Consider the following 144,179-nt stretch of genomic DNA (forward strand, 5'->3'; position numbering starts at 1 on the left):
ATAATTCTGTTCTGCATGTTTATCCTATTTAGATTTAATAGAGCCGTTTCTTCCCAGCCTTTATCTTTAAATGCTGTAATGATGTTTATACCTTGCTTCCTCTAATTGCGAGTAAGAACCTACTGGGTATTATGTAAGAATTTGTCTAATTACTTATTTGTGTAACAGAATGTGCCAGTTAATCACAGCCCTGGAGTCCTTTGATTTAATGTGATATATTTGTTTATGGGATGTGCGAGCTGCAATTATCTTTGATACAGAACTGTTCAACTCAACACTGCAATGTTCTGCAGAGATCTCTTCTCTTAGGCAGTCCCTCGGAGTCGAGGGGGACTTGCTTCCACACTAATATGAGTTCTCAGGTGACTGATGAGTCCAATGCGGGACCTACAGTCTCTGTCACGGGTGGGGCAGACGGTGGTTGGAGGGACGGGTGGGTGGGGGATGCTTGGGTTGTCATATGCTCCTTCCGCTGTTTACGCTTGGCTTCTGCGTGCTCCCGGCGAAGACACTCGAGGTGCTTGGTGCCTTCCTGGATGCTTCTACTCCACTTTGAGTGGTCTTCGGCCAGGGATTCCCAAGAGTCAGTGGGGATGTTGTACTTTTTCAAGATGGCTTTGAGGGTGTCCTTGAAGCGTTTCCTCTGCCCGACTGGGGCCCGCTTGCTGTGTAGGAGTTCCGAGTAGAGCACTTGTTTTGGGAGTTTCGTATCGGGCATGCGGACGATGTGGCCTGTCCATCGGAGCTGATCGAGCATGGTCAGTGCCTCAGTGCTGGGGATGTTGGCCTGAGCGAGAACACTGACAGTGGTGTGCCTATCCTGCCAATGGATTTGCAGGATCTTGCGGAGGCAGAGTTGGTGGTACATCTCCAGTGTTTTGAGATGTTTGCTGTACATCGTCCATGTCTCTGAGCCATACAGGAGGGCAGGTATCACTGCTGCTCTGTAGACCATGAGCTTGGTGTCGGGTTTGAGGTCTTGGTCTTCAAACACTCTCTTCCTCAGGTGACCGAAGGCTGCACTGACAAACCGAAGGCAGTGTTGGACCTCGCCATCGATGTTCACCTTTGCTGACAGTAGGCTCCCAAGGTATGGGAAATGGTTCACGTTGTCCAAGGCCTCGTTGTGAATTTTGATAATCGAGGGGCAGTGCTGTGTGGCGGGGGCAGGTTGGTGGAGAACCGTTGTCTTATGGATGTTTAGTGTAAGGCCCATACTCTCATACACGTCAGTGAAGGTGTTGACGACGGTTTGGAGTTCGATCTCCGAATGTGTGCAAACACAAGCCTCGTCCGTGTTTTGTAATTCAATGACAGGATGGGACGATCTTGGACCTGGATTGGAGGCGACGGAGGTTGAACAGTTTCCTGCAGCGGTAGCATGGCATGCTTAGCCTACCCCATGAAAAGTGACTCCTTATCCCTCCCAATTTTTCATCCCCTCCCTCGTGACGTGGACACTTGTTGGGGATGCAGGAAGCCTGGCCCAGGTGGTCATCTTTCATGTCTGAGCCACTGCATGTCAGTGGGCTACCTGACCATGAAGGGGGTCACATCCAAACCCTAACCGGCCTTCACAATATCCACCACACACAAGCACAACACCTTCCAACCCTCAAGGATCTGTGGTCCTCCAATTCTGATCCCTACAAGATGTACTGCAGCAACTCGCCAAGGGTTCTTCGGCAGCACCTCCCAAACCCGCAACCACTACCACCTAGAAGGACAAGGGCAGCAGGCGCATGGGAACACCACCACCTCCAAGCTCCCCTCCAAGTCAAACACCATCCTGACTTGGAAATATATCGGTGTTCCTTCATCGCCGCTGGGTCAAAATCTTGGAACTCCCTCCCTAACAGCATTGTGGGAACACCTTCATCACACAGACAGCAGCGGTTCAAGAAGGCGGCTTACGTTCTCAAGGGCAATTATGGATGGGCATTGAAAGCTGGTCCTGGCAGCAACACCCACATCCCATGAACAAATAATTTAAAAATTATCAGACGGAATTTTACACCAAGCCACATAAGGAGCTATTAGGACAGGTGACCAAAACCTTGGTCAAAGTGGTAGCTTTTAAACAGCATCTTAACTCCACCTGCTCCACGACGACATGCAGGCCGTGATCCTTACCAACGGATCCATTACAGACTCAATCCACGTCCGGACCGGGGCCAAACAGGGCTGTGTCATCGCCCCAACCCTCTTCTCAATCTTCCTTGCTGCCATGCTCCACCTCACAGTCAACAGGCTCCCCGCTGGAGTGGAACTAAACTACAGAACCTGTGGGAACCTGTTCAACCTGCGCCGTCTCCAGGCCAGGTCCAAGACCACCCCAACCTCTGTCGTCGAGTTACAGTATGCGGACGACACCTGCGTCCGCGCACATACAGAGGCTGAACTCCAGGACATAGTCAACATATTTACTGAGGCGTACAAAAGCATGGGCCTTACGCTAAACATCGCAAGACAAAGGTCCTCCACCAGCCTGTCCTCGCTGCACAGCACTCACCCCCAGTCATCAAGATCCACGGCGCAGCCATGGACAACGTGGGCCATTTCACATACATTGGGAACCTCTTATCAACAAGAGCAGGCATTGACGACGAGATTCAACCCCGCCTCCAGTGCACCAGTGCAGCCTTCGGCCACCGGAGGAAAAGAGTGTTTGAAGACCAGGCCCTCAAATCCATCACCAAGCTCATGGTCTACAGGGCTGTAGTAATATCCGTCCTCCGATATGGCTCAGAGACATGGACCATGTACAGTAGACACCTCAAGTCGCTGGAGAAATACCACCAATGATGTCTCCGCAAGATCCTACAAATCCCCTGGGAGGACAGATGCACCAATGTTAGCGTCCTCGACCAGGCCAACATCCCCAGCATTGAAGCACAGACCACACTTGACCAGCTCCGCTGGGCAGGCCACATAGTTCGCATGCCAGACACGAGGCTCCGAAAGCAAGCCCTCTATTCGGAACTCCTTCAAGGCAAACGCGCCAAAGGTGGGCAGAGGAAACGTTACAGGGACACCCTCAAAGCCTCCCTGATAAAATGCAACTTCCCCACTGACACCTGAGAGTCCCTGGTCAAGGACCGCCCTAAGTGGAGGAAGCGCATCCGGGAGGGCGCTGAGCACCTCGAGTCTCATCGCCGAGAGCATGCAGAAATCAAACGCAGACAGCGGAAAGAGTGTGTGGCAAACCAGTCCCACCCTCCCTTTCCCTCAACGACTATCTGTCCCACCTGTGACAGAGACTGTAATTGCTATATTGGACTGTTCAGCCACCTAAGGACTCATTTTTAGAGTGGAAGCAAGTCTTCCTCGATTCCAAGGGACTGCCTATGATGAAGATGATGATAGGAGAAGTGCGAGGTAGAGACATGGAGAGGATTAGGGAGGGAATTCCAGATTGTAGGGAAAAGCAAAATACTGCGGATGCTGGAGTCTGGAATAAAAACAGAAAATGCTGGAAATCTCAGTGGGTCAGGCAGCATCTGTGGAGAGGAAGCAGAGTTAGCGTTTCGAGTTGACGACAGGAGAGGAGCCGAGAGATAGGGGAGAGGTCGAGAGAGGCGGGGGAGAGTTCGAGAGAGGCAGGGGAGGGGTCGAGAGAGGCAGGGGAGGGTTCGAGAGAGGCAGGGAGAGGTCGAGAGAGGCAGGGGAGGGTTCGAGAGAGGCAGGGGAGGGGTCGAGAGAGGCAGGGAGGGGTCGAGAGAGGCAGGGAGGGGTCGAGAGAGGCAGGGGAGGGGTCGAGAGAGGCAGGGAGAGGTCGAGAGAGGCAGGGGAGGGTTCGAGAGAGGCAGGGGAGGGGTCGAGAGAGGCAGGGAGGGGTCGAGAGAGGCAGGGAGGGGTCGAGAGAGGCAGGGGAGGGGTCGAGAGGCAGTGGAGGAGAGAATGGTGGTGAGGTAGACTCGTGCTTCTGATGGTAGTCTTTTGTTGGAATTTGTGAAGAACACCATCTCTAGATTGTCCAGCCTTCCTGTACAAGGAAGCTGTGCTCAACTTGACAATGGAATCCCATGGCCAGAATCGGGAACGAGGATATAAAAATGCAAATGTGGTAGCACCAATCTAATGAAGGTTACATGCCCAACTGAGTTGCAATCTGGCAGCAGGGGCTGAGCCATTCCAGATTGGGAACATGGTACAGCCAATCTAGCGTTTGCTGAAAAGTTCCAGATCGGGGACATGGTGAAATCAGTTCACATGAGGCGCTTCAGTTACATGGAGGGACTGCAGAAGCTGGGGTAGTTCTTCTTGGAGCAGAGAAGGTAAAGGGGAGATTTAATAGAGGCGTGCAAAATTGTGAGGGGCTAAGCTAGAGTAGATACTCTTCCCATTGGCAGCAGGGCCGATAACCAGAGGACACAGATTGAAGGTGATTGGCAAAATAACCGGAGGGGGAGATGAGGAGAATTTTGTTTTACGCAGCGAGTTGTTATGATCTGGAACACGCTGCCTGAAAGGGCGGTGGAAGCAGATTCAATAGTAACTTTCAAAAGGGAGATGGATAAATACTTGAAAAGGAAAGAGTTGCGGGGCTGTAGGGAAGGAGCTGGGGAGCTCCTTCAACGAGATGACATCGGCATGATGGGTTGAATGGCCCCCTTCTGTGTCATATGATTGTATGATTCTATATGGGCATAGGGAAATTGGGAGGGAGAGGAGCCCACTCAATTTTCTATCCAGTTCAATTATTGATGGTAAAGTGGATCTGTTCCTGTAGGGCCCTTTGCTCCTTCCTGCCTGATTTCCCTTTATTCGCTGAACCCTGATGATCTAATAACCCCCAGCACAGTGCCATGAAAAGCGACCCAATTTGTTTTAAAGAGACTGAGGGATCTTTAAGGAGTACAGCTGCCCCTCACCATCCTCGTCCCTATCTCTGTCACCTCCTCCAGCCCTATAACCCTCCTTATCTCTGTAACCTTCTCCAACCCTACACCCCTCCCTATCTCTGTAACCTCCTCCAACCCTGCAACCCTCCCTATCTCTGTAACCTCCTCCAGCCCTACAATTGTCCCTATTCCTGTAGCCTCCTCCAGCCCTACAACCGTCCCTATCTCTGTAACCTCCTCCAGCCCTACAACCCTCCCTATCTCTGTAACCTCTTCCAGCCCTACAACCCTCCCTATTCCTGTAACCTCCTCCAGCCCTACACTCCTTCCTATCTCTGTAACCTCCTCCAGCCCCACAACCCTCCCTATCTCTGTAACCTTCTCCAGCCCTACAACTGTCCCTATCCCTGTAACCTCCTCCAGCCCTACACCCCTTCCTATCTCTGTAACCTCCTCCAGCCCCACAACCCTCCCTATCTCTGTAACCTCCTCCAGCCCTACAACTGTCCCTATCTCGGTAACCTCCTCCAGCCCTACAACTGTCCCTATCTCTTAAACTCTTCCGGCCTTACAACCCTCCGAGAACACTGTGCTCCTCCAATTCCGGCCTTTTGCGCACCCCCAATCCCTTTGTTCCACCATCGGTGGCCGTGCCTTCAGCCGCCTGGGCCCCAAGCTCTGGAATTCCCTCCCTAACGCTCTCCGCCTCTCTACTTCTCTCTCCTCCTTTAAGACGCTCCTTGAAACCGACCTCTTTGACCAAGCTTTTGGTGACCTGTCCTAATATCTCCGCATGTGGTTCGGTGTCAAACCCCAATCTGATTAAACTCCTGCCTAGCACCTTGGGACATTTTACTACATTAAAGACGCGATATAAATGCAAATTCTTGTTGTTGTAGGCGGAGATAGAGTCAAGATAAAATGTGCCAACATGTCTTTACACCAGACATTAATTAGAGCCACGTTACTCTTCCTTAAACATATTTATTCCATTCAATGACACTGACAATTGAATCAAAAAGATTAAGGACAAAAATAGAAATATATACACATATACATGCTGTTGATAAAGAACCATTCACAGCAACAAACCAACTCTCAGCACATATTTTAATAAAATATATAGTTACGTTCACATTTTGGAGCTCACAGCAAAGAATAAACATAAGCCGCTGAAAATTGAACATCAATAAATTACATTTTTTTCTACATTAAGATAATTTGTACACAGATGCTCTACATGTGCAGTGAAATCCCAGCCCAGGGACGGACGAGTGAGCGTGTCACCGAAGGATTGAGAGGCGTGTAAGGAGTCCGGCTTTCTGACAAGCATTGCTGCCAGTCACACTTTAAATAGCAATCAACCCGAAAATTGAGGCTTCCTCGCATTGAAACTGGTCTCTGCACATATCAGCATCCGAAAGTTTAACTGTTAACATCTCCGTCGAAGTGGAAAAAATTGCAGGGCTATGGGGAACGAGCAGTGGGAGTGGGATTAATTGTATAGCTCTGTCAATGAGACAGCACGGTCGCGATGGGCTGAATGGCCATCTTCTGTGCTGTATGATTCTATGAATGGCGTTGAGCAATTGAGCGCTAATTTGACTGCATTTCAAGGCACGGACCTCTGTGTTAAGTATTGTGTTCACACTCTGCTTGTTACAGGACACTAGACAGGCATTAGGACCCTGCGGGAGCTATTCACGCCTGCTGTAAACATGCTGGTTTTGGGTCACCATTTTGGGGAGTTGCTACAAAGGGACATAGTTAGTTACTTTACTTCTGTTTCAGTTAGCCTGTTTATTTACATACACAACATAATTTGGCGACGAGGATGATTCAAATTAACTTCCCTACCCACCCTGCCTTTCCTCTCCACATCCGGGGACCCTCCAATTCCATGGCCGAGATGGATAAAAAGTTTTTCGATGTACATCACAGCGAGTGGGTTAGACGGCGACAACGTAACACCAGCTCGTCGTCGTGCAATACCTATCCACTGCCTCGGCACTGAAGGCCAATGCATCTTTGGCCAAATCGAAGACACGGAGTCCTACAACAAAGCGGTAAACGCCCGAGAGAAATATTTTGGGCCAAAGAAAAGTATCATGGTGGAGAGATACACAAAAGGAGCGGCGAACGACCTCGGGAGTAGCGTGGAGTCTCCGACCTGCGTGGGAACACCAGCGGCAGGTCGGGGCCATAAAAGGAGCGGCGAGCGGCCTCGGGACCAAGACCTAGCTCTGTCAAGCCCGTGTGGTGGCTGGTGTGCAACGGCCACCACACGTTAAAAAAATCCACGCACTGGCATCTTCCACTCTTCAGGATGTAGTTCAGGTCCTTCAGTGAAACACCTGTGAACGCATCCTTTTTTGGCGTGGAAGCAAGTCATCCTCGTTTCGAGGGACTGCCTATGATGATGACACATTTCGTCAAAGGGGCCAAGGGAACGGTGAACCAATCAAACAGTACATCATTACATTGACTGAACTGGCTGTAACTTGGGAGCACTCACAGAGGAAATGATCAGGGATCAAATTATTGAGAAACCAACGATCCCCCGCATTCAGGAATGCTTGCTAATGGAGGATGACAAATTGTCATTGGATATAGCAACTAATTTGGCCATCCAAATCGAATCAGTGCTTTCCGATTCAAAAGCGATCAGATCCCCTGTTTCCCCTGTGCAGCAGACTGCAGCCCATGTGCAAGGCGTTCATCCAAAGCAGAAATCACAGCAGAGACCCAGGGCTAGTAATAAGGCACCCACTATGGATCGCGGGCCTAACTTCCACTGCTTTAACTCTGGGGACAAATCACACTCAGCAAAGTGTCCTAACTGCCCTGCACGTGGGAAGAAATGCTCTGCATGTGGTAAAATGAACCATTTTGATAGTGTCTGTCGCTCATCGCAGCCTATTCTTCATGTGGACAACCCTGATGGTGTTGAACCCTGTATGGTTTACACCGTTAGTGACATTTCGCACATCGATTCGGGCAAATTCAAGGACTGTGACGGCGGAGCGACGCAAATCGTCCAGCGACATGTGGCATTTCACAACTCACAGGGCACCTCTCCCTCGTCATAAGTTGCTGCACAATTTACACATTAATAACACTGAGCATCATTAAACTTGCCGTGATGTTCCCAACAAATCCTGGGTCGATATTATAATCTGGCAGTGCCTTCATGTGCTTTGGTAGCAACAGGAAGTCCCTATTCAGTGGAAGTAGGCAAAGCCCCTCCCTTCCTTATCTTGGGTACCGGAGTGTCGTTGGTATATTACTGGAGCAGTAATCCAGAGGGGTACGGGAGTGCAGTGGGTATATTACTGGACTAATAATCCAGAGGGGTACGGAAGTGCAGTGGGTATATTACTGGAGCAGTAATCCAGAGGGGTACAGAGTGCAGTGGGTATATTACTGGAGCAGTAATCCAGAGGGGTACAGAGTGCAGTGGGTATATTACTGGAGCAGTAATCCAGAGGGGTACGGGAGTGCAGTGGGTATATTACTGGACTAGTAATCCAGAGGGATATGGGAGTGTAGTGGGTATATTACTGGAGCAGTAATCCAGAGGGGTACGGAAGTGTAGTGGGTATATTACTGGACCAGTAATCCAGAGGGGTACGGAGTGTAGTGGGTATATTACTGGAGCAGTAATCCAGAGGGATATGGGAGTGTAGTGGGTATATTACTGGAGCAGTAATCCAGAGGGATATGGGAGTGTAGTGGGTATATTACTGGACCAGTAATCCAGAGGGATATGGGAGTGTAGTGGGTATATTACTGGAGCAGTAATCCAGAGGGATATGGAGTGTAGTGGGTATATTACTGAAGCAGTAATCCAGAGGGATATGGGAGTGTAGTGGGTATATTACTGGAGCAGTAATCCAGAGGGATATGGGAGTGTAGTGGGTATATTACTGGAGCAGTAATCCAGAGGGATATGGGAGTGTAGTGGGTATATTACTGGAGCAGTAATCCAGAGGGATATGGGAGTGTAGTGGGTATATTACTGGAGCAGTAATCCAGAGGGATATGGGAGTGTAGTGGGACTATTACTGGAGCAGTAATCCAGAGGGATATGGGAGTGCAGTGGGTATATTACTGGAGCAGTAATCCAGATGGGCACGGGACTCTAGTGGTTATATTACTGGATCAGTAATCCAGTAGAATGTGATTGGGAACATGGTGAAGTCAATCTCATTGCTGTTTTGGGAGCTTGCTGTGCTCTAATTGGCTGAAGCGTTTCCAACTTTAGAGCAGTGACTACACTTCAAAAGGCTGTGATGAACTTTGGCACGGCCTGAGGTTGTGAAAGGTGCTATAGAAATGCAAGTTCTTTCTTTCTATAATGGGAACTTCTGTTGCAAAAGATTCTTCCAATATTCCAATATGTGGATTTGTTTAAATAATTCCATTTCATTGCAGGAATAGGGGCAAGTTTCCCAATTTTGTGTTGACTTGCTTTGGTACGGGAAATGATGCGAAAGACCTTTCCTTTACGGAGCCTAGAATAACAATAATTGCATCACATAGAACCTTTACCAGAAGGCAATTTAACTGGTGGGACCGGGGCAACGCCGGCGTTACACTCCGCTTGATTTTGTCTCCATTGAAGTTAGTATCGGGCAAGGTGTAAAATTGACATTCCACCCAATCCCATGGGATTCTCAGGCCACTCCCTCCCTACCACCTCCCCGCCCCCACTCCCCAACCCCGCCTCCCCACAGCGAGTTGGGTTCAAATAACCCCCTTTGTGTGGCCCGAGGTAGTTTACTGCGTTCGGTTCAACGTTAAATTAGGAAACGTTAAGATCTAGCTGTTTCCGGTATCTTCTGGCGCTTTGAGCCGCTGCCTGAGTTCGATTTGATTTTGCCTCCATTCTGTCTCACTTTTTGCAACATCTCCTCCTAACTGTGGGCTCCGCCCACGCCTCAGTGCTGAGCATTTCTGAAGAACCAAGAATTTAGCCTCGCCCAAAACTAGCCACTCCATCGAAGAACATGGGAACTGCTGGACGCAGAAAGACCCGGGTCCATCGAGAACACCTTCTACCATCCTGGTAGTCACATAATCCAACAACAATGGAGTTGATGATCTATCTCTAGCAATGAGTCTCCACCAGACCCAGACATGAGGTGAGGAAAACCCCCAGTGGGGGAGAGCTTGGGGAACCACAGGTCCAAAGTCCCTTGTTCCCCCCAAGCTCGCTACACTCATCAAATGTCGGGGGCTAAATTTGGAAGGACCCATTTTGGGATAAACTCCTGCCCCCCCACCCCCCCCCACCCCCCAGATGCAACGCTACCACCCCTGCGGACAAATGGTGAGGTCCAAGGAGCCCCAGATATTGGGCCTCGGACTTCCTCACCATGGCTGCGGGAGGGGGTGGATGCTCCAAGTGCTTCAGCTCGGGATTGCTGGGGTGGGGGGGGGGGGGGGTTGAGTCGGGATTGGGGGCTTCAACTCGGGATCACGACCTCGGAGGAGGGGCTGGGGGTTGGTCGGGGGCGGGGAAACGGCTGGCTCTCGGGACCGGGAGCAGCGGCGTTCAGGATGTGGATTGTGGGACGACCTCATTTTTAAATAAATTTAGACGATGTTTAAGGTTGGTTTTCGGCACTGTCCGGGTTGTGGGGGAGGGAGGAAAACCAATGTTGCAATGGGGGCCTGAAGCAGACATTAGGACCTTAATTATACAGGCAAAGGGTCTAAGGTCTGCTGCAGGTGTGGGTATAGGACACCTCTTTTTTGTCCTAATATGGGGCGCAGCGCACTTCTGGTCAGAAATGTGTGCGCACTTTGTGTTCACCATTTTGGGGCCTTCGATGGCTGGGTTGTGCCTGACAAACTGTTGCTACACTGCTCAATTTAACGCCCCCTGGGTCTCAAATTACTCATATACTACATCCCAAAATGTTACTTTCTGAAAGAAATCTATCGGATTCTGACTCAGAGGCGACCCAGGCCGAAGTGTGTGAACGCAACGTTGATCTGGCTGTTCAGGCTGCAGTATTTTGGTTCAGGTTCCCCAGCACAGGTCTCATCAAATCCCACAAGCTCCACCTCCCCCGTCCTCCGCCGTTCCACACACACTCCGCCCCCCGCCACCCCGCTGTAGCTCCTCATCACACGGGAAACTTAAAACGTCCAATTCGTGGTCGCTGCCGCTGAGTCCCGCTGTCCCCTGATGCCGTCTCTATGCTCTCCCATTCTCCATGGCCGAGGCAAGTCATCGATCCTGGGAAAGGTTCAGAGGAGAGCCACAGGAACGATCCCCAGCTTAAAGACTCAGATAGGCTTAAGGAGCTCAGTCTATTCACTCTAGAGTCACATAGGCTTATAGGAGACCTGATAGGGGACTATAAAATAACAAAGTAAGTATTGACACCATTGCATCATAAGAATTAGGAGCAGGAGCAGGCCAGTCAGCCCTCAAGCCTGCTCCACCATTCAATATGACGGCTGATCTTCTACCTCAACTCCACTTTCCTGCACGATACCCATATCCCTTGATTCCCTTAATATCCAAAAATCTATCAAAATCTGTCTCTGTCTTCAATGGCTGAACCTCCACAGCCCTCTGGGACCGAGAATTCCAAAGATTCACCACCCTCCGAGCGAAGAAGTTTCTCCTCATCTCACTCCTAAATGGCCGACCCCTTATTCTGAGACTGTGACCCCTGGTTCTCGGCTCCCCAGCCCGGGGAAAACACCCTCCCTGCATCTACCCTGTCAAGCCCTGTAAGAATTTTGTATGTTTCAATGAGATCACCTCTCATTCTTTTAAACTCTAGAGAACATAGGCCTAGTCTGCTCAATCTTTTCTCATAGGACAATCCCCCTCATCCCAGGAATCTGTCTGGTGAACCTTTGTTGCACTCCCTCTATGGCAAGTATATTCTTCCTTAGCTAAGGACACCAAAACTGTACACAATACTACAGGTACATCAGCCAATGAGGTGGAGGTGTGGTGGGACTTAAGGCAGCGCTCACATCAAAAAAGTCTATTTACTAGACAAAGATATAAAAGGATATGTAGACAAGGCTGGTGGATGGAGTTAAGATACAGATCAGCCATGATCTCGTTAAATGGCGGAACAGGCTCGAGGGGCTGAATGGCCTCCTCCTGTTCCTATGTCCTCAGCAAACAGCAAACAGAGTCTATTTAAACAGCGCACTACATCAAACAATCCCATACTGATCTCCTGGACGGGTTTTGACCTCCTGAGGGGATTAGAGAGGAATTTTCCAGTGTATTTTACCCTTTTTGTGTTTATTTTTCTGCGCTTTTTTGCCTCTCCCAGGAGATTACCTGGCTAAGGGGATCGGGTCAAGGGTTTATGGGTTGCGATGGGATGTACAAAGTGTCTAGTCTTGAGGCTCTAGGCATCATGGGGCTTGATGACCAGCTGGTCTTTCCCTGCCCGTCATTTTCCTAAATTCACAATCGAACGCTGAAACGGTTATGGTGGGCTGGCTTATGCATTATCATTAATAAACCAAAAGGTCAATTAAACTTCTGAACAGTTCCCATGGCAACTCAGGGGCATTGAATTTCAGCGACTTGGCTTGACGGTTACAGGTTTTTGCAGAGAGCTATAAATCCAAGTTTGCCGATGACACAAAGATTGGTGGCACAGTAACTAGTATAGACGGGGGAGCATAAAATTACAAAGCGACATTGATAGATTCAGTAAGTGGGCGTAGTTGCAGCAGATAGATTTCAATACAGGCAAGTGTGAGGTCATCTATTTTGGACCAAGAAAGGATTGATCTGAGTATTCTTGAAATGGTGAGAAGTTGGAAAGAGTGGAGTTTCAAAGAGATTTAGGGACCCATGGAAACAGATCACTAAAATATAGTAGTCAGGTACAAAAATTAATTGAAAAGGCTAATGGAATGTTAGCCTTTATGACTAGTGGGCTAGAATATAAAGAGGAGGAAGTTTTACAACAGCTATATACAGCGCTGGTTAGACCACATCTGGAGTACTGGGCACAGTTTTGGGCACCGCACCTTAGAAAGGACAGATTGGCCTTGGAAGGAGCATAGCGCAGTTCACCAGAAGATTGCCAGGACTCCAAGGGTTAGATTATGCGGATAGATTAAACTCGGCTTGTATTCCCCGAGATATACAAAGGACGAGCCGCGCCATCTTTTTTCAGGCGAATTCACTAAATATATTCAAAAAGGAGTTAGATGAAGTCCTTACTACTAGGGGGATCAAGGGGTATGGCGAGAAAGCAGGAATGGGGTACTGAAGTTGCATGTTCAGCCATGAACTCATTGAATGGCGGTGCAGGCTCGAAGGGCCGAATGGCCTAGTCTTGCACCTATTTTCTATGTTTCTATGTTTCTATGTTAAGGAGTTAAGAAGCGATTTAATTGAGAGTTTTAGGATTTCAAAAGAAATCGATAGGATAGATAGAAACTTTTTCCACTGGCAGGAGAGTCTAAGACAAAGGGTCATAGCCTTAAAATCAGAGCCAGGCCATGCAGGAGGCCATACCATGCAAAGGCTGGGAGAAGCGTGGAACTCCCTCCCACACAAAGCAGTAGATGTTGGGGCGCAATTAATAATTTTAAATCTGAGATCGATAGATTTTTGTTAGACAAGGGTGTAAAAGGATATGGAGCCACGGCCGGTATTTACGATACAGATCAGCCACAATCTCAAGAATGGTGGAACATGTTCAAGGGGCTGAATGGCCTCCTCCTGTTCCTCTTTGAAGTCAGAGAATCAAAGAAATTTACCGCACAGAAGGAGGCCATTTCGGCCTATTGTGTCCACGTCGGCCGACCAAGAGCTACCCAGCCTAATCCCACTTTCCAGCTCTCGGTCCGCAGCCCTGTAGATTACGGCACTTCAAGTGCACATCCAGGTACTTTTTAAATGCAATGAGAGTTCCTGCCTCTACCACCCTTTCAGGCAGTGAGTTCCAGACCCCCACCACCCTCTGGGTGACACAAATTCTCCTCAACTCCCCTCTAATCCTTCTATCAACTACTTTGAAACTATGTCTCCTGGTTATTGATCTCTCTGCTAAGGGAAATGGGTCCTTCCTATTCACTCTATCCAGGCCCCTCATAATTTTATACACCTCAATTAAATTTCCCCTCAGCCTCCTCTGTTCCAAAGAAAACAACCCCAGCCTATCCAATCTTTCCTCATAGCTAATATTGTCCAGTCCTGGCAACATCTTCGTAAATCTCCTTTACACCCTCTCTAGTGCAGGCCCGAATGGCCTACTCCTGCACCTCCTTTCTATGTTATTTCTATGTTATCACATCTTTCCTGTAATGTGGTGACCAGAACTGCACGCAGTACTCTAGCTGTGGCCTAATTACTGTTTTATACAATTGAAGCATAATCTCCCTGCTCTTATATTCTACGCCTCGGCTAATAAAGGAGAGTAGCCCTTAACCACCTTATCTACCTGTCCTGCTACCTTCAGGGACCTGTGGACCTGCACTCCAAGGTCGCTCCGTTCCTTGACACAACCTGCCCATTCCAAGTGAGCCAAAGGAAACCACCTCAGCTTGGGGGTGCATTGGAGGTCCAATTTTAATACTGGGGCAACCAGTTGTGCACCGCCCCCCTCTCTCTCTCCCTCTCTCTCTCTCAGCCCGAGCTTAAATCAGCTCCAGTGCCCCCGCTTCATCCCAACATTTGATCACCATTCCAATCGCTTCCCTGGCTCTTAGTCCGATTTACCTCAACCCTTCATAAAGCTCTTTTCTGTTTACTTTAAAGGCACTGTAAAAATACAAGTGTTGATCTTGCAACTGATTTAACAACTGTCCAATTTCACATATGTCACCGATGATGTGGAAATCATCTGGTGCTGAAAGCCAGCCCATTACAGACTGACTGCACATTCCATCAGGCTGAGACACCATTACAAGGATGCAAAAAGCAAAATAATGTAGGTGCCGGAAATCTGAAATTAAAAAACAGAAAATGCCAGAATCATTCAACGGGTCAGGCTGCATCTGCGGAGAGAGAAACAGTTAGCGTTTCGGGTCGATGACCCTTCGTCAGAACTGGAAGGTCATGGAACTGAAACATTAAAGAAAGAACTTGCATTTATATAGCATTTTTCATGACGTCCCAAAGCGTCTTACAGCCAATGAAGTACATTTGAAATGTAGTCACTGTTGTAGGAAATGCGGCAGCCAATTTGCACACAGCAAGCTCCCACAAACAGCGATGTTCTAATCACCAGTTTTAGTGATGTTGGTCGAGGGATAAATATTGGCCCCAGGACACCGGGGATAACTCCCCTGCTCTTCGTCGGAATAAACTAAAGGCCATCCAAAACTCAGTTGCTCGTGTCCTAACTCATGCCATGTCCCGTTCACCCATCACCCCTATGCTCACTGACCTACATTGGCTCCAGCTTGAGCAACACCTCAATTTTAATATTCATGTAATGTCCTTACACACTACTATAAATTCACATGAGGCACGTTCTGCAGACAAGGTCACTCTGTGACCCTGACCTTTATTCACAGGACCAAGAAGTGATGACCCTGCGTAGGATCTCCCTTTATATACCTGGATGACCAGGTGAGGAGTGTCTCCCGCAAGTTCACCCCCTGTGGTCAAGGTGTGCATTTCTTAGGTGTATACAGTGTACAGTGTTGTTACATGAAGGTTACAGTTACATGAAGGTTATATACATGACATCACCTCCCCCCCAACGTCTTATGGCGTCAAAGATTAAGTCTTTCAGGCGGTCGATGCTCTCTCGTGGAGCGCCGCAGTTGGGGCTCTGGTTGTTGAGTCTTGGCATGCATCCCTGTCATCTGTGGTGATTCCGGCTTGTCCGGGCTGGCCGCAGGGACTGTGCATGTTGCTGACGGTTCTTGTCGCTCGTTCACTGGCGGTGGTGTGGGCAGCATCTCATGATTTTCCTCAGGTTCCTCACTGTCCATGCTGAACCTTTTTTTTACTTGGTCCAGATGCTTGCGGCATATCTGTCCCTTGTTAAGTCTGACCACTATGACCCTATTCCCCTCTTTGCCAATTACAGTACCCTCAAGCCACTTGGGCCCCAAAGTGTGATTAAGAGCAAATACGGAGTCATCGATTTCTATACATCTCCCCTTTGAGTTATGGTCATGGGACTGGCGCTTGCCCTCAACAATGTCTGACAGGACAGGATGAATGAGGGACAACCGCGTTTTAAGTGTACGTTTCATGAGTAGTTCCGCGGGCGGGACTCCCGTGAGCGAATGCGGTCGGGACCTATAGGCCAGCAGGAGGTGCGATAGGCGGCATTGAAGGGGGGGTCCTTGAATTCGGAGCATGCCCTGTTTTATGATTTGGACCGCACGTTCTGCCTGGCCATTGGAAGCCGGCTTGAACGGTGCTGTCCTGACATGTTTGATGCCATTACCCGACATGAACTCCCAGAATTCATAGCTAGTGAAACACGGGCCGTTGTCGCTAACCAGGATGTCCAGCAAGCCGTGGGTCGCAAAGACCGCACGCAGACTCTCCACAGTGGTGGATGTCGTGCACGAATTCAATATGATGCACTCGATCCATTTCGAGTACGCATCAACCACAATGAGGAACATTTTTCCCATGAACGGGCCCGCGTAGTCTACGTGAATACGTGACCATGGCCTGGTGGGCCAGGGCCACAGGCTGAGTGGAGCCTCCCTGCGGGCATTACCCAGCTGGGCACACGTCGTGCACCTGTGAACACAGTGTTCCAGGTCTGAGTCAATTCCCAGCCACCATACATGTGACCGGGCAATGGCCTTCATTAGCACGATGCCTGGGTGCTCGCTGTGGAGTTCCCTGATGAATGCTTCCCTTCCCTTCTGGGGCATGACTACCCGGCTGCCCCATAATAGGCAGTTGGCTTGGATGGAGAACTCATCCATCCGTCTGTGAAACGGTCTGAACTCCTCAGGGCATGCTCCGTGTGCGGGTGCCCAATCCCCAGTCGGGACACATTTCTTAATCAAGGATAGGAGGGGATCTCTGTTGGTCCAGATTTTGATCTGGCGGGCTGTGATGGGGGAGCCTGCGCTGTCAAAGACATCAACGGCCATGACTATCTCAGCGCTTTGCTCCGCTGCCCCCTCAGTGGTGGCCAGTGGAAGCCTGCTGAGCGCGTCAGCGCAATTTTCGGTGCCTGGCCAGTGCCGGATGGTGTATTCATATGCAGCTAGCACGAGAGCCCATCGCTGTATGCGAACTGACGCATTGGCGTTGACAGCTTTGCTGTCTGACAACAGGGATGTTAACGGCTTGTGGTCCGTTTCTAACTCGAACCTTCTGGCAAAAAGGTACTGGTGCATCTTTTTCACCCCGTAGACACATGCGAGTGCTTCCTTTTCAACCATCCCATATCCCCGTTCCGCTTGGGAGAGCGACCTGGAGGCATAGGCCACAGGTTGGAGTTGGCCCTCATCATTACTCTGCTGCAATACGCAACCAACCCCATAGGATGATGCATCACATGTCAAAACCAATTTCTTACAGGGGTTGTACAGGGTCAACAGCTTATTAGAACAAAGCAGGTTCCGCGCCTGATTGAAAGCCCGTTCCTGACAGTCCCCCCAAAACCAATTGCAACCCTTATGTAGGAGCACATGTAGCGGCTCCAGCAATGTGCTTAAGTTCGGCAGAAAGTTCCCGAAATAGTTCAAAAGTCTCAGAAATGAACGCAACTCCGATGTGTTGCCGGGCCTGGGCGCGTGACGAATCGCCTCCGTTTTGGATTCGGTGGGCTGGATCCCGTCTGCGGCAACCCTCCTGCCCAAAAACTCGACCTCTGGGGCCAAAAACACACACTTGGACTTCTTTAGTCTCAGGCCTACCTGGTCCAGTCGGCGTAGAACCTCCTCCAGGTTGTGGAGGTGTTCCTCGGTGTCTCGACCCGTGATGAGGATGTCGTCCTGAAATACGATTGTTCCAGGGATGAATTTGAGCAGGCTTTCCATGTTCCTTTGAAAGATAGCAGCCACTGATCGAATGCCAAATGGACACCTGTTGTAGACAAACAGCCCCTTGTGCATGGTGATGGTGGTCAGGAGCTTGGATTCTTCGGCCAGTTCCTGGGTCATGTAGGTTGAAGTGAGGTCCAACTTGGTGAACAGCTTGCTGCCTGCCAGAATGGCAAAAAGTTTCTCCGCTCTCGGAAGCGAGTATTGGTCTTGTAGTGACACTCGGTTGATGGTGGCCTTGTGGTCACCACAGATCCTGACCGAGCCATCCGTTTTTAGGACAGGGACGATGGAGCTTGCCCAGTCGCTGAATTCAATGGGCGAAATTATGCTCTCTCTTAGCAACCTGTCCAACTCACTCTCAATTTTCTCCCTCATCACATACGGCACAGCTCTGGCTTTGTGGACCACTGGTCTGGCGTCCGGGGTGATGCGTATCACTACTTTGGTACCCTTGAAAGTCCCGACACCAGGTTGAAATAGTGACTCAAATTTCTGTCGGACCTGTGAGCATAAGCTTCGCTCCACAGATGAAATGGGGTGCACATCCCTCCATTACCAGCTCATCTCGGCTAGCCAGCTCCTCTCCAAAAGCGCAGGACCATTTCCCGGGATAATCCAGAGTGGCAGCCAGTTCTCTGATCCATTATGTGTGACCACCAACATTGCACTGCCTAGCACTGGAATGATCTCTTTGGTGTACGTCCGTAATTGCATGTCAATGCGTTCTAGTTTGGGTCTGCTAGCTCTGAGTGGCCATAGTTTTTCAAATTGTTGGACACTCATAAGTGACTGGCTGGCCCCTGTGTCCACCTCCATGCATACCGGGATGCCACTTAATAAGACTTTCATCATCATAGGTGGCATTTTGATATATGAGCTGTGGATGTTTGCCACATGAACCCGCTGAACTTCAGCGTCCATTGCTTTGTCCCAAGCATCAACCTGCCTTGCAGACCCCTCTTCTGGTTCATCTGCCTCATATATTAGCCTCGCTGCGGGCTTCCTGCACATTCCGGCTAAATGTCCACTGAAGTTACAATTTCTACAGATAAATTGTTGAAACCTACAGGTTTTTGCAGCATGTCTGCCCCCGCACCTTCAGCATGAGCTGAGATTGTTGTGAACAAAATGGCTGTTACCAGGCATTCCTCTCTGATTGTCTCTTTGATTACTCTTGAGCACTCTGTTAGTGGGTGTCAGTGGCCCCATCCCGGGACGCATTGTCCACCGTGATGGCGTAAATGTCCGTTCAACCTGCCATTGTCTCTGTTGAGGACCCACTCTAGAGTCTGTTGCTGCCTGCTTGGTGTCGAATTGCCCTTGCCTACCTGCGGGGTTCTGAGTCGCATTTACAATGTTAACTCCCTGATCCATCGCCACGTTGGAAGCAGAGTTGCGTGCGTATATTATCTTGGTTTCCTCCTCCCCCGCCATGAAGGTCTGAGCCATCAACGCCGCCGCTTCCAAGGTCAAGTCCTTGGTCTCAATAAGCTTTCTGAAAATCCCGGCATGACCAATGCCCTCAATAAAGAAATCCCTTAACATCTCCCCCCCTGCAGGAATCTGTGAACTTACAGAGGCTGGCCAAACACCGAAGGTCTGCAACGAAGTCCAGTATGCTCTGTCCTTCCCGACGTCGGTGTGTATAGAATAGGTGTCGGGCCATGTGCATACTGCTTGCCGGTTTGAGGTGCTCACCGATCAGTTTGCTGAGCTCTTCAAAGGTTTTGTCCGCCGGCTTCTCGGGTGCGAGCAGGTCTTTCATCAGTGCGTACGTCTTAGGTCCACAGCTGGTCAGTAGATGCGCCCTTCGTTTGTCAGCCGCTGCATCTCCCAGCCAGTCCTCAGTGACAAAGCTCTGCTGTAGCCTCTCAACGAAATTGTCCCAGTCCTCACCAACACAGTACCGTTCCTCTGTGCTACCGGTGGCCATTCTCATGAGTCGTTGATTCCCGTTTCTCGTCGCCAAATGTAATGTCCTTACACAATACTATAAATTCACACGAGGCACATTCTGCAGACAAGGTCACTCTGTGACCCTGACCTTTATTCACAGGACCAAGAAGTGATGACCCTGCGTGGGACCTCCCTTTATATACCTGGATGACCAGGTGATGAGTGTCTCCCACAAGTTCACCCCCTGTGGTCAAGGTGTGCATTTCTTAGGTGTATACAGTATGCAGTGTTGTTACATGAAGGTTACAGTTACATGAAGGTTACATACATGACAATTTACATCCTTATTTTCAAATCCCTCCATGGCCTTACCCCCTCTGTAACCACCTCCATCCCCACAACCCCCCGAGATCTCTGCGCTTCTCCAATTCTGGCCTCTTGCGCATCCCCATTTCCATCGCTCCAACATTGGGCCCCAAGCTCTGGAATTCCCTCCCTAAACCTCTCCGCCTGTCTTTCCTCCTTTAAGACCCTCCATAAAACCAATCTCTTTTGTCAGCCATAATATCTCCTTTTGTGACTCGGTGTCAAATTTAGTTTGATGATGCTCCTGAGAAGGGACATTTTACTGCGTTAAAGGCGCTAAATAAATACAAGTTGTTGTTGGGGTACATAAGATCATAAGAATTCAGCGCAGGAGTAGGCCATACAGCAACTCGAGCCTGCTCCACCATTCAATACGATCATGGCTGATCATCAACCTCAACTCCATTTTCCCGCCCGTTCCCCATATCCCTCGATTCCCCTAGCGTTCAAAAATCTACCGATCGCAATCTTGAATATACTCAACGATTGAGTATTCACTGCCCTATGGGCAGAGAATTTCAAAGATTCACCACCCTCTGAGTGAAGACATTCCTCCTCATTTCAGTCCTAAATGGCCAACCTCTTTTCCTGAGACTATGATCCCTGGTTCTAGACTCTCCAGCCAGGGAAAACCAGCCTCTCAGCATCTACCTTGTCAATCCCCCTCAGAATCTTATGTTTCAATGAGATCACCTCTCATTCTTCTAAACTCCAGAGAGTATAGGCCCAATCTACTTAATCTCTCCTCGTAGGACAGCCCTCTCATCCCAGGAATCAGTCTGGTGAACCTTTGCATCACCCCCTCTAAGGGAAGTATATCCTACCTTAGATAAGGAGACCAAAATGTGCACAGTACTGCAGGTGTGGTCTCACCAGGGTCCTGTACAATTGTAGCAAGACTTCATTATTCTTGTGCTCAAACCCCCTTGCAATAAAGGTCAACATACCTAAATCTCTCTGAACACCAACATTTAATGTTTCCCACCATTTAAAAAATATTCTGTTATTCTATCCTTCCTACCAAAGTGAATAACCTCACATTTCACTTCAAGTGCCACCTTACTGCCCATTCACTAAACCTCTCAATTATCCCTTTGCAGGCAGGCTCTTTGGGCTGAGGTCGCTAGGCTATCGCCCATTTATCGCCCAAATAGCCACGCTATCGCCTATTTATCGCCCAAATAGACAGGTTATCGCCCATTTTTGGGGCTCTAGTGGTCTAAGTGGAAGGTCCAGCCTTTTATGCCCTCCTCACATCTTACTTTCCCACCTAACTTTGTATTGTCAGCAAACTTCGATAAATTGTACTCGGTCCCTTCATCTAAGTCATTAATATAGATGGAATCTTTTACATCCACCTGAGAGAGCAGACGGGGCCTCGGTTTAATGTCTCATCCAAAAGACAGCACTTCTGACAGTGCAGGGCTCCCTCAGCACTGCAGTGGAGTGTCAGCCTGGATTATGTGCTCAAGTGTCTGAAGTGGGGCTCTGAGCTCACCTCCTCGAGGGTGCTACCGACAGAGCCACTGTGTTTCTCTCTCCTCAGAAGCTACCTGACCTACTGAGTGTTTGCAGCGTGTTCTATTTGCGATTTACCATTTTAATGACACTTTTTTGCTTCGACTTAACCACCTGAATGATCTTCAGCCACAATTAGCCTGCATGACTGCAAAAGGTAATGATTTAATGCAGTATCGGTGAGCAGGGAGTTGTTACAGACCCATTCAGCTCGCTATTACAACCCAGTTGAAGGAGTGCTTGGTCTGTCACAATTGGTCGCTGACACTTTCACGGAACTTTACTGAACCACGCAGAGAAGGCTCGATATTTTATCGACTTTAAATTTTGTTGCAGCTTCTCCCCCGCCATGCCCCACCTCCCGGGTTGTCTGAGCGAGGGAGTGTGTCGTTCCACTCCATCTCACTTACCTACAACTTATGTTTGAAGCTTTTTATCCAGCCAAGTGGTTTTTTGCACTAAATCCAGGAGTTTAGGAGTGTGGATCTCACTCCCCCCTAACGCGAATCCTCGCTCAACTCTCGAGTTTGTTTAAAGGCTGTGATGTGATCAATCACTCCTGTCCCGTAAACAAAATGTCTTGCTTGTAAAACCAAAACTCCAAAAGACCGTAATAATTCATGGCTGTTGTAGAGCGTCATTGGCTCACAGCAACACGTGACGTGTCATTCATAGATTTCCATCGTGGCTCAGTGGGCAGCATGCTCTCCCCGAAGTCAGAAGGCTGTGGATTTAAGTCCCACTCCAGGGACTTGAGCACATAAATCCAGGCTGACACTCCAGTGCAGTGCTGAGGGAGTGCTGCACTGTCGGTGGTACTGTCTTTCTGAAGACACATTAAACTGTCTGCCTTCTCAGGTGGATGTAAAAGATCCCATGACACTATTTCGAAGGCACTATCCCCCCCGCTGTCGAGGGCCAATATTTGTCCCTCAACCAACATCACTAAAAAACAGATGATCTGGTCATTATCACATCGCTGTTTGTGGGAGCTTGCTGTGCGCAAATTGGCTGCCGCATTTCCTGCATTACAACAGTGTGTACACTTCCAAAATACTTCATTGGCTGTGAAGCGCTTTGGGAGGTCCTGAGGTCGTGAAAGGCGCTATATAAATGCACATTCTTTCTTTTGGTCAGTAGGTGACTGAGCATTACTGTCCCAGGTGTGATGCTCAGTCTGGGCTGGGTCAGCTGATATTAGCTGGGGTCGCAGGGGGGTCACAACAATTAGCCTCAGCACCCATGGGTGGGGGAGGAGGGGCAAAATTATATCACCAGTCTCAAAATGGAGAGTGACCAGTTGGTCAAGGTTCGAGAGGGCAATCATGGCAACACTGTCCCCAAACAAGATTCAGGAACGGAGGGGAGGAATAGGTCAGTTAAATTAAATAACACTGGTGGTAGTGCTGAGAAATGCTAGATGTGGATTGGCATTCTCCTTAAAAAGAAGACTTTTGGCTGCTTATATAAGCAGGAAGTTCTCCTCCATACTCCATGTTTACAATATCCTCCCCTTCCGCCATAAACGTCCAAACTGACCGAAATCAGCCTCTCGTATCCTCTCCCGCATCGATTCCTGCTCACATATCCTCCATTCTCGCTGAGCCCCACGCATTGAATTTCAAATCCTTGCTCTCTTCCTGGTTGCCCTCTGAAACCACATCCTACCCTATAATCCTCCTCCAGCTGTAAAGGGAGAAAGAACTTGCATTTCTACAGGACCTTTCGTGACCTCAGGACATCCCAAAGTGCTTTGCAGCCAACGAAGTACTTCCTGAAGTGAGGTCACTGTTGTAATGTGTGGAAACGCGGCAGCCTAATTGCTCACAGCAAGCTCCCACAAACTGCAATGTGATCATGGCCAAATAATCTGCTTTAGAGATGTTGGCTGAGGGATACATGTTGGCCCCAGGATACCGGGATAACTCCCTTGCTCTTCTTCGGAATAGCGGCCATGGGATCTTTTACATTCACCTGAGGGGGCAGACGGGGCCTCGATTTCAAGTCTCATCCAAAAGACGGCACCTCCGACATTCGGCACTGCACTGGAGTGTCGGCCGAGATAAATGTTGACTTCCTCAGTGCTGCACTGAAGCATCAGCCTAGATTCTGAACCCATGACCGTCTGACTCAGAGGGCCCTTTCATTATATCAAGTGCTCAGAGGCTTGCGATTCAGAGCAGTTCAAATTGCGGATGGTAAGAAGCATTTGGAAAAGCTAAAGTGAAAGGATATATTGGCCTTGGAAGGTGTGCAGTGCAGATTCACCAGAATGTTACCAGGACTTGAAGGGCCAGATTATGAGCAGAGGTTGCATAAACTAGGCCTGTACCCCCTGGAATATAGAAGGTTAAGGGTGGATTTGATTGAAGTGTTTAGGATTTTGAAAGGAATTGATGGAGTAGATAGAGAAAAGCTCCTTCCCGCTTGGGGAGTTTAGGACAAGGGGACACAGCCTTAAAATCAGAGCCAGGCCATTCATAGGAAACACTTCTTCACACAAAGGGCGGTAAAAGTGTGGAACTCTCTCCCACATAAAGCAGTAGATGCTGCGGCTCAATTAATAATTTTAACTCTGAGATCGATAGATTTTTCCCAGACAAGGGTATAAAAGGACATGGAGCCACAGCGGGGGTTACGATACAGATCAGCCACGATCCCACAGAAAGGCGGAACAGGCTCGAGTGCCTGAATGGCCTCGTCCTGTTCCTATGAAAGACAAACAGATGTCTTGCAGACTGAAAGATTATTCTCGTGATCCAGTGCTCCCAGACAGAGCTTCTCACCATCGACTCTTGCTTGGCTCCCGGGTTCAGCAACATTGAAAACCCAGAGTCACTGGAGCAGAGCAGGTTAAGGGAAATATAATAAATAGAGAGAAACTATTTCCTCTGGCCTGCGGAGTCCAGAACAAGCGGGCATAACTTTAAAATTAGAGACAGGTCGTTCAGGGGTGATGTCAGGAAGCGCTACTTCAACCAAACCTATAAACCACTATCTACAAGGCACAAGTCAGTGATGGAATACTCTCCAGTTGCCTGGATGAGTGCAGCTCCAACAACACTCGAGAAGCTCGACACCATCCAGGACAAAGCAGCCCGCTTGATTGGCCCCCCATCCACCACCTTAAACATTCACTCCCTCCACCACCGGCGCACCGTGGCTGCAGTGTGTACCATCTACAAGATGCACTGCAGCAACTCGTTAAGGCTTCTTTGGCAGCACCTCCCAAACTTGCGACCTCTACCACCTAGAGGGACAAGGGCAGCAGGCGCATGGGAACACCATCACCTCTAAGTTCCCTTCTAAGTCACACACCATCCTGACTTAGAAATATATCGGCTGTTCCTTCATCGTTACTGGGTCAAAATCCTGGAATTCCCTCCCTAACAGCATTGTGGGAGCACCTTCACCACACGGACTGCAGCGGTTCAAGAAGGCGGCTCACTACCACCTTCTCAAGGGCAATTAGGAATGGGCAATAAATGCCAGCGATGCTCACATCCCATGAACGAATGAGAAACAAAAGGTAGTGGAAATCTGGAAACGCTCTCCCAAAAAGTTGTTGAGGCTGGGGGTCAATTGAAAATTTCAGAACTGAAATTGATAGATTTTTCTTAATGAAGGGTAATAAGGGTTACAGAACCAAGGCAGCTGGATGGATTTAAGATACAGATCAGCCCTGATCGAATTGAATGGTGGAACAGGTCTGAAGAGGCTGAATGGCTTCCTCCTGTTTTAAGTGTTTGAAATTGTGAAAGGGTTTGAGAGGGCAAATAGTGACAGATTATCTTCATTGCAGGAGAAATTGGTAATGGAGGAGGATCTTAGGAACAGGAGTAGGACAATCAGCCCCTCGAGCCTGGTCCGCCATTCCATGCAGGGTGATTTGTCACTGGGGGAGGATTGGGCACTGGGTGGGGGTGGGATAATGGCACTGGGGAGGGATCGGCACTGGGGGGGATGGCACTGGGGGGTTAGCACTGGGTGGGGGGGAGGCACTGGGGGTGGCATGGGGGGGCACGGGGGTGGCACTGGGAGGGGGTGGCACTGGGCGTGTTTGGCACTGGGGGGTTGGCACTGGGGGGGTTGGCATGGGGGTGATGGCCCTGGGGGGGTTTGGTACTGGGAGGATGGCACTGGGGGGTTGGCACTGGGGAGTTGGCACTGGGGGTGATGGCCCTGGGGGGTTTGATACTGGGAGGATGGCACTGGGGGGTTGGCACTGGGGGTTTGGCACTGGGGGGGTTTGGCACTGAGGGGTTGACACTGGGGGGCGGTTGGCATTGGGGGTGGCACTGGGGAGGGGTTGGCACTGGTGGTGTTTGGCACTGGGGGGGATTTGGCCTGGGGGGGTTGGCATGGGTGGATGGCACGGGGGGGATTTGGCACTGGGGGGGTTGGCATGGGGGGGATGGAACTGAGGGGGTGGCACTGGGGGGTGGCACTAGCGCAGATACTATGGACCAATTTGCCCTTTTCTTGTGCTATCATTATATAACATCCAACATCGATGAACAACAAAACAAAATAAGAAACCTGGGGAAACATTTGATGCTAAAAGGGTGAAATTACCAATGCGGGTGATGGATCACAAAACTTTCATGGGTTTTCAGCAGGTTCTGGTCAACAAATGGGTATTGAGAGTTATTAGAAATGCACCAAGCGAATACTGGGGATAGTGGCTCGATGGACCTGTGGTTCCCCAAGCTGGGGGTTCCTGTCTGGGTCTGTTGGAGACTCATTGATAGAGATTGATCTGCGATTATCAACAACTCATTATCGTTGTGTCATGCGACTAGCAGGAACGGAGAAGGCCAACTCGATGGACCTCGGCCTTTCCTCGTCTCCTGTTTCCGATGTTCTCCTGCCTGAAACTGGTTTGAGTTTGTTTTCTTGCAACAACAAAAAATAAAACGATGGCCTGTCGAGACGCTTTCCCCACCCAATGCGGCCGGTGAAATCGAAGGTTATTTACAACGTTCTGAGTAGGTTATGATAGCCCCGTGGACTCTGTATGATTCTATAATAAACCCAACTGGTTCACTAATGTCCGTCAGAGATCCGCCACCACCCCTACCTGCTCTGGGCCTCCATGTGACTCCATTCCCATACCACATGGTTGAATTTTAATGCCCCCGACGGCAACTTGAGATGGGCATTAACTACGAGCTTGCCGGCATCGCCCAAATCCCAAGAACAACTGTATATGTGCATCACAGTAGCCTGCAATTATCTCACAGCGAGTTTAATTGACCAGTTGTCTGGGTCCTGACATAAACTCACATGTTTCAGAATCGCGGCTGAAATATTTACATGCTTGCATCAGAAAATGCAGCCTGACAATTTTCAGAGCGTCGTGATCTGCGGTCGGTGCCGGCAAGGTGAAAGGGGATGCCGAGGTCCTCAGAATCACGTGTCTTGTTCTGTTTGTGTTGTTGTTGTTGTTGTTGCCAACGGCTTGTGGCAAGTTCATACTCCTCGTCGCCGGGGCAACGCCCCTCCAGCCCATGCGACACGTGGCCAATGCACTCTTAGTCCAACCCACCTTAGAATCATAGAAATTTACAGCATGGAAGGAGGCCATTTCAGCCCATCGTGTCCGCGTCGGCCGACAAAGTGCTATCCAGCCTAATCCCACTTTCCAGCTCTTGGTCCGTAGTGGCCCTGCAGGTTACGGCACTTCAAGTGCACATCCAAGTATTTTTAAAATGTGGTGAGAGTTCCTGCCTCCACCACCCTTTCAGGCAGTGAGTTCCAGACCCCCACCACCCTCTGGGTGAAGAAATTTCCCCTCAAATCCACACTAGCCCTCCCCCCAATTACTTTAAATCTGTGTCCCCTGGTTGTTGACCCCTCTGCCAAGGGAAACAGATCCTTCCTTTCCACTCTATCCAGGCCCCTCTTAATTTTATACACCTCAATCAGGTCTCCCCTCAGCCTCCTCTGTTCCAAAGAAAACAGATCCAGCATCTCCAGTCTTTCCTCACAGCCAAAATTCTCCAGTCCCGGCAACATTCCTGCCTTCAGCCCGTCGTGCACGGCTGTGAACAAACATCATGACCTTAACATCTTGGTCGCCGTGCAGCATCAAGTGCTTATGCTGGACTCTGTCCAGGCCGGCGAGCTCTCGCTCTTGACCATCGACGGAGTTCTCCGAGGCACCTTCTTGACATGGAACAGCTTGAAGGCGGCCACCCGGTACTTCCTGGACATGATGTTGTAGAGGATGGGGTTGATGGCAGCGCTCAGGTAGAAGAGGACCATGGAGACCAGGTTGCAGTCCTGGCTGATCTGGGACATCTCGGCGGTCCCCACCTCGGAGGATTTGGAGAAGAGGTAACGCCCGACATGGAACGGCAGCCAGCACAGCACGAAAGCAAAGACCACGACCGCTGGAAGAGAGAGAGGGGGAGAGAGAGAGAGAGAGGGAGGAAGAGAGATTAGTCAGATGTCGCAAAGGCTTAACGGTTCTGAAACTGGTACAAGTGGCTTTCTGAAACATTGCTTTTATACAAGGTTAGTAACTGGAAGAGAAAATTTGGTGACAAATTATGGGATATGGTAGTCGAGCGATGATGGTTTCATTGCTGTTTGTGGGAGCTTGCTGTGCGTATATTGGCTGCCATGTTTCCCACATTACAACAGCAGCTATGCTTCAGAAGTGCACTATTGGTTGTAAAGCACTTTGAGACGTCCTGAGGTCATGAATGCATGTTTGTTCATTCGTAGTGGTTCTGGAGAGGGCTCTGTACCCTTCCCCCCATCCCACCCCCACCACCCCCCAAATCCATCCCCTTCTAGCCCATTGTTGTAGGTAGAACCAGACTGTTCACAACCTCGGCCTCCTATTGGACCCTGAGCTGAGCTTCCGACCCCCTATCCTCTCCAGCACCAAGATCGCCTACTTCCACTCACGTCACTCCGCCCCTGCATCAGCCCATCTGATGCTGAATCCCTCATTCATGTCTCTGTCCCCTCCAGACCGTTCTCCTGGCCGGCCTCCGATTCCACCACCCCCGCCGAAAACTTCAGCTCATCCAAAACTGTCTGTATCCCGTTCACCCATCACCCCAGTGCTAGCACTGCTCCCAGCCCTACCTCAAATTTAAACTTCTCATCCTTGTGTGCAAATCCTCCAGGGCCTCCCCCTCCCCCCCCTCCCTATCTCTGTAACCTCCTCCAGCCCTACAACCCTCCGAGATCTCTGCGCTTCTCCAATTCTGCCCTCTTGCACATCCTCAGCTCCCTTCGTTCCGCCATTGGCGACCGTACCTTCAGCTGCCTGGGCCCCCAACTCTGGAAACCGTCACCTCTCCGACTCCCTTTTTTTTTCCTTAGAGACCTTCCCTAATTCCCAGCACCATGACCAGGCCTTTAGCCATCCCTCCTGATAGCTCATTGTTTGGATGGAGTTTGATTTTGTTGTTTGATTATGATTCTGTAAAGCGCCGAGGAACATTCTGTTCAACGTTGAGTGACCGATGTAAATGCAAATTATTGATTATTGATGTAGTAGCCGAGAGTCATGATCAAGGGAACAGGAGGAGGCCATTCAGCCCCTCGAGCCTGTTCCGCCATTCCATTCGATCGCGACTGATCTGTATCTTAACTCCATCTACCCGCCTTGGTTCCGTGACCCTGAATACCCAACAAAATTCTATCGATCTCGGTCTTGAAGGTTCTCGTTGACCCCAAGCCTCTACAACTGTTTGGGGGAGAACGTTTCAGATTTCCACTGCCCTTTGTGTGTGAAAAGGTGCTCCTTGATTTCACACCTAAACGTCCTGGCTCTAATTTTATGGCGACGCCCCAGCCTTATTGGAAGGGATGAAGTGGGGTCTCCCTTTCAGAGAACAGGGGCGCTGTAGATCAGCCACGATCTTGTTGAATGGCAGAGCAGGCTCGAGGGGCCGAATGGCCGACTCCTGCTCCTGTTTCTGATGTAACGCTTGATCATTCTATGGACGACCCTTTGTCAAGGACGGGTGAACTCCCCGTGCATGGCGGGAAGCCAGTGGCGGGCCTTCCCTTCGTGACTGCCCCCACCCTCCACCAATCCCGCAAGGGGTGGGCCCCCAGAATCTCTGCCTCCACCTCCAATTCGTCCGACAAGCGGCCTTTTTCTTTAAATCCCCTGCGAGCACATCCTGATCAGCAGCTCTGGCTTAGGCAACGTTGCTGACGTAACTCTTCATTCCGCGAGGCCCACCCAGATCGGGAATGCCTCCGGAATGCTTTTAACTGGAACAAGCGAGTAAACACAGCATCTTACAGAAAAAAAAACCCAATGTTTGAGATTTATTCCAGGATATCTCATGGATGGAAAGGTTTGGGAAGAAAAATAGTATTTTTAGCATAAAGTGCACACTTGGGTACGATTTCATCTTCAGCACTCTGTACGCAGTGCCAGGAATTTTGACATAACCCCAGTGATTTTGCCACTAAAATTCATAAATAATAGATGAGATCAAGTGTGTGGCCGTTTTATGCACTCCCAGCGCAAGCACATAAGAATTAGGAGCAGGAGTAGGCCATACGGCCCCTCGAGCCTGCTCCGTCATTCAATAAGATCATGGCTGATCCGATCATGGACTCAGCTCCACTTCCCCGCCCGCTCCCCATAACCCCTTATTCCCTTATCGTTTAAGAAACTGTCTATTTCTGTCTTAAATTTATTCAATGTCCCAGCTTCCACTGCTCTCTGAGGCAGCAAATTCCACAGATTTACAACTCCCTGAGAGAAGAAATTTCTCCTCAGCTCAGTTTTAAATGGGCGGCCCCTTATTCTAAGATCATGACCTCTAGTTCTAGTTTCCCCCATCAGTAGAAACATCTTCTCTGCATCCACCTTGTCAAGCCCCCTCATAATCTTATATGTTTCGATAAGATCACCTCTCATTCTTCTGAATTCCAATGAGTAGAGGCCCAACCTACTCAACCTTTCCTCATAAGTCAACCCCCTCATCTCCGGAATCAACCTAGTGAACCTTCTCTGAACTGCCTCCAAAGCAAGTATATCCTTTCGTAAATATGGAAACTAAAATTGCATGTAAATATGGAAACCAAAAGAGCCACTGCACTCAGAGGGCCAGATGTGAACACTTACCCCAGGGGTTGTGAGGGATCCTTCTATGCTCCCCCTCTCACTCCCCCTGCTGGGGGCTGCCCTCACTCACAATAGCAACTTGCATTTATATAGCGCCTTCAACATAGCAAGACATCCCAAGGCGCTTCATAGGAGCGATTGTCAAACAAGATTTGACACTGAGCTACACGAAGAGATATTAGGACAGATCACCATTGGTCAAAGAGATACGTTCTAAGCAGTGGCTTAAAGGACGAGAGAGAGGTAGAGAGGCGGAGAGGTTTAGGGAGGGAATTCCAGAGCTTAGGGTCCAGGCAGCTGAAGGCACGGCCGTCAATGGTGGAGCAATGTGCTTGAGTGCGTGTGTGTGTGTGTGTGTGTGTGTGTGTGTGTGTGTGTGAGTGTGTGTGTGTCAGACTGTGAGTGAGTGTGTGTGAAAGTGTGTGCGTGGATGTGAGTGTGTGCGAATGTGAGTACGTGTGTGTGAGTGTCTATGTAAGTTTATATGTGTCTGAGAGTGTGTGTGTGTGTGAGTGTGAGTGTGTTTGAGAGTGTGTGTGTCTGCGAGTGTGTGTGAGTATGAGTATGTGTGTGTGAGAGATGAGTATGTGTGCGTGTGTGAGTGTGTCTCTGAATGTGTGTGTGAGTGAATGTGTTTGTGTGAGTGTGTGTGTGTGTGTGTGTGAGAGAGTGTGAGTGCGTGTGTATGTGAGTGTGTGTGTGAGAGTGTGTATTTGGGTGTGAGTGTGAGAGTGTGTGTGTGACAGTGTGTGTGTGAGAGTGTGTGTGTGAGAGTGTGTGTGAGTGTGTGGAGTGTGTGTCTGAATGTGTGTGTGTGTGTGTGCGTGTGTGTGTGTGCGTGTGAGAGTGTATGTATCTGTGTGAGTGTGTGTGTGAGTGTGTGTGTGCGTGGATGAGTGTGTGTGTGTACATTAGAGTATGTGCGTATGTGCATGTGTGTGTCAATGAGAGCATATGTGTGTGTGTGTGTGTGCGTGAGTGTGTATTTGTGAGTGATTGCGTCTGTGTGAGTGGTGTGTGTGTGTGTGAGTGTGCGTGCTTGTGAGTTTGAGTGTGCGTGTGTGTGGGTGAGTGTGTATGTGTGAGTGTGTGTGTGGGTGAGTGTTTGTATGAGTGTGTGTATGTGTGTGTGTGTGTGAGTGCAAGTTTGTGTGAGTGTGAGTGGGTGTGTGTGTATCAGTGTTTGAGTGGGTGTATGTGAGTGTATATGTGAGTGAGCGTGAGTGAGTGTGAGTGTGTGTGTATGCGAATGTGCATGTGTGTGTGTATGTGTGTGTGTGTGCGGGAGCATGAGTGTATGTGTATGTGTATTTGTGAGTGTGTGTGTGAGAGCATGAGTGTATGTGTATGTGTATTTGTGAGTGTGTGTGTGAGAGAGTGTGTGTGTGAGAGTGTGTGGAAATGTGTGTGAGTGTGTGTGGAAGTGTGTGTGAGCATGTGTGTGTTTGTGTGAGTGTGTGTGTTTATGAGTGTGTGTGTGGATGTGCATGAGAGTGCGAGTGAGAGTGTGTGTGTGAGATTGTGTGTGTGTGTTTGTGTGAGGTTGTGTATATGTGAGAGTGTGAGTGCACGTGTGTGTGAATTTGTGTGTGTGTGTTAGTGCATGTGTGTGTGACAATGTGAGAGTGTGAGAGTGTATTTGAGTATGACTGTGTGAGTGAGTCTGTGAGTGTATGTGTGTGATTGTGTCTGTGTGATTGTGTCTGTGTGAGCTGGTGAGTGTGTATGTGAGTGTGCATGTGTGAGTGTGAGTGGTTGTGTGTGTGTGTGTGTGTGTGTGTGTTTGAGTGTGTGTGTGTGAGTGTGTATGTGAGAGTGTGTGTGAGTGAGAGTGTGTATGTGTGAGTTTCTCTGCATATGTGTGATTGAGTGTGTGAGTGTGTGCATTTGAGGGTGAGTGTGTGTGTGAGTATGTGTGTGTGAGTGTGCGTGCGTGAGTGTATGTGTGTATGACTGTGTGTGCGTGAGTGTATGTGTGTGTATGTGTGTTTGAGTGCGTGTATGTTAGTGTATACGTGTGTGGATGAGTGGAACTGGAGTGGAAGTAAACTACAGAACCAGTGGGAAGCTGTTTAACCTTCGCCATCTCCAGGCTAGTTCCAAGACCACCCCAACCTCTGTCGTCGAGCTACAGTACGCGGACGACGCCTGCGTCTGCGCACATTCAGAGGCTGAACTCCAGGACATAGTTGCTGTATTTACTGAGGCGTATGAAAGCCTGGGCCTTACGCGAAACATCCGTAAGACAAAGGTCCTCCACAGGCCTGTCCTCACCGCACAGCACTGCCCCCCAGTCATCAAGATCCACCGCGCGGCCCTGGACAACGTGGACCATTTCCCATACCTTGGGAGCCTTTTATCAACAAAAGCAGGCATTGATGAGGATATTCAACATGGCCTCCAGTGCGCCAGCGCAGCCTTCGGCCGCCTGAGGAAAAGAGTGTTCAAAGACCAGGCCCTCAAATCTACCACCAAGCTCATGGTCTACAGGGCTGTAGTAATACCCGCCCTCCTGTATGGATCTGAGGCATGTACCATGTGCAGTAGACACCTCAAGTCGCTGGAGAAATACCAACAACGATGCCTCCGCAAGATCCTACAATACCCCTGGGAGGACAGACGCACCAACATCAGTGTCCTTTCCTGGTGCCTGAAGTGGAGTTCCTGGGGAGAAAAATCGCGGCGGACGGCATCAGGCCCACCGATTCAAAGACGGAGACAATCAACTACGCACCGAGACCACAGAACGTGATGGAGCTGCGGTTGTTTCGAGGACCCCTGAACTACTTTGCTAACTTCTTACCGGGTCTTAGTACATTGTTCGAACCCCTGCACTCTTTACTGTGCAAAGGAGTTGAATCTTTATGGGGTAAAAGCCAAGAAAATGTCTTTGAGAAAGAGAGGAAGCTGTTATGTTCAAACAAATTGCTTGTGTTGTACGATCCATGTAAGCGTTTGGTACTAGCATGTGATGCGTCATCATATGGTGTCGGGTGTGTATTGCAACCAGCTAATAATTTCTGGAAACTGCAATTGGTTACTTATGCATTCAGGAGTTTGTCTAAGGCTAAGAGGGCCTACAGTATGATCGAAAAAGAAGCGTTAGCGTGTGTTTACGGGGTAAAGAAAATGCATCAATATCTGTTTGGGCTCAAATTTGAATTGGAAACTGACCATAAGCTGCTTATATCCCTCTTTTCTGAAAGCAAGGGGATAAATACGAATTCATCGGCCCGCATCCAGAGATGGGCACTCACGTTGTCCGCATACAACTAAGCTATCCGCCACAGGCCAGGCACAGAAAACTGTGCCGATGCTCTCAGTAGGCTGCCATTGCCCACCATAGGGGTGGAGATGGCACAGCCTGCAGATTTAGTTATGGTAATGGAAACATTCGAGAGTGAGCAATCACCTGTTACCGCCTGACAGCTTAGAACCTGGACGAGCCAGAACCCTTTACTGTCCTTAGTAAAAAACGATGTGCTCCACGGGAGTTGGTGTAGTGTCCCGTTAGAGATGCAGGAAGAAATAAAGCCATACCAGCGGCACAGAGATGAAATGTCGATACAGGCAGACTACCTCCTGTGGGGAAATCGGGTAGTGGTGCCAAAAAAGGACAGAGACACTTTCATCAGTGATCTCCACAGTACTCACCCAGGCATCGTAATGATGAAAGCGATAGCCAGATCCCACATGTGGTGGCCCGGTATTGATGCGGACTTAGAGTCCTGCGTGCACAAATGTAACACATGTTCCCAGTTAAGCAATGCACCCAGGGAGGCTCCAGTAAGTTTATGGTCCTGGCCCTCCAAACCGTGGTTCAGGGTCCATGTCGACTATGCAGGCCCATTCTTGGGAAAAATATTCTTAGTGGTTGTAGATGCGTACTCCAAATGGATTGAATGTGTGATAATGCCGGCTAGCACGTCCGCTGCCACCACTGAAAGTGAGTGACAATGGGCTGTGCTTTACCAGTGTTGAGTACCAGGAGTTCATGAACCACAATGGGATCAAACATGTATGATCTGCTCCGTTCAAACCAGCGTCCAACGGTCAGGCAGAACGAGCAGTTCAAACAATCAAGCAGAGCTTGAAGAGGGTAACTGAAGGCTCACTGCAGACTCGCCTATCCCGAGTCCTGCTTAGTTACCACACAAGACCCCACTCACTCACTAGGGTCCCTCCCGCTGAACTGCTCATGAAAAGGGCACTTAAGTCAAGGCTCTCACTAGTCCACCCTGATCTACATGAACAGGTAGAGAGCAGGCAGCTGCAACAGAATACATATTATGATCGCGCGAAATTGAGATAAATTATCCTGTATTTGTGCTGAACTATGGACAAGGTCCCAAGTGGCTTCCTGGCACTGTCTTGGCCAAAGAGGGGAGTTTGTGGTCAAACTCTCAAATGGACTCACCTGCAGGAAACACTTGGACCAAACCAAACTCAGATTCACGGACTATCCGGAACAACCCACAATAGACTCTACCTTTTTCGACCCCCCAACACACACACAAATGGCAACCGACCCAGCGGTTGACCACGAAGCAGAACCCATCACCTGCAGCAGCCCAGCAGGACTCACCACCCCCAGCAGCCCAGCAAGGCCAGCTGTGCAGCAGCCCAGCGAGGGCCCAACAAATGACTCACCAAAACCAGCATTTGCACCGAGACAATCAACCAGGGAAAGGAAGGCCCCAGATTGACTCACATTGTAAATAGTTACACTATTGACTTTGGGGGGGGGGGGGGAGTGTTGTTATGTATGTAAACTTATAAATACCATGTCTAACCACCAGAGGGCTTATCCCCTAGAGTCCCAAAGGAGCCCGCAATCCCTTGGGAGCACCTGTATGTAAGGAGGCCTCACAGGCTGGAGAGGCACTCTGAGATCTGCAATAAAGGACTATGGTCACATCTTACTTTGAGCTTGCAGTATCTAGTCTGACTCTTTATTCAAGACATAACAGAGTGTGTTTGTGATTATGTGTTATTTGAGTGTGTGCGTATGTGTATATGTGTGTATGTATGTGTATGTGTGTGTGTGTGCATGTATGAGTGTGTGTGTTTCAGTATGTGTGTGTGGGAGATTGTGAGTATATTTGAGTGCGTGCATATGTGTATTTGTATGTATGTGAGTGCGTGTGTGTGTGTGTGACTCTGTGTGTGTGAGTCTGTGTGTGTGTGAGTGTATGTGTGTGTGAGTTTGTTTATGTGTGGGTATGTGTGAATGTGTGTGAGTATGCGTATGTGTGTGTGATGTGTGTGTGTATGTGTATGTATGAGTGTATGAGTGTGTGTGAGTGTGTATGTATGAGTGTCTGGGTGTGTGTGTGTATGAGTGTGTGTGTGTGTGTGTATGTGTGTGCGTGGGTGTGAGTGTGTGTGTGATTGTGAGTGCGTGTTTGTGTGTCTGAGTGTGTGAGTTTGTGTGTGTGTGTGTGTATGTGAGTGTGAGTGTGTGTGTGATTGTGAGTGCGTGTTTGTGTGTCTGAGTGTGTGAGTTTGTGTGTGTGTGTGTGTATGTGAGTGTGAGTGTATGTGTGATTGTGAGTGCGTGTTTGAGTGTGTGTGTGTGTATGTGTGTTTGTGTGTGTGTGATTGTGAGTCTTATGTCTGTAATGTACTTATGAATGACTCCACGAGGCAATGTGTTGTACTCAAACTGTAGTGACCTTGGTCCTTTATTCGTAACTCCAGAGTGAGGCAGCCACATGGTGGCTGCTCTTTTATACAGCTCCTACCACCAGGGCAGGAAATCCCGGTCTCTACTAGTTGCACCCTCTAGTGGTGCCAGCATAGTATATACACAGTGTAAACCTTATTGATAGTACATCAGGTAAATAATTCTCCATCTTATGCAACTATACAGTGTGACTACACAGAGAGTAGTCACTCTCTATAGTCTGCATATATAACAGTGAGTGTGAGTGTGTGTGTATGTGTGAGTGAGTGTGAGTGGCTGTGTTTGTTTGAGTACGTGAGTGTGTGTGTGCGAGTGTGTGTGTGATTATGTGTATATGTGTGCATGTGAGTATGTATGTGACTGTGTATGTGTGTGAGTTTGTGTGTTTGAGTGTGTGTGTTTGTGAGTGTGAGTGCATGTGTGTGAATGTGAGTGTGAGTGTGCATGTCTGTGAGTGTGAGTGCGTGTGTGTGTGACTGTGTGAGAGTGTGTGTGTGTGAGTGTGTGTGTGATTGCGTGTATGTTTGAGCGCATGTGTGTGAGAGTGTGTTTGTGTGAGTTTGTGTGTATGGTTGAGTCTATTTGTGATTGTGTGTTATTTGAGTGCATGCTTATGTGCATGTGTGTGTATGTGAGTGTGTGTGTGCATGTGTGAGTATGTGTGTTTGAGTATGTGTGTGTGGGAGATTGTGAGTATATTTAAGTGCGTGCATATGTGTATTTGTGTGTATGTGAGTGCCTGTGTATGTGAGTCTGTGTGTGTGAGTCTGTGTGTGTGTGAGTATATGTGTGTGTGAGTTTGTGTATGTGTGTGCATGTGTGAGTGTGTGAGTGTGCATGTGTGTGTGAGTATATGTGTGTGGGAGTTTGTGTGTGTGTGTGTGTGTATATATGAGTGTGTGTGTTTGAGTGTGTGTGTATGTGAGTCTGTGTATGAGTTTGTTTGTGTGTGTGAGTGTATGTGTGTACGTGTGTGTGAGTATGTGAGTGTGTTTGAGTGTATGTGTGTGAGTATGTGTATGCATGTGTATGTGAGTGTGTGTGTGTATGTGTGTGAGTATGTGTATGCATGTGTATGTGTATGTGAGTGTGTGTGAGTATGTGTATGTATGTGTGTGTGAGAGTGAGTGTATGTGTGTTTGTGTGTCAGTATCTGTGTGTGGGTGTTTGAAGACCAGGCCCTCAAAATTGCCACCAAGCTCATGATCTACAGGGCTGTAGTAATACCCGTCCTCCTGTATGGATCTGAGACATGGACCATGTATAGCAGACACCTCATGTCGCTGGAGAAATATCACCAATGATGTCTCTGCAAGATCCTACAAATCCCCTGGGAGGACAGGTGCACCAACATCAGTGTCCTCGTCCAGGCTAACATCCCCAGTATTGAGGCACTGACCACACTCGATCAGCTTCGCTGGGCAGGTCACAAGGTTCACATGCCAAACACGAGATTCCCAAAGCAAGTGCTCTACTTGGAGCTCGTTCACGGCAAATAAGACAAAGGTGGGCAGCGGAAACGCTACAAGGACACCCTCAAAACCTCTCTGATAAAGTGCGACATCCACACTGATACCTGGGAGTTCCTGGCCCATGACCGCCCTAAGTGGAGGAAGTGCATTCGAGAGGGCACTGAGCACCTCGAGTCTTATCGCCGAGAGCATACAGAAATCAAGCGCAGGCAGCGGAAAGAGCGTGCGGCAAACCAGTCCCACCCACCCCTTCCCTCAACAACTATCTGTCCCATCCGTGACAGAATCTGTGGTTCTCATATTGGACTAGTCAGCCACAAAAGAGCTCACTTCAGGAGTGGAATCACATCTTCCTCGATTCCGAGGGACTGCCTATAATGATGATGGTGTATGTGTGTGAGTATGAGTGTGTGTGAGTGTGAGAGTGAGTGTATGTGTGTTTGTGTGAGTGTGTGTGAGTGAGTGTGTGTTAGTGAGTGTGTGTGAGTGAGTGGTCATGTGTATATGTGTGTATGTGAGTGTGTACGTGACTGTGTATGTGTGTGAGTGTGTTTGTGAGTGTGTATGTGTGTGAGTGTGTGAGAGTGTGTATGTCTGTGAATGTGTGTGAGTGTGCGTGAGTGTTTGTGTGTGTGTGTGTGATTGAGTGTGTGTGTGAGTGCTTGGATGGGTGAGTTTGTATGTGTGTGTGCATGTGTGAGTGTGTGTGTGTGTGAGTATCTGTGTGTGAGTGTGTGTGTGACTGTGTGTGTGTGAGTGTGTGTGTGTGTGTGTGGATATCTGTGTGTGAGTGTGTGTGTGATTGTGTGTGTGTGTGAGTGTGCATGTGTGTATGTGTATGCGTGAGTGTATGAGTGTGTATAAGTATATGTCTGTATGTGTGTGTGTTTGAATGTGTGTGTGTGAGTGTGTGTGCGTGAGCGTGTGTGTGAGTATATGTCTGTATATGTATCTGTGTGTGTGTGTTTAAGTATGTGAGTGTGTGGGAGTGTGTGTGTGAGTGTGTTTGTGAGTGCATATGCATGTGTGTGTGTGAGTGCATATTTGTGAGTGTGTATGCATGTGTGTGTATGTGAATGTGAGTGTGTATGTCTGTGAGTGTGAGTGTGTGTGCGTGTGTTGTGTATGTGAGTGTGTGTGTTTGAGTGTGTTTGTTTGAGTGTGTGTGAGTTTATTTGTTTGTGTGTGTGTGTGAATGAGTGTGAGTGAGTTTGTGTGTGAGTGTCTGTGTGTACATGCTTGGGTGCATGAGTGTGTGTGAGTGTATGTGTGTGAGTGTGTGTGCGTGTGTGTGTGTATGTGAGTGTGTGTGAGTATGTGTGTGTATGTGTGTGTGAGAGTGAGTGTATGTGTGTTTGTGTGTCAGTATGTGTGTGTGTATGTGTTTGAAAACCAGACCCTCAAAACTGCCACCAAGCTCATGGTCTACAGGGCTGTAGTAATACCCGTCCTCCTGTATGGCTCTGAGACATGGACCATGTATAGCAGACACCTCAAGTTGCTGGAGAAATATCACCAACGATGTCTCCGCAAGATCCTACAAATCCCCTGGGAGGACAGGCGCACCAACATCAGTGTCCTCGTCCAGGCTAACATCCCCAGCATTGAAGCACTGACCACACTCGATCAGCTCCGTTGGGCAGGCCACAGTTCGCATGCCAGACACGAGACTCCCAAAGCAAGTGCTCTACTCGGAGCTCCTTCATGGCAAACGAGCCGAAGGTGGGCAGCGGAAACGTTACAAGGACACCTTCAAAGCCTCCCCGATAAAGTGCGACATCCTCACTGACACCTGGGAGTCCCTGGCCCAAGACCGCCCTAAGTGGAGGAAGTGCATCCGAGAGGGCGCTGAGCACCTCGAGTCCCAACGCCAAGAGCATGTAGAAATCAAGCACAGGCAGCGGAAAGAGCGTGCGGCAAACCAGTCCCACCCACCCCTTCCCTCAACGACTATCTGTCCCACCTGTGACAGAGTCTGTGGCTCTCGGATTGGACTGTTCAGCCACCAAAGAACTCACTTCAGGAGTGGAAGTAGGTCTTCCTCGCTTCTGAGGGACTGCCTATGATGATGATGGTGTGTGTGTGTGTGTGTGTGTGTGTGTATGTGAGAGTGAGTGTATGTGTGGTTGTGTGTCAGTATGTGTGAGTGTGTGTGTGTGTGTGTGTGTGCATGCGTGTGTGTGTGTGTGTTTATGTGAGAGTGAGTGTATGTGTGGTTGTGTGTCAGTATGTGTGAGTGTGTGTGTGTGTGTGTGTATGTGAGAGTGAGTGTATGTGTGGTTGTGTGTCAGTATGTGTGAGTGTGTGTGTGTGTGTGTGTGTGTGTGTGTATGTGAGAGTGAGTGTATGTGTGGTTGTGTGTCAGTATGTGTGAGTGTGTGTGTGTGTGTGTGTGTGTGTGTGTGCGTGTCAACGGAGTATAGGATCAGATTGAGCTGTGATGCCTGTTAATATTCACTGACCAGGCTCCCATATTAAGAAAGGCACAGTGAGCAGAAAATACTTCTGCAAGTCCTGAGCGTAATGGTTGGTGAAAGTTTGAGTATAACCTTTTAGGCATTACCTATTAGCGAATTACGCTAATTTGATTTCATTTGCAGGAGAAAATTAGGTTAATTAAAAATCGCTCCACTACTCAGACCCTTAAGTTCTGTAATTGTGCCTTGCCCATACACAGATGGTGATAAATAGGTTTTCAGCTCTGCATAAACCATGGCTTAATTAAATTGAATATACCCTTAACAAGCTGTTGTGTATGACAGGGCTAATCCTGATTAAATATCTCGCATACGCCACAGACTTGCTCTATTTAAAACTCTCCAACATTTGCTCCAAATGCTCAATTTCCTTGTGTAAACAGCAAGAAAGAGCAAGAGCGGGCCGGATTTTTACTGTTCCTGTCGGGCCGGAAACAGGAGGCAATGGGCTGGATTTTTGGCTTTCTTTGTTCCGGGGCGGGATAATTACCACCCAATTAGGGTTAGCGATTAACTGCCTAACTTTCGTCAGTCATGGTCTGCACCGAGGGGGCACAGTGCAAAGGGAGTCGTTGCACTATTTTCGGGGCGCAAAAACGGGAATGTCGCCAACTTTAGTGCGTGGCCGGGAACGCTCTGAGCGAGGCCTTGGGAGGGGGAAATAAAAATCTAAAATACACTCCAAAAACATTGCCAACACCCTTACCTGACAAATCGCTGCAAAAATATATAAAAATAAAAACTTTAACATACCACTTTTTCAGGTTTTTCCAACTTGCCGCCGGTGGCAGGGCTGGGCCGCCATGTTTTCCCCGGCGATCATCGAGGCGCGGCGCACGGGTCGACTGAGCCTCGAAACTCAGACGGTGTCGCAATGCGAGCCGTTACATGTCCGGCCGGCACAGCTCTCCCCGGCGGTGTTGCCACAAAACCCGCGCCCAGGGTCACGGCTGAGCGAGAAACAGCGGAGCACCCGGTTTTTCCGCCGCGGAGCGCCAAAACACAGGCGAAGACCGGGTCGCAAACCAGCCGGAAATCCAGCCGAGTGGGTCTACACTCTGCCCTGTTTCCATTTCTACCTCCCCAATCCCCCCTGCCCCCCCCGTCCCACCACCCCAGCAACCTCCTATCTGCAGTCCTCCGCGATCGGTTCCAGCACGGGATAGGAGTGAGCTTCCGTCAGTGGGGAATGTTGCACCGTGTTCCGCAGATCCCGCAGTCTGGGCCAGCTTCATTGGCGAGAAAAGGGGAGCAGGCGGAGCGCAATGTTTGGGTGCGTGGCACTCTAGCGTTTAATTCAACCTTTATTGAATCTCCCCTTAACCTGCTCTGCTCCGAGGAGAACAATCCCAGCTTCTCCAGTCTCTCCACATTATTGAAGTTCCCTCATCCTCTGGGACCATCCCGGTAAATCTCCTCCGCAACCTCTCCGAGGCCTTGACATCCTTCCTAAAGTGTGCATTGCCCAGAGTTGGACACAATACTCCGGCTGGGGCCGAACCAGTGATGTGTGAATGTTTACCATAACTTCCTTGCTTTTGCACTCTATGCCTTTATTTATAAAGCCAAGGATTCTGTATGTTTTCTTGACAGCTTTCTCAATTTGTCCTGTCACATTGGAAGATCGGTGTACCCAGGTCTCTCTGTTCCTGCACTGCCCTTTAATATTGCACCATTTCATTTATATTGCTTTTCCTCATTATTCCTTACAAAATGCAAGATTTCACATTTAGAGTTATAAAATCATAGAATTTTACGGCACACAAGGAGGCCATTTCGGCCCATCGTGTCCGTGCCGACCGACAAAGAGCTATCCGGCTTAATCCCACTTTCCAGCTCCTGTTCCGTTTTCAACTGAGCTGAGGGTTTCTGCCTCTACCACCCTTTCAGGCAGTGAGTTCCAGACTCCCACCACACTCTGGGTGAAAAAGGGTCACCTCAACTCCCCTCTAATTCATTTACTAATTACTTTAAATCTGTGCCCCCTGGTTATTGACTTTGCTGTTAAAGGAAATGGGTCCTTCCTAAACTTTCTATCTAGGCTCCTCATAATTTTATGCACCTCAACTAAATCTCCCCCTCAGCCTCCTCTGATCCAAAGAAAACAAACCCAGCCTATCCAATCTTTCCTCATAGCTAAAATTCTCCAGACCTGGCAACATCCTCGTAATGTGGTGACCAGAACGCAGTACTCTAGCTGTGGCCTAACTAGAGTTATATGCTAGCATAACCTCCTTGCTCCTATATTCTATGCCTTGACTAAAAAGGAAAGTATCCTGTATGCCTTCATAAGCACCTTACCTACCTGTCCTGCTACCTTCAGGGATCTGTGGACGTGTACTCCACGGTCCCTCTGTCCTCCCATTTAATGTGTATACCCTTTACCTTGTTAGTCCTCCCCAAATGCATTACCTCACATGTCTCTGGACTGAATTTCATTTGCCACTGTTCTCCCCACCTGACCAATTCATTGATATATTCCTGTAATAAATAATGATCGCCATTTACTTGTCCTTCTTTCAATTTAGTATACAGTATTCACTGTTCACGATGTGGTCTCCTCTACATTGGGGAGACCAAACGCAGATTGGGTGACCGCTTTGCGGAGCACCTCCGTTCAGTCCACAAGTGTGACCCCGAGCTTCCGGTTGCCTGTCACTTTAATTCTCCGCTCCATTCCCACTCTGATCTCCATCCTCGATCTACTACACTGTTCCAACGAAGCTCAACACAAGCTTGAGGAATATAAGAACATAAGAACATAAGAATTAGGAACAGGAGTAGGCCATCTAGCCCCTCGAGCCTGCTCCGCCATTCAATAAGATCATGGCTGATCTGGCAGTGGACTCAGCTCCACTTACCCGCCCGCTCCCCGTAACCCTTAATTCCCTTATTGGTTAAAAATCTATCTATCTGTGACTTGAATACATTCAATGAGCTAGCCTCAACTGCTTCCTTGGGCAGAGAATTCCACAGATTCACAACCCTCTGGGAGAAGAAATTCCTTCTCAACTCGGTTTTAAATTGGCTCCCCCGTATTTTGAGGCTGTGCCCCCTAGTTCTAGTCTCCCCGACCAGTGGAAACAACCTCTCTGCCTCTATCTTGTCTATCCCTTTCATTATTTTAAATGTTTCTATAAGGTCACCCCTCATCCTTCTGAACTCCAACGAGTAAAGACCCAGTCTACTCAATCTATCATCATAATGTAACCCCCTCATCTCCGGAATCAGCCTAGTGAATCGTCTCTGTACCCCCTCCAAAGCTAGTATATCCTTCCTTATGTAAGGTGAGCACCTCATCTTTCGTTTAGGCACTTTACAGCCTTCTGGACTCAACATCGAGTTCAACAATTTCAGAGTGTAACCGCTGCCAATCTTTGGCTCCCTCCCCCCCACCCCACCCACTGCCGCCGCCCCAGAGCCTGTCTCTTTCTTTCTTGTTTTCTCCTTGTCTCTAATGGCAGTTGGTCATTATCCCGCCATTCACACCCGATCTCAACTAATGTTTTTCTAACTCCTGCCATTACCATTTGAATTTGGCCCATCACCCCTTTTGTCTCTCTAATCTCTCCTGCCTTCCACCCGATCACAGACCTTCCCTTTTGTTCTCTCTTCCCCTCCCCCTTTCAGTGCTTCTTAAGAATCTGTTCATTTTGAACACTCTCCAGTTCTGACGAAGAGTCATCGGCCCGAAATGTTAACTCTGCTTCCTCTCCACATATGCTGCCGGACCCGCTGAGATTTCCAGCATTTTCTGTTTGTATTCCAGATTCCAGCATCCGCAGTGTGTTGCTTCTTGTATTAGTCAGGCATGACCTTCCCTTAACAAATCTATGCTGACTCCTTGATTAAACCGTGTCTTTCTAAATGAAGATGAATACTTCTTACATGAAATTTGTTTTCCCACGTGTCTGCCCAGTTCATCAGCCTGACTATGTCTCCTGCCTCATGTTACTCCCCTCCTCACTGTTTACTGTCATCTGCAATCTTGGAAATGATGCCCTGTATGCCCAAGTCCATGTCATCAATATATATCAGTGGTCCTAACACCGACCCCTGCGGAACATAACTGCATTCTTCCCTCCAGTCTGATAAACAACCGCTCACCGCTACTCCCTGCTGTCTGTCTCTTAGCCAATTTTGTATCCACACAGCCACTGCCCCATTAATCTCATGGGCTTCACTTTTGCTGATACGTCCATTATGTGGTGCTTTGTCAAACGCCTTTTGAAAGTCTTTATACACAACATTAACCACACTACCTTCATCAACCCACTCCGTTACTTCATCAAAGAACTTAATCAAGTTAGTCAGAAATGCCTGTGGAAAACACAATAGGAAAGCACATGCACCCCCCCCAACCCAGAGTGAGTTAGTCGAGAACCGTTTCACTTAAAATATCCCATTTCTTCTTGACTGATGTTAAGAGGTAGACTAAAGGACCAAATCATAATTGCCTAGAATTAGTAACTTTGCCAAGATACCAAAAGGTTTCTCAAGGTTCTTTAAACGTGGTTACATAGTATTTACTGCACCGAAACAGGCCATTCGGCCCAACTGGTCGATGCCGCTGTTTATGCTCCATACCAGCCTCTGTAAGCACTGTGAAATCTCTAAAGCTGTTGTGAATCGGGGAGATGGTGAAGGATGAACCCTACCCTCAATGATCATGGTGGGAGCTGAGTCAAGTGGTCTTTGTGGACAAGATGTCCCCCAGCTCAGATTTCTTGTTTCTTTCAGGATGAGAGAAGCTGGGGTTGTTCTTCTTGGAGCAGGGAATGTTGAGAGGAGATTTGATAGAGGGCTCAAAATCATGAGGGGTCTGGACAGAGTAGAGAGAGAGAAACTGTTCCCATTGGCAGAAGGGTCGGGAACCAGAGTTGACAGATTTAAGGTGATTGGTAGAAGAACCAAAGGCTTAATGAGTAAAAACATTTTTACACAGCGAGTGGTTAGGATCTGGAATGCGCTGCCTGATAGGGTGGTGGAGGCAGACTCAATCACTGCTTTCAAAAGGGAATTGGATAAGTACTGTAAGGGAGAAAAATTTCAGGGCTACAGGGAAAGGGTGGGAGAGTGGGATTCACTGAAGTGCTCTTGCAGAGAGCCGGCATGACCTTCCCATTGGTCACTATCGACAAGGGACCTTCCCATTGGTCACTATTGACAAGTGATCTTCTCAGGATCCCAAGATTAGGCTTGGATACATAAAGATGGAGATCAGAGGAAACCTATTTCTGCAAAGTGATATCTGAGTGCAAGCTGCTTTGCCACAAGTACGATCGATGCCAAATCCATCACAGGTACTGGATAAATGTTTAAAGAAAAATATAAACAAAAACACAAAGGCGGAATATTATCTGAATGGCGGCAGATTAGGAATAGCGGAGATGCAACGAGACCTGGGTGTCATGATACATCAGTCATTGAAGGTTGGCATGCAGGTACAGCAGGCGGTGAAGAAGGCAAATGGTATGTTGGCCTTCATAGCTAGGGGATTTGAGTATAAGAGGACGGAGGTCTTATTGCAGTTGTACAGGGCCTTGGTGAGGCCTCACCTGGAATATTGTGTTCAGTTTTGGTCTCCTAATCTGAGGAAGGACGTTCTTGCTATTGAGGAAGTGCAGCGAAGGTTAACCAGAATGATTTCCAGGATGGCAGGACTGACATATGAGGAGAGACTGGATCGACTGGGCCTGTATTCACTGGAGTTTAGAAGGATGAGAGGGGATCTCATAGAAACATATAACATTCTGACGGGACTGGACAGGTTAGATGCAGGAAGAATGTTCCTGATGTTGGGGGAGTCCAGAACCAGGGGTCACAGTCTAAGGATAGGACCGAGATGAGGAGAAACTTCTTCACTCAGAGAGTTGTTAACCTGTGGAATTCTCTTCCGCAGAGAGTTGTTGATGCCAGTTCGTTAGATATATTCAAGAGGGAGTTGGATATGGCCCTTATGGCTAAAGGGATCAAGGGGTATGGAGAGCAAGCAGAAAAGGGGTACTGAGGTGAATGATCAGCCATGATCTTATTGAATGCTGGTGCAGGCTCGAAGGGCCGAATAGCCGACTCCTGCACCTATTTTTCTATGTTTCTATGTTTCTGGAGAGAAAGCAGGAAAATAAGGTGAGTTTGGAGAGAGCAGGGAAATGGGACGATGTGAAGTCAGTTCCTAAGAGGAGCTCACATTCAGCACAGGAAAGGAGAGCTGAATGAGTTCTGTTTTAACATTTCTTTTTCAGTGTTTCTATCGTTCTCTATTTGATTTTTTTGCCCTTGTTCCCGAGTCATTCTTGAAGCCCCCTGAGTGCCTGACCCAAATGGCAGCTCTCAGGTGGGAAGTGAAGCATAGAGTGTGGGTTCACCTGTCGGTGAAGCATACTCACCCCATGGTGTAAGGGTTAGCACCGGCACCATGGAGAGTGCAGGTCCAGAGGAGTTTTTCCCCTTTTCCTGGTTTAGGAAAATAGGAATAAAAGGAGGCAATTCAGCCACTCAAGCCTGTTCTGCCTTTCAATTACATGGACCAGCCACATAAATACTATGGCAACAAGAGCCGGTCAGAGGCTGGGTATTCTGTGGCGAGTGTATCACCTCCTGACTCCCCAAAGCCTTTCCCCCATCTACAAGGCACAAGTCAGGAGTGTGATGGAATACTCTCCACTTGACTGGATGAGTGCAGCTCCAAAAACACTCAAGAAGCTCGACACCATCCAGGACAAAGCAGTCCGCTTGATTGGCACCCCATCCACCACCTTAAACATTCACTCCCTCCACCACCGGCGCACCGTGGCTGCAGTGTGTACCATCTACAAGCAGCACCGCCTAAACCCATGACCTCTACCACCTAGAAGGACGAGGGCAGCAGGCGCATGGGAACACCACCACCTTCACGTTTCCCTCCAAGTCACAGGGGAATATGGACTTGGAAGTTGTTGTGCATGGAGAAAGAGTCAAACTGAACACTGTGAGCTCAAAGTAAAGTGTGAACTTAGTCTTTTATTGCAGGTCTCCAGAGTGCCTCTCCAACCTGTGAAGCCTTCTTAAGGACCTGTGCTCCCAAGGGATTATGGGATCCCTTGGGACTCCAGGGGATGAGCTCTCTGGAGGCTGTACAGAGTAAATACAAGTCCACATATATAACAACATTCCCCCCCAAAGTCAATAGTGGAACTATTTACAATGTGAATCGATCTGGGGCCCTTCTTGCCCTGGTTGATCATCTCGGTGTGAAAGCTGGTGTTATTGAATCATTTGTTGGGCCCTCGCTGGGCTGCTGTGCAGCTGGCCTTGCTGGGCTACCTGGTGTGTTGGGCCCTGCAGGGCTGCTGTGGATGATGGGTTCTGCTTTGTGGTCAACCGTGGTGCCGGTTGCCACTGGTGTGTGTGTTGGGTGATCAAAAAAGGTAGGGTCCAAGGTGGGTCGCTCAGGATAGTCCGTGAATCTGAGTTTGATTTGGTCCAAGTGTTTCCGGTGAATGAGTTGATTTGAAAGTTTGACCTGAAACACCCTGCTCCCCTCTTTGGCCACGACACTGCTGGGAAGCCACTTGAGACCTTGTCCATAATTTAATATAAATACAGGATCATTGACTTCAATCTCGCGTGACACATTTGCGCTATCATGGTATGCACTTTGTTGAAGCCGCCTGCTCTCTACCTTTTCATGTAGATCAAGGTGAACTAACGAGAGCCTTGTCTTAAGTGCTCTTTTCATGAGCAGTTCAGCAGGTGGGATCCCAGTGAGTGAGTGGGGTCTCGTGCGGTAGCTAAGTAGGACTCAGGATAGGCGAGTCTGCAGTGAGCCTTCAGTTACCCTCTTCAAGCCTTGCTTGATGGTTTTCACTGCTCTCTCTGCCTGAGCATTGGACGCTGGTTTCAATGGGGCAAATGTGACATGTTTCATCCTGTTACGGGTCATGAATTCTTTGAACTCAGCACTGGTAAAACATGGCCTGTTGTCGCTCACCAGGACATCGGGTAAGCCGTGAGTGGCAAACATGGCCCACAGGCTTTCGGTAGTGGCAGCAGGTGTGCTAGTCGACATTATCTCACATTCAATCCACTTGGAGTACACGTCTACAACCACAAGGAACATTTTACCCAAGAACGGGCCTGCATCGTCGACGTGTACCCTCGACCACGGTTTGGAGGGCCAAGACCATAAACTTAGCGGCGCCTCCCTGGGTGTATTGCTTAACTGCGAGCACGTATTACATCTGTGAACACAGGACTCTAAGTCCGCATCGATACCGGGCCACCTCACGTGGGATCTGGCTATCGCTTTCATCATTACGATGCCTGGGTGGGTACTGTGGAGGTCATTGATGAAGGTGTCTCTGCCCTTCTTGGGGACCACTACTCGATTGCCCCACAGAAGGCAGTCTGCCTGTATAGACATTTCATCTTTGCGCCATTGGAATGGCTTTAACTCTTGCTGCATTTCCACTGGGACACTGGACCAGCTCCCGTGAAGCACACAGCTTTTGACTAGAGATAATAAGGGGTCCTGGCTTGTCCAGGTTTTGATCTGCCAGGCAGTGATGGGTGATTGCTCACTCTCAAATGCTTCCATAACTATGGCTAGATCAGCAGGCTGCGCCATTTCCACCCCCGTGGTGGGCAATGGCAGTCTACTGAGAGCATCGGCGCAGTTTTCTGTGCCTGGCCTGTGGCGGATGGTGTCATTGTATGCGGACAACGCGAGCACCCATCTTTGGATGCGGGCCGATGCGTTGGTATTTATCCCTTTACTCTCGGAAAACAGGGATATAAATGGCTTATGGTCAGTTTCCATTTAGAATTTTAGCCCAAACAGATATTGACACATTTTCTTTACCCCGTAGACACACACTAACGCTTCTTTTTCAATCACACTGTAGGCTTTCTTGGCCTTAGACAGACTTCTGGATGCATAAGCAACCAGTTTCAGTTTTGCGAAATCATTAACTTGTTGCAATACACACCTGATGCCATATGACGACGCATCACATGCTAGTACCAAACGCTTACATGGATCATACAACACAAGCAATTTGTTTGAGCAGAACAATTTTCTCGCTTTTATAAAGGCATTTTCTTGGCTTTTGTCCCAAACCCATTCGCCCCCTTTTCGTAGTAAGACATGTAGTGGTTCTAGCAGTGTGCTGAGACCAGGTAAGAAGTTACCAAAGTAGTTCAAGAGTCCCACAAACGACCGCAGCTCCATCACGTTCTGTGGCCTCGGTGCGTTCTCAATTGCCTCAGTCTTCGCGTTGGTGGGCCTGATGCCTTCCGCAGCAATCCTCCTTCCCAGAAGCTCTACTTTAGGTGACAGGAAAACGCACTTCAAGCGTTTTAACCTGAGCCCCATGCAGTTGAGTCGACTAAGAACCTCCTCCAGGTTCTGCTGGTGCTTGACTGTGTTCCGAACTGTGACCAAGATGTCGTCCTGGAAGACCACGGTGTGCGGGACCGACTTCAGTAAACTTTCCATGTTTCTCTGGAATATCGCCGCCGCCGATCGGATTCCAAACGGGCATCTGTTATAAACAAAAAGACCTTTGTGCGTGTTGATGCAGGTGAGGGCCTTCGATGATTCCTCCAGTTCCTGCGTCATGTAGGCTGAAGTCAGATCCAGCTTCATGAACGTCTTTTCTCCCGCCAGCGTTGCAAAGAGGTCGTCGGCTTTTGGTAGTGGGTATTGGTACTACAGGGAGAAACGATTGATAGTTACTTTGTAATCGTCACAGATTCTGATGGTGCCGTCTCCCTTGAGGACTGCGACAATAGGACTGGCCCACTCGCTGAACTCGATCGGTGAAATGATGCCCTCTCTTTGTCGCCGGTCTAGCTCGATCTCTACCCTTTCTCTTATCATGTACGGTACTGCTCTCGCCTTGTGATGGATGTGTCGTGCCCCCGGAATTAGGTGGATCTGCACTTTTGCTCCTTGGAATTTCCCGATGCCTGGTTCGAACAGCGAAGGAAATTAGTTTAGGACCTGGGCACACAAAGTGTTGTCAGCGGGCGATAGCGCTCGGATATCGTCCCAGTTCCAGTGTATCTTTCCCAGCCAGCTCCTGCCGAGCAGCGTGGGACCATTGCCCGGTACCACCCAGAGTGGTAGCTTGTGCACCGCTCCATCGTAGGAGACCTTTACGGTAGCATTGCCGATTACGGGTATCAGTTCTTTTGTGTAAGTTCTTAGTTTAGTGCGAACTGGAGCTAAGACTGGCCTTGAGGCCTTGTTGCACCACAATTTTTCGAAAGTCTTTATGCCCATGATGGACTGGCTTGCGCCCGTGTCCAGCTCCATTGACACTGGGGGTCCATTTAGTTCAACATTCAGCATTATCGGGGGACAATTTGTGGTGAATGTGTGTACCCCACGTACCTCTGCCTCCTTTATCTGAGGCTTTATTTTGTCATGATCCTCCTCTGCAACATGGTGGTTTGCCGATTTAACAGGCTTAGCAGCTCGCCTGCACACTCTTTGGAGGTGACCCATTGTTCCACAGCCCTTGCAACCGTATCCTTTGAATCGGCATGAATGGCAACGATGATCACCCCCGCAGCGACAAAAAGATGTTAATGGCCTTGCATTCATCACCCTTGATGGTTGACTCTGAGACATCTGCGAACATGCAGCTGCAGGTATGTGTGACCTGCCCTGTACGTTACGATTCGAAAACAACATCACTTTGTTCACAATACTTGTAGCAGCACTTGTGTGCTGAGAGATTTGCTTCGTATTGTCACTGGTGGCAATGAACACCTGGGCTATTGCTATGGCCTTACTCAAGGTTGGGGTCTCTACAGTCAAAAGTTTGCGAAGTATGGTTTCGTGGCTAATGCCAGGTACGAAAAAGTCTCTGAGCATGTGCTCCAAATGTCCTTCAAATTCGCAATGTCCTGCAAGGCGCCTTAGCTCAGCGACATAACTCGCCACTTCCTGGTCTTCAGACCTTTTATAGGTGCAGAACCGGTACCTCGCCATCAGAACATTTTCCTTCGGGTTCAAATGCTCTCGGACCAGTGTGCACAAATCGTCGAATGATTTCTCCGTGGGTTTTGCTGGAGTGAGCAGATTCTTCATGAGGCCATACGTTGGTGCTCCACAGGCGGTGAGGAGGATCGCTCTACGTTTGGCAGTGCTCTCTTCCCTATCTAGCTCGTTAGCCACGAAGTATTGGTCGAGTCGCTCCACAAAGGTTTCCCAATCATCTCCCTCCGAAAATTTCTCCAGGATGCTCACTGTTCTCTGCATCTTTGGGTTCGCTATCTGTATCTCGTCGCCAGTTGTTGTGTATGGAGAAAGAGCTCAAAGTAAAGTGTGACCTTAGTCTTTTATTGCAGGTCTCCAGAATGCCTCTCCAACCTTTGAAGCCTCCTTAAATACCTGTACTCCCAAGGGATTATGAGATCCCTCGGGACTCCGGGGGATGAGCCCTCTGGTGGCAGTACAGAGTAAATACAAGTTCACATATATAATAGAAGTATATCGCCATTCCCTCATCGGCACTGGGTCAAAACCCTGGAGCTCCCTCCCCAACAACACTGTGGGAGTACCTTAACCATACAGACTGCAGCGATTTAATAAATGCTGGCTTCGTCTCCACAGCAGAGGAAGCTGAGGACAGTGGAGAGGAAGCCCAAACACACACTCACAACTCACACACACTCTCACACACACACTCACGCACACTCTCACACACACACTCACACACACTCACACTCTCACTCACACTCTCACACACACACTCACGCACACTCTCACACACACTCTCACACACACACACACTCACACACACTCTCACACACACACTCACACACACACATACTCACACACACTCTCACACACACTCTCACACACACACTCACACTCTCACTCACACTCTCACACACACACTCACGCACACTCTCACACACACTCTCACACACACACACACTCACACACACTCTCACACACACACTCACGCACACTCACACACACACACACTCACGCACACTCTCACACACACACTCACTCACACTCTCACTCACTCTCACACACTCACACACTCACTCACTCACACACATGCACACTCATTCACTCACACTCACTCACACTCACACACACACACACACACACACACACACACACTAATGATGTCATAGCGCCGGCGTGATCACAATATCTCTCCTCTTCAGTTAAAGGGAAGGGCCGCTACGAACTCTGCAACCACTTTAGTGACAAACACTGAGCCACCAGGGAGGGTTTCGACCAGGCCCGCGGCCCGGCATCCAAGAGGGTTTGGCAGGCTGCCTGTTGGCGGCCCGGCCGAACCTGCGGCCATAATTGTCAGCCCGGCCTGGCAGTCGGCCGGCAAAAAAAATAACATGGCAGCCGCGGCAGTGCGCCCTCCCCTTTCAGGATGGCTGGGCCACCATGCCACAGAGAGTGTACGGATAGCAAAAGCTGTTGGGGGCACCGATCAGCGGTGGGGCCGTTCCCGCAGGGCAATACCGGGAAAAAGGCAATTTCCCACGGGGCAATTTCCCGAGGGGGTTCCCACCGATCGGTGAGGGGTCGTCGCATGCACGCCGCGGCGGGATAATGAGCGGAGCGGTCCTGGACACCTCCCCAAAACTCACAAAAGGCAAATTTCAAAATGGCGGCCCTACCGCTGATTTTCTCGGCGGTCATTCCGCACCGCCCCGTGGCCGCTGCTTTCAGGTGGCCAGGGGCCTCATAGAAAGTGACGCTCAGCGTCAAATCTCTGAGTATCTTCGAATATTTTCATTCACCATAGCTAAAAATTGCAATTCTTGTTCCCTGCGCCCAACAATGTTGGAGAATGTTGAATGGGTCGGAGTCTAGCTCCAAATGTGGCTACAAACGGAGATAAGGAGCAAAGGCACGTTAATGGAGTTGGGGCACAGATCAGCGCTGATCTAATTCAATGGCGGAGGGGCTGAATGGCCTACTCCTGTTCCAATCTTCTTGTGAGATGTACGGATTAGGAAGGTTCCATGTTTAATTTGTACTGAGTTGGGTTGGAAATGTGAGCCCATATGCCTCCTCATGTTAAGGAGGTGTAAATCAAGCAGGGTTCCACTCGTAATCACTGTCCAGTGACCCCCTGCTAGAAGATTACACGCATAGAACCATAGAATGGTTACAGCACAGAAGGAGGCCATTTGGCCCGTCGAGCCCGTGCCGGCTCTCTGCAAGAGCACTTCAGCTCGTCCCTCTCCCCCGCCCTTTCCCTGTAGCCGTGCAATTTTTTTTTCCTTCAGGTACTTATCCAATTCCCTTTTGAAAGCCACAATTGAATCTGCCTCCACCACCCTCTCAGGCAGCGCATTCCAGATCCTAACCACTCGCTGCGTAAAGACGTTTTTCCTCATGTCGCCTTTGGTTCTTCTGCCAATCACCTTAAATCGTGTGTCCTCTGGTTCTCCACTCTTCCACCAATGGGAACAGTTTCCCTCATCAGGATTTTGAACACCTCTATCAAATCTCCCATTAATCTTCTCTGCTCGAAGGAGAACAACCCCAGCTTCTCCGTTCTATCCACGTAACTGAAGTCCCTCCTCACTGGAATATTTTGGAAATCTTTTCTGCACCCTCTCTCGGGCCTTCACGTCCTTCCTAAAGTGTGGTGCCCAGAATTGGACACAATTCTCCAGTTGAGGCCGAGCCAGTGTTTTATACAGGTTCGTCATAACTTCCTTGCTTTTGTACTCTATGCCTCTATGGAAGCCCAAGATCCCATAAGCATTTTTAACCCCTTTCTCAACCTGCCCTGCCACTTTCAACAATTTGCGCACAGATACTCCCAGGTCTCTCTGTTCATGCACCCCCTTTAGAATTGTACCCTTTAATTTATATTGTCTCTCCTCGTTCTTCCTACCAAAATGTATCACATTTCTGCATTATTCATCTGCCACGTGTCCGCCCATTTCACCAGCCTGTCTATGTCCTCTTGAAGTCTATCACTATCCTCCTCACTGTTCACTATACTTCCAAGTTTTGTGTCATCTTCAAATTTTGAAATTGTACCCTGTACACCCACGTCTAAGTCATTAATATTGTCATGTATCTTACATTATTATATATAACTGTATCCCAACATGCTATACATGACTGTAATAAGATATGACCTGTAACCACCAGCATACCTTACTACTGGAGGTGTACTTACAAGAGACAGGTATATAAGGGCAGGTCTCAGGCAAGTGCAGCATTCCAGAGCTGTGAAATAAAAGGTGCAGGTCCAGAGTGACCTTGACTTCACTACATGCCTCGTGTGAATCTGTACTGAGGGGACAGGACTTTACAAATATATATCAAGAAAAGCAGTTGTCCTAGTATCGACCCCTGGGGAACACCAATGTGTACCTTCCTCCAGCCCAAAAAACAACCGTTCACCACTACTCTCTGTTTCCTGTCACTTAGCCAATTTTGTATCCATGCTGCCACTGTCTTTTGTATTCCATGGGCTTCAACTTTGCTGGTCAGCCTATTATGTGGCACTTTATCAAACGAGGGCGGGTTGGGCTGTGGACTGCATTGGGGTGTTTTTGTTTTATTGCGATGCCTCCATAGTTGAATAATCGCACATGAATAATGACATTTTGTGCAGGAAAACTGGAGAATGATATCCGTGCTTCAAAGGAGGGGAGAAATTTGGCCAACAAAAGCAAAACTGTTTGAAATTATTCAAGAGACTGGGATGAGGCGGGGTGGGGGGAGGGGGCAGGGGACCTTATCGCCACCCCAAAAAATGTAATTAAAATTTGCTGAAGACTATTTGGAGTCAGAAGAGAAAAATAGAGAAATAATTCTGAGAGGAATAACAAGGTCCTTTGGCTACGTTGATAGCAGGTTGGAGAATTAATAGTCTCTTTGCACAATGTAAAGGGAGAAAGACAGACTGAAGTGAAAGATCATCTGACCTTTTAATTAAGTCTTTCTCATTGGTATTTGCAGTTGAAATATCCAGGATCTTGTCTAATCCAATAAGTGAGTTGTCAGAGGAATCTTCAAAGAATTGCAGGGATATTTTGGTAGAGAAACAGTTATTAAAAAAATAAAGCTTAACAGGGATTCATAAAGCTGATTGATCTTGGTGGAAAAGCATTATAAAAAAGTTGAAATGCACAGGTTAAAAGTGTTCACCGTTTCATGGAAACTGTGGTAAAACTAGGGGTGGGGAAAACAGCTACCAATCAATGACGATCAAGTGGGCAGAACAGTGGCAAATGGAATTCAATCTGGATAAGTGTGAGGTAATGCATTTGGGGAGGTCTAACAAGGCAAGGGAATACACATTAAATGGTACAACACTGAAAAGTGTAGAGGAACAACGGGACCTTGGAGTGCAGGTCCACAGATCCCTGATGGTGACAGTCCAGGTAGATAAGGTGGTTCAGAAGGCATATGGAATATATTCCTTTCTAAGTCGAGGCATGAAATACAAGAGCAAGGAGGTTATGCTTGAACTGTATAAAACACTGGTTAGGCTGCAGTTGGAGTTCTGTGTGCAGTTCTGGTCACCACATTAGAGGAAAGATGTGATTGCACAGGAAAGGGTGCAGAGGAGATTTACAAGAATGTTGCCTGGACTGGAGACTTTTAGCTATGAGGAAAGATTGGAGATGCTGGGTCTGTTTTCTTTGGAACAGAGGAGGCTGAGGGGAGACCTTATTGAGGTGTATAAAATTATGAGGGGCCTGGATAGAGTGGATAGGAAGGATCTGTTTCCCTTGGCAGAAGGGTCAACAACCAGAGGACAAAGATTTAAAGTAACTGGGGGGAGGTTTAGAGGAGATATGAGGGGAAATTTCTTCAATCAGAGGGTGGTGGGGGTCTGGAACTCACAGCCTGAAAGGGTGGTAAAGGCAGGAACCCTCACCACATTTAAAAGATACTTGGATGTGCCGTAACCTACAGGGCTACGGACCAAGAGGTGGAAAGTGGGATTAGGCTGGATAGCTTTTGGTCGGCCGGTGAGGACACGATGGGCCGAATGGCCTCCTTCCATGCTGTAAATTTCTCATTTCTATCACTGCTATTTTAAGGGAAGGGTAGACTTCCAGAGTGGTATTCCCTGGAGTTTAGAAGTTAAGGGGGTGATCTGATTGAAGTTTTCAAGCTATTAAGGGGAACAGATAGGGTAGATAGAGTAACTATTTCCGTCGGTTGAGGATTCTAGGACTAGGGGGCATAGTCTAAAAATTAGAGCCAAACCTTTCAGGAATGAAATTAGGAAACATTTCTACACACAAAGGATGCTAGAAGTTTGGAACTCTCTTCCGCAAACGGCAATTGATGCTGGATCAATTGTTAATTTTAAACCAGAGGTATTAAGGGATATGGGCCAAAGACGGGTTTATGGAGTTTGTTTGCAAATCAGCCATGATCTCATTGAATGGCGGAACAGGCTCGAGGGACTGTATGGTCTCCTCCTGTTCCTATGTTCCTAACCTGGCTACTCTGGGATGATTGACTTGGCTCTAATGACATAAAGTTTATTGTCAAGAATTATCTTCTCTGCTCCAATAGTTATAGAAACAAAGGTCAGCATGGGTTCCTGAAAGAAAGGTCATGTCTTGACTAATTGAGCCAAGGTATGTAGTCGTGGCTCAGTGGGTAGCATGCTTGCCTTTGTAGTCTGAAAGTTGTGGGTTCAAGCCCCACTCCAGTGACTTGAGCACAGAAATCAGCACTAAGGCTGACACTTTAGTGCAGTGCTGACTCTAGCAGCTTACAAATGTGCCTTTTCCACTTACTGTCACACTGAGCCAACACCTTGGACAGGTACAAATTTTGTAGCCAGCGTTTAATATTTCTGAGCACAAAATCATCAATAGCATCATGGCAAGGAGTCACTTGAAGACAGCTGGGTCCACTGCAAGGTGGGAATGTGCTCTTTTCATGTGTTTACCATCCTTGTATTTAACCCTCATTATTCACGGATTGATGAAGTGCAGTTTTCAGATGCCTGGGCCCCGAGCTCTGGAACTCCCTCCCTAAACCTCTCCGCCTCGCTACCTCTCTCTTCTCCTTTAAGACGTTCCTTAAAACCTATCTCTTTGACCAAGCTTCTGGTCCCCTGTCATAATATCTCCTAATATGGTTCGTTATTAAAGTATTACGCTCCTGTGAAGCGCCTTGGGATTTTTTAAACGGGTGCTATTTAAATGCAAGTTGTTATTGTTGTAGTTGGGGCCAAGTCGGGGCCTACTGCTGGGAACTTGGAAGCGAGTTGACCTTGTGTGACAGACTCGCTGATCTAATAGTGTACCTGAGCCTGCTGCTGATGGCTTTCCCTCAGCCTGACTCAGGGAACCTGGAGTTGTATGTCTGTTGTTGGTGGAGCGGAGAGTCCAAGACTACGCCCACTGGGCTCCAGATAACCCTGTGAGGCTGGTATCTTAATACAGTGGGTAGGCCAAGCGGGGCAAGTGGTGTGCAGTGGGTACGGTAGCATAGTGGTTATATTACTGGTCGAGTACTGACCGAGAGCATGCAGAGAACAAGCGCAGGCAGCGGAAGGAGCGTGCGGCAAACCAGGCTCCCCACCCACCCTTTCCTTCAACCACTGTCTGTCCCACCTGTGACAGAGACTGTCATTCCCGTATTGGACTGTTCAGTCACTTGGGAACTCACTTTTAGAGCGGAAGCAAGTCTTCCTCGATTTCGAGGGACTGCCTATGATGATGTTACTAGACTAGTAATACAGAGGCCTGGACTGATGATCTGGAGACACGAGTTCAAATCCCACCACGACAGCTGGGGAATTTAAATTCAGTTAATTAAATAAATCGGGAATTAATAACCAAGATCAGTAATGGTGACTATGAAACTGTCGTTAAAAACCCATCTGCTACTCTAATTTCCTTCAGAGAAGGAAATCTGCTGTCCTTACTCGGTCTGGCCTATATGTGACTCCAATGCGGTTGACACATTGCTCTCTGAAATGGCCTTGCAATTGTAGAATCAGTTGTGGTGTACCTGTACCTGTAGGATTACCTTTCAGATGAAGGGAAGATAAAAGTTTTCACATCACCAATCACTCAGTTGTAGAAGGCGGCTCACCACCACCTTCTCGAGGGCAATTAGGGATGGGCAATAAATGCTGGTCTTGCCAGCAACGCCCACATCCAATGAATAATTTTTTTTTAAATATCCTGGTTTTAGCTGGCTAATCCACAACAGTATCTTTGCACATTTAGGCAAATGCCCTTACGCCTTGCTTTCTGCCAACATGCGACATGTTGTATTATGGACAATTCTGGGCTCCGCCCTTCAGAACAGATGTCAACATAGAAACATAGAAACATAGAAAATAGGTGCAGGAGTAGGCCATTCGGCCCTTCGAGCCTGCACCACCATTCAATATGATCATGGCTGATCATGCATTTCAGTACCCCATTCCTGCTTTCTCTCCATACCCCTTGATCCCTTTAGCCGTAAGGGCCATATCTAACTCCCTCTTGAATATATCCAATGAACCGGCATCAACAACTTTCTGTGTTAGAGAATTCCACATGGCCACAACTCTCTGAGTGAAGAAGTTTCTCCTCATCTCGGTCCTAGCCTTGGAAAGGGTACAGAGGAGGTTTACAGGACCTAACCAGGGATGAGGGACTTCAGTTATGATCAGAGGTTTAGCAAAGTTAGGACTGTTCACCTTGGAGCAGAGAAGGTTAAGAGGTGACCTAATAAAGATTTTCAAAATGAAGAGAGGTTTTGATAGAGTAGAGAGAGAAAGCCTTTTCCCTTTGGTGAGGTCAAAGATTTAAAATCATTGGCAAAAGATCTGAAGGGGAGAAGATAAATCCTTTCACTCAGGGAGTGTCGGGATCAGGAATGCTCTGTCTGAGAAGGTTCTGGAAGCTGGTTCCATCAATAATTTTAAAAGGGAGTTGGGCAGGTACTGAGGGATGAGGAACTTACAGGGTTAGGGACAAAAAGCAGGGATCTGGGACTGAGCACGACCGCTCTTTCACAGAGCCGGCACAGACAAATTTTGTAGCCAGCGTTTAATATTTCTGAGCACAAAATCATCAATAGCATCGTGGCAAGGAGTCACTTGAAGACAACTGGGTCCACTGCAAGGTGGGAATTGTGCTCTTTTCATGTGTTTACCATCCTTGTATTTAACCCTCATTATTCACGGATTGATGAAGTGCAGCCTTCAGCTGCCTGGGCCCCGAGCTCTGGAACTCCCTTCCTAAACCGAATGGCCTCTTTCTGTGCTGTCAGTTTGTGTGACTCTATCATTCTGTATTTCTCTGGGTTTTGCAAAGTGGGGTGGGAAGGGGAATTAAAGTAGACAGGATAAATGTGTTCAGGAGACAGTCAGGCGGGCTTCTGGAGATATGTGATCTATGACAAAGGGATCAAGTTGCCCATTGAGCCTATTCATACTTATTAAATCTGAATGACATAAATCATTTATTAAATATTATTAATGGCACAACCATTACAGAGTGATTATCCTGCTCTGAATGCAGGGCAATTTGACCGCACGTGCCACCTGATGTGGAGAGAACAATGGGGAGGAAAGGATGTGCTAAGCAGCCTTTCCATCTTCAGTGGCTCCAAGTGGCTGGATTTTCGGTTGTCTAACGCCTCAGTTAGCGACCAGAGGGGGCATTAATGGGAGCGTAAGAGGTTACCGACCGGGAGCGCAGCATTTAGTGCACCGACCAAAAATTCATCAGAGGCTCACCGGTGGCGCAAACCAGTGGCGCCCGACCGCTGCCAATCACTCTGATCATGACGTATTCCTGATGCAACGCGCACGCTTGCACCCCGGTTGGTAAATTCGGTGCGGCAGCCTTATTGAGCGCCCGCCAAGAACAACGTCTGGGAAAACAGTCGCTACAGGCTTGCAGAGTCGTTAACTGGCGGCTATTTAAAGGGATGAGAAAGCGCTTCCCTCGGAGGTCACAGTCAGTGCAACGTTTACACACAGCAAGGCGCGTGAGCCTCCGAGTGTGCAGCGGCAGACAGACATAACAGTACAGCTTAAGAAAAAGTGATTTTGAAAACGTTAACGGGAGCATTACTATGCCGCGCCTGTGAGACTCAGCTGTTCCCTGGATCTAACTTGGAGTTTGGCACATGCGCAATGGGTCCGCCAAGTTAACCGACCAAGCTTTCGTTATGCCCCGCCCCCCCACCAGCTCCGCCATGGCTGAGTTATCGCCCTGTCAGCTCTTCGACCGATTGTGACAAATTTCTGGGCGGGAGGCGCAAACCTTTTCAGGGCGCTAAAAGTACATCTCTGCCTGGATTAACGGCGCAACAGAGGGGCTGCCGTATTTCCATCCCATAGTGTTTTCGTTCATTCATTCCCAGGATGTGGGCATCGCTGGCAAGGCCGGCATTTATTGCCCGTCCCTACTTGTCCTGAGCAGGTGATGATGGGCATGCTCCTTGAACCACTGGAAGTGGGTTTGATACAACACAGTTGTGTGCTGGGCCATTTCAAAGGGCAGTTAGGGGTTGGTCAAACACTTTGCTGTGGGTCTGGAGTCACATATAGGTCCAGACCGTGTAAGGACAGCAGGTTTCCTTCCCCAAAGGACTTCGGTGAACCAGTTGGGTATTTACAACAATCCCACAGCTTCAGGGTCACTTTTCCTGAGACCAGTTTTTTAATTTCCTGATTTTTAAAACTGAATTAAAATTCTCAAACTACCACGGTGGGATTTGAACTCACGTTCTCTGGATTACTAATCCAGTAACATAACCACAACACTACCGTACTGCTATGATAAAGGAATAAATAACTACATTCAATGTAAATTTTATATTTCCAGATTGTTTCAAACTGAATTCAAACTCTCAAACTGCCATAGTGAATAATTGGTGCAGGGTGTCTTGAATTACTAGTCCAGTAATATAATCACTACTCTACCATACCCCTAACCTGTGCTGTACCTGCCCTGGGAGTGTTTGATGGGACAGTGTAAAGGGAGCTTTACTCTGTATCTAACCCGTGCTGTACCTGCCCCTGGGAGTGTTTGATGGGACAGTGTAGAGGGAGCTTTACTCTGTATCTAACCCGTGCTGTACCTGCCCCTGGGAGTGTTTGATGGGACAGTGTAGAGGGAGCTTTACTCTGTATCTAACCCGCGTTGTACCTGCCCCTGGGAGTGTTGAAGTCTGACTGGGAGCCTGAAATTCCTCAATACTGACATCACTTACCTGATAATCTGAAACAAAAATAAAAAGGGGTTTAAAGTTTACGAGGGCTGAGACAAGAACAGATGGCCAAATGCACTGTGGAGAATCATTTCCTCTGGTTATTAATGGATTAATATGCTTGTTTAAAATATCTTGCTACATTATTTGAACAGTCCCTAACCTGCTTGTTAAAATAAACTACAAAGAGTTGCCTAATTGTGATTTCCCAGCGGGAATTAAATCCCTGGAGCTTTTACATCGAATGTTTTACAGCACAGAAACAGGCCGTTCTGCCCAACTAGTCCGTGCCAGTGTTTATGCTCCACACGAGCCTCCTCCCGTCCCTCTTCATCTCACCCTATCAGCATAAACTTCTATTCCTTTCTCCCTCATGTCTTTATCTCGCTTCCCCTTAAATGCATCGATACTATTTACCCTGCGGCAGCGAGTTCCACAATCTCACCACTCTCTGGGTATGGAAGTTTCTCCTGGATTCCCGATTGCATTTATTATTTTATATTTATGACCCCTAGTTTTGGGTCGTTTGCATCTCCCGGGGGCCGCAAATGACGTTTTGCCCAGGATTGGGGGAGGGTGGGAATCCAGTAGCGCCTCGCCCCGCTGTTAGCGACCCGGGCGGCTGCACCTCCAGCGATGATGTCATCGCTGCGCCCAGCGACCCCTTTCTGTCCCGCGGCACTTGTTGGCCAGCGGCCCGCGTGACAGCTGCGGGCGATACCCGCACCAGCCTCACGGGTCGCAAACCGGACCGGTCACCCGTCTCGGGGGTGGGGGGGGGGGGAAACCTAAAGGGGAGGTGCACTGCGCGTGGCCATTTTTTTTTTCCAGACTTGCGGGTCGGGCCATTGTCCGATGCTTTCGCGGGGCTCGGGCCGCGATTGTGCAGGCTGGCGCTTCGTTTCAGTGCCGGGCTGTGGCCACGGCTCCCCACATCCCCAGTGGCCCAGTGGAGGCCCATCAAAGGGTCTGCAAACATCGCAGGGACCCTCCCCTTCCGTTGAAACGCATCAGCGCTACGCGATGCGCCCACGTCGGGCCTGATCCCGCCCCGAGAGGAGGTGGAGCGCGCGATATTGCGCTCCATTTCCTATAAGGGGCGGTGAGCCCAATTTCAGGTTTCAGGGCGGGACTTGTGCACCGGGCGCAGAATGTCCGCCCCCGGAGAGGTTACCGCCCCCGGCCGGGGCAATGGGGAATTTCAACCCCGTTATTTCACATTTATGACAAGTGGAAACATCTTAAGGGGAACATTTGGGTCGTTTGCACCTTTCGAAGACCCAAACGGAGCACAGGCGACTTTTCTCCCGACTCCCGCGGAATCCCACTGACGTTTAGCGGCAGTGCTAACCGGCCGTGCCCCACTCTGGAGCAATAATTCGGTAGCGCTGCATGAGGCTGCCTCGGGCTTTACGCCGCTCGCTGGGTGACAATTAAAGGGGAGGTGCGGCAGTGGAAGTCTTACCGATTGCTGACTTACCGGTTGCGGCCGTCTGATCTTCCTATCGCGGGGTCGGTGCCCCGATGATGCAGCCGGTACTCCGCTTCTGTACCGGACTGCTGCCACGGCAACCCGCTCCCTAATCGTCTGACGGTGATCCCTTCCCCGGAATGCAGAGTCCGCACCATGCCCTCCCCTTTAATGGAAGGGGAGGGGCCTCTGCTTCCGAGAATGTTATGTGCCTCTCTGCGTAGCGCTGCAAAATTCCCGGTGGTTGGCGCCCCGGTCTCGCCCACGAGGGGAAGTGGAGCACTCGACTTTTGCACTCCCCTTCCTCTCGGGGGCTTGAGGGGCGGCACTGCGGCGCCTGGCCCAGGAAGTCCCGCCTCACAGCTGTTACTGCCCCCAACCAGGGCAGTATGCAACTTCGCCCCTCCCCCCTTCTCTACATTTACCCTGTCAAAACCATTCGTTGTTTCCAAGAACTTTATTCAGCATTCTCTTTTCTGGAGAAACAAGCCCCAGGCAGTTCAGCCTTTCCTAATAGTTACCTTCCTTATCTGAGGAAGGATATACTTGTCTTAAAGGCGATGCCACAAATTTTCACTAAATTGATTTCCGGGGTGCGAGATTGAGTAGATTGGGCCCAGACACACTGGAGTTTAGAAGAATGAGAGGTGATCTCATTGAAACCTACAAGATTCTGAGGGGATTGACAGGGTAGATGCAGGGAGACTGGAGCATCTAGAACCAGGGGTCACAGTCTCAGGATAAGGGGTCGGCCATTTAAGATGGAGATGAGGAGGAATTTCTTCACTCAGAGGGTGGTGAATCTATGGAATTCTCTGCCCCACAGGACTGTGGATGCTGGGTCATTGAGTATATTCCAGGCTGAAATCGATAGATTTTTGGACTCAAGGGAAAGTGGAGTTGAGGTAGAAGATCAGCCATGATCTTATTGAATGGCGGAGCAGGCTCGAGAGGCTGTATGGCCTACTGTACCTTAATTCTGATGTTTTTATAACCTCTTAGTTCTGGTATCATGCGTAGAATATTTCTTGCACCTTCTCCAGTGCCTTTTCCTTGGTTGAAGGGTCGAGGGGTTGAGCAGTACAGGAGAGTTTGATGGATGTCGTAAAGCTTTGCGTGTAGAGAGTACAGTTCCCAGTGTGTGGAAAACATTAATATGATATTGCTTTAGGCACTGCTTCAGCACAACTATTAACCCAATCACTGCAAATCCCTGTTCAACCAGATAAAAGAAAGGACTTGCATTTATATAGCAGGTTTCACTGCCTCAGGACATCGCAAAGCTCTTTACAGCAAAATAGCTACTTTTGAAGTCCTTTCTGAAGTGTAGTCATTGCCGTAATGGGGGGAAACACGGCAGCCAATTTGCGCACAGCAAGCTCCAACAAATGGCAATGTGAAAATGGCCAGATGATCTGTTTTTTAGTGATGTTGGTTGAGGGATAAATATTGACCAGGACACCAAGGAGAACTCGTCTGCTCTTCTTCGCAATAGTGGCTCTGGGATCTTTGATGTCCACCCGAGAAGGCAGACAGGGCCTCAGTTTAACGTCTCAAATGAAAGACGACATCTCCAACAGTGCAGCACTCCCTCAGTACTGCCCCTCCGACAGTGCAGCACTCCCTCAGTACTGCCTCTCCGACAGTGCAGCACTCCCTCATTACTGCCCCTCCGACAGTGCGGCGCTGCCTCAGCACTGCCCCTCCGACAGTGCAGCGCTCCCTCATTACTGCCCCTCCGACTGTGCGGCGCTCCCTCAGCACTGCCCCTCCAACAGTGCAGTGCTCCCTCAGTACTGCCCCTCTGACAGTGCAACGCTCCCTCAGTACTGCCCCTCTGACAGTGCAGCACTCCCTCAGTACTGCCCCTCCGACAGTGCGGCACTCCCTCAGTACTGCCCCTCCGACAGTGCAGCACCCCCTCAGTACTGCCCCTCTGACAGTGCAGCACTCCCTCAGTACTGCCCCTCTGACTGTGCAGCACTCCCTCAGTACTGTCCCTCCGACAGTAAGCTGGTGTTTTTTTCCTGGTCCATCTCATTGCTCAGTGGATCCAGAAACGAGCATTGCCTAGACATCAGCTGCTCTGGACTTTCAGAGGGGCAAGGCTGCAGCCAACATGCTGCAAAGTGAACTTTTTCTGCTTTCATTTCTGTGTTGATTTTATTATTCTTATGCTCAATTACTCAAATAATAACACTGACTCGGAGTTGATGAGCATATAATTCACTCCCTCCACCACAGGCGCACCGTGGCTGCAGTGTGTACCATCTACATGATACACCGCAGCAACTCGCCAAAGTTTCTTTGGCAGCACCTGCCAAACCCGTGACCTCTACCACCTAGAACTCATCATCATCATCATAGGCAGTCCCTCGGAATGGAGGAAGACTTGCTTCCACTCCTGAAGTGAGTTCTTTGGTGGCTGAACAGTCCAATACAGAGCCACAGTCCCTGTCACAGGTGGGACAGGCAGTCGTTGAGAGAAGGGGTGGGTGGGACTGGTTTGCCTCACGCTCTTTCCGCTGCCTGTACTTGATTTATGCATGCTCTCGTCGTTGAGAATCAAGGAGCTCAGCACCCTCCCGGATGCTCTTCCTCCACTTAGGGCGCTCTTGGGACAGGGACTCCCAGGTGTCACTGGGGATGTTGTACTTAATCAGGGAAGCTTTGAAGGTGTCCTTGTAGCGTTTCCGCTGCTCACCTTTGGCTCATTTGCTATGAAGGAGCTCCGAGTAGAGCACTTGCTTTGGGAGTCTGGCATGAGGACTATATGGCCTGCCCAGCGGATCTGATCGAGTGTGGTCAGTGCTTCAGTGCTGGGAATGAGGACGCCTGTCCTCCCAGGGGATTTGTTGGATCTTGCGGTGACATCGTTGGTGATATTTCTCCAGCAACTTGAGGTATCTACTGTACATGGTCCATGTCTCTAAGCCATACAGGAGGGCAGGTATTACTACAGCCCTGTAGACCATGAGCTTGGTAGCAGTTTTGAGGGTCTTCAAACACTCTAGTGCCAACTAGAACTACGAGGGCAGCAGGCACATGGGAACATCATCACGTGCAAGTTCCCCTCCAACTTACACACCATCCTGACTTGGAGATATATCGGTCGTTCCTTTATTGTTGCTAGGGTTAAAATCCTGGAACTCCCTCCCTAACAGCACAGTGGGAGCACCTTCACCACACGGACTGCAGCGGTTCAAGAAGGCGGCTCACCACCACCTTCTCGAGGGGCAGTTAGGGATGGGTAATAAATGCCGGCTTTGCCAGCAACGCCCACATCCCGTGAATGAAATTAAAAAATGAACAGCTCCTATCTCTGAAGGATTATGTGAACAAGGTTATGTGGTTTAACAAATCTCACAAAGGTCTCAGTGAGTTGTGTTTAATAGGAGCCATGGACATTCTAGTGTCACCCGGCAGTCATTATAAACAGTCCACTCCGCCATTCATAGTTCAGTACTTCATTACCTATAATTAGGCAAGTATTTTAAATTTCACTTATACTGTCAGCCGTGGCTAAGTGGGTAGTCGTCTTGCTATTGAGTCAGAAGGTTGTGTGTTGAAGACCTACAGCAGAGACTCATAAGAACATAAGAACATGAGAATTAGGAACAGGAGTAGGCCATCTAGCCCCTCGAGCCTGCTCCGCCATTCAACAAGATCATGGCTGATCTGGCCGTGAACTCAGCTCCACTTACCCGCCCGCTCCCCGTAACACTTAGGGCCCAAGTTTCCACAAGAAAAAAAACAGGCGCCCCTCCGAGCTGGGCGCCCGTTTTTCGCGCCTAAAACGGCGCCTAAAAAAATCCTCGATATTCTCCCCCTACTTGCAGGTCCTCTGGCCCTCGGCGCAGCCAGCACGAGCTGTGGGGGGGGCGGAGCCAGGTCCCTGCTCTGAAAACAGTGCCGGGACCTCTGCACATGCGCGCTACAGTCGGCACGCAAGTGCAGTAGCTCCAGGCGCCGAACTGTGTGGGAGGGGCCCGAAGCACGCAGCCCCTAGCCCTGGCCCAATGGCCTCACTGGGGCTGCGTGAAGAAGGCTCCTCCCACGGCCAGCTCCTGCTCCCCGCCCCCGACAAGACCCGACTCTCGCTCCCCCCCCCCCCCGCCGACCAGACCCGACCCGACACCCCGCTCCCCCCCCCGCCCCGACCCGACACCTGTTCCCCCCCCCCCGCCCCGACCCGACCCGACACCCCGCTCCCCCCCCCACCGACCCGACCCGCGCTCCTGTTCCCCGACCCGACCCCCTCCCTCCCTCTCTCCCCTCTCTCCCTCTCCCTCTCGCTCTCTCTCTCCCTCTCCCCCCTCTCTCTCCCTCCCCCCTCTCTCTCTCTCTCTCTCTCTCTCTCTCTCTCCCTCCCCCCCTCCCCCTCTCTCTCTCTCTCTCTCTCTCTCCCTCCCCCCCCCACCCCTCGCTCTCTCTCTCTCTCTCCCCCTCCCGCTCAGCGGCACGAACGGCTGCAGAATTCTCCCTGGCTGAAGCACTTTCACACAGGTAGGAAGATGGTTTATTTAATCTTTTCTTGGCTTATAAATGCTTATTCAGGTTAGATTTATTTGTATAATATTTGTAGAAGTATAAATAAGGATTTATTGTCGAATTTAATGAGTTCCCTTCCCCCCCACCTTGTTCTGGACACCTAATTTGTAACCTGCGCCTGATTTTTTAATGTGTAGAACAGGTTTTTTCAGTTCTACAAAAATCTTCACTGGCTCCATTCTACTTTAGTTTGGAGTACATTTTCACTGTGGAAACTTTCAAATCAGGCGTCAGTGGCCGGACACGCCCCCTTTTGAAGAAAAAATTCTGTTCTAAACTAGAACTGTTCTGCCTGACTAGAACTGCAGAAAAAAAAATGTGGAGAATTGCGATTTCTAAAATAGTCCGTTCTCCACCAGTTGCTCCTAAAAAACAGGCGTGAATCATGTGGAAACTTGGGCCCTTAATTCCCTTATTGGTTAAAAATCTATCTATCTGTGATTTGAATACATTCAATGAGCTAGCCTCAACTGCTTCCTTGGGCAGAGAATTCCACAGATTCACAACCCTCTGGAAGAAGAAATTCCTTCTCAACTCGGTTTTAAATTGACTCCCCCCGTATTTTGAGGCTGTGCCCCCTAGTTCCAGTCTCCCCGACCAGTGGAAACAACCTCTCTGCCTCTATCTTAAATGTTTTAAATGTTTCTATAAGATCACCCCTCATCCTTCTGAACTCCAACGAGTAAAGACCCAGTCTACTCAATCTATCATCATAAGGTAACCCCCTCATCTCCGGAATCAGCCTCGTGAATCGTCTCTGTACCCCCTCCAAAGCCAGTATATCCTTCCTTAAGTAAGGTGACCAAAACTGCACGCAGTACTCCAGGTGCGGTCTCACCAATACCTTATACAGTTGCAGCAGGACCTCCCTGCTTTTGTACTCCATCCCTCTCGCAATGAAGGCCAACATTCCATTCGCCTTCCTGATTACCTGCTGCACCTGCAAACTAACTTTTTGGGATTCATGCACAAGGACCCCCAGGTCCCTCTGCACCGCAGCATGTTGTTATTTCTCCCCATTCAAATAATATTCCCTTTTACTGTTTTTTTCCCCAAGATGGATGACCTCACACTTTCCGACATTGTATTCCATCTGCCAAACCTTAGCCCATTCACTTAACCTATCTAAATCTCTTTGCAGCCTCTCTGTGTCCTCTACACAACCCGCTTTCCCACTAATCTTTGTGTCATCTGCAAATTTTGTTACACTACACTCCATCCCCTCTTCCAGGTCATCTATGTATATTGTAAACAGTTGTGGTCCTAGCACCGATCCCTGTGGCACACCACTAACCACCGATTTCCAACCCGAAAAGGACCCATTTATCCCGACTCTCTGCTTTCTGTGAGCCAGCCAATTCTCTATCCATGCTAATACATTTCCTCTGACTCCGCGAACCTTTAACTTCTGCAGTAACCTTTTGTGTGGCACCTTATTGAATGGCTTTTGGAAATCTAAATACACCACATCCATCGGTACATCTCTATCCACCATGCTCATTATATCCTCAAAGAATTCCAGTAAATTAGTTAAACATGATTTCCCCTTCATGAATCCATGTTGCGTCTGCTTGATTGCACTATTCCTATCTAGATGTCCCGCTATTTCTTCCTTAATGATAGTTTCAAGCATTTTCCCCAATACAGATGTTAAACTAACTGGCCTATAGTTACCTGCCTTTTGTCTGCCCCCTTTTTTCAACAGAGGAGTTACATTAGCTGCTTTCCAATCCGCTGGTACCTCCCCAGAGTCCAGAGAATTTTGGTAGATTATAACGAATGCATCTGTTATAACTTCCGCCATCTCTTTTAATACCCTGGGATGCATTTCATCAGGACCAGGGGACTTATCTACCTTGAGTCCCATTAGCCTGTCCAGCACTACCTCTCTAGTGATAATGATTGTCTCAAGGTCCTCCCTTCCCACATTCCTGTGACCAGCAATTTTTGGCATGGTTTTTGTGTCTTCCACTGTGAAGACCGAAGGAAAATAATTGTTTAAGGTCTCAGCCATTTCCACATTTCCCATTATTAAATCCCCCTTCTCATCTTCTAAGGGACCAACATTTACTTTAGTCACTCTTTTCCGTTTTATATATATGTAAAAGCTTTTACTATCTGTTTTTATGTTTTGCGCAAGTTTACCCTCGTAATCTATCTTTCCTTTCTTTATTGCTTTCTTAGTCATTCTCTGCTGTTGTTTAAAATGTTCCTGATCTTCTAGTTTCCCACTAACCTTGGCCACCTTATACGCATTGGTTTTTAATTTGATACTCTGCCTTATTTCCTTGGTTATCCAAAGCTGGTTATCCCTTCTCTTACCACCCTTCTTTTTCACTGGAATATATTTTTGTTGAGCACCATGAAAGAGCTCCTTAAAAGTCCTCCACTGTTCCTCAATTGTGCCACCGTTTAGTCTGTGTTTCCAGTCTACTTTAACCAACTCTGCCCTCATCCCACTATAGTCCCCTTTGTTTAAGCATAGTACGCTCGTTTGAGACACTACTTCCTCACCCTCAATCTGTATTACAAATTCAACCATGCTCTGATCACCCATTCCGAGAGGATCTTTTATTAAGAGATCGTTTATTATTCCTGTCTCATTACACAGGACCAGATCTAAGATAGCTTGCTCCCTTGTAGGTTCTGTAACATACTGTTCTAAGAAACAATCCCGTATGCATTCTATGAATTCCTCCTCCAGGCTACCTCGTGCGATTTGATTTGACCAATCGATATGTAGGTTAAAATCCCCCATGACTACTGCCGTTCCTTTTTCACATGCCTCCATTATTCCCTTGATTATTGCCCGCCACACCATGAAGTTATTATTTGGGGGCCTATAAACTACGCCCACCAGTGACTTTTTCCCCTTATTATCTCTAATCTCCACCCACAATGATTCAACATTTTGTTCATTAGAGCCAATATCGTCTCTCACAACTGCCCTGATCTCATCCTTTATTAACAGAGCTACCCCACCTCCTTTCCCTTCTTGTCTATCTTTCCGAATCGTCAGATACCCCTATATGTTTAATTCCCAGTCTTGGCCACCCTGCAACCACGTTTCTGTAATGGCCACCAAATCATACCCATTTGTAATGATTTGTGCCGTCAACTCATTTACTTTATTTCGAATGCTGCGTGCGTTTAGGTAGAGTGTTTTCATCCTAGTTTTTAAACCATGATTTTTAGTTTTAACCCCTCCTGCAGCCCCTATATCTTCAGTGGCCCTTTTTGTTTTTTGCCTTGGGTTTCTCTGCCTTCCACTTTTACTCATCTCCTTTCTGTCTTTTGCTTTTGTCTCCTTTTTGTGTCCCTCTGTCTCCCTGCATTGATTCCCATCCCCCTGCCATATTAGTTTAACTTCTCCCCAACAGCACTAGCAAACACTCCCCCTAGGACATTGGTTCCGGTCCTGCCCAGGTGCAGACCGTCCGGTTTGTAATGGTCCCACCTCCCCCAGAACCGGTTCCAATGCCCCAGGAATTTGAATCCCTCCCTGCTGCACCACTGCTCAAGCCACGTATTCATCTGAGCTATCCTGCGATTCCTACTCTGACTAGCACGTGGCACAGGTAGCAATCCTGAGATTACTACTTTTGAGATCCTATGTTTTAATTTAGCTCCTAGCTCCTTAAATTCATCTCGTAGGACCTCATCCCTTTTTTTACCTATATCGTTGGTACCAATGTGCACCACAACAACTGGCTGTTCTCCCTCCCTTTTCAGAATGTCCTGCACCCGCACTGAGACATCCTTGACCCTTGCACCAGGGAGGCAACATACCATCCTGGAGTCTCGGTTGTGGCCGCAGAAACGCTTATCTTCTTCCCCTCGAAGAAGAGCAGGGTAGTTATTCCCGGTGTCCTTGGCCAATATTTATCCCTCAATCAACATCACTAAAATAGATTATCTCGTCATTTATCGCATTGCTCTTTGTGGGAGCTTGCTGTGCGCACATTGGCTGCCGCCTTTCCCAGCATTACAACAGAGACTGCACTCCAAAAAGTATTTCATTGGCTGTAAAGTGCTTTGGCCCATCCAGTGATCAGGAAATGCAAGTCATTCTTTATGATTTAGAACATACACGTGCTTAGATGACTCAGTTGTCAAATTTACATCAGACAGTGGCCCTTTAAACAAAGATATAAAGTCTTGCGTCTATACAGCGTCTTAAAACCCCATCTCAGAAACACCTCAAAGCACTTCTCATGCAACAAATTTCTTTGAAGTGCAAGAAATGTGCATTTTTGCACAGCAAGATCCCACAAGTTAACAGTGAGGTAAATGACCAGATCACCTATTTGAGCCCGCAGTGCTGCCTGCTCTCCGAATAGTGCCATAGGATCTTCACCATCTGCCTGAACCAACAGCGCAGGCTGATGGGGCGTCCAGGTTAAAGCCTTGCTCGAAGGACCGCACCTCAGACAGTACTGCACTCCCTCAGCAAGTGCCAGAAAAGAGATTATATGAGCGCAAGTCCTGTGGGACACGAATCCATCACCTTCTGACTTAGAGGCGAGGGTGCTGTGGCTGAGCCAAGGCTGACTTAAAAACATGGCATGGAAAAGGATAAATTTAAAAATGCCCATCATTGTCAAGAAAAAGTTTGATAAATAAATAACCTTGGACTGAACTGTGTTTTTGTGTGTGGTTTCTCTTGAGTATCAGCTCAGGGGGCAGCACTCTCGCATCTGACTCAAGAAGGTCGTGGGTTCGAGTCCCACTCCAGAGACTTGAGCACAGAAATTTGGGGTGACACTCCCATTGAAGTACTGAGGGAGTGCTGCACTGCCGGAGGTGCTGTCTTTTGGATGAGATGTTAAACCGAGGCCCCGTCTGCTCTCTCAGGTAGAGGGAAAAGATTCCATGGCGCTATTCAAAGAAATGGAAAAAAATTGCAAAGTGCCGCAGTACAGCGGGACCTGGGGGTACTTGTGCATGAAACACAAAAGGTTAGTATGTAGGTACAGCAAGTGATCAGGAAGGCCAATGGAATCTTGGCCTTTATTGCAAAGGGGATGGAGTATAAAAGCAGGGAAGTCTTGCTACAGTTATACAGGATATTGGTGAGGCCACACCTGGAATACTGCGTGCAGTTTTGGTTTCCATATTTACGAAAGGATATACTTGCTTTGGAGGCAGTTCAGAGAAGGTTCACTAGGTTGATTCTGGGGATGAGGGGGTTGACTTATGAGGAAAGGTTGAGTAGGTTGGGCCGCTACTCATTTAAATTTAGAAGAATGAGAGGTGATCTTATCGAAATGTATAAGATTATGAGGGAGCTTGACAGGGTGGATGCAGTGAGGATGTTTCCACTGATGGGGAAGACTAGAACTAGGGGGCATAATCTTAGAATAAGGGGCTGTCCATTTAAAACTGAGATGAGGAGGAATTTCTTCTCTCAGAGGGTTGTAAATCTGTGGAATTCACTGCCTCAGAGAGCTGTGGAAGCTGGATTATTGAATAAATTTAAGACAGAAATAGACAGTTCCTTAACCGATAAGAGAATAAGGGGTTATAGGGAGCACGTGGGGAAGTGACCTGAATCCATGATCGGATCAGCCATGATCGTATTAAATGGCGGAGCAGGCTCAAGGGGCCGTATGGCCTACTCCTGTTCCTATTTCTTATGTTCTGATGTAAGAGCAGGGGAATTCTCCCCGGTGTCCTGGGGCCAATATTTATCCCTCAACCAACATCACTAAAAAGCAGACTATCTGGTCATTATCATGTTGCTGTTTGTGAGAGCTTGCTGTGCTTATATAGGCAGCCGCGTTTCCTACAGTACAACAGTGACGACACTTCAGAAAGTGTTTCATCTTGCTTTGAAGCGCATTGGGACATCCTGAGGTTGTGAAAGGCGCTATAGAAATGCAAGTCTTTCTGTCATTCTAGTGTACTCTTACCGAGCATCTTCACTGTCTGCTTGTTGTTCTTCTCCCTGCTACTGATGCTGGGTCTGATGGCCTCCTTTTTCCGTCTCCACAGTTTTCTCCCAATGAGACTGTAGAGGATAGAAAGGCAGAAGACGGGCAGGAAGAAGAAGATGCTGGACACCCACACCATGATGTTCAGCAGGCCCGACTTGACCGCGTACTCTGTGGCCTTGCACTCATTGGTCAGCTGGGGGTCGGTTCCGTTCACGTGCTCGACCCCAACCACGACAAAGATAGGCCCGGCGCTGAGAAAGGCCACTGACCACAGGAGAAAGATGACCGCTTTGACCCTGCCCTTGGTGACCACCACTTTGGCCCTGAGCGGGAAGCAGATGGCGAAGTATCTCTCCACGCTCAGAGCGGTGATGCTGAGAATGGTTGAGTAGGTACAGCTCTCGCTGACATAGTGGAACAGCTTGCAGAGCACGGCCCCAAAGTTCCAGGGCATGTACAGCCAAAGCCGGTACAGGTCCAAGGGCATACACAGGAAAATGAACAGGTCGGAGAAGGCCATGCTGGACAGGTAGAAGTTAGTGGTGGTTCTCATGTCTTTGAACTTCGTCACAATCAAGATAGTCATGACATTCCCGCTTATCCCAATCAAAGCCAGCAGAATGCAGGTGACGGTTATCCCGATCATGGTGGGGATGGGGAAAAGGTTGGGAGGAAAGTCATCGTAATCCCCCAAATAGTCAGTGTCGGGGTAGCTGCAGTTCTGCGTGCAGTTCAAGCTGTCGGAGAGGTTGGACATGGCGGGTTGCGAGGAGGTGGAGCCTGAGGTATCCATGAGGGCTTCTGTCTGCGGTGTCCAACTCCACGGGCTGATGGCAAAGAATGCTGGGAAAGCCTCTCACCATCTCAGCACCCGAGGGAGACAGGACAGTGCAGGAGGCTTAACAGGGAAAGCGAGCAAATCTCTCAAATCCCAGGGCCGGATGGTTCCTGTGGCCACATTCCATCTGCAAGGAATTAGAGGGAGAGGGTTACCATTAACCTGGTGCAGTACAATAACCTCTGGTCTGGTGGGAATCTTATCTCACTCTCTCCGTATCAATCTCTCTCTCTTGCTATATCAACTACTGTCTCTCTTTTTGCATCTCTCTTTTACTCACCCCTTTCTTTCTCTCCACCTATTCCCCCTCCTCTCTGCAGCTTTCTGTCATTGCATGTCTATCTGTCTCCATCACTCTATCCATTTCTCCCTTCTCTTTTTCTGTGTCTTTTCCTTCATTCCCTTCTTATTCTTTTCCCTTCCTCACACTTTCCCCTGTTCAATATTTTTATTTTAAAACCCCCTGCATCATCCCTCCAGCCCGCCCCACTCCCACTCCCGGATCCACTCCCAGTCCGGTCAGGGAGACCCACCCAATCCCCCCTCCTCCCACACACACTCTCTTCCCCCTCATCCCCTCCCCTCCCACACCCCCTCCTCTCTCCACACATCCCTTCCCCCCCACACCCTCTCCCCCTCCCGCCCCACACCCGCTCCCCTCCCCACAACCCCCTCCCACACCCCCTCCTCCCCCCCAAACCCCCTCCCTTCCACACACCCTTCTCCCCAACATCCCCTCCACCCCAAAACCCCTCCCCCCACATCCCTCCCCTCCCACAACCCCTCCTCCTGCCCACACCCTCCCCCCCGACACCCCTCCCCACCACACACCCCTCCACCTCCCACCCCACACCCGCTCCCCTCCCCACATCCCCTCCCCGCCCCCCACACCCTCCTCCCCCACCCCTCCCCCCATACCCCCTCCCCTCCCCCCACACCCCTCCCCTCCCCCCACAATACCTCCACTTCCCTCCCACACCCCCTCCTCACCCCACACCCCTCCCCCCCACATCCCCTCCTCCCCCTCACACCCCCTCCCCTCCCTCCCACACCCCCTCCCCTCCCCCCCCATACCCCCTCCCCTCCCCCCTCACACCGCACATCCCATCCCCTCCCCCCCACATCCCCTCCTTCCTCCCACACCCCTCCCCCCCACATCCCTCCCCTCCCCCCAACCCCCCCCACACCCCCTCCCCTCCTCCCCACCCCCTCCCCTCCCCCCACACCCCTCCCCCCACATCCCCTCCCCCGTCTACACACGTTCACCACCACACACCCTCCACTCCCTCACCCAACAACCCCCCCCACAACTCCTCCCCTCCACCACACCTCTCCCCCCAATCTACTCCCTCCCCGCACGCCCCCCCTCCCGCCCACATCCCCTCCCCCGCCCACACACCTCCCTCCCCCGCCCCCACACATCCTCTCCCCTCCCCCACACCCCCACACCCTACACTCGGGCTGCAGAGAAATCGACCAGGCAGGAAATCCCTTCAAATCCCAGAACAACTTCTTATTTACAGTAAGTCTGATCATGAAATCCTTCACAGAGTCAGTGCTGGTTATATTCCCAGTGACCGAGAGTAAGAGATAGAGATAGAGAGAGACCCATAGGTAAAGAAAGACAGAGGGACAGAGAGAGACAGGGACTCAGAGACAAAGAAAGACACAGAGACACAGAGACAGACAGACAGAAACAGACAGAGAGAGAGAGACAGAGACAGAGAGAGAAAGAGAGAGAGAGAGAGAGAGAGAGACAGAGACAGGCACAGAGAGAAAGAGAGAGAGAGAGAGAGAGACCGAGAAATAGAGAGAGACAGAGGGAGAGAAATACAGAGACAGAGGGAGAGAAACACAGAGAGACAGAATGAGAAACACAGAGACAGCGAGAGAGAAAGAGTCAGAGAGAAATACAGAGACAGCGAGAGAGAAGCACGGAGAGGCAGGGTGAGAAACACAGAAACAGAGAGAGAAAGAGAGTCAGACAGAAATACAGAGAGACAGAGACAGCGAGAATTACAGAGACGGAGAAACACAGAGCGAGAGAAAGAAACAGAGAGAGAGAGAGAGAGAGAGACTAGAGCAGACCCAGAGAGAGAGAAATGCAGAGACAGAAAGTGGGTACAGAAAGAATGACTGGAAGAGAGAGTCACAGAGAGTGACAGAAACTCAAAGAGAATCAGATAGAGAGACATATGCAGAGCTACAGAAAGAGAGGCAGAGAGAGAGAAGGGGAAAGACAGGAAGACAAAGATAGAGAGACAAGACACAGATTGTCAGAGATAAAAGGATAGAGACAGAGCAAGAGAGGATGATACAGGGAGCGACAGAGACAGAGACAGAGATAGAGACAGAGACAGACAGACAGAGAGAGAGAGAGAGTCAGAGAGAGAGAGAGACAGAGAAAGAGAAAGAGAGAGAGAGCGAGACAGAGAGAGAGAGAGAGAGAGACACACACACAGAGAGACAGACAGAGAGAGAGAGAGAGAGAGACAGAGAGAGTGACAAAGGCTGACAAAGGAAGAGACTTACTGCAAAGCCCAAACATTAAATCAACTGGAGCAATATTCAGATAACAAGCAACCATAATAAAAATTACAGCAATAATCAAACCGCAAGGGAATCAGTGTAATACACAAGAATACTAAATAAAGGAATTGATCAAGTGATAAACGTATTGATAATAGTTCAATTCAAACATTGACAAAGTATCAAACAGCAGTAATAATGAAATGGTGAATACCTGAGACAGTGAGCAATCCATTCATGATAATGTGATCTCTTGTTCTGAGCAGGAATGGCTTTTTACCTTCTATCCAGATTTTAACTGGCTCTTTGAAATAGTTGGTCCAGTTTTCTGTTTTCACTCAGAGTGAGAATGTGGAATCCACTCAAACACCAAGCAAACGCCTGTTTTGTGCACAATTGTCAGTGTGCGCGAATCACAACGGCGGTATGTGAGTACAACAGACCCCAGTCTCGTAGCCCCTCTCCGATAAGCATCGAGCACCAGCCCTGCTACAGCCTGCCTGGGAGAGAGCAGTGTCTAACTGATAGGTTCCTCGCTAACTCACACACTTACAGAGAGAGAGAGAGAGACCCAGAGTGTGGAGGAGGTGTCTACACTGACTGATTATAAATCCTGGGGAGCAGGTCGGAGTGAGGCACAGGCTGGGGGGAGGGTGACACCCTCTTAAATAGATAGTTCCTTATGTTCTTATTGTTCTTATGTTCTACTCAATAGAGAAAGTTACGACTGGGAATATACAAATTAATTCTACTAGGCTTTACAAAGGGTAGAAATAAAATGCATCCAGTTACTGCAGGTGTTAATCCTAATTATCGACAGGCGTCCCAATTCTAACCGCAATGCCACGCACACACATACAGGCAGGGACATGTAGGCAGTCAGAGATAGCTTTAACACAAACACACACACAATTAGATATATCCCCCCCCTCCCTGATTTTATACTAACCCATCCGGCGGGTAATTGGGGGAGGTTTAGAAGGGATTTGAGGGGAAATTTCTTCACCGGAGGGTGGTGGGGGTCTGGAACTCACTGCCTGAAAGGGTGGCAGAGGTAGAAACCCTCACCACATTTTAAAAATACTTGCAGGTGCACTTGAAGTGCCATAACCTACAGGGCAACGGACCAAGAGCTGGAAAGTGGGAATAGGCTGGATAGCTGTTGGTCTGCTGATGCGGACATGATGGGCCGAAATGGCCTCCTTCCGTGCTGTAAATTTCTATGATTTTATGAACGGGGCGAGCTCAAGACGGGTGCCTGTTTTAAACCTAGCCCAATCTTACGCTCCACTGCTGTCAATACATACAGAGATACAGTCACACAGAGATACAGACATAGAGAGATACAGGGCTAGAACCTCCACTTTTTTTGCATGTTGAATGCCTACTTAACGCCCATTTTACCGCTGAAATGATATATAATGCCCATAAATCGCCCATTTAGGCACAAAATGGAAACTGACGAGCATTTTTCGGAAACTTATCGCCGAGCATTACTTTCCCCATGTGCTTAACGCTGAGAAAAAATATTACCACCCGCCAACTTTTTGGGGGCAGAATCAGCAGGATGGGCGAAATCAACACCCATAATATCGCCCAGCATTACTTTCCGCACGGAATTAATGCCGAGATTCAATATTAACACCCGGCCACTGTTTTTTGTCGTAAAGAGCATATTTACCCAAACTAGCGGCCATGGAGATTGTCCAGCATCAATTTCGCCATCTCGCACACAAATCGCCCACAATATCACTCGCTCAAAAAACTGCCCACAAAAAGTGGAACTAACCGGAACGAACGCCAGCGGTGTGGCTGGCATTTGTTAAATCCCACTCTTAGTTGAGGAGCTGATAGCTGAACGATTTGCCTGAAAGAGCGCTGATGTGAGTGACAACGCTGACACACTGCTGCATGTGTGTAGCCCAGACATCAATGGTGCCCATCACCTTGGTGACAGTTAAAGTTTAAGTTAATTGATGTTAAGTTGTATTTAACTCTTTCATGGTAAGGAATCACCAGTGTGTAATGGTCCAGCTATCTGAGACAATGCATAACAAGATTATGTTCAATGACAAAAGTTTAATACCAACATTGGTCTGAAATCATAAGTATCACAGCCAATAACACCCAACCCTTGCCCACATCCGACTTTTTCCACCATTGACATAAATCACATGTTCAACAGGTCCAGCAACACAGAATACAAAGGCAAAGCAGGAGCGTGGTCCCCAGCCCCCAAACATTGCAACAAATTGCATACACCCAGCTGGAGATATAACACAGCCATCACCAGCACCTCTCTTTTCTTCCCCCCTCTCCTTCTTCTTCCCACCTCTACCCCTTCCCCACCTCGCTCCATGGCGCCTGGCCAAGGAGCTCCTCAGGTGGTGCCTCATTGGGGGGAAATGAAGGCAGATGCGTTGGTTGCACGTGTATGGGAGTGGGGGGTGCCGAGGGGGAAACATTCTCTGATGCAGTAGCAGGATCTCGGTCCTTGCTCTCATCTGTCGTTCGCAGTGGTGGTGCGGAACCTAGGGGTGGAGTGCCATGCTCTGGGACCACTGGGAGGCCTGTGGCAGCTGTGTTCCTGGCTATCGCATCCAGGGACTCCACCAAGCGTGGAATGTACACGGTCATGGTGCCCAGTTGTCGGGATATGCCCCCCAATGCTTCAATGAGCTGGTCACCAATGTCTACAGTCCTCCTGGACAACTGTACCATCTCTCCACGATCGTGTTGCGCTCATGGAACAGACCTACTGCGTCCATGACGCCTTCGCGGGGTCGATGACATCCTGGGAACAAATGGAGTGACCTGTGGAGAGGTTCTTGGGGCCAGTACCTCCAGAGTGGAGGTGGGAATGACCGGAGGATCACTAGATGACCTTGGGGTGGTATGGCTTCTGGAGCGTGGCGATGCAGGTTCTTCGAAGTCCGCGCTCTCATCCGTCGAGAACAGACCCAGCGGATTGATGGGCGACTCCTGCCCCACGCCCCCACCTTCTGGCCTCTGTGGCCTTGCCTGGGGCCACACTGCTGGCTGAGCTGCAAAACACAAATGAGGCTATTAGAGGAGAAGGGGGTGCTAGGGTGATAAGGTGAGTCCAGCTCTACACACAGCATATGCACAACAAAAAACACTACCACTAACAAAATCATCACACACATCACATTTCATGACCATCAACACATTGTGCATTGCAATGATTTTCATTAAGCCAATATTATTTCTATGAAGCTTTTAGAAATCATCTATCATATATGATAGAAACATAGAAATATAGAAAATAGGTGCAGGAGTAGGCCAGTCGGCCCTTCGAGCCTGCACCAACATTCAATAAGATCATGGCTGATTATTCCCTCAGTACCCCTTTCCTGCTTTCTCTCCATACCCCTGGATCACCTTAGCCCTGTAAGGGCCACATTTAACTCCCTCTTGAATATATCCAATGAACTGGCATCAACAACTCTCTGCGGCAGGGAATTCCATAGGGTAACAACTCTCTGAGTGAAGAAGTTTCTCCTCATCTCAGTTCAAAATGGCTTACCCCTTATCCTTAGACTGTGTCCCCTGGTTCTGGACTTCCCCATTCTTCCTGCATCTATCCTGTCCAGTCCCGTCAGAATTTTATATGTTCCTATGAGATCCCCTCTCATCCTTCTAAACTCCAGTGAATAAAGGCCCAGTCAATCCAATCTCTCCTCATATGTCAGTCCTGCCATCCCGGGAATCATCTGGTGAACCTTTGCTGCACTCCCTCAATAGCAAGAACATCCTTCCTCAGATTAGGAGACCAAAACTGAACACAATATTCCAGGTGAGGCCTCACCAAGGCCCTGTACAACTGCAGTAAGACCTCCCTGCTCCTATACACAAATTCCCTCGCTATGAAGGCCAACATACCATTTGCCTTCTTCATCGCCTGCTGTACCTGCATGCCAACTTTCAATGACTGATGTACCATGACACCCAGGTTTCATTGCACCTCCCCTTTTCCTAATCTTCCGCCATTCAGATAATATTCTGCCTTCATGTTTTTGCCCCCAAAGTGGATAACCTCACATTTATCCACATTGTACTGCATCTGCTATGCATTTGCCCACTCACCTAACCTGTCCAAGTCACCCTGCAGCCTCTTAGCGTCCTCCTCACAGCTCACACCGCCATCCAGTTTAGTGCCATCTGTAAACTTGGAGATATTACACAATTCCTTCATCCAAATCATTAATGTATATTGTAAATAGCTGGGGTCCCAGCACTGAGCCCTGCAGCACCCCACTAGTCACTGCCTGCCATTCTGAAAAGGACCTGTTTATCCCGACTCTCTGCTTCCTGTCTGCCAACCAGTTCTCTATCCACGCCAGTACATTACCCCCAATACCATGTCCTTTGATTTTGCACACCAATCTCTTCTGTGGGACCTTGTCAAAAGTCTTTTGAAAGCCCAAATACACCACATCCACTGGTTCTCCCTTGTCCACTCTACTAGTTACATCCTCAAAAAATTCCAGATTTGTCAAGCATGATTTCCCTTTCATAAATCCATGGACCGATCCTGTCACTGCTTTCCAAATGCACTGTTATTTTATCTTTAATAATTGATTCCAACATTTTCCCCACTACTGATGTCAGCCTATAATTACCCATTTTCTCTCTCCCTCCTTTTTTAAAAAGTGGTGTTACATTAGCTACCCTCCAGTCCATAGGAACTGATCCAGAGTCGATAGACTGTTGGAAAATGATCACCAATGCATCCACAATTTCTAGGGCCACTTCTTAAGTACTCTGGGACACAGACTATCAGGCCCTGGGGATATATCGGCCTTCAATCCCATCAATTTCCCCAACACAATTTCCCGCCGAATAAGGATATCCTTCAGTTCCTCCTTCTCACTAGACGCTCAGTCCCCTAGTACTTTTGGAAGGTCCTTCATGAAGACAGAACCAAAGTATTTGTTCAACTGCCATTTCTTTGTTCCCATTATAAATTCACCTGAATCTGACTGCAAGGGACCATGTTTGCTTTCACTAATCTTTTTCTCTTCACATATCTATAGAAGCTTTTGCAGTCAGTTTTTATGTTCTCAGCAAGCTTCCTCTCGTACTCTATTTTCCCCCGCCTAATTAAACCCTTTGTACTCCTCTGCTGAATTCTAAATTTCTCCCAGTCCTCAGGTTTGCTGCTTTTTCTGGCCAATTTATATGCCTCTTCCTTGGATTTAACACTATCCTTAATTTCCCTTGTTAGCCACAGTTGAGCCACCTTCCCCAATTTATTTTTACTCCAGACAGGGATGTACAATTGTTGAAGTTCATCCATGTGATCTTTAAATGTTTGCCATTGCCTATCCAGCGGCAACCCTTTAAGTATCACTCGCCAGTCTATTCTAGGCAATTCACATCTCATGCCATCAAAATTACCTTTCCTTAAATTCAGTATCCTAGTCTCTGAATTAACTGTCTCACTCTCCATCATAATAAAGAATTCTACCATATTGTGGTGAATCTAACCCAAGGGGCCTCGCACAACAAGAATGCTAATTAGTCCTTTCTCATTACACATCACCCAGTCTAGAATGGCCAGCCCTCTAGTTGGTTCCTCGACATATTGGTCCAGAAAACCATCCCTAATACACTCCAGGAAATCCTCTTCCACCGTATTGCTACCAGTTTGGTTAGCCCAATCAATTTGTAGATTAAAGTCGCCCATGATAACTACTGTACCTTTATTGCACGCATCCCTAATTTCTTGTTTGATGCTGTCCCCAACCTCACTACTACTGTTTGGTGGTCTGTACACAACTCCCACTAGCATTTTCTGCCCTTTGGTATTCCGCAGCTCCACCCATACAGATTCCGCATCATCCAAGCCAATGTCCTTCCTTACTATTGCGTTAATTTCCTCTTTAATCAGCAACGCTGCCCCACCTCCTTTTCCTTTCTGTCTATCCTTCCTGAATGTTGAATACCCCTGGATGTTGAGTTCCCAGCCTTGGTCACCCTGGAGCCATGTCTCCGTGATGCCAATTATATCATATCCGTTCACAGCTATCTGCGCAGTTAATTCGTCCACCTTATTACAAATACTCCTCACATTGAGGCACAGAGCCTTCAGGTTTGTCTTTTTAACACACTTTGCCCTTTTAGAATTTTGCTGCAATGTGGCCCTTTTTACTTTTTTTCTTTCTATCATTTGCTTCTGCCCCCATTCTACTTTCCTCTATCTCCCTGCAGAGGTTCCCATCCCCCTGCCATATTAGTTTAACCCCTCCCCAACAGCACTAGCAAACACTCCCCCTCGGACATTGGTTCCGGTCCTGCCCAGGTGCAAACCATCCAGTTTGTACTGGTCCCACCTACCCCAGAACCGGTTCCAATGTCCCAGGAATTTGATTCCCTCCCTTCTGCACCTCTCCTCAAGCCACGTATTCATCTGAGCTATCATGCGATTCCTACTCTGACTAGCAGGTGGTACTAGTAGCAATCCTGAGATTACTACTTTTGAGGTCCTACTTTTTAATTTAACTCCTAGCTCCCTAAATTCAGCTTGTAGGACCTCATCCCGTTTCTTACCTATATCGTTGGTACCTTTTTGCACCACGACAACTGGCTGTTCCGATATGAGTGGGTGTAGCATTTATTGACTTTATATGATGCAGTGGTGTAAGCTTTACTCACGTGGCATCACTTCAGGTTCTGCAGATGCGTCCGTGGCTGTCCAGGTGTGCTTCCCCACGAGTGCGAGCACACGCTCCTCCATCTCTGTGATGTCGCTGGGGACTGGTGGCCCTCCCACCCGTTCGCCTCCGCACGGACCAAAAATGGACGTTATTTCCGGCGTGGGCATTAAAACAGAGTTTTAAATCGCTGACTTCTCACCCATTCTTAAAACACTTAGTTTACATTTTTGAAAATGGGCGTTTCCGCGAGCGATATCAAATGGGCGGTAGCGTTAAATGTTTTTGACCTTCTGCCGTAAAATATGGTCGTCCTTAGCAATGGCATGGCAATGCTTGATTCCCGCGGTTTTGGAGGTCAAGGGTCACTATGACATGCGCAGAAGAGGAGACAGAGAAAGAGGGAGCTCAGAGGCACTGAAAGCATGTGCGGGTGTGGTGTGTGCTTGTTTGGCTGTTGTGGGAGGAACGACGGCGATTCACCAACAACAAAAAGTCTACTGAGCACCAAGAACACAGTTGGCACCGAGATTTTGTCCAACAAATAAAAAATAACATGGAAGGGACGGAGGAGGCCCTGGAGCTGGTAGCCAGGAATACTGGTGGCAGAGGGCTCCCAGTGGTCCCGGAGCATGGCACTGCACCCCAAGGTGACGCACCCCCATTGCCAATGACACATGAGAGCCAGCAGCAACATCTTGCTTATGGCTCGGAGCACGTTCCCACCTCAGGACCGTCCTCTCCCATATCCGTCCAAGCAGCGCTTCAGCCGTCACCCTGCCCCCCCTAATGAAGCATTGCCTGAGGGCCTCCTCGGCCAGGCAGCTTGGAGTCAGGAGGTTAAGGGTAAGGGGTAGAGAAGAAGCAGGGGTTGGGGGGGGGGGGCGGTGAGTGGGGGGGGAGGGCAGGGGGGGCGTTAGTTTGTACAGAAATACGATTTCAGACGTATGTTCAGTTTCAATTTTTTTATTTAACAAAACCTTGGTACACATCTCTCAAATAGCTGCACCATTACACACTGGCAATTCCTTAACATCAAAGGGTATAATCACATGTAACTTCAATCAACTTAAACTTTGACTGTCACCAAGGTGATGCCCACCATTGTTGTATGACCTGCACACCCAGCAGTGTGTCAGCCTTGTAAATACCACCAATGTTTTTTCAGGCAAAGCGCTCATTGATGAGCTCCTGACATAAGGCTCTTGCAGCTATCATGCCACCATGGGCCCTTTCATGCAGTCTACAGGGGGGGCGGGAGCATGGCTTCAGCATCAGCCTGATTGTCTGGCCCGATGTCAGCATCCGCCTCCTCATCCTCCTCTTCCTCTCTCTGGTGAGGTGGACTGTCAGACTCATCAGGCAATTCTTATCCCCTCCTGATAGCCAAGTTGTCTAGCATGGAGCACACTACCACGAATTGAGCTACCCAGTCAGGGTGGTATTGGAGCTCGCCTCCTGAGTGGTCCAAGCATCTAAAGCGCTGCTTCAGCACTTCAATGGTTTTCTTCATGATATTGCGAGTTGCTCTGTGGCTCTCATTGTGTTGCCTCTCTGCCTCAGTGTGGGTATCATGCAGAGACATCATCAGCTCGGTGGCGAGGCCATATCCTTTGTCGCCAAGCATTCAGCATTGACCTCGTGGCTCATTGTTAAACAAGTCAGATGCAGTGCTCTCACGCAGGATATGAGCATCATGGATGCTGCCTGGCAATTGAGCATTCACTGTCAATATAATTTGCTGGTGGTCAACAATGAGTTGCACATTCAGGGACTGGAATCCCTTGCGGTTCCTGAAAACATCTGTATCCTGAAAAGGTGTCCGCATCGCGATGTGTGTACAGTCTGTTGCTCCCTGCACCTTGGGGAAGTTTGCAATTCTGGAGTATCCTAGAGCCCTCTCACTCTGTGCCTCCCTGGTCATAGGGAAGCTGATCAAGTCCCTCCTGCGTACGTACAGGGCTTCAGTGACCTGTCTAATACAGCAATGTGTGGCATGCTGAGAAAGTCCGCAAATGTCTCCAGCTGTGGCCTGAAAAGAACCCGAGGCATAGAATGACAGTGCCATGGTGACTTTGACCTCAACGGACAGTGCAGTTCTGATGGTGCTGGCAGGCTGCAGATCTGCCCTTATCAGCTGGCATACCTCAGTGATAACGTCTTTGTGGAAGCGCAGTCTGCGAAGGCAGGTGGTGTCGGACAAGTCGAGGTAAGAATGCTCCTCCTTGTATTTGCGACGGGTGTAACGTCTGGTCCTCCTCATCTGCCTGTAACTTTGTACACTGGGAACATAATGCAGTGGAGCGTTCCTTCGGTGATGTCGAGTCTGCTGTATGTATTTGGTGAGAAAGGACAGGCCCCAATTCCAGTAACTCTCTGTTTTTTACTGATTGATCACAAACAAGGAATGTCCCAACTGTCATGTACCCTACATGGTTACTGCTTGCACTATTACATGGTATGCCACCAGAGGGCACCTAAGTGGGAGACTTGTAGGTTACTGGTACAAGTTTTCCAGGCCTAGTATAAAAGGCAGGCCACCATGTGTGATCCTCACTCTGGAGTTACATTAAATGGACCAAGGTCACTACATTTCAAGTACAACACATTGTCTCGTGGAGTCATTATCAGAGCATCTGAAGACATAACAATTGGCGACGAGATTACGGACCTTCATGTGAAAATGGCTAACTTTGGTACATTGCAGCAGTTCGCCTATGGTGATGATTGAGACGCCTTTGTGGAGAGGCTCAACCATTTCTTCACAGCAAATGACCTGGCAGGCAACAATGCGGCCACACTGGCTGATAAGCGCAGAGCAATCCTGCTAACCAGTTGTGGGCCCACCGTCTATGGCTTCATCAGGGACTTGCTGGCACCAGCGAAGACAACGGCCTAGTCGTATGAGGAGCTTGTAACGCTGATCCAAGAACAACTCAAGCCTAAAGAGAGCATCCTCACAGCCAGGTACCGGTTTTAAACACACCGACGGGGCAGAACTCTGGAGGCTGGTGGCATCGTATGATTTTGGCGACCACCTCACCGAAGCGCTGTGGGATATCTTTGTCATCGGAATTGGCCATGAGGGCCTTCTTCATAAGCTACTATCTGCGGATACCACAGTCACACTGCAGAAGGCCATCACCGTGAGCCAGGCATTCATGACCTCGACATACGGCTCTAGGCTGATGACTCGTGCTCAGGACTCAAACCCGGCAGGTACTGTACACAGAGTGGTGTCTTTTAGAGGCTGGACTGTAGAACGTTAAACTTCTCAGGGAAGAGAGAGCAGGACCCTGAGACCCTTAGCTCAGAGTCTGCCGAGGGTGATAACCGAGTAGCTCCATGCTGGCATTGCGGAGGGAATCACAGGGCTCACCAGTGCCGTTTTAAACATAGAAAACATAGAACATAGAAACATAGAAAATAGGTGCAGGAGTAGGCCATTCGGCCCTTCTAGCCTGCACCGCCATTCAATGAGTTCATGGCTGAACATGCAACCTCAGTACCCCAATCCTGCTTTCTCACCATACCCCTTGATTCCCCTAGTAGTAAGGACTTCATTTAACTCCTTTTTGAATATATTTAGTGAATTGGCCTCAACAACTTTCTGTGGTAGAGAATTTCACAGGTTCACCACTCTCTGGGTGAAGAAGTTTCTCCTCATCTCAGTCCTAAATGGCTTACCCCTTATCCTTAGACTGTGACCCCTGGTTCTGGACTTCCCCAACATTGGAAACATTCTTCCTGCATCTAACCTGTCTGAACCCATCAGAATTTTAAACGTTTCTATGAGGTCCCCTCTCATTCTTCTGAACTCCAGTGAATACAAGCCCAGTTGATCCAGTCTTTCTTGATAGGTCAGTCCCGCCATCCTGGGAATCAGTCTGGTGAACCTTCGCTGCACTCCCTCAATAGCAAGAATGTCCTTCCTCAAGTTAGGAGACCAAAACTGTACACAATACTCCAGGTGTGGCCTCACCAAGGCCCTGTACACCTCCCTGCCCCTGTACTCAAATCCCCTCGCTATGAAGGCCAACATGCCATTTGCTTTCTTAACCGCCTGCTGTACCTGCATGCCAACCTTCAATGACTGATGTACCATGACACCCAGGTCTCGTTGCACCTCCCCTTTTCCTAATCTGTCACCATTCAGATAATAGTCTGTCTCTCTGTTTTTACCACCAAAGTAGATAACCTCACATTTATCCACATTATACTTCATCTGCCATGCACATAAAGATTATGTGTGTAAAGGCTGCAGCACAAAGGGCCACCTCCAACAAATGTGCAAAAGAAATATGACTCACTGTTGATGAAGAGTCTGCAGATGGCCATGAATCCAGCGCGGATTATGAAACGATAGTCAGAGAGGCAGCTCAGCCCCACGATGAGGTATATGGCATGTTTACCTGCACCACCGAGTGTTCCCTGTTGAGGATGGAAGTTGAGATAAATGTCATTCCAGTCTTCATGGAAGTGGACACGAGGGCGAGCCAGTCAGTAATGAATAAAGAAGTCTTTGAGAGGCTATGGGACAATCAGGCTGAATGACCCAAGTTGGTCCCGGTTCAGGCAAAGCTGCGCACCTACACCAATGAACTTATCCCAGTTGTTGATAGTGCGATGTAAAAGTGCTCCATGATGGCGCGGTGCACAAGTTACCCCTGTGGATTGTTGCAGGTGATGGACCAATGCTACTCGGAAGAAGGTGGATGGAGAAGATGCATTGGAAGTGGGAAGATTTCACCCCTCCAGCGATCGATGCTCTCCGCGCTCAGAGGCAAAGCAAGCCCTCACCCGAGGGTGGACCCAGGACCAGGGAGCAGACCAGCACAGCACTCTAAGCACAGACCGCTCAGCACGACTGCGTGGAGATGATCCAGCTGAGATGACCCGAACGCACCTTCCAGGCTCCAGTGGCAGGACTCTGGGGGAAGAAAATCGGATCCAAAGGCAACTTCCCAGCATCGGTGGCAGAACCCGGGGAGAAGAGGATCACAGCAGTCAAGATCATGGATGGAAGAAAGATGGTACTCGAACCACGAGGTGAGGCGCCGAAGAAAAAGATGGCAGCGGTCAGACCACGAGGTGCAGCGCTGATGGAGCAACACGTGGCACCCAGCGAAGAAGAGGATTCGGGTAAAGATAGCAAGGCTCCCTTAAAGGAGACCTGAAACCCACCACACTTAAAGGGACAGTTCCACATTCTCAATCAATGTAATAGCAACTACGAGTTAGATGTAAAATGTGTAATTGATGATCAGAGTTGTGTACATGCAAAAGCAAAGAAAAGTCGCGCGTTTGCAATCGGAGCTACAGGTTATTTACAATGAGAAATGAAACGTTGTGCGATGTAGGATTTCAACTGCATTCAGTGAAGGGATGCAAAATTCACAAGAAACCCCCCCAGTGTTTGGGCTCATTCGAAAGGAAATTTCATTTGGGACTATCTACCGAAACGTTTGGAACTCTAAAGTGCTTATGGAAGAAACTACAAACTTTAATAGAATTTTGGATTTTAAAAGACAAACTCAAGGCTGTGGGTGCACCTACGGAACTAGCAAGAGACAGTCTGATCAAGTAAAGCTACCTGGGTGTGAGGACTGAGTTAACCTGTCTGGAAGAATGAGTATTCGAAAATCCTTCTCCACAAGAGACATTAACATCACAAAATCACCCAGAGGTAGCTACCCATCAACATGGATCTGGAGAACCATTTCAGCATATACATCACAAAAAGGCCCAATCCAGCCTGTATGCGAAAGACTAAGCACAAAAGGACATTGCAATTACCAAACTAATATTTCCATCGGGAAACAGTTTTCGAACATCAACTCACCCAAAACATATCAACTTTTAACGAGCCCACCAAAATATTACAAAGAAGAAGCAAGCCTGCCAAAATTATACAAAGGATTTTGAAGAGATTTGGCGCCAAGATTAGAACACTGAAATAGTATAACTGGCGCTGTTTTCAACAGAGGTTAGGTGGTTGCTAGGTAGCTACAAGGCTGCTACTACCTCAGATACCATACGACACCAGGTGCTATACTGCGAGTATGTCATCAAGACAAGGAGAGAAACCAACGCGACAGTTGTAAACTAACTTCTCCAGCCTCGAAGTCCTGAAGTCCTGAAGGAAGGAAGAACGTCACCATCGCAGCAGCGACCGACCACAAGTCAACGTGGTATCAAGGGAAAAACAACCGCGATCTACTGTTAACTATCAAAAGGATTGGTAAGCATAGTCCCTGCATACCTTGGAGTCCAACCCAGCTAGAATTAGGTATTGGGAGGTGGGAGATATAATTTTACTGTAACCCCCTTTGAATGTGTAGTGCATTGTTCTTTATTAGAGTGATTTTAAGTTTGACCTTGGATTTTCTTACTCGAGTAATAAGCCTGTATTACTTTGACTGTAATAAAACCAAAGTTCTTTGCATCAAACCAGTGTCCTTTGCACTTTTGTCACACCACCCAAATAAATCCAGAGTACAGGACCCAAGGGAGTGGGAGCGATTCGAACCACTCAAGTTGGTCAGAAGGAAACCTGACCCCGTCATAGAGACCATCCTCTTACAAAATGGCGACCATAGCACGACTCTGGTACAAGGTGTGATGTGGAGAGTGTGGGTTTGGGCAAAGAACCAAAACGGAAGAGAGGATTTCCTCAAATGTGTATAAGAAAGTGAATGTCACTAAAGAATGGGTGCTTAGTCTATTGCACGCTGAGTGTCCAGCTGACACTGCAGCCCCAGTGAACAGCAAGCAAAGATCACAAGGAAGCAGCACAGAAAGTAATTTGGTTGGTCTGCTTACAGCGGCAGGTACAACTCCTAGATAGAATGAATGAAACATTACAGGCAGAGTTATGGGAATGCGCAGAGAACTACCAGGAAAGGGTTATGTCAGAAGAAAGATTATCACGAGAACTCCGTAAACTAAAACAGGAAAGGACCCAGATAATGGAAAAGTTTAAAAACAGTCAGGAGTATTTTCATTGTCAGGTTACCAAGGCCAAAAGTAATGAAAAGTCACCAAGGGAGGAAAGCACTCGCCTCACCCTACAAGTAAAAGAGCCCCAGGAAAGATTAAAAGATGTGCAGGCAGCGTAAGAAGTAGCTAGCACTAATGGGTTTGAATCGAGAGACCACGGTCCCTGCCAGCAACAAATTAAAAGTTTAAACCTTGCTCTGTCCAAGGCAAAAGGCATGGTGTACCTAATAAGCCTGGGTACACCACAGGTAAACCTGGAAGAGAAGAAGAAACTACCCGACCACTACCTGTGGCACCTGTGACTACACCGGTTCAGCAGCAGGAAGGACAAATCAGTTGCGGGGCAGACAGGGATAGTGAACCACCATCACCTGTGGCACTGAGTTTCAGCTCGGCTTGGCCACATGGAGGAGACGGTGGGGAGCCAGAACAGGGAGAGCCAGAACCAGGACCAATATGCCTTGTCCGGCAACAGAAGTTTGGCCCGCCCACCATTGCCGGGAGTCCAGGGCCCCTGGAAAGTCAGTTTGTGTTCCCCCACACTCCCCACCAGCTTAGGGCTATGATAAGCCACCTGGGAAAGCTAATTCCAAAGGGAGACCCCTCGGTTCACTTTGTGGAAGTGGAACAGGCAGGGGATATTAATGGGTGTGATGATGCAGAAATGGCAAAGATGCTTCTCCTATCCCTAGACAGCAAACTGTACCAGTCCCTCTCTACTGAGAGCAAAAGAGGACAGAAAACACTTGCTGCCGTCCAAAAGGACATTTTAGAAGCTATGGGCTGCGATGACGGGAGTCCCTTCTCTAGAGTAGAGAAAACGGTGCAGTTCACAGGAGAAGCCCCACGGGCTTTCGCAGACCGACTGTGGCCGGGGTACAAAAGCGCCTGTAGTGAGGACATAGACAGGGATAACTTAAGCCCGGACAAATTAGCACACCGGCTCCGAAGCCTAGTAGCTAACAGTTTACCCAGAATAAGAACTAAGGCTGAGGTCTGGTTCGACCCCAGAGATCCCCAAGCCACAGAACAGGGAGTGCTTAGACAACTGACCCTAGCTTACAGCAACGGAAGAGAAACAGAAGAGCACCCACAAAAGGGAAGGGTTCATGAAATCCGACCTAACCAAGACAAGAGAGAATGGCGCACGAGGGGGGTAACCCCTCCGATACAAAATGTATCTGCTTCGGGTGTGGAAAGAGGGGGCACTGGGGAAGGGATTGTAAAAATCCTTGGAAGAATAGCACAGGAAAGAATTCTCCAGCCCCTGCCCAAAAGACCGAGACAGATAAGCCAGTCCGTCCCCACTCGTTTGATACCTTTTTAACTGCGCTCCGAGCCATATAAGAGGCCCTGGGAGGGTAGCCACTGCCACCGGGACCGAAATCCCATCAGCCCCCTCACAACTAAAACCGTGACTAGGACAGGCACAGCCTGGCCACCTGTGTGCCCTCGAGTATGATGTGTGGGGGAGACTGACCGTTAAGATGGAAGTGGAAAAGGTGAAAGGGACTTACCTGCTGGACACCGGTGCCTCAAGCACCCTTGTCTACGCAGCTAACCCCGCCGCCTCACCTCTGTCTAACGGGGTCCCCTACAGCTTGTTGGGTTTCACAGGCACTGAACAGACTGGCCCATTCTCCATTCCGCTCTCCATTCATTTAGGTGCACTCCACACTAAGTGGACTTGTGTCCTGATGAAGTGGGAGCAGGAAGTGAGAGGGATCCTGGGGGCTGACTTCATCCTAGGCCACGGGGTCCTAGTGGATTTAAGAAACCACTGTCTTTGGGGGTCAGTCTGTACGGGACAGGAGAGTGAGGTGATGGTTATCCTGGGAAAGCAGGGAAAAGGGACGGTGTGCATCATGAAACCAAAGGAGGGTTACGACCTTGAATCACTGGTCAGTAACACCCCAATAGAATATCAAGAATATGTGAGGAAAAACCTTGCAGCTTTTGCCACTCACAAACACGACTGTGGGAGAATAAATGGGGTCGAGGTTAGCATAGATGGGGACTCCATGACACGACCACAGAAACAGTATAACTTCCCCAGGGAGGCGGAGGCAGACATGGAAACAGCCTTGGGTTCGCTGGTTAAACAGGGGGTATTGAGACCAATAGCCACCCATGTGAACTCTCCATTGTGGCCGGATAAGAAACCGGATAACTCCTGGAGAACCATGGTGGACTATCGAGTACACAACCGTAACTTCCCCGCCTGTACACCCACTGTTACTGCTGTCGCTGACCTCATTGGAAGTATCCCAGCCTCCGCGACCACCTTCACGGATATTTCCAACGGGTTCTGGTCCATACCTTTAAGAAGGGAAGATCAGTACAAGTTTGCTTTTACCTTTAAAGGACAGCAATACACTTGGAACTGTCTCCCTCAGGGCTTCCACAACAGCCCCAGTATTTTCTATCAGTGTATGGCCAACTTTCAGCAGTTTTAGCAGATCCCAGCAATTAGTACAGTATGTGGATGACCTGCTCCTGTTCACCGATGAGGGTGAGGAGCATGGCCCACTGCTGGCTGAGCTGCTGGAGCTGCTGAAAGAAGAAGGATTTAAAGTAAACCCCAAGAAGGCACAGATCAGCCTGAAGGAAGTAAAATTCCTGGGATGGCTGTGCACGCTGGAGAAAGAGCCATAGACAAAGCTAGAAGGGAAGCAGTGCAGAAGTTACCCGCCCCCCAATAGTAAGATCTTTTCTAGGGCTAACTGGGTACTGCAGAGATTTCATTGAGGATTATGCAGCCACCGCAGCCCCTCTGCTCCGACTCCTACACAAGGGAGTGAAGTGGGAATGGGACAAAGGTTGCGAGGCAGCATTTATCCAACTCAAGAAAGACCTGCAGACAGTGCCAGCTCTAGGGCCATAGATGGGGGTAAAGAGTTTTTCCTGGAGGTAGCAGCCAGTGGGGACAGCCTGAGTGCAGTATTGCTCCAAGAGCGGCACGGCCGGCTGAGACCAGTGGTCTACTCCTCCAGGATACTCACGGATGTGAAAAAGGGATACTCCAACTGTGAGAGGCACCTCCTAGCCACTCACTGGGCTGTGAAAAGATCACTGATCTTCACAGGGGGGTCCCCTATCACACTCCTTACCCACCATACGCCCACCCAAATGCTCCTGGGCGGGAGAATCAAGGACCTTGCTCCTCTCTCAAATGGACCTAAGGTTAAAGGGTCTCTGCGAGCCAAGACTCGCAGTCAACATGATTTATCCAGGGACAGCCCAACAGGGTTCCATAGAAGGGGTATGGGAAATTAACATAGGCTTTCGGGCTGGGTTACACCCCACAGGCCAAGAGATCTATGTGGACATTTCAGGCAGGGTATCTGCGGGTGAACGACTCACAGGCTGCAGAGTTTATGACCCCGAGGCAGGCATTGCCCTGGCGATTAATTCCCCAGTACTATGAGCGCCCAGCACGCTGAACCGCCTGTGGTGGTGTACGTAGTCACACATCCCGAAGAATTCCCTACCCCATATACGATTTGCTCGGACAGTATGTTCACCTGCAATTCGTGTATGGAGTACCTGGCTAAGTGGTCCCGCCGTGGATACACATCCGCAGGCGGGAGACCCCTGGCAATTAAGCCCCTACTGGAAAAGATCATAAAATCCGTAGGGGAGGAAGGGAATATCTAGATACACAAGGTGAAGGCACATTCCACCACAGAACCCCGTAGCAAGGGAAACCAGCAGGCTGACATGTTAGCCAAGCAGGGGGCTTGCACAGGCAAGCTCTGGGATCCGTACAACCCAAGACCCATAGCAGCAGTCAGGGGCAGGATAGGGACGGCAGGGAAGGCAGGGTTAGCTTTGCCCCCGGACCTAAAGATGGTCCAGACCCAAGACCACTGTCATGTATGTAACCTTTATGTAACAACACTGCAATACTGTATATTCATAAGAAATGCACACCTTGACCACAGGGGGTGAACTTGTGGGAGACACTCCTCACCTGGTCATCCAGGTATATAAAGGGAGGTCCCATGCAGGGTCATCACTTCTGGGTCCTGTGAATAAAGGTTCAGGTCAGGGAGTGACCTTGTCCATAGAATGTGCCTCGTGTGGATTTGTGGTATTGTGTAAGGACTTTACAACCCCGTCCTCAAAACTGTCCTGAACACGCTAGCTAAAGGGGAAAGGATAGACGGCCCGTACGGCATCGCAGCAATTGCCATTAAAGAAGGCATGCTGTTCAGGGGGGAACAATGGGTAGTGCCGCAACAACACCGGAAGGAATTCCTCCAGCTGGCCCACGAGGGTCCAGGAGCAGGACACCCCGGACCTGAGACCACTTGGCAATGAGTGGAACAGGCAGGGCGGTGGCCAGGACTCAGGGAAGACGCCTGCGAGTTCTGTGCTAGTTGTCTGGTGTGCGCGGCCAACAACCTCGATCTCCAGAAAAGAAAGGTGTCTATGGGACATATCATGAGGGTAGAGGGACCCTGGCAATCGATCCAAATCGATTACATCGGGCCCCTATTCACTGCCCAGGGAGGTTACAAGTACTGCCTAGTCCTGGTGGATGTATTCACCAAATGGGTGGAAGCCTTCCCATGCCGAACAGCCACTGCCCTGGGAACAGCCAGGATCCTGGTCAGAGAAATGTTCTCTCAACGGGGACTACCACAGTGCATGGAGTCCGACCAAGGGAGTCACTTCACCGTGCAGGTGATGCAGGAGACCCTTAATGTACTCGGCATCAAAGGAAAATGGCATGTTGCCCACAACCCGCAGTCAACCAGGCCTGTGGAGTGTTTAAATCGCTGCGTAAAAAGACAGGGGACTCACCCAAAGGGTGGGTAGAGGTCCTACCACTAGTCCTCATGGGGATCCGGGCCAGCCAGTCAAAGAGCACGGGGTACTCCCCATACGAGCTCATGACCGGCAGAGCCATGCGAACCCCCACCCATGTGTTAGCCCCGGTACTCACGGAAGGTCAGCTTAGGGAAGCGAACCGGGACAGCTTTGTCAGGAATCTATTTGAATACCTTAAACAGATTCACTGGCAGGCTGCTAACAACATGGGAAAACAGCATCGGAGCAACCGACTGCTGCTAGAACCCCGCAAACACCATGAGTGGGAGATAGGGGACCAGGTTATGGTGAGGAACTACGCTAGAGTAGGGGTCTTTGAGGCACTGTACATGGGACCGTACCACATTGTCGACAAGGCAAGCCCCATGGTCTATGCCATAAAATTGCCCCGCCGAACAAAGTGGTTCCACATAAATCAGTGCAAACTTTTCGACCCGGGGCAGCAACTAAACATAAGGGACAGCAAAAAACTGTAAACCGTGCTAAAGGCAGGGACCCCCAGCCAACAGCTCCCGACTGTGGAAATCCCACAGGGATACGTGGCAGACCCACAGACTGTACCTAGAGGGGCGGTGGACTGTGTTACTGGAGAAGCTGTCCCCCCAATCATTTGGGACTCAGACACACCCCCAGCAGCCGGAGCCTTAAGAAGGACTCCCCGCACACCACGGCCAAAGACACCGTGGTCACCAGTGCTCCAATTTGAATGGTTCAGCCCCGGGAAAGGGACCAGCCGCGAAAGGGCAGCTAAGGTCAGAGACCAGCCCGCGAACAGGGACACCCAGCCGGTAGCCTCGGGAAACAAGGGACCCCCGGAAGAGATAGCAGGGGACCAGCCACCAAGTGAGAGTCCCCAGCCCATAGCCCTCAACCAGGCAGAACAACCCCCAGGGGAAGAAAGGAACCAGGCAGCCACCCGCAAAGGAGCGGTGTGCTGCAGCACCGGAGGGGACGTTGCCCCGATAGTGTGGGACTCGAACCCTCGTCCGGTCAGGGTACTTAGGGTTAAGACGGTGCAGATCGACCTATTACCTAGCTCGCTGGATGCCCAGCGGGAGAAGAAGAAAGAGAGAAGGCAGGAATTAACCTGGCCACCCAGAGACGGGTGGCAGATGTACATATATAGTGCCATATGAATTTAGGGATGTTTAGCAATAAGAATTTAAGTATGTTTAGTGAATAAGTTTAGAATAGTGTAAGATTTCTCTGTGTAATGATAAGTATATATGTATTAGTTAACTGAGGTAAGGAAAGAATCTACCTGTGCAGCTGTTAAAAGAAGCACAGGCAGGGTAATACCCGGGAGTAAGAAGAATCTACCGGTATGGCTGTTAAGGAAGCACCAGTGAGATAACAAGCAAAATGGCTGTGAGATAGAAGTTAAAAGCAGACATCAGTCCAGAAGGAACTGAATAAGACAGCCAGTAAAGACTATGAGCCCAATTTGGAACTCGATCACCTTTGTCAAGCCAGAGAACTTTCTCAGGGCTAGACAATCTGTTTTATGTGCCCCTACAGGAAAAAGAGCAGCATGAGAAGGATCCCGTTCCTGCTCGCCCTGGTAAGGATGAGCAGCAGCGACCGAGGAGATGTGGCAGAATCCCTCATTTATGGATGCTCAGGAGGGAGAGCACCGATCGTAACTGCCGGGGTGGCCCCCGAGACCTGGAAGAACTCGCCGTTTACGCCCACGAGGGAAGATGGCCAGGGTGGCTGGGATCTAATTCTACCCGCTACTCCATCCAGGAAGGTTTTATCTACGGGGCGCCCTCACTTCCAAGCCCCCAGATGCGGATCATCGCTGCCTGAGTCAGTGTTACAGAGGGAAAACGTGTGTGTTTGACTTGAAAGGGAACATTCCCCTGGGAAGATAGTAGTGGCTCAGAAAACTCAGCAAGGACACATGGAACCAGGAATCGGACTGGGAAAGATTCGGTAATGATACGTACCACACCATCATGGGGACACGGGGAGGAGTAAAAGTGTGTTGGGACAAATGGTGGGAATCCGAACAAGGAATTTATGTTTGCATGTAGGGATCAAAGAGTATTTATCCCGCAGGCATATCGATCGCCTTCGCCAGGCAATGGCAAGATGAAGGGGAAGGGATGGGGTGGGATTCTAGCCTACACGGGTGTGCAGTCCCACACTCCCCACTCCTAATTAACACCACCGAACTAAGAGCACACATTAAGAAATTCCTGCTCACAACCCCGCCGATACGCATAGTAATAGAAATGTGTCCTACCAGCACCAAGGGACCAGGAAATTAGTATTGGTACCGACTGAAAAGGTGTTATATCAGGGGGTACATTATGCAGTAGCTTCAGTAATATTAAACCTTACCAAGGTACACCTACCTGCATGGTGTCCGAAGGAAACAGAGCTGCTATACCAGGCCCTACTCAGAGACATGTTTAAGAAATTTTATGAGTTAGACTTTGGAAATGTAGGCATAGCAGACCTATACACCCTAAACGCTAGGGACACCATGGGCTCAGGGAGACCTAGAAGGGGAATCATAAACAACGTTTTCACTACCTACAATACAGCATCCTCTGTAATAAATAGCGTAGATGATATAGAACTACAGACACAGATAACAGGTTTAAAGACCCAATTGAGAAAAATCCTGAAACAGGAGAACACCGTAATAGGTTCAGAACTACACGAGGACCAGGCTATGACGGTCCATTTAAAAGAAATAGTGGCTGAGCTGGAAAAACATGCACAGACAGTGAATGCACTCATACGGGAGGATAGAAACGCTTCGGACCAGGCTGCACAGAACGAGGTGTGCGTACTGTATGGGGCACGGTTGTTGGGCGAGGGCCGCAACAACCTGGAGGATTTAAAACAAGGTGTAGTCCCCTCTTGGATCAGGAACAAGCACCTCACAGCCCTCCACCCGTACAGTAATTCACTAAGCCCGTGCCAGCTCCGCCTAGTCTCTGAAGCCGACTCTGTCCCAGAAGACTGTGGGAAATCTAACCACACCATTATGGGAATAGTATTAAGGATGTCGGTCATGGGTGGGACAGCCCGACCCACACCGGTATACCAGGTGGCGAACATTGGAGTTATTCAGGGAGGTGCACACGTTCGTTTTGCAGCGGTCCCACCCTATGTCATAAAGTGGGAGCACGCTGTAACGGGTACTGACCTCTCCGGGTGCTGGAGCCGGGGATGCACACGTAATACTGTGTCCCCAGCACTTGAGTGCCCATTCAAAGTCACAGTGTGAGTTTAAAGCTGCTGGTGCACAGCCTATTAACTGTACCATGGAGGTAATGACACAAGACCATGTCCCTCCACAGGTAACATACATAGGGGGTGGGACATATTGTGTCACCACCAGTGCGCCCCACTACCAACATGGACACTTCTGGTGTCCAGTAAGTGACAGCAGTTTTTGCTTCAAACCTGAGGCATCAGTTCAAGTGGCCCAAGAACGGATTGTCCCCATTCCTGAACCCTCCACTGTCCACCTCACTGTGAAGGAAAACATTACAAATCTGCAGGATTATGTTGTACATTTTGGCTAGGCAATTCCCCCTCTACCCGAACATCTTAGCGCTCTGCTAAAAGCTGTAATTATCTCACAAAAACACTTTTACACTCTAGAACAGAGAACCATTCAGAGAGGGAAAAAGATTCTTGAGATCACCATTCCGCCTTGGTGGGACCTTTTCAGAAATATAGAGGTCCCAGTTTGGATCCGAATCGCTTCCCATACTTTAGTTATTTGTCAACTCGCGATTATTCTTTACTTATGGTGTCTCACTTGTCGAGTGAAACGCAGAGGCCGTCAGGTCAGGCACCAAAGGCTCCTTGGCCGAACTTGGGAATCGCGCAGGGAGGGGTGATGCCATACTACCATGTTTAATTTGTGTTTGATTTTACCTACTGTAAACCGCAACATCGCGAGTGTTGTAAGAGTATTACTTAAATGTTTTGACTATCTATCTTTATTTTACTGAACTTAAAATGTGTTTGACTATGGACCTTTAATGTTACTTGATAATGTGTTTGACTATGTGCTTTGATATTTTTTTACTTAAAGTTGAGTTTGACTGTATACCGTTACTTTACTATGAAAACCGAGTAAAAGAGGGACATGATACCTCCTCTATACTGCAACTGAATTACAACTAATGTATTCGCCTGTAAATTGCATTTGGATTTCAACGGGGGATGCAGGGTAATGTAGAGCTAATGTAAATGGAGGAAAGACTGACTCTCGGGAGCAAGAATTTTGCTTACATTGATTGACACTCAAGAATGTGGAGTGTCAACAGGGGGAAATGAAGGGATGCAAAAATCACAAGAAACCCCCCCGCCCCCGCCCCAGTGTTTGGGCTCATTCGAAAGGAAATTTCATTTGGGACTATCTACCGAAACGTTTGGAACTCTAAAGTGCTTATGGAAGAAACTACAAACTTTAATAGAATTTTGGATTTTAAAAGACAAATTCAAGGCTGTGGGCGGACCTACGGGACTAGCAAGAGACAGTCTGATCAAGTAAAGCTACCTGGGTGTGAGGACTAAGTTAACCTGTCTGGAAGAATGAGTATTCGAAAATCCTTCTCCACAAGAGACATTAACATCACAAAATCACCCAGAGGTAGCTACCCATCAACATGGGTCTGGCCAACCATTTCAGCATATACATCACAAAGAGGCCCAATCCAACCTGTATGCAAATAACTAAGCACAAAAGGACATTGCAATTACCAAACTAATATTTCCATCAGGAAACAGTTTTCGAACATCAACTCACCCAAAACATATCAACTTTTAATGAGCCCAACAAAATACTACAAAGAAGAACCAAGCCCGCCAAAATTATACAAAGGATTTTGAAGAGATGTAGCGCCAAGATTAGAACACTGAAATAGTATAACTGGCCCCTGTTTCAACAGAGGTTAGGTGGTTGCTAGGTAGCTACAAGGCTGCTACCACCTCAGATACCATAGGACACCAGGTGCTATACTGCGAGTATGTCATCAAGACAAGGAGAGAAACCAACGCGACAGTTGTAAACTAACTTCTCCAGCCTCGAAGTCCTGAAGCCCTGAAGGAAGGAAGAACATCACCATCGCAGCAGCGATCGACCACAGTCAACGTGGTATCAAGGGAAAAACGACCGCGATCTACTGTTAACTATCAAAAGGATTGGTAAGCATAGTCGCTACATACCTTGGAGTCCAACCCAGCTAGAATTAGGTATTGGGAGGTGGGAGATATAATTTTACTGTAACCCCCTTTGAATGTGTAGTTCACTTTATTAGAGTGATTTTAAGTTTGACCTTGTATCTTTCTTTGTATTGTCCTTCATTAGAGTGATTGTAAGTTTGGCCTTGTATTTTCTTTTTAGAGTAATAAGCCTGTATTATTTTGACAGTAATAAAACCAAAGTTCTTTGCATTAAACCAGTGTCCTTTGCACTTTTGTCACACCCCCCAAATAAATCCAGAGTACAGGACCCAAGGGAGTGGAAGCGATTCATAAGAACATAAGAATTAGGAACAGGAGTAGGCCATCTAGCCCCTCGAGCCTGCTCCGCCATTCAATAAGATCATGGCTGATCTGGCCGTGGACTCAGCTCCACTTACCCAACCTCTCCCCGTAACCCTTAATTCCCTTATTGGTTAAAAATCTATCTATCTTTGACTTGAAAACATTCAATGAGCTAGCCTCAACTGCTTCCTTGGGCAGAGAATTCCACAGATTCACAACCCTCTGGGAGAAGAAATTCTTTCTCAAATCGGTTTTAAATTGGCTCCTCCGTATTTTGAGGCTGTGCCCCCTAGTTCTAGTCTCCCCGACCAGTGGAAACAACCTCTCTGCCTCTATCTTGTCTATCCCTTTCATTATTTTAAATGTTTCTATAAGATCACCCCTCATCCTTCTGAACTCCAGCGAGTAAAGACCCAGTCTACTCAATCTATCATCATAAGGTAACCCCCTCATCTCCGGAATCAGCCTAGTGAATCGTCTCTGTACCCCTTCCAAAGCTAGTATATCCTTCCTTAAGTAAGGTGACCAAAACTGCACGCAGTACTCCAGGTGCGGCCTTACCAATACCTTATACAGTTGCAGCAAGACCTCCCTGCTTTTGTACTCCATCCCTCTCGCAATGAAGGCCAACATTCCATTCGCCTTCCTGATTACCTGCTGCACCTGCAAACTAACCTTTTGGGATTCATGCACAAGGACCCCCAGGTCCCTCTGCACCACAGCATGTTGTAATTTCTCCCCATTCAAATAATAGTCCCTTTTACTGTTTTTTTCCCCAAGGTGGATGACCTCACACTTTCCGACATTGTATTCCATCTGCCAAACATTAACCTATCCAAATCTCCTTGCAGCCTCTCTCAGTCCTCTACACAACCCGCTTTCCCACTAATCTTAGTGTCATCTGCAAATTGTGTTGCACTACACTCTGTCCCCTCTTCTAGGTCATCGATGTATATTGTAAACAGTTGTGGTCCCAGCACTGATCCCTGTGGTACACCACTAACCACTGATTTCCAACCGGAAAAGGACCCATTTATCCCGACTCTCTGCTTTCTGTTCGCCAGCCAATTCTCTATCCATGCTAATACATTTCCTCTGACTCCGCGTACCTCTATCTTCTGCAGTAACCTTTTGTGTGGCACCTTATCGAATGCCTTTTGGAAATCTAAATACACCACATCCATCGGTACACCTCTATCCACCATGCTCGTTATATCCTCAAAGAATTCCACTAAATTAGTTAAACATGATTTCCCCTTCATGAATCCATGCTGCGTCTGCTTGATTGCACTATTCCTATCTAGATGTACCGCTATTTCTTCCTTAATGATAGTTTCAAGCATTTTCCCCACTACAGATGTTAAACTAACCGGCCTATAGTTACCTGCCTTTTGCCTGCCCCCTTTTTTAAACAGAGGCGTTACATTAGCTGCTTTCCAATCCGCTGGTACCTCCCCAGAGTCCAGAGAAATTTGGTAGATTATAACGAATGCATCTGCTATAACTTCCGCCATCTCTTTTAATACCCTGGGATGCATTTCATCAGGACCAGGGGACTTGTCTACCTTCAGTCCCATTAGCCTGTCCAGCACTACCCCTCTAGTGATAGTGATTGTCTCAAGGTCCTCCCTTCCCACATTCCTGTGGCCTGCAAATTTTGGCATGGTTTTTGTGTCTTCCACTGTGAAGACGGAAGCAAAATAATTGTTTAAGTTCTCAGCCATTTCCACATTTCCCATTATTAAATCCCCCTTTTCATCTTCTAAGGGACCAACATTTACTTTAGTCACTCTTTTCCGTTTTATATATCTGTAAAAGCTTTTACTATCTGTTTTTATGTTTTGTGCAAGTTTACCTTCGTAATCTATCTTCCCTTTCTTTATTGCTTTTTTAGTCATTCTTTGCTGTTGCTTAAAATTTTCCCAATCCTCTAGTTTCCCACTAACCTTGGCCACCTTATACGCATTGGTCTTTGATTTGATACTTTCCTTTATTTCCTTGGTTATCCACGGCTGGTTATCCCTTCTCTTGCCGCCCTTCTTTTTCACTGGAATATATTTTTGTTGAGCACTATGAAAGAGCTCCTTAAAAGTCTTCCACTGTTCCTCAATTGTGCCACTGTTTAGTCCTTGTTTCCAGTCTACTTTAGCCAACTCTGCCCTCATCCCACTGTAGTCTCCTTTGTTTAAGCATAGTACGCTCGTTTCTGACACAACTTCCTCATCCTCAATCTGTATTACAAATTCAACCATATTGTGATCACTCATTCCGAGAGGATCTTTTACTAGGAGATCGTTTATTTTTCCTGTCTCATTACACAGGACCAGATCTAAGATGGCTTGCTCCCTTGTAGGTTCTGTTACATAGTGTTCTAAGAAATAATCCCGTATGCATTCTATGAATTCCTCCTCCAGGCTACCCCGTGCGATTTGATTTGACCAATCGATATGTAGGTTAAAATCCCCCATGACTACTGCCGTTCTTTTTTCACATGCCTCCATTATTCCCTTGATTATTGCCTGCCCCACCGTGAAGTTATTATTTGGTGGCCTATAAACTACGCCTACCAGTGACTTTTTTCCCTTACTATCTCTAATCTCCACCCACAATGATTCAACATTTTGTTCATTGGAGCCAATATCATCCCTCACAACTGCCCTGATATTATCTTTTATTAACAGAGCTACCCCACTTTCTTTCCCTTCTTGCCTATCTTTCTGAATCGTCAGATACCCCTGTATGTTTAATTCCCAGTCTTGGCCACCCTGCAACCTTGTTTCTGTAATGGCCACCAAATCATACCCATTTGTAATGATTTGTGCCGTCAACTCATTTACTTTATTTCGAATGCTGCGTGCATTTAGGTAGAGTTTTTTCATCCTAGTTTTTAAACCATGATTTTTAGTTTTGACCCCCCCTGCAGCCCTTTTATATTCAGTGGCCCTTTTTGTTTCTTGCCTTTGGTTTCTCTGCCCTCCACTTTTACTCATCTCTTTTCTGTCTTTTGTTTTTGTCTCCTTTTTGTTTCCCTCTGTCTCCCGGTATTAGTTCCCATTCCCCTGCCATATTAGTTTAACTCCTCCCCAACAGCACTAGCAAACACTCCCCCTAGGACATTGGTTCCGGTCCTGCCCAAGTGCAGACCGTCCAGTTTGTACTGGTCCCACCTCCCCCAGAACCTGTTCCAATGCCCCACGAATTTGAATCCCTCCCTGCTGCACCACTGCTCAAGCCACGTATTCATCTGTGCTATCCTGCGATTCCTACTCTGACTAGCACGTGGCACTGGTAGCAATCCCAAGATTACTACTTTTGAGGTCCGACATTTTAATTTAGATTCGAACCGCTCAAGTTAGTCAGAAGGGAACCTGACCCCCTCATAGAGACCACCCCCGTTACATCAATCACTGCAGCGGGCAAACACCCATCGGGAGCACACAGGTCCAGTGAGCTACCCAATGCTGTAACCTGCGTCCCTGGGACCAGAGTGATGTACCATGGAGTGTCGCCACAAGCAGCTAATATATACAAGCTGCAGAGCAAGCGCTCTCAGGAGGGCAACGGCATTGGTATCGATACCCTGCCCCTGATCGGCTCCACCTCTCAGGCACCCGATGGCACCAACCGCCACGAGCCTGAAGGAGAAAACTGCGCTAAGTCGTAGCCTCCAGACCCTATCGCCACCAAGGCCATACCCATGAATGAAGGGTCACCCACAATGGTTCTCCCAAATGGGACCGGGACCAGCCACGATCCCAAACCAAATAACGCCCAGGCAAGCGAGTCAGTAGTTCACTGTGCGCTGCTAGACGACTGCTCCTCAGGGAGCAGCAGTGACCCGGGGCACAAGGAGAGGACAGGGAAGTCATAGGCATCTGTGAACCTGCCCGACGCTAGGAGCAACGGCAAAAGCCCCGAGAATAGGCAACTTGAGCCAACCGGGTTCCCACTGCCAGCACTGGGCACCGCCACCACCAGACTGCCTGGACACCACCCAGCAGTTCTGGCACTAGCTTGTCCTCGCGCACCGGTGCTGACACCAGCACTGATTCCAAGTATGTATCAAGTATGTACCTCACCAGTCAAATGTACTTGCCTCACAATGGTACCACGAATGTAATGCTGTAAATGCAATTTTGTTTTTCTGGACTTGAATATATATGAATATAATGAGCCACCGGCACCTCTACTGCCAACGGAACACCACCTACTCACCCAAGATGGAAACGACACGACCCTTCAAGGGTCAACCAGATAGAGCTACGCCCAGAGCACAGTAAATGCACGAAGGCGATTTGCACGAAGGACTTGGGGGAGAGTGATGTCATGTATCCTACATGGTTACTGCTTTCACTATTACAGGTGTGCCAGGCTTAGTATAAAAGGCAGGCCACCATGTGTGATCCTCACTCTGAAGTTACATTAAATGGACTAAGGTCACTACAGTTCAAATACAACACATTGTCTCGTGGAGTCATTATCAGAGCATCTGAAGACATAATACCGACGAACACACCTCTTCAATTCCAATCAGTCACAGTGTGGTCAAGATGTTTTTAGAGATGTTCACATCAACTCCAACGACCTGCAGAGTACATCCAAGCTCTGCCGAGGATGAAGCACAGCAGCCTTTAAAAGACACAGCATGTGATCTACAACATGGCATCCATAACGCTGTGATTCGTTCCAGTTAATTCCACTTTCTGTGGTCGTTTTTTTTCAGCGAGCGACATTGTGGGTGATATGTGATGATGGGTGATCTCCATGGCCGTTAATTTGGGTAAATATGCTCTTCACGACAAAAATCAGTGGGCAGCGGTTAATATTGAATCTCAGCGTTAATTCCGTGTGGAAAGAAAGGCTGGGTGATATTACGGGCGTTGAATTCGCCCATCCTGTTGATTCCGCCCCAAAAAAGTGAACAGGCGGTAATATTTTTTCTCAGCATTAAGCACGTGGGGAAAGTAACGCTCGCCAATAAGCTTACAAAAAATGCCCGCCAGTTTCCATTTTGTGCCAAAATGGGCAATATATGGACGTTATACGGCATTTCAGCGGTAAAATGGGCGTTAAGTGGGCAGTAAGCTTGCAAAAAATGTGGAGATTGTAGCCCATACAGTCATAGAGAGATACAGTCATAGAGAGATACAGTCACACAGAGGTACAGTCATAGAGAGATACAGTCACACAGGGATACAGTCATAGGGAGATACAGTCATAGAGCGATACAGTCACACAGAGATACAGTCATAGAGATACAGTCATATAGAGATACAGTCATAGGGAGATACAGTCATAGAGTGATACAGTCATAGAGCGAGACAGTTACACAGAGATACAGCCATAGAGAGATACATTCATAGGGAGATACAGTCATAGAGAGATACAGCCATAGAGAGATACAGTCATAGGGAGATAGTGTCATAGAGATACAGTCACAGGGAGATACAGTCATAGAGAGATACAGTCATAGAGAGATACAGTCATAGAGATATAGTCATGTAGAGATACATCCATAGAGAAATACAATCATAGAGAGATACAGTCATAGAGAGATACAGTCATAGAAAGATACAGTCATACAGAGATACAGTCATAGGGAGATACTGTCATAGAGTGATACAGTCATTGAGCAATAGAGTCACACAAAGATACAGTCATAGAGAGATACAGTCATAGAGAGATACAGTCACACAGCAGTACAGTCGTAGAGTGATACAGTCACAGAGAGCTATAGTCACGCAGAGATAGTTATGGAGATATAATTACGTTAAATCTCGCTGACCTTCTGCCGTAAAGTGTCGCCGTCCTTAGCAATTGCATGGCAACGCTCAATTCCTGTGATTCAGGAGGTCAAGGGTCATCATGACATGCACAGAAGAGGAGACAGAGAGAGAAGGAGCTGAGAATGACTAAAGGCGTGTGTGGGTGTGATGTGGCTGCTTTGGGAGGAAGGAGGGAGTGTTTAGAGCTTTAAAACAAATAGGGAAACAAAAATTAGCTGTTACCAGCCACATATTTGCCCGAATTAGGCCTATAATGGTGGGAGAGCAGGAAGCATCACAGCATGCTGTGGAGACTGACGCTGGTGAGAGCAGTGAAGTGGGAGAGGAGCACATTGGAGGGCGCAAAAGAGCGAGGAAGGTATCGGACAAGGCAAATGCCTCCCTCCTGCAGGAGGTCGAGTTACGCTGGACTGATTTTGTAGTGTATGTAAGCACCTTTAGTAATGACTCCACGAGGCAGGGTATGATACTTAAACTGTGCAGACGTGCAGTCCTTTATTTGCAGCTCCTGAGTGCAGACAACAAGCTGTGTGTTCCTTTTTATACTGGGTTACCTGCAGGTAACCCTTAGGTCTCCAGCAGCAGCACCCTCTGGTGTACAGGCAAGGTGTGTACAGTGTAAGGGTACATTCAGTGTTACATAACAGTGTTACAGACATCACACAGTAAACAGGCATGCATACACAACAACACTTCCCCCCTAAGCATTTTTCATACCCTTATTGTCATGCCCAGGGGAGGTGATCAGTGGTGGGCTATGGGAGGTTGTGGTGAGGGTTGTGTGGTTGCCAGGTGTGACCCCTGTGCTTGAGGCTGGCCTCTTACGTTTCCCCTCCCTCACACACAGACCATGTGGGTGTCACTGTTATGGGGTAGTGGGCAGGGCCACAAGACTGGGTGGGCTCCTTGTCCACCAATTGGGATGAGGGTCAGGTCATCCCAGGGTTTGCCAGGGAAGCTGGAGGGTATTGGCCTCATGCTCCTGGTTTTGGCCCTGATGGCCAGGGGTTGTAGGGCTGGTCTGGTGCCGGTTGCCATTGGTGGTGGCTGGGCTGCCCATTGACCACTGTCCCTGTAGTGGGTCTGCTCCCACTGCCTGTGTGTGTGTCCTGCAAGGGGCATCACATTCGTTCCAAAGGTCCAGGCCACATGGTCAGGTAGCCTGCTGGACCTGGGGGCCTCCCACAGGGGGATTCCATTGGCATCAGCATGGTCCCTGTAGGACCCAATGTCACCTGTCAAAGGACATGACACCTTGGCTCTGATCGCACATAGTCGAGCCTGCATTATACGTTCTAGCATTTGCATCACTTTCAACAGACATGGTTACATTAGGCATTTCACATTCTTTATCATTATTGTTAAGCATAATAAACTTGTTCTTAACCTTACTGACACCTGCATTCATCTCATTAGTCACATTAGTTAAACCAGCATCACAATTCATGGTTATATTGCATACATTTTCATACTTGCACCCTTTAATTGCATCTTTAGCTTTAAAGTCTGTGTACTCAAATAGTTGAAACTTCCCCTTTAAATTTTTGTTGGTTACCGGTCTCCTTTAAGGGAGCCTTCAAATCCGATTGGCCGCTCGATGTCATATTATGCTCTTCCATGTTCACTCGTGGCATGGCGTAGGATATTTTGATTACAGGTTCTGCTGTTTGTGTTGCTGCAGCCATTTTCTGGTCTTGCTGCAGGTAGGCTGTGGTGTTCTTTCACTGTAGGTAGGCTGTGGTGCTCTTTTCTTCCACAGGATCGATCCTGGAAGTTGGGAATCCAGTTCTTTCGCCGAAATTCACCTCTTGGAGTGCTGCCCCGGCCCGGAAAGTGGAGTTTGGATCCTCAGTCTCAGAGATTTTGCCGGGGTGCTGTGGGCAGTCGAGCTGGCCAGTGGAACCTCCGGATGCTGCAATGGATCCATGTTCGAGGTCGATTGCCAGAGCCCGAGGCCTGGGAGCAGCTTCGCTTGGACAGGCTGCCGTTGTGGTCAATTGGCGGGATTCATCCAAAGTTCTTCAAAGGTCACTTGGCTCATCGCAGACTGGCTCGTCCCTGTGTCGCGCTCCATAGAAACTGGGACTCCGTCAACGTCTACTTTCATCGCCCACGGAGAACTTTCGGTGGAGCAGGAATGAGTTCCATACTCTTCTTCCAGGGGTTGAGCAACTTCACCTTCCTCTGTGTCGGAGCCCCGGTGATCAACCAACTCATCAGAGATGTGGTGAGTAAAGCTTTCTCTGCACATCCTTTGAAGGTGCCTTTTCTCTGCATGCATAGTCTTTGTAGCGGCACTGTGCGCCCTGTGGTTTCCTCCACAGCGCCAGCACGGGGCTAACCGGTTTGCCCCATGTGGCGGACTTAGGGTGCGGGACTCGGGACAGCGTTTCTGCCTTTAGAAGTATCAATGCGGTGCCTTTTGGTGGTCGCCAAAGTTGCACGGTGCAGCCAGTCTCCTTAAGTGTTCCAATCTTTCTACAAAAACATCCCAATCTTCCCCATCGGTAAATTGCTGAAAGATGCTGAGATTCAACATGCTGAGCTTGTGGTTCATGACCTCGTATTCCCGTCGCCAGTTGTAGTATGTAGGCACCTTTAGTAATGACTCCACAAGGCAGGGTATGATACTTAAACTGTGTAGACCTAAAGTCCTTTATTTGCAGCTCCTGAGTGCAGACAACAAGCTGTGTGTTCCTTTTCATACTGGGTTACCTGCAGTGTGCAGGTAATCCTTAGGTCTCCAGCAGCAGCACCCTCTGGTGTACAGGCACGGTGTGTACAGTGTAAGGTTACATTCAGTGTTGCATAACAGTGTTACAGACATCACACAGTAAACAGGCATGCATACACAACAGATTTGACACATGGAGGGCGTGGGAAGCCCACCCCAAAGGCCTAACAGAAAATATGGACCGAGATAGCAGAGGTGGTCTCGTCCTACGTGTGTACAGGGCTTTAGTGACCTGTGTGGCATGCTGAGACATACTGCAAATGTCGCCAGCTGAGGCCTGAAAAGAACCTGAGGCATAGAACGACAGTGCCGCGGTGACTTTGACCTCGACGGATAATGCAGTCCTGATGTGTCTGGCAGGCTGCAGATCTCCCCTTATGAGCTGGCATATCTCACTGATAACCTCTTTGTGGAAGCGCAGTCTCCGAAGGCAGGTGGTGTCATGTCGGGCAAGTTGAGGTAAGACTGCTTCTCCCTGTACTTGCAATGGGTGTAACATCTGGTCCTCCTCATCAGTCTGGCACATCTTGCATTGGGCACATAATACTGTGGTGCGTACCTTCGGCCATCTCGAGTCTGCAGCATGTAATTGGTCATCAAGAGAGGGTGAGAAAGGACAGGCCCCATTGTAATAACTATCTGGTTTCCACCGACTGGTCACAAAGAATGAATGTCCCGACGAAGACACCTGTTAAATTCCAATCATTCACAGTATGAGAAAGATGTTTGTTCAGATGTTCACATCACCTCCAAACACCTACAGAGTACTTCCAAAATCCCCCGAGGTTAAAGCAGAGCAGCCTTTTAAATGACGCAACATGTGATTTAGAACATGGCATCCATACCGCTGTGAGTAGTTCCGGTTAGTTCCACTTTTTCCCGGCATTTTTTTGGGTGAGCGATATTGTGGGAGAGATGTGTGCGAGGTGGTGAAAGTGACGCTGGGCGATCTCCTGGGCGTTAGTTTCGGTAAATGTGATCTTTACGACAAAATAAAATGGGCGGTCTTCATTATTGAATCTCGGCATTAATTCCACGCGGAAAGTAACCCTGTGCGATATTATGGGCATTGGTTTCGCCTAATCTGATGATTCCACCCAAAAAATGTGTTCTTTTTTTCCGGTGCTATGCACATGGGGAAAGTAAAGCTGGCGCTAAGTGTCCGAAAAATAGGCTTCAGTTTCCATTTTGTGACTAAATGGGCGATATCTGGGCGTTATAACTCATTTCAGTGTTAAAATGGACGTTAAGTGGGTGTTATGTATGCAAAAAACATGGCAAATCTAGCCCAATGTCATAGAGAGATATAATCACATAGAGATACAGTCACACAGAGATACAATCATAGAGAGATACAGTAACAGAGAGATACCGTCATAAAGAGATACAGTCACACTGCGATACTGTCATAGAGAGATATAGTCATGCAACGATACAGTCATGCAGCGATACAGTCATAGAGTGATACAGTCATAGAGAGATACAGTCACACAGATACAGACATAGAGAGATACAGTCACAGAGAGATAAAGTCATAGATAGATAGTCACACAGATATACAGTCATAGAGAGATACAGTCACACAGATATAGTCATAGAGTGAAACAGTCATAGAGAGATGCCGTCATAGAGATACAGTCACACAGAGATACAGTCATAGAGAGATACAGTCATGCAGCGATACGGCCATGCAGCGATTCAGTCAAAGAGAGATACAGTTAAAGAGAGATACAGTCGCACAGAGATGCAGTCACACAGAGATGCAGTCATAGAGAGATACAGTCATAGAGAGATACAGTCACACAGAGATACATTCATAGAGGGATGCAGTCACACAGAGATACATTCATAGAGAGATCCAGCCACACAGAGATACAATCATAGAGAGATACAGCCATCAAGTTAATTTAAGGGTTAAGTCATGGCAGGAGAGCCCAGGCCCATGTCATGCTCCTCCTGTGCTATGTGGGAAATCAGGGACACTACCAGTTGGTCATGCCGCAGGTAGGGGTTACAAAGGCAGATGGGGAATGGGTGACCATCAGGCAGAGCAGGTGTAGGAAGGTAGTGCAGGAGTCCCCTGCGGTCATCTCCCTCCAAAACAGATATACCACTTTGGATACTGTTAGGGGAGATGGCTCATCAGGGGAAGGCAGCAGCAGCCAAATTCATGGCATCATGGGTGGCTCTGCTTCACAGGAGGGCAGGGAAAAGAGTGGGAGAGCTATAGTGGTGGGGGATTCTATTGTAAGGGGAATAGATAGGTGTTTCTGCGGCCTCAATCAAGACTCCAGGATGGTATGTTGCCTCCCTGGTGCAAGGGTAAAGAATGTCTCGGAGCAGCTGTAGGGAATTCTGGAGGGGAAGGGTAAACAGCCAGCTGTTGTGGTACATATAGGTACCAATGATATAGGTAGAAATCGGGATGAGATCCTACAAGCTGAATTTAGGGAGCTGGGAGTTAAATTAAAAAGTAGGACCTTAAAGGTAGTAATCTCAGGATTGCTACCAGTGCCACGTGCTAGTCAGAGTAGAAATAGCAGGATAGTTAAGATGAATATTGTTGCGTATCTGTAAAGCATGCTCTCCCATGTTCCACCACCAGGAAGCTCATCCCCTGAAGTCCCAAGGGATCCCAGCATCCCTTGGGAGAACTGTATATAAGCTGGCCCCTAAGGCCTGTTCCTCACTCTGGAGTGTCTTATTAAAGACTGAGGTCACTGTTACTTTAACCTCCCTGTGTGCAGCCTCATCTGTGTTAGGAACACAATAACTGGCGACGAGAATACGAATACAATGCAAAGATGCAGCAAACTGTGGGCATCCTGGAGAAGTTCTCGGAGGGTGAGGACTGGGAAGCCTATGTCGAACGGCTTGACCAATACTTTGTAGCCAACAAGCTGAACAGAGAAGGAAGCACTGCAAAAAGGAGAGCGGTCCTCCTCACAGTCTGCGGGGCACCAACCTACAGCCTCATAAAGAATCTTCTGGCACCGGTGAAACCCACAGATAAGTCATATGAGGAGCTGTGTACACTGGTTCGGGAGCATCTTAACCCGAGGGAGAGCGTGCTGATGGCGAGGTATCGGTTCCACACGTGCCAGCGATCTGAAGATCAGGCCGAGCTAAGGCGACTTGCAGGACAATGTGATGGCTACCTGGAGCAAATGCTCAGAAACTTTTCTGTACTGGGCATTGGCCACGAGACCATCCTACGAAAACACCGATCTTCAGTAAGGCCATTGCGATAGCACAGGCGTTTATGTCCACCAGTGATAACACCAAACAAATCTCTCAGCACACAAGTGCTAGCAATGTTCATAAATTAACTGGAACTGTGCTTGCGAGCAGAAATGTACAGGGCAGAACCAATGAGTCTGCAACTGCCAGCAGGCCTCAGGTGACCCAGATGACTCAGAATCCCCAACAAAGGATGAATGCAAGGCAATTCACACCTTGTTGGCGTTGTGGAGGCTTCCATTCAGCCTATTCATGCCGCTTCAAAGGGTATGTTTGCAAGAGCTGTGGAACAATGGGGCACCTCCAACAAGTTTGCAGATGAGCTGCAAGCTCTGCAAAACCTGCTAACCACCACGTGGCAGAGGAAGATTGATCCATGGTGAATCAAAGCAATTTTGAACCTGAGAGAGAGGAGGCAGATGCTGAAGTACACAGGGTGCACACATTTTCAACAAAATGTCCACCTATAATGCTAAACATAAAACTGAATGGCTTACCCGTAGCCATGGAACTGGACACTGGCGCCAGCCAATCCATCATGAGTAAAAAGATGTTTGAGAGACTGTGGTGCAACAAGGCACTCAGACCAGCCCTGAGCCCCATCCACATGAAACTGAGAACGTACACCAAAGAGCTTATCACTGTCCTGGGCAGCGCCAAGGTCAAGGTCACTTATGAGGGCACGGTGCATGAACTGCCACTCTGGATTATCCCGGGCGATGGCCCCACACTGTTTGGAAGGAGCTGGCTGGGCAAAATCCACTGGAACTGGGATGACATCCAAGCGCTATCACATGTCGATGAGGCCTCATGTCCCTAGGTTCTAAACAAATTTCCTTCCCTTTTGAGCCAGGAATTGGAAACTTTTCCGGGGCGAAGGTGCAGATCCACTTGGTCCCAGAGGCATGACCCATTCACCACGTGGCGCGAGCGGTACCTCACATGATGAGGGAGAGAGTGGAAATCGAGCTGGACAGGCTGCAATGCGTGGGCATCATCTCCCCATTGGAATTCAGCGAGTGGGCCAGCCCGATTGCTCCAGTACTCAAAAGTGATGGCACGGTCAGGATTTGCGGCAATTATAAAGTAACTATTAATTGTTTCTCGCTACAGGACCAATACCCGCTACCTAAGGCAGACGACCTATTTGCCACGCTGGCAGGAGGCAAGACGTTCACCAAGCTCGACCTGACTTCGGCCGACATGACGCAGGAGCTGGAGGAGTCTTCGAAGGGCCTCACCTGCATAAACACGCACACAAGGGACTGTTCATCTACAACAGATGCCAGTTTGGAATTCGGTCGGCTGCAGCGATCTTCCAGAGAAACATGGAGAGCCTACTCAAGTCAGTACCACTCACGGTGGTTTTTCAGGACGACATATTGGTCACGGGTCGAGACACCGCTGAGCACCTACAAAACCTGGAGGAGGTCCTCCAGCAACTGAATCGCGTAGGGCTGCGGCTGAAGAGGTCAAAATGCGTCTTCATGGCAACAGAAGTGGAGTTTTTGGGGAGAAATATCGCGGTGGACACAGACGCCAAGACAGAGGCTATCAGGAACGCGCCCAGGCCACAGAACGTCATGGAGCTGCGGTCGTTCCTGGGACTCTTCAACTATTTTGGTAGCTTCCTACCGGGGTTAAGCACCCTTTTAGAGCCCCTACATGTGTTATTGCGCAAAGGTGAGAACTGGGTATGGGGATAAAACCAAAGTAATTGCTTTTGAGAAAGCCAGAAACATTTTATGCTCCAACAAGCTGCTTGTATTGTATAATCCGTGTAAAAGACTTGTGCTAGCATGTGATGCGTCGTCGTACGGAGTCGGGTGTGTATTACAACAAGCTACCGTTGCGGGGAAGTTGCAACCTGTCACCTATGCCTCCAGGAGCTTGTCTAAGGCCGAGAGGACCTACAGCATGATTGAGAAAGAGGCATTAGCGTGTGTGTTCAGAGTAAAGAAAAGGCATCAGCACCTGTTTGGCCTCAAATTTGAGCTGGAAACAGATCACAAGCACTTCACATCCCTGTTCACTGAAAACAAGGGGATAAATACTAATGCCTCAGCCCGCATACAAAGGTGGGCACTCGCGCTATCAGCGTATAACTAGACCAACCACCACAGGCCAGGCACCAAGAACTGTGCGGATGCTCTCAGTCGGCTACCATTGCCCACCACGGGGGTGGAAATGGCGCAGCCTGAAAACTTGTTGATGGTGGCGCAGCCCACAGACTTGTTGATGGTCACGGAAGCGTTTGAAAATGATAAATCACCTGTCACGGCCCACCAGATTAGGACTTGGACCAGCCAAGATCCTCTGCTGTCCCTAGTAAAAAACTGTGTACTGCACGGGAGCTGGGCCAGCATCCCCGTTGAAATGCAAGAACCAATCAAGCAGTTCCAGTGGCGAAAGGACGAGCCTGTTGTGGGGTAACCGTGTAGTGCTGCCAAAAAAGGAAGGGAGACGTTCATCTCGGATCTCCAAGGCACACACCCGGGTATAGTAATGATGAAAGCAATAGCCAGATCCCACGTGTGGTGGCCCGGTATCGACTCTAACTTCGAGTCCTGTGTACGGCAATGCAGCGTATGTGCTCAGTTGAGCAACGCGCCCAGAGAGGAACCACTAAGTTTGTGGTCCTGGCCCTCCAGACCATGGTCGAGGATCCATGTCGACTATGCGGGCCCGTTTCTCGGTAAAATGTTCATGGTGGTGGTGGATGCTTTTTCAAAATGGATTGAATGTGAAATAATGTCGGGAAGCACTGCCACCGCCACCATTGCAAGCCCGAGGGCCATGTTTGCCACCCACGGCTTGCCTGACACACTGGTCAGTGACAACGGGCCATGTTTCACCAGTGCCGAATTTAGAGAATTCATGACCCGCAATGGGATCAAACATGTCACCTTGGCCCAGTTTAAACCAGCCTCCAATGGGCAGGCAGAGCGAGCAGTACAAACCATCAAACAGAGCCTTAAACGAGTCACAGAAGGCTCACTCCAAACCCGTCTGTCCCGAGTACTGCTCAGCTACCGCACGAGACCCCACTCGCTCACAGGGGTGCCCCCGGCTGAGCTACTCATGAAAATGATACTTAAAACCAGACTTTTGCTGGTTCACCCCAACCTGCATGATCAGATAGAGAACAGGCGGCAGCAAAAAAATGTAAACGATGGTCGCGCCACTGTGTCACGGGAAATTGATCTGAATGACCCTGTGTATGTGCTAAACTATGGACATGGTCCCAAGTGGATCGCAGGCATGGTGATAGCTAAAGAAGGGAATAGGGTGTTTGTAGTCAAAGTAGACAATGGACAAATTTGCAGAAAGTACCTGGACCAAACGAGGCTGCGGTTCACAGACTGCCCTGAACAACCCACAGCAGACACCATCTTTTTCAAGCCCACAACACACACCCAAAGGATCAATGACCCCACGCCGGACCAGGAAATCAAACCCATCATGACCAACAGCCCAGCAAGGCCAGGCTCACCTAGCAGCTCTGCAGGGCCAACAACACGCCAGCCCAGCGAGAGCACAGCCAACACACCAGAACAGACATTTGTACCGAGGCGGTCCATCAGGGAAAGAAAGGCTCCTGACTGCCTCACCTTGTAAATAGTTTTCACTTTGAATTTGTGGGGGGAGTGATGTTGTGTATCTGTAAAGCATGCACTCCCATGTTCCGCCACCAGGGAGCTCATCCCCTGAAGTCCCAAGGGATCCCAGCATCCCTTGGGAGCATTGTATATAAGCTGGCCCCTAAGGCCTGTTCCTCACTCTGGAGTGTCTTATTAAAGACTGAGGTCACTGTTACTTTAACCTCCCTGAGTGCAGCCTCATCTGCGTTAAGAAGACAATAAATATGTGGCTTGAGGAATGGTGCAAGAAGGAGGGGTTCAAATTCCTGGGTCATTGGAACCGGTTCTGGGGGAATTGGGACCAGTACAAACCAAACGGTCAGCACCTGGGCAGGACGGGAACCGTGTCCTCGGGGGAGTGTTTGCGAGTGCTGTTGGGGAGGGTTTAAACTAATATGGCAGGGGGAATGGGAATCTATGCAGGGAGACAGACGGAAGTAGATTGGGGGCAGAAGCAAAAGGTAGAAAGGAGATAAGGAAAAGTGGAGGGCAGAGAAATCAAGGGCAAAAACCAAAACGGGCAACATTACAACATAATTCTAAAAGGACAAAGAGTGTTAAAAAAAACAAGCCTGAAGGCTCTCTGTCTCAATGCGAGGAGCATTCGTAATAAGGTGGATGAATTAACTGCGCAGATAGCTATTAATGGATCTGATGTAATTGGGATGACGGAGACATGGCTCCAGGGTGATCAAGGCTGGGAACTCAACATCCATGGGTATTCAAATATTCAGGAAGGATAGATAGAAAGGAAAAGGAGGTGGGGTTAAAGAGGAAATGAACACAATAATAAGGAAGGACATTAGCTTGGATGATGTGGAATCTATATGGGTAGAGCTGCAGAACACCAAAGGGCAGAAAACGCTCGTGGAAGTTGTGTTCAGACCACCAAACAGTAGCAGTGAGGTTGGGGATGGCATCAAACAGGAAATTAGGGATGCGTGCAATAAAGGTGCAGCAGTTATCATGACTTTAATATATATATAGATTGGGCTAACCAAACTGGTAGCAATACGGTGGAGGAAAATTTCCTGGCATGTATAAGGGATGGTTTTCTAGACCAATACGTCAAGGAACCAACTAGAGAGCTGGCCATCCGAGGCTGGGTGTTGTGTAATGAGAGAGGTTTAATCTTGTTGTGCGAGGCCCCTTGGGGAAGAGTGACCATAATATGGTAGAATTCTTCATTAAGATGGAGAGTGACACAGTTAATTCAGAGACTAGGGTCCTGAACTTAAAGAAAGGTAACTTCGATGGTATGAGACATGAATTGGCTAGGATAGACTGGCGAATGATACTTAAAAAGTTGACAGTGGCTAGGCAATGGCAAACATTTAAAGATCACATAGATGAACTTCAGCAATTGTACATTCCTGTCTGGAGTAAAAATAAAATGGGGAATGTGGCTCAACCATGACTAACAAGGGAAATTAAGGATAGTGTTAAATCCAAGTAAGAGGCATATGAATCGCCCCCAACAGCACTAGCAAACACTGCCCCTAGGACATTGGTTCTGGTCCTGCCCAGGTGCAGACCGTCCAGTTTGTACTGGTTCCACCTCCCACAGAACCGGTTCCAATGTCCCAGGAATTTGAATCCCTCCCTCCTGCACCACTCTTCAAGCCACGTATTCATCTTAGCTATCCTGCAATTCCTACTCTGGCTAGCACGTGGCACTGGTAGCAATCCTGAGATTACTACCTTTGAGGTCCTGCTTTTTAATTTAACTCCTAGCTCCCTAAATTCAGCTTGTAGAACCTCATCCTGTTTTTTACCTATATCGTTGGTACCTATATGCACCAAGACAACTGGCTGTTCACCCTCCCCCTCCCTCATGTTGGCCTTCATAGCGAGAGGATTTGAGTATAGCAGCAGGGAGGTCTTACTGCAGTTGTACAGTGCCTTGGTGAGGCCACACCTGGAATATTGTGTTCAGTTTTGGTCTCCTAATCTGAGGAAGGACATTCTTGCTATTGAGGGAGTGCAGCGAAGGTTCACCAGACTGATTCCCGGGATGACAGGACTGACATATGAAGAAAGACTGGATCAACTAGGCTTATATTCACTGAAATTTAGAAGAATGAGAGGCGATCTCATAGAAACATTTAAAATTCTGACAGGATTGGACAGGTTAGATACAGGAAGAATGTTCCCGATGTTGGGGAAGTCCAGAACCAGGGGTCACAGTCTAAGGATAAGGGGTAAGCCATTTAGGACCGAGATGAGGAGAAACTTCTTCACTCACAGAATTGTGAACCTATGGAATTCTTTACCACAGAAAGTTGTTGAGGCCAGTTCGTTAGATATATTCAAAAGGGAGTTAGATGTGGCCCTTATGGCTAAAGGGATCAAGGGATATGGAGAGAAAGCAGGAATGGGGTACTGAAGTTGCTTGATCAGCCATGATCATATTGAATGGTGGTATAGGCTTGAAGGGCCGAATGGCCTACTCCTGCACCTATTTTCTATGGGCTCAAGTTTCAGCCTGAGATGCTCCTATTTTTTTAGAGCAACTAGTTTCGAAAGGAGCATCTTCGAAATTGCAATTCTCGGCATTTAGTTTGCTCCAGTTCGAGTGAGTTCGAATAGTTTCAATTTTGAATGGATTTTTTTTTCAAAAGGGGGCATGTCCAGCCACTTATGCCTGTTTTGCAAGTATAGGCAGCGAAAACTTACTCCAAACTAACTTAGAATGGAGTACGTGTAGATTTTTGTACACTCAGAAAAACCTTGTCTACACTTTAGAAATTAGCATAGGGAACGAGAGATGGGGGCGGGAGCAGGGAAGTTTACAAGCATTAAACACATCACTTTTACAAATAAAGAGCCATCATCAATAATAAATGATAAATAAGTCAATAAAGCAACTAATAAATCAATCAAAAAAAATTAAAAAATGAAATATTAAAAAAAATCAATCAATAAATTAAAAAATATGTTTCTACTCACCTACTGCAGCACCGGGAGCCCTCCAACAGCCTGCTGGGACGGGGCCCCCCCCAGGAGGTGTCCGCTGACCAGGACTGTTTGAGTTCTCATCACTGCATTCTGTGTGGCTAGAATCTAGGGCTACTGGCTCCGCAAGTTCCTTAGTCAGACACTCATTGTCCTCTTTCACAATTTCACGGGAGGCTTCTACAACTGTGCTCGTGCTCCCTTCTGAGGAATCTGACAAGAATTCAGGGAATCTTTGAGACAATTATGGGTGATGTCTGAAGACTGAAAGCCAGAATCAGGAAATTCTTGCAACGAACACTCCAAGTGAGTATCTTGGCTGGAAGGGGGGGTTAGGTGGCTATTTAAGAGAAAGCACTGTGTTGTGCATTCAGAAATATGTTGTGGGAGAGTGGATTCTTTTGTGTCAGAATGCAGTACTACATTCGGTCTCTGGGTCATGGACATCTGCCACTACTGGAGGCTCTGACCCTGGTTCCATAAAAACTTTACAGCTTCATCCTGCACCCAGAAGATGCTGGGCCGCCACCAAGGACTTCGGGCGGGGCCCGCCCCCAGCGAGATGCCAGGCGGGCGGGCCCCGCCACCGACGAGGTAAGGGCTGTCAGGCCACTCGGCCCGGGATAGGGGGCGATGTCTCTTCGGCCAGGGATAGGGTCGTCGCCCGGAGACAGGATGTGCTGGGAGGGCCAGGGGCTACTGCGCACGCACACAGCTGCCGGCACTGTTTTTTGCGCAGGGCTGTAGCTCTACCCCCAGCAGCTCCTGCTGCGCCGCGCCGAGCTGGAAATGGGCCTACAGATATCGGAGAATCACGAGGTAAGTATTTGGTGCGTTTTCAGTTCCACAAATTAGGTGGGCCTCTCCGATGTGCGCTGTTTTAGTGGGGGTCCAAAACTTGAGACCTATGTTTCTATGACTGTATCTCTATGACTGTATCCTCTGTGTGACTGTATCGCTGTGTAACTGTATCATTCTATAACTGTATCTCCCTATGACCGTCTCTCTCTATGACTGTATCTCTATGACTGTATCTCTGTGTGACTGTATCTCTGTGTGACTGTATCTCTGTGTGACTGTATCTCCCTATAACTGTATCTCTCTAAGACTGAAGAGGAGAGAGAAAGAGAGAGCGCAGAAGAAGTGAAAGCGTGTGTGAACATAAAAACATAAGAACATAAAAATTAGGAACAGGAGTAGGGCATCTAGCCCCTCGAGCCTGCTCCGCCATTCAAAAAGATCATGGCTGATCTGGCCGTGGACTCAGCTCCACTTACCCGCCCGCTCCCCATAACCCTTAATTCCCTTATTGGTTAAAAATCTATCTATCTGTGACTTGAATACATTCAAAGAGCTAGCCTCAACTGCTTCCTTGGGCAGAGAATTCCACAGATTCACAACCCTCTGGGAGAAGAAATTCCTTCTCAACTCGGTTTTAAATTGGCTCCCCCGTATTTTGAGGCTGTGCCCCCTAGTTCTAGTCTTCCCGACCAGTGGAAACAACCTCTCTGCCTCTATCTTGTCTATCCCTTTCATTATTTTAAATGTTTCTATAAGATCACCCCTCATCCTTCTGAACTCCAGCGAGTAAAGACCCAGTCTACTCAATCTATCATCATAAGGTAACCCCCTCATCTCCGGAATCAGCCTAGTGAATCATCTCTGTACCCCCTCCAAAGCCAGTATATCCTTCCTTAAGTAAGGCGACCAAAACTGCACGCAGTACTCCAGGTGCGGCCTCACCAATACCCTATACAGTTGCAGAAGGACCTCCCTGTTTTTGTACTCCATCCCTCTCGCAATGAAGGCCAACATTCCATTCGCCTTCCTGATTACCTGCTGCACCTGCAAACTAACTTTTTGGGATTCATGCACAAGGACCCCCAGGTCCCTCTGCACCACAGCCTGTTGTAATTTCTCCCCATTCAAATAGTATTCCATTTTTTTGTTTTTTTTCCCAAGGTGGATGACCTCACACTTTCCGACAATGTATTCCATCTGTCAAACCTTAGCCCATTCGCTTAACCTATCTAAATCTCTTTGCAGCCTCTCTGTGTCCACTACACAACCCGCTTTCCCACTAATCTTTGTGTCATCTGCAAATTTTGTTACACTACACTCTGTTCCCCCTTCCAGGTCATCTATGTATATTGTAAACAGTTGTGGTCCCAGCACCGATCCCTGTGGCACACCACTAACCATCGATTTCCAACCCGAAAAGGACCCATTTATCCCGACTCTCTGTTTTCTGTTAGCCAGCCAATTCTCGATCCATGCTAATACATTTCCACTGACTCCGCGTACCTTTATCTTCTGCAGTAACCTTTTGTGTGGCACATTATCGAATGCCTTTTGAAAATCTAAATACACCACATCCATCGGTACACCTCTATCCACCATTCTTGTTATATCCTCAAAGAATTCCAGTAAATTAGTTGAACATGATTTTTTCTTCATGAATCCATGCTGCGTCTGCTTGATTGCACTATTCCTATCTAGATGTCCCGCTATTTCTTCCTTAATGATAATTTCAAGCATTTTCCCCACTACAGATGTTAAACTAACCAGCCTATAGTTACCTGCCTTTTGTCTGCCCCATTTTTTAAACAAAGGCGTTACATTAGCTGCTTTCCAATCCGCTGGTACCTCCCCAGATTCCAGAGAATTTTGCTAGATTATAACGAATGCATCTGCTATACCTTCCGCCATCTCTTTGCATACCCTGGGATGCATTTCATCAGGACCAGGGGACCTGTCTACCTTGAGTCCCATTAGCCTGTCCAACACTACTACCCCCCTAGTGATAGTGATTGTCTCAAGGTCCTCCCTTCCCACATTCCTGTGACCAGCAATTTCTGGCATGGTTTCTGTGTCTTCCACTGTGAAGACCGAAGCAAAATAATTGTTTAAGGTCTCAGCCATTTCCACATTTCCCATTATTAAATCCCCCTTCTCATCTTCTAAGGGACCAACATTTACTTTAGTCACTCTTTTCCGTTTTATATATCTGTAAAAGCTTTTACTATCGTTTATATGTTTTGCGCAAGTTTACCTTCGTAATCTATCTTTCCTTTCTTTATTGCTTTCTTAGTCATTCTTAGCTGTCATTTAAAATTTTCCCAATCTTCTATTTTCCCACTAACCTTGGCCACCTTATACGCATTGGTTTTTAAATTGATACTCTCCTTAATTTCCTTGGTTATCCACGGCTGGTTATCCCTTCTCTTACCACCCTTCTTTTTCATTGGAATATATTTTTGTTGAGCACTATGAAAGAGTTCCTTAAAAGTCCTCCACTGTTCCTCAATTGTGCCACCGTTTAGTCTGTGTTTCCAGTCTACTTTAGCCAACTCTGCCCTCATCCCACTGTGTCCCCTTTGTTTAAGCATAGTACGCTCGTTGAGACACTGCTTCCTCACCCTCAATCTGTATTACAAATTCAACCATATTGTGATCATTCATTCCGAGAGGATCTTTTACTAGGAGATCGTTTATTATTCCTGTCTCATTACAGAGGACCAGATCTAAGATAGCTTGCTCCCTTGTAGGTTCTGTAACATACTGTTCTAAGAAACAATCCCATATGCATTCTATGAATTCCTCCTCCAGGCTACCCCGTGCGATTTGATTTGACCAATCGATATGTAGGTTAAAGTCCCCCATGATTACTGCCGTTCCTTTTTCACATGCCTCCATTATTCCCTTGATTATTGCCCGCCCCACCGTGAAGTTATTAGTGGGGGCCTATAAACTACGCCCACCAGTGACTTTTTCCCCTTACTATCTCTAATCTCCACCCACAATGATTCAACATTTTGTTCATTAGAGCCAATATCGTCTCTCACAACTGCCCTGATCTCATCCTTTATTAACAGAGCTACCCCACCTCCTTTCCCTTCTTGTCTATCTTTCCGAATCGTCAGATACCCCTGTATGTTTAATTCCCAGTCTTGGCCACCCTGCAACCACGTTTCTGTAATGGCCACCAAATCATACCCATTTGTAATGATTTGTGCCGTCAACTCATTTACTTTATTTCGAAAGCTGCGTGCGTTTAGGTAGAGTGTTTTAATACTAGTTTTTAAACCATGATTTTTAGTTTTGACCCCTCCTGCAGCCCCTTTATATTCAGTGGCCCATTTTGTTTTTTGCCTTGGGTTTCTCTGCCTTCCACTTTTACTCATCTCCTTTCTGTCTTTTGCTTTTGTCTCCTTTTTGTTTCCCTCTGTCTCCCTGCATTGGTTCCCATCTCCCTGCCACATTAGTTTAACTCCTCTCCAACAGCACTAGCAAACACTCCCCCCATGACATTGGTTCCGGTACTGCCTAGGTGCAGACCGTCCGGTTTGTACTGGTGCCACCTCCCCCAGAACCGGTTCCAATGCCCCAGGAATTTGAATCCCTCCCTGCTGCACCACTGCTCAAGCCACGTATTCATCTGAGCTATCCTGCGATTCCTACTCTGTCTAGCACGTGGCACTGGTAGCAATCCTGAGATTACTAATTTTGAGGTCCTACGTTTTAATTTAGCTCCTAGCTCCTTAAATTCGTCTCGTAGGACCTCATCGCTTTTTTTACCTATATCGTTGGTACCAATGTGCACCACGACAACTGGCTGTTCACCCTCCCTTTTCAGAATGTCCTGCACCCGCTCAGAGACATCCTTGATCCTTGCACCAGGGAGGCAACATACCATCCTGGAGTCTCGGTTGCGGCCGCAGAAACGCCTATCTATTCCCCTTACAATCGAATCCCCTATCACTATCGCTCTCCCACTCTTTATCCTGCCCTCCTGTGCAGCAGAGCCAGCCACGGTGCCATGAACTTGGCTGCTGCTGCCCTCCTCTGATGAGTCACCCCCTCAACAGTACTCAAAACAGTGTATCTGTTTTGCAGGGGGATGACCGCAGGGGACCCCTGCACTACCGTCCTTGCACTGCTCTTCCTGCTGATCTTCCATTCCCTCGCTGGCTGTGGACCCTTCACCTGCAGTAAGACCAACTCACTAAACGTGCTATTCATGTCATTCTCAGCATCGTGGATGCTCCAGAGTGAATCCACCCTCAGCTCCAATTCCGCAACGCGGTCTGTCAGGAGCTGGAGGCGGACACACTTCCCGCACATGTAGTCGTCAGGGACACTGGAGGCGTCCCTGAGTTCCCACATGGTACAGGAGGAGCATATCACGCGACCGAGCTCTCCTGCCATGACTTAACCCTTAGATACACTTAAATTGGCAACAACAATGCTAAAGTTTACTCACTGTTATAGAAGAGAAAAAAGAAAAACTACTCACCAATCACCAGCCAATCACTTACCCCCTTGGCTGTGCGTGTGTTGTCTGGTTGTTTGGCTGTTGTGGAAGGTAGGAAAGAGATTTTGCAGCAGTAAAAAGAATTGAGAGCACAAATTACTTAGTTTGCATGGAGATTTCGGGAAAAATGATATTATTTACATGGGAGGCATGCTGGAGGCAAGACAGCACGACGTGGAGTGGGAGGACACTGGCGAGAGCAGTGAGGTAGGAGAGGAACTTGAAGTGGGAGGTGAAAACAATCTCGGAGATTTTCCGACGAGGCAAATGCCTCCCTTCTGTCGGAGGTGGAGTCACGCTGGGGTCAATGGACCCGGGGTTGGCGTGGGAAGCCCACCCCAAAGGTTTACCAGAAAATTTGGTCCGACATAGCTGAGGTGGTCTCATCGATGACACACAATGTGCGTGAGGGCAACCACTGGAACGACCTTGTCGGATCCGCCAGAGTAAGTATTACATTTATTTACATGTACTTATATATTTATATAATTTGAATTGTAAGTGTAATGAGTGATTCAATTCAGATGTGATGTCTTGCACTTATACTTAAAGCCTGTTTTACTTAAAGCCTGCATTTACGGTGTAGATCTTCAGGTTAATAATGATAATTATCATAATATTAATGATTACATCTGTCGGTTATGTGTTGTATCAGTCTCTGTGACAGTAGCTAGCAATGATCTCATGCCATGTCGTGCTGTTGTTACCTTTTGCAGAAGAAGCTTTCGAAGAATAGGGCTGAGCAGCGGCGCATGGGTGGCAGGTCACCAGTCATCAGCGAGTTGACAGACATCGAGGAGCAGGAGTTGGCACTAGTGGGAACCACCCCCGGTCGGCCACGCAAGCAGCAGCAGAACCTGATGTGATGTCACGTGAGTAAAGTATACACCAATGCGTCAATAGATGCCACACCCACTCATATCCGAACAATAATATATGATAGATGATTGATGAAAGTGTTATCTAATTAATGATGGCCTCATGAGAATCATTGTAATGCAGAATTTGGTCATGTTCCTGAAATGTGATGTCTGTGATGATTTTGAGAGCGGTAGTGCTTTTGTCGTACATATGCCGTGTGTAGCGTTTGAATCACCCTGTGTCCCTAGCACCCGCTTCTCCTCTAATAACCTCATTTATGTTTTGTAGCTCAGCCAGCAGCGCCGTCCCAGGCAACACCACCGAGCCAAGAAGGTGTGGATCTGGCGCCGGCCTTGGCGGGGTATTGCCAATCTGGTGCTGAAGATCGCCAAATCTCACCCGTGGAGCTGCAAGGTGCCTTCTCCACTGATGACAGTGCAGAGTTTGAGGAGCCTGCAGCAACAAGCTCCATCATCTAAGCAACCCCGATGACATCTACTGCTCCTGCGGCCGTGTCCTCCTCAACCGTGGCGATAGTTGGCCCAACCACTTTGCCGCAGAGCACCCCAAGTGTCTCAATGCCGGCGCCAACCCCGCGGGAGATTGGGTCGACGCAGCAGGACTGCTGCATGAGCGGCAGATCTAAGCGGGGACATGGTACACTTGTCCAGGAGGAGTGTTGAAATAGGTCAACAGATCCTCCGGACAATGGGGGAACATATCCCAACAGCTGGCCACCATGTCCGCCACCATGACCGAGTACGTGCCGCGAATAGTGGAGGTCCTGGAGGTGAAAGCCAGGAATATTGGTGCCAGAGGGCTGCTAATGGTCCTGGAGCATGGCACTGAACCCCAAGGTGCTGCACCCCCATTGCCAACGACATATGAGAGCCAGCAGGAAGCTCTTGCTTCTGGCTCAGAGGCCATTCCCTCCTCGGGACGATCCTCTCCAGTATCCATCCAAGCTGCAGATCTGCCGTCATCCCCCCCCCAATGAAGCAGCGCCTGAGGAGCACATCGGCAAGGCGGCTTGGAGTCGGGAGGGGAAGGGGTAGAGGCGTGGAGGAGAAGTGGGGGGCGTGTGGTGGGGGGGAAGGAAATTGAGGTGCATGGCCGCAGGAGTTGTATTGGTGACAGTATTTTGATGTTGTTGCTATTTTGGTGGGAGGTTTGGGGGAAGGGGGGAATGGGGTACCTTGTTTTTTTGCATTTGTGTTTTTTTGAAGTGTTGTTGGGACTGTAAAAAATGTTACAGATTATATAAATGTTTTAATTTTGTTGTGGGATGGGGTAGGATTGGGGTGGGGTGTTTTGTACAGTTCTCAGTATTACTTAATACAGATATTAAATTTATTTCATTTGACATAATACTATTGCACATTTTCTCAGATAAGACCGCTTCTCCCTGTAAGTGCGTCGGGTGTACATTCGCGTCCTCCTCCTCCTCAGTCTGCCACCTCTTTGATTGGGCACATTATGCTCTTCAATAAACCTTCTGCCATCTCTAGTCTGCAGCATGTGCGTAGTCATCAAGACAGGCTGAGAAAACAGGTCCCATTACAATAACTATCAGTACTATACATATTGTTCACAAACAATCAATTTACTTTCTAAAACAAATAAAATAAATGCAATTCGTCCACAGTATGATAAGATGTTTGTTCAGATGTTCAAATCACCTTAAAATAACTCCAGATTACATCAAAACTCCCCAGAAGTTGAAGAAGCCAATTTATGAAAACTCCTCCAATTTACAATGGCGTCCATAATGCTGGGTTTAGTTCAGGTGAGAGCAAATGTTTCTCATTGTTTGTTTCGGTGAGCGATACTTTTGGCGATATGTGTTCAATATGCCGAAAGTAATGCTTGCCGATATTATGGCCGTTAGTTTCCATTTTTCTGACGTTTCCAGCAGGAAAAAATGGGCGGGTGGTATTATTAATTCTCGGCATTAACTAAATGCCGAAAATAACGCTGGGAGATAAGTGAGCGATAAATGGGCGTTAGTTTCCATTTTTCAGCAAAATAGGCGATATCTGGGCTATATACATCATCTCAGCGTTAAAATGGACATTAAGTGGGTTGTAGCGATGCAAAACTAATAGAAAGTCTAGCCCATACAAAGAGACAGTCATAGAGATACAGTCATAGAGAGATGCAGTCACACAGATATACAGTCATAGATAGATGCAGTCATAGAGAGATGCAATACACAGAGATAGATACAGTCATAGAGAGATACAGTCATAGAGAGATAGTCACACACAGATACAATCATAGAGAGATACAGTCATAGAGAGATGCAATACACAGAGATAGATACAGTCATAGAGAGATACAGTCATAGAGAGATAGTCACACACAGATACAATCATAGAGAGATACAGTCATAGAGAGATAGTCACACACAGATACAATCATAGAGAGATACAGTCATAGAGAGATGCAATACTCAGAGATAGATACAGTCATAGAGAGATACAGTCATAGAGAGATAGTCACACACGGATACAGTCATAGAGAGATAGTCACACACAGATACAATCATAGAGAGATACAGTCACACAGAGATACAGTCATAGAGAGATACAGTCACACAGAGATACAGTCATAGAGAGATACAGTCATAGAGAGATAGTCACACACAGATATAATCATAGAGAGATACAGTCATAGAGAGATAGTCACACACAGATACAATCATAGAGAGATACAGTCACACAGAGATACAGTCATAGAGAGATACAGTCACACAGAGATGCAGTCACACAGAGATACAGTCATAGAGAAATACAGTCATAGAGAGATACAATACACAGAGATAGATACAGTCATAGAGAGATACAGCCATAGAGAGATAGTCACATACAGATACAATCATAGAGAGATACAGTCACACAGAGATACAGTCAAAGAGAGATACAGTCACACAGAAGTACAGTCAAAGAGATACAGTCACACAGAGATACATTCACAGAGAGCTACAGTCAAAGAAAGATACATTCAGAGAGATAGTCACACAGAGATACAGTCATAGCGATATACAATCATAGAGAAATACAATCATAGAGATACAGTCATAGAGATACAGTCATAGAGCGATGTAGTTACACAGATACAGTCATAGAGAGATACAGTCATATAGAGATACAGTCACAGAGATGTGGGCTAAACGTTCCACTTCACATTGCTGGGCTAGTGCCCATATATCATCCAAAATGGCCTGCTATTGCCCATTTTGACTAAAAAGTGGAAAAATGGGCAGGGACATCGCCGGAAAATTCTCCCCCCAACTTTCAGCTCACATTGCCGAGGTGATCGCTGCACATCGCCCAGCGCAACTTTCGGCACATCGCCAGCACATTGTCGGGCTGATCGCTCGCCGAGAACATCACTGGAGAAAAGTTGCTTTTCCCCGGCCTTCCTCACAGAGCTCGGTACTACGGACGCCATTTTGAATGTTGCAGTAAGAGAGGAGGCTGCTTAAACAAGGGCTTAGCTAGATGGTGAATTATTTAAGGGCCTTTTAAAGACAGATCCACTCATAGTTAGACCTTTTATTATATTTATATTAATAAGTGACGGTTCATCCTTACTTGATCTGGCGTGGCTATTGTTTTACAACATTTGCATTCATGTTTTACTAAAACTTACGTTATTAGAAGACACTGCACAACAGTTGTAAAGTGAAAGAAAATTGTTTTAATAAAATAAGAGCTCTTGAACGTTATTTTAAAATAACAAACACAAAAACCCCTCTCACCCCCCGCCTCCCTCCCCCCCACCAACCCCCCTCCCCCTACCCACACCCCAACAGTGAAACAACAATAAAAACACTAACAATAAACAATGTGAACAATATGTACAATATCAAAAAGATTGCACCCCTCCTCCCTACCTGTGACCACGTTTCCCTCCAGATCCTGGACCCAACCATCTCCTTACTGAACCCACCCGATTTGGTCCCGGGTATTGCTACGAAGCTGGTGTGCAGTGGGCAATGGCAAGACTTCTGGCCATGATGGGGGATTTGGTGACATGATCGCCTGTTGGGGGGCTGTTGGAGGGGAACACAAAACAGGCGGATCGCCTTCCGGGTCAGGAGGTGGTGCTTCCTCTGGACCCGCCTGTGTGCTGGTGCTTGTGGTCACGGGACCTTGGGGTACAGCGCCGTGTTCCAACAAGAACGCACGCCGCAATGCGTGGGAGGAGGCGGAGTTTTCATGAAATTCGTGGATCATCTGCTGCGTCGCCTCCGCTTGGCAAGCAGACACCCAGGAGAATTCCTCCGTGAACCCCACAAATACCTGGAGCTGCTTGCGATTGATGACGACAGACTCCTCGCACAGTCGTGCCAGGCTCTCTACGCGATTGGCCAGGGTAGGCCTTTGCTCAAGCCGCTGACCAGGCCTCTGTGAGGTCTGCAACAGCACCACTTGTTGCCGGTACCTCTTCGGTGGAAATCGTGGCCACAGGTTCAACAGACAGAGGGATGCAAGGGGCTTCCTCCTCTGTTTCCAAGTATTCCTCCTCCTCGGGCTCGGTGGTCTCCTCCTCTTCACCACCCGTGGTGAGTGACACATGCAGTGAGGTAGGTGCCTGTGAGGGTGTGTCCTCCATTGGTGCCTCTGGAGCTGGGAGTCCGGCAAAACACAATTGAGCTTATTAGAACAGAAGGGATTGTTGCGCCGTGTTGGCATATGTAGGAGGAACAGCACTACTCCAATAAATGTGAGCGAGAGAAGTTACATATTAATACATCATACGGTAGTACATATGGTGGTACATTGATGTGGAATTCTCTGCGCCAGAGAGCTGTGGAGGCTGGATCAGTCGCAGGTAGACAGAATGATAAGGGAGCGAGGGTTTATGGGGTGCAGACAGAGAAGGGGACAGATGGCCAGATGGCCTGCTCTTATGTTCTTATGTTGTCAACCTGAGAGTAGCACAGAGGCTGCATGAATAACATGACATAATTCGTCTATTCGTTTATAATGAAATGATGTTACATTACTTGAACGCTGCTTGACACATTACTCACGTGACACATGGGAGGGTCCGGCTACCCCACAGGTGATGACCGCGCGACTGTGGGCCCGCACTAGTGCTGCAGCACGTTCCTCAAGGCCGGTCAGTGTCTGTATTACAGCAGCGCCTCCTCCAGTGCACCTCTGCTGCGCCCAATTATGAGATATCTTCCTCTGTAAACGTGAAAAGAGCATGGCATTAGTTAGTTGACTAGGTTATATCATTTTTAGACAGCAGTTTCCAATGTTATATGCTAATAGGGTTTGTGTCCACAATTATAAGAACATAAGAATATAAGACATAGGAACAGGAGTAGGCCATACAGCCCCTCGAGCCTGCTCCACCATTCAGTAAGATCATGGCTGATCTGATCATGGACTCAGCTCCACTTCACCGCCCACTCCCCATAACCTCTTATCCCCTTATCGTTTAAGAAACTGTCTATTTCTGTCTTAAATTTATTCAATGACCCAGCTTCCACAGCTCTCTGAGGCAGCGAATTCCACAGATTTACAACCCTCTGAGAGAAGAAATTTCTCCTCATCTCTGTTTTAAATGGGTGGCGCCTTATTCTAAGATCATGCCCTCTAGTTCTAGTCTCCCCCATCAGTGGAAACATCCTCTCTGCATCCACCTTGTCAGGCATGGTTATAACAAAGATCGGTGTGTTTCGGAGGTAATGCTTGACACAAGCATCTCTCTCGAATACAATCTACATTGAACTCAGCAATGACAGTACCTAATGTCCAAAATTGTCCCAGGCCAGACACTGAGCAAAGGCAGCTCTCGCCCAGTCCATGCTGGGTCCCTGTGTAAGTGACAGCAGCCAGAGAGACTGAAAAAGGGCACAGGTTCATAGCCATGTGCAGTTCTTAGTGGGGATGAAATATCTTATATATGTTAGAATAACAAGCTTACATTCAATCCAGGAGATTGACTATTATAATTGAAATTATACTTAGAATTTGCATCATCACAATATAAAATCGTACTTACTCTTGCTGAAGCCACAAGGCTGTTCTAGCCCTTGCGGCACTGGTCGGATCCCCTGGCTTCGTGGGATGCAGACGAGGCGACATATCTAACGGTACGCCCGTGGTGCTGGTTTCCCACCACGCTCCCCCCCGGTCAATTGGGCCCACCGGGAGTGGACCTCCGTGAAGAGAGCCTCGTTGGCCTCTCCTAAAAGGGTTTGAACCTCTTCCTCCCCGTCTCGACATCTCTTACACTTTCATCACTCTCAGACATATTCTTTATGTCTCTCTCTATCTCGCTCTCTCTTTTCTCTCTCCTTTCTGTCTCTGCCTTCCTCCTCTCTCTCTATCTCTCTCTCTCTATCCTCTCTCGATCTCTCTCCCCCTTCTGCGCATGTGTGGATGACCACTGACCTCCTGAAACGTGGGAAAACATGTCCACCAAAAAAAAACACGCATGCGCAGAAGCCCATTGCTAGGGAAGCTTTTGCCTTCATCATCACTGGGCTATCGCTGGGCGATGTCACATTGCTGGGCTCTCGCTTTGCGCATTTCTCATCGCTTGCCTGACGCCGAGCCGAAAGTCACTATCCAAAAAATGGGCGATGGTCCAGCGATCATGAAGGCTGAAACAGTGCTAAGGCTGGAACATCACCCATTTTTGGGGCGCTAGCGAGCAAAGTGGAAAGTCTAGCCCACAGTCATAGAGAGATACAGTCACACAGAGATACAGTCATAGAGAGATACAGTCACACAGAGATACAGTCATAGAGAGATACAGTCACACAGAGATACAGTCATAGAGAGATACAGTCACACAGAGATACAGTCATAGAGAGATACAGTCACACAGAGATACAGTCATAGAGAGATACAGTCACATAGAGATACAGTCATAGAGAGATACAGTCATAGAGAGATACAGTCATACAGAGATACAGCCAAAGAGAGATACAGTCACACAGAGATACAGTCATAGAGAGATACAGTCACACAGAGATACAGTCATAGAGAGATACAGTCATAGAGAGATACAGTCACACAGAGATACAGTCATAGAGAGATACAGTCATAGAGAGATACAGTCACACAGGGATACAGTCACAGAGAGATACAGTCATAGAGAGATACAGTCACACAGAGATACAGCCATAGAGAGATACAGGACTAGAACCTCCACTTTCTTTGCCTGCTTAACGCCCACTTAACGCCCATTTTACCACTGAAATGACATATAACGCCTATATGTCATCCATTTTGGCACAAAATGGAAACTGGCGGGCATTTTTCAGAAACTTATCACCGAGCGTTACTTTCCACATATGCTTAACGCCGAGAAAAAATATTACCGCTAGCCCAACTTTTTTGGGGCGGAATCAGCAGGATGGGTGAATTCAATGCCCATAATATCGGGTTCTTTTCAGACCATAGCTGGCGACATTTGTGGACTTTCTCAGCATGCCACGCATTGCTGCATTAGACAGGTCACTGAAGCCCTGTACACACACAGAAGGACCTTGACCAGAGAGGCACAGAGTGAGAGGGCTGTAGGTTTCTCCAGAATTGCAAACTTTCCCAAGGTGCAGGGAGAAATAGACTGTACGCACATCGCGATGCGGGCACCATTTCAGGATGCAGAGGTTTTCAGGAACCGCAAGGGATTCTACTTCCTGAATGTCCAACTGGTTGTCGACCACCAGCAAATTATACTGGCAGTGAATGCTCAATTTCCGGGCAGCATCCATGATGCTCACATCCTACGTGAGAGCACTGTATCTGACTTGTTTAACAATGAGCCACAAGGTCATTGCTGGATGCATGGGGACAAAGGATATGGCCTCGCCACCTGGCTGATGACCCCCCTGCAGGATACCCACACCGAGGCCGAGAGGCAATACAATGAGAGCCACAGAGCCACTCGCAATATCGGTGAGAAAACAATTGGAGAGCTGAGCCAGCGCTTCAGATGCCTGGGCCACTCAGGAGGCGAGCTCCAATACCACCCTGAGCAGGTAGCCCAGTTCGTGGTGGTGTGCTCCATGCTACACAACTTGGCTATCAGGAGGGGACAAGAATTGCCTGATGAGCCTGACAGTCCACCGCATGAGAGAGAGGAAGAGGAGGACGAGGAGGTGGACGCTGACATCGGGCCACAGAATCAGGCTGACACTGCAGCCATGCCCCTGCCCTCCTGTAGACTGCATGAAAGGGCCCACGGTGGCATGAAAGCTGCAAGAGCCTTCTGTCAGGAGCTCATCAATGATCGCTTTGCCTGAAAGAACGGTGTTATGTACAAGCCTCGCACACTGTGCAGGTCATACATCAATGGTGGGCATCACCTTGGTGACAGTTAAAGTTTAAGTTGATTGAAGTTAAGTGTGATTATACCCTTTGATGTTAAGGAATCACCAGCGTGTAATGGTGCAGCTATCTGAGCCAATGTGCTGCAAGGGTTTGTTAAATAAAAAACATTTAAACCGAACATTAGTCTGAAATCATCCGTTTTTCTGTACAAACCAATCCTCCACCCCACTCCTCCCCACCACCCCCCACCCCGCTTCTCCTCCCCACCTCTACCCCTTACCCTTATCCTCCTGACTCCAAGCCGCGTGGCCGAGGAGGTCCTCAGGCAATGCTTCATTGGGGGGGTGGGGGGGGGGGCGTGTGCGGTGACAGCCAAAGCGCTGCTTGGACAGATACGGGAGAGGACGGTCGCACGGTGGGAGCGTGCTCCGAGCCATAAGCAAGATTTGTTGCTGGCTCTCATGTGTGGTTGGCAATGGGGATGCAGCACCTTGGGGTGCAGTGCCACGCTCCGGGACCACTGGGAACCCTCTGCCACCAGTGTTCCTGGCTACCAGCTCCAGGGCCTCCTCCATCCCTTCCATTTTATATGTTATTTGTTGGACAAAAACTCGGTGCCAACCATGTTCTTGGTGCTTAGTGGGCTTTTTGCTGCTGGTGAATCTCTGTCGCTCCTCCCACAACAGCCAAACAAGCACACACCACAGCCACACATGCTTTCAGTGCCCCTGAGCTCCCTCTCTCTCTGTCTCCTCTTCTGCGCATGTCATGGTGACTCTTGATCTCCTGAATCGCGGAAATCAAGCATTGCCATGCCATTGCTAATGACGGCCACACTTTACGGCAGAAGGCCAGAAAAATTTAACGTTACCGCCCATTTGACATTGCTCGCGGTGACGCCCATTTTCAAAAATGTAAACTAGGTGTTTTGAGAATGGGCGAGAAGCTGGCGATCTGAAAACCCTTTTTTAATGCTCATGCCGGAAATAATGCCCACTTTTGGGCGATAAGCTCAAAAGTGGAGGTTCTAGTCCATAGTCACAGAGAGATACAGTCACACAGAGATACAGTGCTAGAGGGATACAGCCACACAGCGATACAGTCATAGAGAGATACAGTCATAGAGAGTTACAGTCACAGAGGTACAGTCATTGAGAGATACAGTCACACAGAGATACAGTCATAGAGAGATACAGTCAAAGAGAGATACAGTCACGGAGGGATACAGTCACGCAGAGATACAATCATAGAGAGATACAGTCATGCAAAGGTACAGTCATAGAGAGATACAGTCATAGAGAGATACAGTCACATAGAAATACTTTCATAGAGAGATACAATCATATAGAGGTACAGTCACACATAATAAGAGAAAGAATGACTTACATTTATATAGCACCTTTCACAACCACCGGACGTCTCAAAGTGCTTTACAGTCAATGAAGTACTTTTTTGAAGAATAGTCACTGTTGTAATGTGGGAAACACTGCAGCCAATTTGCACGCAGCAAGCTCGCACAAACAGCAATGAGATAATAACCAGATATTCTGTTATTAGTGATGTTGGTTGAGGGATAAGTATTGGCCAGGACACCGAGGAGAACCTCCCTGCTCGTCTTCAAAATATTAGCTGTGGGATCATTTAAGTCCACCTGAGAGATCAGACAAGGCCTCGGTTTAATATCTCATCCGAAAGATGTACACATAAAGATATACAATCAAAGAGAGATACAGTCACACACAAGCACACAGTCGCACATAAATAGGTATACAGTCAGATGCACACACATACAGATGCATGCAAATATACAGTCACACAGATATGCATATACATATATATATACCGACAATTACACGCAGGTGAAAATATACATTCAAGCATATTAGGGATCTCGACACACATATACACTCATACACACTCACACACATACATAAGCACAGATCCATAGGCTATTTTCTTATATGGACTGGCTGGGTGAGGCCCCAATAAGGGTTCTGACGAAGGGTCATCAACCTGAAACCTTAACTCCGTTTCTCTCTTCACAGATAGTACCTGACCTGCTGAGTATTTCCAGCATTTTCGAGAATCATTTTTATGAGAATGATTCCAGGGATGAGGGACATCAATTACGTGGATAATTTGGGGAAGCTGGGGGTTATTCTCCTTGGAGCAGAGAAGATTGAGAGGAGATTTGATAGAGGTGTTCAAAATCACGAGGGATCTGGACAGAGTTGATAGAGAGGGAGGTGGTGTCATTGTCTACAGGGGAGAATGGGAAGAAAGTTATTGAGGAAGAATGATGGGCACACACCATTCATGCCCAGATAGGCTTTGCAAAGTAGGCTGACAATCCCACTGCAGTGCTGAGGGAGCACTGCACTGTCGGAGGTGCCGCCTTTCGGATAAGATGTTAAACCAAGGCCCCATCTGCCCTCTCAAAAGATCCCACGGCACTATTTTGAAGAACAGCAGGGGAGTTTTCCCTGGTGTCCTGGAACAACATGTATCCATCAAGCAACATCACTGGAACAAAAACAGATGGTCAGGTCATTATCACATTGCTGTTTGCGGGAGCTTGCTGTGCACAAATTGGCTGCCTCATTTCCTACATTACAACTGTCATTGAAATCCATGTTTAAACTGACCTAAGTTGTACACTGTGAGAACACTGACCACTAGGTGGTGAACTTGTGGGAGACCCTAATCTGGACTTTCAGGTATAAAAGGGGAAGCTCCACCCATCTTCTCCACTTCAGTGCTGGCTAATAAAGGCTACTGGTCACAGAGTGACCCTCTCTCTAGCATGGGCCTCGTGTGCATTTATACTGTATAGTAAGGACATATTTTTGGCAACGAGAAACTGGGATTTAAACCACGCGAACATGGCCACTAGCAGCACAGACGAGAGGTACTGTGTTGGTGATGATTGGGACGATTTTATTGAGAGACTACAGCAAAGTTTCATCACTAAGGAATGGCTGGGACAGGATTCGGCCGACAAACGCAGGGCTCATCTCCTGACGGTTTGTGGATCCAGGACGTACTCCCTGATGAAGGACCTTCTAGCGCCAGAGAAGCCGGCGGGCAAGACTTTTGAAGAGCTCAGTAAGTTGATCAGGGAACACTTTAAACCGGCGAGCAGCATGCATATGGCGAGACACCGGTTTTATACGCACCGGCGACGAGAAGGGAAAAGCGTTCCAGACTTCGTGGCAGACCTCCGGTGACTGGCGAGCCTATGTAAGTTCCCAGATGCATGCAGAGCGGAGATATTGCGAGACTTTTTTATTGAGGGCATCGGGCACGCTGATTGAGACCAAAGAATTGGCCTTGGAAACGGCGGCTTTAATGGCCCAGACATTTATCTCAGGGGAAAAGGAGACCAGAATGGGGTACTGAGGTTGCATGTTCAGCCATGAACTCATTGAATGGCGGTGCAGGCTAGAAGGGCCGAATGGCCTACTCCTGCACCTATTTTCTATGTTTCTATGATGTTTGACAAAAATCTTGGTTTAAATGCAGCAAATGGACAGGGAGTCAACATTGTTAATGCGGCACACAGTTCTCCAGGCAGACAGGGGCAATCAGATATGCCCGAGCATGTAGTCGAACCCAAAGGGGGAATTCAACAGAGACCATGGCTAGCTGAACGGCGATTCATGCCATCGCAAGGGACAATGCGGCCAGTAATGGGGCCATCAACACCTGTCAATCGTGCGTTTAAGGACAGTTACAGAGACAGTCAGAGACGATCGACTGGTAATGGACCTTTTGCTTCCAACAGCGGCACATGTTGGAGGTGTGGAGGCAAACACACAGCCAGAGCTTGCAGGTATCAGCAACATACCTGCAGAAATTGCAACGTCAGTGGTCACTTGGCGCTTATGTGCAGGAAGTCTGCAGCCAGGTTGATGTACGAGGAGGATGGGTCCGATGTAAGCCCTACAAGGCCAAATGAATACTGGGGAAAATCGCTGGAAGCTGAAGTTCAGCGAGTTCATGTGGAGCACATATACAGTTCATACACCAGGACGCCATCGATAATGATGAAAGTGCTCCTCAATGGCATCCCAGTATCAATGGAGCTAGACACGGGGGCCAGCCAGTCCCTGATGAGTATCAAACAGTTCGACAAGTTGTGGGCGTCCAAGGCCAGGAGGCCAAAATTATTGCCGATTGACGCACAGCTACGGACATATACAAAGGAGATTATTCCGGTACTAGGCAGCGCCACGGTAGTCATTATCCACAAAGATTTGGAGAACAGGTTGCCACTCTGGATTGTCCCGGGGGACGGTCCCGCACTGCTGGGGAGGAGTTGGCTTGCTGTCATGAACTGGAAATGGGGCGATGTCAATGCAATTTCTTCTGTGGAGCGAATATCATGCTCACAGGTCCTAGATAAATTTGACTCACTATTTCAACCCGGCATTGGCACTTTCATGGGGACCAAGGTAGTGATTCACACAAACCCGGACGCCAGGCCAGTACATCACAAGGCCAGAGCCGTGTCGTATGTGATGCGGGAAATGATAGAAGGTGAATTGGACCGCCTGCTGAGGGAAGGCAGCATCTCGCCAGTCGAATTCAGTGACTGGACGAGCCCGATTTTGCCGGTGCTCAAGGCGGATGGGTCAGTCAGGATATGTGGTGATTACAAGGCCACCATCAATCGGGTGTCACTCCAAGACCAGTACCCACTACCGAGAGCAGAGGACCTCTATGCGACGCTATCCGGTGGCAAACTTTTTTCAAAATTGGATCTGACCTCAGCTTACATGACCCAGGAGCTGGCGAGTGAGTCAAAGAAGTTGACCACCATCACGACACACAAGGGGTTATTTGAGTACAGCAGATGTCCGTTCGGGATTCGCTCGGCCGCCGCGATCTTTCAGCAAAATATGAAAAGCCTCCTCAAGTCGATTCCAGGGACGGTGGTTTTTCAGGACAACATCCTCATTACGGGTTACGATACTGAAGAACACCTCCACAACCTGGAGGAGGTGCTACGTAGACTGGACCGTGTAGGTCTGCGACTGAAAAAGGCAAAGTGCGTCTTCCTAGCTCCAGAGGTAGAATTCCTGGGGATGAGGGTAGCAGCAGATGGGATCAGACCTACTGCGTCCAAAAAGGAAGCGATCCAGAGAGCACCCAGACCCCGTAACACGACAGAGCTGCGTTCGTTCCTGGGGCTCCTGAACTATTTTGGTAACTTTCTTCCCAAATTGAGCATGCTGTTAGAGCCGCTACAAGTGCTCCTACGCAAAGGTCGCGAATGGGTCTGGAGGGACAGCCAGGAAAGGGTTTTTGATAGAGCACGCAATTTGTTATGCTCCGACAATCTGTTAACGCTATATGACCCATGTAAGAAACTTGTTTTAATGTGCGATGCGTCGTCCTATGGGGTCTAGTGTGTGTTGCAGCATGTGAATGCCAAGGGCCAGTTACAGCCGGTAGCTTATGCCTCCAGAAGTCTGTCCCAGGCAGAAAGCGGCTACGGGATGGTAAAAAAGGAAGCGCTTGCATGTGTATATGCAGAAAAAAAAATGCACCAGTACCTGTTTGGCAGGAAATTTGAGCTGGAGACAGATCACAAACCCCTAACGTCCCTTTTGGCCGACAACAAGGCCATAAATGCAAATGCGTCGGCCCAAATACAGAGGTGGGCACTCACGTTAGCCGCCTATGACTATACAATTCAGCACAGACTGGGCACTGAAAACTGCGCCGATGCACTCAGCAGGCTCCCACTAGCCACCACCGAGGGGGCAATCGAGCATGCTGCTGAGATGGTCATGGCTGTTGAAGCTTTCGAAAGCGAAGGCTCACATGTGATAGCCCATCAGATCAAAGTCTGGACAAATAGAGACCTGCTACTGTCTTTAGTCAAGAAATGTGTCCTGAATGGGGACTGGGCAGCCACGTACAGGGCATTCCCTGAGGAATTTAAACCATTTCACAGGCGCAAGGATGAACTCTCAATTCAGGCCGATTGCCTACTGTGGGGAAACCGAGTAGTCATGCCCCAGATGGGCAGAGAGGCGTTAATCCGAGAACTCTACAATGAGCACCCGGGCATTGTCATGATGAAGGCAATTGCCAGGTCACACGTTTGGTGGCCAGGGATAGATGCAGACCTGGAACTTTGTGTTTGCAGGTGCAACACGTATGCCCAGCTGGGCAATGCGCCCAGGGAAGCCCCCCTTAGCCCCTGGTCCTGGCCCGTCAAGCCATGGTCACGCATCCATGTGGACTACGCAGGTCCTTTCATGGGAAAAATGTTTTTGGTTGTAGTAGACGCCTACTCCAAATGGATCGAGTGTGACATTCTCAATTCAAGCACATCCTCTGCCAGGGTAGAAAGTCTACGGGCAATGTTCGCCGCACATGGTCTACCGGATGTCTTGGTCAGCGACAATGGCCCGTGCTTCACAAGCATTGAATTCCAGGACTTCATGGCAGGAAATGGTATCAACCATGCCAGAACGGCACCGTTCAAGCCGGCCTCAAACGGCCAGGCGGAACGAGCAGTGCAGATAATCAAACAGGGGATGCTCAGAATCAAAGGGGGTTCCCGACAAAGCTGCTTATCACGCCTCCTGTTGGCCAATAGATCTCGACCACATTCGCTGACAGGGGTTCCACCCGCAGAGCTGCTAATGAAAAGGACGCTCAAAACCAGGTTATCCCTTATAGACCCCACCATGAAAGAAATTTTTGAGAACAGGCGCTGGTCACAATGTGACTACCATGACGGGAATGCGAGGGCGCGATGTATTGATGTCAATGACCCTGTCTTTGTCCTCAACTACGCTGCAGTGCCCAAATGGCTCGCAGGCACTGTGATTGCCAAAGAGGATTCTGGTATCAATGGACAAATCTGCCGCAAACACATGGATCAAACAAAAAGAAGGTTCAGCAACCCCATAGAAGAAGCAGAGGAAGAACACGATGTAGAGTTCACTCCTCCACAGGTGACCGAACACCCGAACCAAGTGGAGGAGAGCCCAGTCACTGTGGGCAGTCCAGACAGGCCTGAGGCACCGCAAACAGCAGACACTCAGGCCAGCGCCCAACAACCGGAGCCCCAACTCAGGCGCTCTACAAGGGAGCGTAAACCACCAGAGAGACTTAACCTGTGATCCTAATAAGACTTTGGAGGGGGAGGTGATGTCATGTATTCAACTGTCATTGTAATCCATGTATAAACTGACCTAAGTTGTACACCGTGAGAACACTGACCACTAGGTGGTGAACTTGTGGGAGACACTCCTAACCTGGACTTTCAGGTATAACAGGAGAAGCTCCACCCATCTTCTCCACTTCAGTGCTGGCTACTAAAGGTTACTGGTCACAGAGTGATCTTCTCTCTAGCATGGGCCTCATGTGCATTTATACTGAATAGTAAGGACATATTAACAACAGTGACTACACTTCAAAAGTAGTTCATTGGCTGTAAAGTGCTTTTGGACGTCCTGAGATGGTGAAAGGTGCTGGTGAAAGGGGTTAATATTATTCCAAACATACAGACAACAACTGCCAACTGAGGTGCCACCAAATGTAAACAGAGACAACGCTTCTATACAGAATGAGCAAACACCTTATTAATGATCTAAATGTAAACTTACAGAGATAATGCTCACCGACCTTGCAACTACAATACACATTTATCAGTGTTTCGAGCACAGACAGTCCCAGAAATGAATGTGCTTTGTTTTCCAGAGCTGGGGTATGAATGTATTCGATTAGAATGTAATATTTAATCTCTGCGTCCGTGCGTCTGGGTTTCTTATTCAGACTGAGACAGGTTGCAATGAGATTGCTACATTTTAATTCAATCATTGCAGACATGTCACAGGGTTTCTTTAAATCATGATTACTAAATATTGCTTGCACACAAGATGATCAATTTCAATCTCTGTTTATGATTGAAAGCAAAGGGGTTTACTCATACAACAACAACATTCTTTTATATACAACAACTTACATTTATTTATAGATGTGTTTATTTGCAACAGAAAAATGCTCTGATTGGGTCCCCTTGATCATATGACCTGATTGCTGATTGATCCCCTTGGAGGATAAGACACATGTAGCGATTTCTCTGGAATGTGTAATTAGAACCGTCCTTCCAGGTTCCTGCCAAACCCCCCTCCCCCGCCCTCCTGCCAGCCCAAATTCCTGCCCCCCCCACCCCCCCCAGCCCAAACTCCTGACACCCACCAGCCCAAACAATAAATAAACAAATAAATACAAGTATACATATATAACAACACTCCCCGCCCCACTCCCCCGCAAAGTCAATAGTGTAACTATTTACAATGTGAATCGATCTGGGACCATTCTTGTCCTGGTTGATCAGCTCGGTGTGCATGGATCGAGAATTGGCTGGCTAACAGAAAACAGAGAGTCGGGATAAATGGGTCCCTTTCGGGTTGGAAATCGGTGGTTAGTGGTGTGCACAGGGATCAGTGCTGGGACCACAACTGTTTACAATATACATAGATGACCTGGAAGAGGGGACAGAGTGTAGTGTAACAAAATTTGCAGAAAACACAAAGATTAGTGGAAAAGCGGGTTGTGTAGAGGACACAGAGAGGCTGCAAAGAGATTTGGATAGGTTAAGCGAATGGGCTAAGGTTTGGCAGATGGAATACAATGTCGGAAAGTGTGAGGTCATCCACCTTGGGAAAAAAAACAGTAAAAGGGAATATTATTTGAATGGGGAGAAATTACAACATGCTGAGATGCAGAGGAACCTGGGGGTCCTTGTGCATGAATCCCAAAAAGTTAGTTTGCAGGTGCAGCAGGTAATCAGGAAGGCGAATGGAATGTTGGCCTTCATTGTGAGAGGGATGGAGTACAAAAGCAGGGAGGTCCTGCTGCAACTGTATAGGGTATTGGTAAGGCCGCACCTGGAGTACTGCGTGCAGTTTTGGTCACCTTACTTAAGGAAGGATATACTGGCTTTGGAGTGGGTACAGAGACAATTCACTGGGATGATTCCGGAGATGAGGGGGTTACCTTATGATGATAGATTGAGTAGACTGGGTCTTTACTCGTTGGAGTTCGGAAGGATGAGGGGTGATCTTATCGAAACATTTAAAATCATGAAAGGGATAGACAAGATAGAGGCAGAGAGGTTGTTTCCACTGGTCGGGGAGACTAGAACTATGGGGGGCACAGCCTCAAAATACGGGGAAGCCAATTTAAAACCGAGTTGAGAAGGAATTTCTTCTCCCAGAGGGTTGTGAATCTGTGGAATTCTCTGCCCAAGGAAGCAGTTGAGGCTAGCTCATTGAATGTATTCAAATCACAGATAGATAGATTTTTAACCAATAAGGGAATTAAGGGTTACGGGGAGAGGGCGGGTAAGTGGAGCTGAGTCCACGGCCAGATCAGCCATGATCTTGTTGAATGGCGGAGCAGGCTCGAGGGGCTAGATGGCCTACTCCTGTTCCTAATTCTTATGTTCTTATGTTCTTATGTTCACACACGCTTTCACTTCTTCTCCGCTCTCTCTTTCTCTCTCCTCTTTAGTCTTAGAGAGATACAGTTATAGGGAGACACCTCCAGCCCTAGATGTGGCATTGTGTATGGGTCACGGATTGTTAACAGGTTTATTGGGTGTGAAATGAGTAGTGATTTCCGGATTTTGTCCACTCCAATGATGTCCCTTGTAACACACGCACCGAGCTTTCCGGGAAATCGTGTGTGGGTATAAAGAGGGTGGGGTTGGAAGAACGTGACCCATCTTGCCAGAGTTCTCTCTCTCTCTCTCCCCTCTGATCTCCTCTTCCCCGTCCTCCCTCTCTCCCCCAGTTGTCTCTCTCTACCCCAATCTCTCTCTTCCCCCAGTCTCTCTCACTTTCTCCCCAGTCTCTCTCTTTGCCCAGTCTCTCTCACTCTCTCCGCAGTCTCCCTCTTCCCCCAGTCTCTCTCTCTCTTTCTCCCCAGTCTCTCCCCAGTCGGTCACTCGCTCTCTCTCTGCCCCACTCTCTCTCTCCCTCCAGTATCTCTGTCCCTGTCTCTCCCTCTCTTTGCCCCACTCTCTTTCTCTCCCTTTTGCCCCACTCTCTCTCACTCTCCCCCCAGTCTCTCTCACTCTCCTTCCAGAATCTCTCTCTCCCCCAGTCTCTCTCTCTCTCTACACCACTCTATCTCTCTCCCCAGTCTCTCACTCTCTCTCTGCCCTACACTCTCTCACTCTCCCCCAGTCTCTCTCACTCTCCCCCCAGTCTCTCTCTCTCTGCCCCACTCTCTCTCTCACTCTCCCCCCAGTCTCTCTCACTCTCTCCCCAGTCTCTCTCTCTCCCCCAGTCTCTCTCTTCCCCCAATCTCTCTTTCTCTCTCTCCCCAGTCTCTATCTTCCCCCAGTCTCTCTCACTCTCCCCCCCAGTCTCTCCCTGCCCCAGTTTCTCTCTCTCGCTCCCCAGTCAGTCACTCTCT

The 144,179-nt window shown here is 48.4% G+C and overlaps 1 protein-coding gene across 1 annotated transcript; it reads right to left on the reverse strand.

Annotated features, from left to right (window-relative positions):
- Window positions 1–27,692: 27,692 nt before the first annotated feature.
- On the reverse strand, window positions 27,693–74,373 carry LOC139265436 (growth hormone secretagogue receptor type 1-like). Its single transcript, XM_070882442.1, has 2 exons — window positions 73,471–74,373; window positions 27,693–27,997 (listed from the first exon to the last, which is right to left on the reverse strand). The coding sequence occupies exons 1-2, from the start codon at window positions 74,285–74,287 to the stop codon at window positions 27,693–27,695; spliced, it is 1,122 nt and encodes a 373-aa protein (XP_070738543.1). The 5' UTR covers window positions 74,288–74,373.
- Between the last annotated feature and the right edge of the window lie 69,806 nt (window positions 74,374–144,179).

Source organism: Pristiophorus japonicus, chromosome 6 (assembly GCF_044704955.1).
Source record: "Pristiophorus japonicus isolate sPriJap1 chromosome 6, sPriJap1.hap1, whole genome shotgun sequence".
Taxonomy (NCBI): Eukaryota; Metazoa; Chordata; class Chondrichthyes; family Pristiophoridae; genus Pristiophorus; species Pristiophorus japonicus.

Coding starts and splice junctions, on each gene's coding strand:
- LOC139265436 (XM_070882442.1), bottom strand. CDS start 74,287: ATGGATACCTCAGGCTCCACCTCCTCGCAACCCGCCATGTCCAACCTC. Junction 27,998..73,470: donor GCAGACAGTGAAGATGCTCG/GTAAGAGTACAC, acceptor TCTCTCTTCCAG/CGGTCGTGGTCTTTGCTTTC.